Below are 121,896 nucleotides of genomic sequence, written 5' to 3' on the forward strand. Positions count from 1 at the left end.
AGCATTCATGGACATTGTTTTGTAAGTAATTTTTCAATGATCAAAATTGTCGACTTCTCCCTAGGTTATTGACATTTGGAATGGCTTCTAAACCGGGAAAGGGATCAAATAGATGCTTTGGAACTGTACTCCCCGCACGCAGTCTTATTATTCTTTGATGTGGTGATAGTACAATACTGGTCTCTTAGTGCAAGCTAGTGCTATTCATTGCGTACTAATAGCACCAAAGAGTATTGGCAGACGAATAGTTGTTCCTCATATTCGAGCAACTGATTCACGTTTAATTTATCTCGGATATTTATGACCAGTTATAAATATTGTGCAGGTACTGGAAGACACTTGGTAATACATGGATTGATTATAGGTTTAGGGTGCGCTGGAGGTGCGTTTGAGAGCTGTGTGTAGCTGTGTTGGACTTCTGGTCACATTTAAAGCATTCAAACTTCCCGTACTTGTGCTGTTGCCGTAATACTTTGCATGATGTTTAACGACCTTCCCCTTCCAATACCGCCCCATGCTAATTTCCAATACCATCAGCATCGGGACTGTCTTGGATGATTAAGGATTATGGACTTCTGCAAAGTATCGTCATCCTGAGAACAGATCCTTGCATTATGTCGTATATGCAATAATGGCTGATAAACTAATCAGGTCCGAGATGATGAAACCGAACTTGCTTATCCTCAAGGAGAAAGTAGTTAATGAAATTTTGGCCACCCAATATAGACAGCGCTCTTCCCAAATGACACGAGCACCATACTATTATTGGCATCCAACATTTCTCATTAGAGTTAGTTCCCTTTTCTACCACGGACTTGATCTAATGCCAAGTATTGTCAGTTTCACGACTATATTGCATATTTATGGATTACATAGTGTGCAAATCTTGAAAGACGGTTGGTAATACATAGATTGTAAAAAGGTACATGATGTTCTGGAGGCTCTTTATTGAGCTGTGTGCTGGACCATATAAGTACACGGTCAATCATGGCACACTACCCTATCGTACTACACGCATTTGCAAATTATGCAAGCATTCATTTAAATTGAATAAAACCTATATGGATTTATTCTAAAAACTGAATGAATTATAGCATTCATGGACACTATTTTGCAAGTATTATTCAATCAATGAAATTTTGGAATTTTCTCTAGGTTGAGATTTGGAATAGCTTATAAACCGAAGAAATGGGATCTTATCGATGCTTTGAATTTGTACTCCAAACATACAGTCTTATTAATCGTGGATGTGGTAACAGTACAACACTGATCTTTCAGTACAAGCTAGTGCTATTCATTGTGTACTAATAGCACCAAAAAGTACTGGTAGACCAATAGATGTTCCTCGTAGTCGAGAAACTCAGTCACGTTTCATTTATTTCGGTTATTTAAATATTGTGTAAATACTGGGACACAGTTGGTAATATATGGACTGATTGTAGGTTTTGGATGCGCTGGAAGTGCGAATAGAGAGCTGTGTCAACAATCATACAAGTACATTGTCAGTCATGACTCACTTATCTTGTTAATAATTGTGACAATAACTTTGCTCATTTGGCATATTCAATTGTATGTAAATAATTGTCAATATCTCTCCAGAACAAAAGCAGTTTGCAAATGGAAAGGAAATATAATCAAATCATAATCGTCCAACTGTAATCGTATTATGATCTTTCCCTTCCAATACCGTCCCACACTAATTTTCAACACCATCAGCATCAGGACCATCCTGGATGAGTAAGTATTAAGGACTTAGAAAAGATCGTTGTCATGAGAAAAAAGTCCCTTGCGTTATATTATATATGCAATACTAGATGAAAAAGACACTCAGGTCTGTATTTATGAAAACGAACTTGCTTCTCCTCAACTGAAAAGTGGTTAATAGAAGTTTCTCCAACCAACACTGGCTGGAATTCTTCACAAATGACAGGAGAACCAGAATGTGATGGCTGCCAACATTACTCGTTAGGTATAAGATAGTCCTTAACCTCTTGAAATATATGCAATACTAGTTGATGAAAGATTCAGGTCTGAAATAATTACAACGAACATACCTCTCCTAACTGGGATAGTAGCTGATGAAACTTACAAATATGAGCAAAGTGTTAAAGACTAATCCCTTCCGTAGGCATGAATTCAATTATGATTGTCATTGAGTAATGTGTGATCTATTAATCTTACCCGTAATCATTCATTTTAGAAGCTCTGCATTCGTAATCATATTTCATTGGCAGAGTATTAGCATAGTGTAACCATTATTACATTTGACTAAACACCCCACCCAACCACCCAAAAATCACTTATTATGTTATTAATGATTAGAGAAATAACAGTGTTCACTTGGCATGTTAATTAGTATCTAAATAACTGTAAATAAACATTCTCAGCTAACTTAAAATTATTTCTTCTTCAGTTATAGAAATATTGATATCTTCACAAAGCAAAAGAAAATAAGCAAATAGAGAGCAATCGTAAGGGTAATCGTCGCACTGTACTTGTAATCGTACTCATGGTTTCAAAAGAACTTGTAATCATAATCATTATCGAGAAACCTGTGATTGTGATGGTGTATCTGTAATGAAACCCATTCCTGCCATCAACACAAGAATGTGAAATACGCCGCCGATTCTATAACTTCTAATCATGGGTTGTGTCTTGGTATATTCGATGACAATGTTGCAAATTGATAAAATGCTATCTTACCAACACAGGCCAATGCAAATGATACTATATAATATGCAAGATCCACTACTTTATAATTCGAATAAAAGCTGTTTGACTTCTGGACACATTGACAACATTCAAACTTCCTGTACATGTACATGTGCTGTCGCAGTATTACCCTCCAAGTTGTATAAGGACCTTTCCCTTCCAATACCGCCCTATGCTAATTTTCAATACCATCAGCACCAAGGCTGTCTTTGATGGTTAAGGATTAAAAACATTTGGAAAGGATCATCATCCTAAGAACAATTCCTTGCATTATATCGCATATGCAATAATGGTTGATAAAGTAATCAGGTCCGAGACGATGAAAGCGAACTTGCTTATCCTCAAGGAGAAAGTAGTTAATGAACTTTTGGCCTCCCAGTATAGACTGTCGCTCTTCCCAAATGACACGAGCACCAAACTACAATTGGCAGCCAAGATTTTTCATTAAAACTAGTTCCCTTTCTACCACAGGCTTGACCTAATGTCAAGTATTGTCAGTTTCACGACTAGATTGCATGGTTATGGCTTACATATTTTGCAAATATTGAGAGACGCTTGGCAATAGATGGATTCCATGAAGGTACAGGATGCGTTGGAGGCGCGTTATTGAGACCTGTGTAAGTATCACGTAAGTACATGGTCAATCATGACACACTACCATATTGAAATACGTGCATTTGCAAATTATCCCAAGCAAGATAGACATTTGAACTGAATAAAACCTATAATCAATTATTCTGATAATTGAATGAATTATAGCATTCATGGACATTGTTTTGTAAGTAATTTTTCAATGATCAAAATTGTCGACTTCTCCCTAGGTTATTGACATTTGGAGTGGCTTCTAAACCGGGAAAGGGATCAAATAGATGCTTTGGAACTGTACTCCCCGCACGCAGTCTTATTATTCTTTGATGTGGTGATAGTACAATACTGGTCTCTTAGTGCAAGCTAGTGCTATTCATTGCGTACTAATAGCACCAAAGAGTATTGGCAGACGAATAGTTGTTCCTCATATTCGAGCAACTGATTCACGTTTAATTTATCTCGGATATTTATGACCAGTTATAAATATTGTGCAGGTACTGGAAGACACTTGGTAATACATGGATTGATTATAGGTTTAGGGTGCGCTGGAGGTGCGTTTGAGAGCTGTGTGTAGCTGTGTTGGACTTCTGGTCACATTTAAAGCATTCAAACTTCCCGTACTTGTGCTGTTGCCGTAATACTTTGCATGATGTTTAACGACCTTCCCCTTCCAATACCGCCCCATGCTAATTTCCAATACCATCAGCATCGGGACTGTCTTGGATGATTAAGGATTATGGACTTCTGCAAAGTATCGTCATCCTGAGAACAGATCCTTGCATTATGTCGTATATGCAATAATGGCTGATAAACTAATCAGGTCCGAGATGATGAAAGCGAACTTGCTTATCCTCGAGGAGAAAGTAGTTAATGAAATTTTGGCCACCCAATATAGACAGCGCTCTTCCCAAATGACACGAGCACCATAATATTATTGGCATCCAACATTTCTCATTAGAGTTAGTTCCCTTTTCTACCACGGACTTGATCTAATGCCATGTATTGTCAGTTTCACGACTATATTGCATATTTATGGATTACATAGTGTGCAAATCTTGAAAGACGGTTGGTAATACATAGATTGTAAAAAGGTACATGATGTTCTGGAGGCTCTTTATTGAGCTGTGTGCTGGACCATATAAGTACACGGTCAATCATGGCACACTACCCTATCGTACTACACGCATTTGCAAATTATGCAAGCATTCATTTAAATTGAATAAAACCTATATGGATTTATTCTAAAAACTGAATGAATTATAGCATTCATGGACACTATTTTGCAAGTATTATTCAATCAATGAAATTTTGGAATTTTCTCTAGGTTGAGATTTGGAATAGCTTATAAACCGAAGAAATGGGATCTTATCGATGCTTTGAATTTGTACTCCAAACATACAGTCTTATTAATCGTGTATGTGGTAACAGTACAACACTGATCTTTCAGTACAAGCTAGTGCTATTCATTGTGTACTAATAGCACCAAAAAGTACTGGTAGACCAATAGATGTTCCTCGTAGTCGAGAAACTCAGTCACGTTTCATTTATTTCGGTTATTTAAATATTGTGTAAATACTGGGACACAGTTGGTAATATATGGACTGATTGTAGGTTTTGGATGCGCTGGAAGTGCGAATAGAGAGCTGTGTCAACAATCATACAAGTACATTGTCAGTCATGACTCACTTATCTTGTTAATAATTGTGACAATAACTTTGCTCATTTGGCATATTCAATTGTATGTAAATAATTGTCAATATCTCTCCAGAACAAAAGCAGTTTGCAAATGGAAAGGAAATATAATCAAATCATAATCGTCCAACTGTAATCGTATTATGATCTTTCCCTTCCAATACCGTCCCACACTAATTTTCAACACCATCAGCATCAGGACCATCCTGGATGAGTAAGTATTAAGGACTTAGAAAAGATCGTTGTCATGAGAAAAAAGTCCCTTGCGTTATATTATATATGCAATACTAGATGAAAAAGACACTCAGGTCTGTATTTATGAAAACGAACTTGCTTCTCCTCAACTGAAAAGTGGTTAATAGAAGTTTCTCCAACCAACACTGGCTGGAATTCTTCACAAATGACAGGAGAACCAGAATGTGATGGCTGCCAACATTACTCGTTAGGTATAAGATAGTCCTTAACCTCTTGAAATATATGCAATACTAGTTGATGAAAGATTCAGGTCTGAAATAATTACAACGAACATACCTCTCCTAACTGGGATAGTAGCTGATGAAACTTACAAATATGAGCAAAGTGTTAAAGACTAATCCCTTCCGTAGGCATGAATTCAATTATGATTGTCATTGAGTAATGTGTGATCTATTAATCTTACCCGTAATCATTCATTTTAGAAGCTCTGCATTCGTAATCATATTTCATTGGCAGAGTATTAGCATAGTGTAACCATTATTACATTTGACTAAACACCCCACCCAACCACCCAAAAATCACTTATTATGTTATTAATGATTAGAGAAATAACAGTGTTCACTTGGCATGTTAATTAGTATCTAAATAACTGTAAATAAACATTCTCAGCTAACTTAAAATTATTTCTTCTTCAGTTATAGAAATATTGATATCTTCACAAAGCAAAAGAAAATAAGCAAATAGAGAGCAATCGTAAGGGTAATCGTCGCACTGTACTTGTAATCCTACTCATGGTTTCAAAAGAACTTGTAATCATAATCATTATCGAGAAACCTGTGATTGTGATGGTGTATCTGTAATGAAACCCATTCCTGCCATCAACACGAGAATGTGAAATACGCCGCCGATTCTATAACTTCTAATCATGGGTTGTGTCTTGGTATATTCGATGACAATGTTGCAAATTGATAAAATGCTATCTTACCAACACAGGCCAATGCAAATGATACTATATAATATGCAAGATCCACTACTTTATAATTCGAATAAAAGCTGTTTGACTTCTGGACACATTGACAACATTCAAACTTCCTGTACATGTACATGTGCTGTTGCAGTATTACCCTCCAAGTTGTATAAGGACCTTTCCCTTCCAATACCGCCCTATGCTAATTTTCAATACCATCAGCACCAAGGCTGTCTTGGATGGTTAAGGATTAAAAACGTTTGGAAAGGATCATCATCCTAAGAACAATTCCTTGCATTATATCGCATATGCAATAATGGTTGATAAAGTAATCAGGTCCGAGACGATGAAAGCGAACTTGCTTATCCTCAAGGAGAAAGTAGTTAATGAACTTTTGGCCTCCCAGTATAGACTGTCGCTCTTCCCAAATGACACGAGCACCAAACTACAATTGGCAGCCAAGATTTTTCATTAAAACTAGTTCCCTTTCTACCACAGGCTTGACCTAATGTCAAGTGTTGTCAGTTTCACGACTAAATTGCATGGTTATGGCTTACATATTTTGCAAATATTGAGAGACGCTTGGCAATAGATGGATTCCATGAAGGTACAGGATGCGCTGGAGGCGCGTTATTGAGACCTGTGTAAGTATCACGTAAGTACATGGTCAATCATGACACACTACCATATTGAAATACGTGCATTTGCAAATTATCCCAAGCAAGATAGACATTTGAACTGAATGAAACCTATAATCAATTATTCTGATAATTGAATGAATTATAGCATTCATGGACATTGTTTTGTAAGTAATTTTTCAATGATCAAAATTGTCGACTTCTCCCTAGGTTATTGACATTTGGAATGGCTTCTAAACCGGGAAAGGGATCAAATAGATGCTTTGGAACTGTACTCCCCGCACGCAGTCTTATTATTCATTGATGTGGTGATAGTACAATACTGGTCTCTTAGTGCAAGCTAGTGCTATTCATTGCGTACTAATAGCACCAAAGAGTATTGGCAGACGAATAGTTGTTCCTCATATTCGAGCAACTGATTCACGTTTAATTTATCTCGGATATTTATGACCAGTTATAAATATTGTGTAGGTACTGGAAGACACTTGGTAATACATGGATTGATTATAGGTTTAGGGTGCGCTGGAGGTGCGTTTGAGAGCTGTGTGTAGCTGTGTTGGACTTCTGGTCACATTTAAAGCATTCAAACTTCCCGTACTTGTGCTGTTGCCGTAATACTTTGCATGATGTTTAACGACCTTCCCCTTCCAATACCGCCCCATGCTAATTTCCAATACCATCAGCATCGGGACTGTCTTGGATGATTAAGGATTATGGACTTCTGCAAAGTATCGTCATCCTGAGAACAGATCCTTGCATTATGTCGTATATGCAATAATGGCTGATGAACTAATCAGGTCCGAGATGATGAAAGCGAACTTGCTTATCCTCAAGGAGAAAGTAGTTAATGAAATTTTGGCCACCCAATATAGACAGCGCTCTTCCCAAATGACACGAGCACCATAATATTATTGGCATCCAACATTTCTCATTAGAGTTAGTTCCCTTTTCTACCACGGGCTTGATCTAATGCCAAGTATTGTCAGTTTCACGACTATATTGCATATTTATGGATTACATAGTGTGCAAATCTTGAAAGACGGTTGGTAATACATAGATTGTAAAAAGGTACATGATGTTCTGGAGGCTCTTTATTGAGCTGTGTGCTGGACCATATAAGTACACGGTCAATCATGGCACACTACCCTATCGTACTACACGCATTTGCAAATTATGCAAGCATTCATTTAAATTGAATAAAACCTTCATGGATTTATTCTAAAAACTGAATGAATTATAGCATTCATGGACACTATTTTGCAAGTATTATTCAATCAATGAAATTTTGGAATTTTCTCTAGGTTGAGATTTGGAATAGCTTATAAACCGAAGAAATGGGATCTTATCGATGCTTTGAATTTGTACTCCAAACATACAGTCTTATTAATCGTGTATGTGGTAACAGTACAACACTGATCTTTCAGTACAAGCTAGTGCTATTCATTGTGTACTAATAGCACCAAAAAGTACTGGTAGACCAATAGATGTTCCTCGTAGTCGAGAAACTCAGTCACGTTTCATTTATTTCGGTTATTTAAATATTGTGTAAATACTGGGACACAGTTGGTAATATATGGACTGATTGTAGGTTTTGGATGCGCTGGAAGTGCGAATAGAGAGCTGTGTCAACAATCATACAAGTACATTGTCAGTCATGACTCACTTATCTTGTTAATAATTGTGACAATAACTTTGCTCATTTGGCATATTCAATTGTATGTAAATAATTGTCAATATCTCTCCAGAACAAAAGCAGTTTGCAAATGGAAAGGAAATATAATCAAATCATAATCGTCCAACTGTAATCTTATTATGATCTTTCCCTTCCAATACCGTCCCACACTAATTTTCAACACCATCAGCATCAGGACCATCCTGGATGAGTAAGTATTAAGGACTTAGAAAAGATCGTTGTCATGAGAAAAAAGTCCCTTGCGTTATATTATATATGCAATACTAGATGAAAAAGACACTCAGGTCTGTATTTATGAAAACGAACTTGCTTCTCCTCAACTGAAAAGTGGTTAATAGAAGTTTCTCCAACCAACACTGGCTGGAATTCTTCACAAATGACAGGAGAACCAGAATGTGATGGCTGCCAACATTACTCGTTAGGTATAAGATAGTCCTTAACCTCTTGAAATATATGCAATACTAGTTGATGAAAGATTCAGGTCTGAAATAATTACAACGAACATACCTCTCTTAACTGGGATAGTAGCTGATGAAACTTACAAATATGAGCAAAGTGTTAAAGACTAATCCCTTCCGTAGGCATGAATTCAATTATGATTGTCATTGAGTAATGTGTGATCTATTAATCTTACCCGTAATCATTCATTTTAGAAGCTCTGCATTCGTAATCATATTTCATTGGCAGAGTATTAGCATAGTGTAACCATTATTACATTTGACTAAACACCCCACCCAACCACCCAAAAATCACTTATTATGTTATTAATGATTAGAGAAATAACAGTGTTCACTTGGCATGTTAATTAGTATCTAAATAACTGTAAATAAACATTCTCAGCTAACTTAAAATTATTTCTTCTTCAGTTATAGAAATATTGATATCTTCACAAAGCAAAAGAAAATAAGCAAATAGAGAGCAATCGTAAGGGTAATCGTCGCACTGTACTTGTAATCCTACTCATGGTTTCAAAAGAACTTGTAATCATAATCATTATCGAGAAACCTGTGATTGTGATGGTGTATCTGTAATGAAACCCATTCCTGCCATCAACACGAGAATGTGAAATACGCCGCCGATTCTATAACTTCTAATCATGGGTTGTGTCTTGGTATATTCGATGACAATGTTGCAAATTGATAAAATGCTATCTTACCAACACAGGCCAATGCAAATGATACTATATAATATGCAAGATCCACTACTTTATAATTCGAATAAAAGCTGTTTGACTTCTGGACACATTGACAACATTCAAACTTCCTGTACATGTACATGTGCTGTTGCAGTATTACCCTCCAAGTTGTATAAGGACCTTTCCCTTCCAATACCGCCCTATGCTAATTTTCAATACCATCAGCACCAAGGCTGTCTTGGATGGTTAAGGATTAAAAACGTTTGGAAAGGATCATCGTCCTAAGAACAATTCCTTGCATTATATCGCATATGCAATAATGGTTGATAAAGTAATCAGGTCCGAGACGATGAAAGCGAACTTGCTTATCCTCAAGGAGAAAGTAGTTAATGAACTTTTGGCCTCCCAGTATAGACTGTCGCTCTTCCCAAATGACACGAGCACCAAACTACAATTGGCAGCCAAGATTTTTCATTAAAACTAGTTCCCTTTCTACCACAGGCTTGACCTAATGTCAAGTATTGTCAGTTTCACGACTAGATTGCATGGTTATGGCTTACATATTTTGCAAATATTGAGAGACGCTTGGCAATAGATGGATTCCATGAAGGTACAGGATGCGCTGGAGGCGCGTTATTGAGACCTGTGTAAGTATCACGTAAGTACATGGTCAATCATGACACACTACCATATTGAAATACGTGCATTTGCAAATTATCCCAAGCAAGATAGACATTTGAACTGAATAAAACCTATAATCAATTATTCTGATAATTGAATGAATTATAGCATTCATGGACATTGTTTTGTAAGTAATTTTTCAATGATCAAAATTGTCGACTTCTCCCTAGGTTATTGACATTTGGAATGGCTTCTAAACCGGGAAAGGGATCAAATAGATGCTTTGGAACTGTACTCCCCGCACGCAGTCTTATTATTCTTTGATGTGGTGATAGTACAATACTGGTCTCTTAGTGCAAGCTAGTGCTATTCATTGCGTACTAATAGCACCAAAGAGTATTGGCAGACGAATAGTTGTTCCTCATATTCGAGCAACTGATTCACGTTTAATTTATCTCGGATATTTATGACCAGTTATAAATATTGTGCAGGTACTGGAAGACACTTGGTAATACATGGATTGATTATAGGTTTAGGGTGCGCTGGAGGTGCGTTTGAGAGCTGTGTGTAGCTGTGTTGGACTTCTGGTCACATTTAAAGCATTCAAACTTCCCGTACTTGTGCTGTTGCCGTAATACTTTGCATGATGTTTAACGACCTTCCCCTTCCAATACCGCCCCATGCTAATTTCCAATACCATCAGCATCGGGACTGTCTTGGATGATTAAGGATTATGGACTTCTGCAAAGTATCGTCATCCTGAGAACAGATCCTTGCATTATGTCGTATATGCAATAATGGCTGATAAACTAATCAGGTCCGAGATGATGAAAGCGAACTTGCTTATCCTCGAGGAGAAAGTAGTTAATGAAATTTTGGCCACCCAATATAGACAGCGCTCTTCCCAAATGACACGAGCACCATAATATTATTGGCATCCAACATTTCTCATTAGAGTTAGTTCCCTTTTCTACCACGGACTTGATCTAATGCCAAGTATTGTCAGTTTCACGACTATATTGCATATTTATGGATTACATAGTGTGCAAATCTTGAAAGACGGTTGGTAATACATAGATTGTAAAAAGGTACATGATGTTCTGGAGGCTCTTTATTGAGCTGTGTGCTGGACCATATAAGTACACGGTCAATCATGGCACACTACCCTATCGTACTACACGCATTTGCAAATTATGCAAGCATTCATTTAAATTGAATAAAACCTATATGGATTTATTCTAAAAACTGAATGAATTATAGCATTCATGGACACTATTTTGCAAGTATTATTCAATCAATGAAATTTTGGAATTTTCTCTAGGTTGAGATTTGGAATAGCTTATAAACCGAAGAAATGGGATCTTATCGATGCTTTGAATTTGTACTCCAAACATACAGTCTTATTAATCGTGTATGTGGTAACAGTACAACACTGATCTTTCAGTACAAGCTAGTGCTATTCATTGTGTACTAATAGCACCAAAAAGTACTGGTAGACCAATAGATGTTCCTCGTAGTCGAGAAACTCAGTCACGTTTCATTTATTTCGGTTATTTAAATATTGTGTAAATACTGGGACACAGTTGGTAATATATGGACTGATTGTAGGTTTTGGATGCGCTGGAAGTGCGAATAGAGAGCTGTGTCAACAATCATACAAGTACATTGTCAGTCATGACTCACTTATCTTGTTAATAATTGTGACAATAACTTTGCTCATTTGGCATATTCAATTGTATGTAAATAATTGTCAATATCTCTCCAGAACAAAAGCAGTTTGCAAATGGAAAGGAAATATAATCAAATCATAATCGTCCAACTGTAATCGTATTATGATCTTTCCCTTCCAATACCGTCCCACACTAATTTTCAACACCATCAGCATCAGGACCATCCTGGATGAGTAAGTATTAAGGACTTAGAAAAGATCGTTGTCATGAGAAAAAAGTCCCTTGCGTTATATTATATATGCAATACTAGATGAAAAAGACACTCAGGTCTGTATTTATGAAAACGAACTTGCTTCTCCTCAACTGAAAAGTGGTTAATAGAAGTTTCTCCAACCAACACTGGCTGGAATTCTTCACAAATGACAGGAGAACCAGAATGTGATGGCTGCCAACATTACTCGTTAGGTATAAGATAGTCCTTAACCTCTTGAAATATATGCAATACTAGTTGATGAAACATTCAGGTCTGAAATAATTACAACGAACATACCTCTCCTAACTGGAATAGTAGCTGATGAAACTTACAAATATGAGCAAAGTGTTAAAGACTAATCCCTTCAGTAGGCATGAATTCAATTATGATTGTCATTGAGTAATGTGTGATCTATTAATCTTACCCGTAATCATTCATTTTAGAAGCTCTGCATTCGTAATCATATTTCATTGGCAGAGTATTAGCATAGTGTAACCATTATTACATTTGACTAAACACCCCACCCAACCACCCAAAAATCACTTATTATGTTATTAATGATTAGAGAAATAACAGTGTTCACTTGGCATGTTAATTAGTATCTAAATAACTGTAAATAAACATTCTCAGCTAACTTAAAATTATTTCTTCTTCAGTTATAGAAATATTGATATCTTCACAAAGCAAAAGAAAATAAGCAAATAGAGAGCAATCGTAAGGGTAATCGTCGCACTGTACTTGTAATCCTACTCATGGTTTCAAAAGAACTTGTAATCATAATCATTATCGAGAAACCTGTGATTGTGATGGTGTATCTGTAATGAAACCCATTCCTGCCATCAACACGAGAATGTGAAATACGCCGCCGATTCTATCAATTCTAATCATGGGTTGTGTCTTGGTATATTCGATGACAATGTTGCAAATTGATAAAATGCTATCTTACCAACACAGGCCAATGCAAATGATACTATATAATATGCAAGATCCACTACTTTATAATTCGAATAAAAGCTGTTTGACTTCTGGACACATTGACAACATTCAAACTTCCTGTACATGTACATGTGCTGTTGCAGTATTACCCTCCAAGTTGTATAAGGACCTTTCCCTTCCAATACCGCCCTATGCTAATTTTCAATACCATCAGCACCAAGGCTGTCTTGGATGGTTAAGGATTAAAAACGTTTGGAAAGGATCATCGTCCTAAGAACAATTCCTTGCATTATATCGCATATGCAATAATGGTTGATAAAGTAATCAGGTCCGAGACGATGAAAGCGAACTTGCTTATCCTCAAGGAGAAAGTAGTTAATGAACTTTTGGCCTCCCAGTATAGACTGTCGCTCTTCCCAAATGACACGAGCACCAAACTACAATTGGCAGCCAAGATTTTTCATTAAAACTAGTTCCCTTTCTACCACAGGCTTGACCTAATGTCAAGTATTGTCAGTTTCACGACTAGATTGCATGGTTATGGCTTACATATTTTGCAAATATTGAGAGACGCTTGGCAATAGATGGATTCCATGAAGGTACAGGATGCGTTGGAGGCGCGTTATTGAGACCTGTGTAAGTATCACGTAAGTACATGGTCAATCATGACACACTACCATATTGAAATACGTGCATTTGCAAATTATCCCAAGCAAGATAGACATTTGAACTGAATAAAACCTATAATCAATTATTCTGATAATTGAATGAATTATAGCATTCATGGACATTGTTTTGTAAGTAATTTTTCAATGATCAAAATTGTCGACTTCTCCCTAGGTTATTGACATTTGGAATGGCTTCTAAACCGGGAAAGGGATCAAATAGATGCTTTGGAACTGTACTCCCCGCACGCAGTCTTATTATTCTTTGATGTGGTGATAGTACAATACTGGTCTCTTAGTGCAAGCTAGTGCTATTCATTGCGTACTAATAGCACCAAAGAGTATTGGCAGACGAATAGTTGTTCCTCATATTCGAGCAACTGATTCACGTTTAATTTATCTCGGATATTTATGACCAGTTATAAATATTGTGCAGGTACTGGAAGACACTTGGTAATACATGGATTGATTATAGGTTTAGGGTGCGCTGGAGGTGCGTTTGAGAGCTGTGTGTAGCTGTGTTGGACTTCTGGTCACATTTAAAGCATTCAAACTTCCCGTACTTGTGCTGTTGCCGTAATACTTTGCATGATGTTTAACGACCTTCCCCTTCCAATACCGCCCCATGCTAATTTCCAATACCATCAGCATCGGGACTGTCTTGGATGATTAAGGATTATGGACTTCTGCAAAGTATCGTCATCCTGAGAACAGATCCTTGCATTATGTCGTATATGCAATAATGGCTGATGAACTAATCAGGTCCGAGATGATGAAAGCGAACTTGCTTATCCTCAAGGAGAAAGTAGTTAATGAAATTTTGGCCACCCAATATAGACAGCGCTCTTCCCAAATGACACGAGCACCATAATATTATTGGCATCCAACATTTCTCATTAGAGTTAGTTCCCTTTTCTACCACGGGCTTGATCTAATGCCAAGTATTGTCAGTTTCACGACTATATTGCATATTTATGGATTACATAGTGTGCAAATCTTGAAAGACGGTTGGTAATACATAGATTGTAAAAAGGTACATGATGTTCTGGAGGCTCTTTATTGAGCTGTGTGCTGGACCATATAAGTACACGGTCAATCATGGCACACTACCCTATCGTACTACACGCATTTGCAAATTATGCAAGCATTCATTTAAATTGAATAAAACCTTCATGGATTTATTCTAAAAACTGAATGAATTATAGCATTCATGGACACTATTTTGCAAGTATTATTCAATCAATGAAATTTTGGAATTTTCTCTAGGTTGAGATTTGGAATAGCTTATAAACCGAAGAAATGGGATCTTATCGATGCTTTGAATTTGTACTCCAAACATACAGTCTTATTAATCGTGTATGTGGTAACAGTACAACACTGATCTTTCAGTACAAGCTAGTGCTATTCATTGTGTACTAATAGCACCAAAAAGTACTGGTAGACCAATAGATGTTCCTCGTAGTCGAGAAACTCAGTCACGTTTCATTTATTTCGGTTATTTAAATATTGTGTAAATACTGGGACACAGTTGGTAATATATGGACTGATTGTAGGTTTTGGATGCGCTGGAAGTGCGAATAGAGAGCTGTGTCAACAATCATACAAGTACATTGTCAGTCATGACTCACTTATCTTGTTAATAATTGTGACAATAACTTTGCTCATTTGGCATATTCAATTGTATGTAAATAATTGTCAATATCTCTCCAGAACAAAAGCAGTTTGCAAATGGAAAGGAAATATAATCAAATCATAATCGTCCAACTGTAATCGTATTATGATCTTTCCCTTCCAATACCGTCCCACACTAATTTTCAACACCATCAGCATCAGGACCATCCTGGATGAGTAAGTATTAAGGACTTAGAAAAGATCGTTGTCATGAGAAAAAAGTCCCTTGCGTTATATTATATATGCAATACTAGATGAAAAAGACACTCAGGTCTGTATTTATGAAAACGAACTTGCTTCTCCTCAACTGAAAAGTGGTTAATAGAAGTTTCTCCAACCAACACTGGCTGGAATTCTTCACAAATGACAGGAGAACCAGAATGTGATGGCTGCCAACATTACTCGTTAGGTATAAGATAGTCCTTAACCTCTTGAAATATATGCAATACTAGTTGATGAAAGATTCAGGTCTGAAATAATTACAACGAACATACCTCTCTTAACTGGGATAGTAGCTGATGAAACTTACAAATATGAGCAAAGTGTTAAAGACTAATCCCTTCCGTAGGCATGAATTCAATTATGATTGTCATTGAGTAATGTGTGATCTATTAATCTTACCCGTAATCATTCATTTTAGAAGCTCTGCATTCGTAATCATATTTCATTGGCAGAGTATTAGCATAGTGTAACCATTATTACATTTGACTAAACACCCCACCCAACCACCCAAAAATCACTTATTATGTTATTAATGATTAGAGAAATAACAGTGTTCACTTGGCATGTTAATTAGTATCTAAATAACTGTAAATAAACATTCTCAGCTAACTTAAAATTATTTCTTCTTCAGTTATAGAAATATTGATATCTTCACAAAGCAAAAGAAAATAAGCAAATAGAGAGCAATCGTAAGGGTAATCGTCGCACTGTACTTGTAATCCTACTCATGGTTTCAAAAGAACTTGTAATCATAATCATTATCGAGAAACCTGTGATTGTGATGGTGTATCTGTAATGAAACCCATTCCTGCCATCAACACGAGAATGTGAAATACGCCGCCGATTCTATAACTTCTAATCATGGGTTGTGTCTTGGTATATTCGATGACAATGTTGCAAATTGATAAAATGCTATCTTACCAACACAGGCCAATGCAAATGATACTATATAATATGCAAGATCCACTACTTTATAATTCGAATAAAAGCTGTTTGACTTCTGGACACATTGACAACATTCAAACTTCCTGTACATGTACATGTGCTGTTGCAGTATTACCCTCCAAGTTGTATAAGGACCTTTCCCTTCCAATACCGCCCTATGCTAATTTTCAATACCATCAGCACCAAGGCTGTCTTGGATGGTTAAGGATTAAAAACGTTTGGAAAGGATCATCGTCCTAAGAACAATTCCTTGCATTATATCGCATATGCAATAATGGTTGATAAAGTAATCAGGTCCGAGACGATGAAAGCGAACTTGCTTATCCTCAAGGAGAAAGTAGTTAATGAACTTTTGGCCTCCCAGTATAGACTGTCGCTCTTCCCAAATGACACGAGCACCAAACTACAATTGGCAGCCAAGATTTTTCATTAAAACTAGTTCCCTTTCTACCACAGGCTTGACCTAATGTCAAGTATTGTCAGTTTCACGACTAGATTGCATGGTTATGGCTTACATATTTTGCAAATATTGAGAGACGCTTGGCAATAGATGGATTCCATGAAGGTACAGGATGCGCTGGAGGCGCGTTATTGAGACCTGTGTAAGTATCACGTAAGTACATGGTCAATCATGACACACTACCATATTGAAATACGTGCATTTGCAAATTATCCCAAGCAAGATAGACATTTGAACTGAATAAAACCTATAATCAATTATTCTGATAATTGAATGAATTATAGCATTCATGGACATTGTTTTGTAAGTAATTTTTCAATGATCAAAATTGTCGACTTCTCCCTAGGTTATTGACATTTGGAATGGCTTCTAAACCGGGAAAGGGATCAAATAGATGCTTTGGAACTGTACTCCCCGCACGCAGTCTTATTATTCTTTGATGTGGTGATAGTACAATACTGGTCTCTTAGTGCAAGCTAGTGCTATTCATTGCGTACTAATAGCACCAAAGAGTATTGGCAGACGAATAGTTGTTCCTCATATTCGAGCAACTGATTCACGTTTAATTTATCTCGGATATTTATGACCAGTTATAAATATTGTGCAGGTACTGGAAGACACTTGGTAATACATGGATTGATTATAGGTTTAGGGTGCGCTGGAGGTGCGTTTGAGAGCTGTGTGTAGCTGTGTTGGACTTCTGGTCACATTTAAAGCATTCAAACTTCCCGTACTTGTGCTGTTGCCGTAATACTTTGCATGATGTTTAACGACCTTCCCCTTCCAATACCGCCCCATGCTAATTTCCAATACCATCAGCATCGGGACTGTCTTGGATGATTAAGGATTATGGACTTCTGCAAAGTATCGTCATCCTGAGAACAGATCCTTGCATTATGTCGTATATGCAATAATGGCTGATAAACTAATCAGGTCCGAGATGATGAAAGCGAACTTGCTTATCCTCGAGGAGAAAGTAGTTAATGAAATTTTGGCCACCCAATATAGACAGCGCTCTTCCCAAATGACACGAGCACCATAATATTATTGGCATCCAACATTTCTCATTAGAGTTAGTTCCCTTTTCTACCACGGACTTGATCTAATGCCAAGTATTGTCAGTTTCACGACTATATTGCATATTTATGGATTACATAGTGTGCAAATCTTGAAAGACGGTTGGTAATACATAGATTGTAAAAAGGTACATGATGTTCTGGAGGCTCTTTATTGAGCTGTGTGCTGGACCATATAAGTACACGGTCAATCATGGCACACTACCCTATCGTACTACACGCATTTGCAAATTATGCAAGCATTCATTTAAATTGAATAAAACCTATATGGATTTATTCTAAAAACTGAATGAATTATAGCATTCATGGACACTATTTTGCAAGTATTATTCAATCAATGAAATTTTGGAATTTTCTCTAGGTTGAGATTTGGAATAGCTTATAAACCGAAGAAATGGGATCTTATCGATGCTTTGAATTTGTACTCCAAACATACAGTCTTATTAATCGTGTATGTGGTAACAGTACAACACTGATCTTTCAGTACAAGCTAGTGCTATTCATTGTGTACTAATAGCACCAAAAAGTACTGGTAGACCAATAGATGTTCCTCGTAGTCGAGAAACTCAGTCACGTTTCATTTATTTCGGTTATTTAAATATTGTGTAAATACTGGGACACAGTTGGTAATATATGGACTGATTGTAGGTTTTGGATGCGCTGGAAGTGCGAATAGAGAGCTGTGTCAACAATCATACAAGTACATTGTCAGTCATGACTCACTTATCTTGTTAATAATTGTGACAATAACTTTGCTCATTTGGCATATTCAATTGTATGTAAATAATTGTCAATATCTCTCCAGAACAAAAGCAGTTTGCAAATGGAAAGGAAATATAATCAAATCATAATCGTCCAACTGTAATCGTATTATGATCTTTCCCTTCCAATACCGTCCCACACTAATTTTCAACACCATCAGCATCAGGACCATCCTGGATGAGTAAGTATTAAGGACTTAGAAAAGATCGTTGTCATGAGAAAAAAGTCCCTTGCGTTATATTATATATGCAATACTAGATGAAAAAGACACTCAGGTCTGTATTTATGAAAACGAACTTGCTTCTCCTCAACTGAAAAGTGGTTAATAGAAGTTTCTCCAACCAACACTGGCTGGAATTCTTCACAAATGACAGGAGAACCAGAATGTGATGGCTGCCAACATTACTCGTTAGGTATAAGATAGTCCTTAACCTCTTGAAATATATGCAATACTAGTTGATGAAACATTCAGGTCTGAAATAATTACAACGAACATACCTCTCCTAACTGGAATAGTAGCTGATGAAACTTACAAATATGAGCAAAGTGTTAAAGACTAATCCCTTCAGTAGGCATGAATTCAATTATGATTGTCATTGAGTAATGTGTGATCTATTAATCTTACCCGTAATCATTCATTTTAGAAGCTCTGCATTCGTAATCATATTTCATTGGCAGAGTATTAGCATAGTGTAACCATTATTACATTTGACTAAACACCCCACCCAACCACCCAAAAATCACTTATTATGTTATTAATGATTAGAGAAATAACAGTGTTCACTTGGCATGTTAATTAGTATCTAAATAACTGTAAATAAACATTCTCAGCTAACTTAAAATTATTTCTTCTTCAGTTATAGAAATATTGATATCTTCACAAAGCAAAAGAAAATAAGCAAATAGAGAGCAATCGTAAGGGTAATCGTCGCACTGTACTTGTAATCCTACTCATGGTTTCAAAAGAACTTGTAATCATAATCATTATCGAGAAACCTGTGATTGTGATGGTGTATCTGTAATGAAACCCATTCCTGCCATCAACACGAGAATGTGAAATACGCCGCCGATTCTATCAATTCTAATCATGGGTTGTGTCTTGGTATATTCGATGACAATGTTGCAAATTGATAAAATGCTATCTTACCAACACAGGCCAATGCAAATGATACTATATAATATGCAAGATCCACTACTTTATAATTCGAATAAAAGCTGTTTGACTTCTGGACACATTGACAACATTCAAACTTCCTGTACATGTACATGTGCTGTTGCAGTATTACCCTCCAAGTTGTATAAGGACCTTTCCCTTCCAATACCGCCCTATGCTAATTTTCAATACCATCAGCACCAAGGCTGTCTTGGATGGTTAAGGATTAAAAACGTTTGGAAAGGATCATCGTCCTAAGAACAATTCCTTGCATTATATCGCATATGCAATAATGGTTGATAAAGTAATCAGGTCCGAGACGATGAAAGCGAACTTGCTTATCCTCAAGGAGAAAGTAGTTAATGAACTTTTGGCCTCCCAGTATAGACTGTCGCTCTTCCCAAATGACACGAGCACCAAACTACAATTGGCAGCCAAGATTTTTCATTAAAACTAGTTCCCTTTCTACCACAGGCTTGACCTAATGTCAAGTATTGTCAGTTTCACGACTAGATTGCATGGTTATGGCTTACATATTTTGCAAATATTGAGAGACGCTTGGCAATAGATGGATTCCATGAAGGTACAGGATGCGTTGGAGGCGCGTTATTGAGACCTGTGTAAGTATCACGTAAGTACATGGTCAATCATGACACACTACCATATTGAAATACGTGCATTTGCAAATTATCCCAAGCAAGATAGACATTTGAACTGAATAAAACCTATAATCAATTATTCTGATAATTGAATGAATTATAGCATTCATGGACATTGTTTTGTAAGTAATTTTTCAATGATCAAAATTGTCGACTTCTCCCTAGGTTATTGACATTTGGAATGGCTTCTAAACCGGGAAAGGGATCAAATAGATGCTTTGGAACTGTACTCCCCGCACGCAGTCTTATTATTCTTTGATGTGGTGATAGTACAATACTGGTCTCTTAGTGCAAGCTAGTGCTATTCATTGCGTACTAATAGCACCAAAGAGTATTGGCAGACGAATAGTTGTTCCTCATATTCGAGCAACTGATTCACGTTTAATTTATCTCGGATATTTATGACCAGTTATAAATATTGTGCAGGTACTGGAAGACACTTGGTAATACATGGATTGATTATAGGTTTAGGGTGCGCTGGAGGTGCGTTTGAGAGCTGTGTGTAGCTGTGTTGGACTTCTGGTCACATTTAAAGCATTCAAACTTCCCGTACTTGTGCTGTTGCCGTAATACTTTGCATGATGTTTAACGACCTTCCCCTTCCAATACCGCCCCATGCTAATTTCCAATACCATCAGCATCGGGACTGTCTTGGATGATTAAGGATTATGGACTTCTGCAAAGTATCGTCATCCTGAGAACAGATCCTTGCATTATGTCGTATATGCAATAATGGCTGATAAACTAATCAGGTCCGAGATGATGAAAGCGAACTTGCTTATCCTCGAGGAGAAAGTAGTTAATGAAATTTTGGCCACCCAATATAGACAGCGCTCTTCCCAAATGACACGAGCACCATAATATTATTGGCATCCAACATTTCTCATTAGAGTTAGTTCCCTTTTCTACCACGGACTTGATCTAATGCCAAGTATTGTCAGTTTCACGACTATATTGCATATTTATGGATTACATAGTGTGCAAATCTTGAAAGACGGTTGGTAATACATAGATTGTAAAAAGGTACATGATGTTCTGGAGGCTCTTTATTGAGCTGTGTGCTGGACCATATAAGTACACGGTCAATCATGGCACACTACCCTATCGTACTACACGCATTTGCAAATTATGCAAGCATTCATTTAAATTGAATAAAACCTATATGGATTTATTCTAAAAACTGAATGAATTATAGCATTCATGGACACTATTTTGCAAGTATTATTCAATCAATGAAATTTTGGAATTTTCTCTAGGTTGAGATTTGGAATAGCTTATAAACCGAAGAAATGGGATCTTATCGATGCTTTGAATTTGTACTCCAAACATACAGTCTTATTAATCGTGTATGTGGTAACAGTACAACACTGATCTTTCAGTACAAGCTAGTGCTATTCATTGTGTACTAATAGCACCAAAAAGTACTGGTAGACCAATAGATGTTCCTCGTAGTCGAGAAACTCAGTCACGTTTCATTTATTTCGGTTATTTAAATATTGTGTAAATACTGGGACACAGTTGGTAATATATGGACTGATTGTAGGTTTTGGATGCGCTGGAAGTGCGAATAGAGAGCTGTGTCAACAATCATACAAGTACATTGTCAGTCATGACTCACTTATCTTGTTAATAATTGTGACAATAACTTTGCTCATTTGGCATATTCAATTGTATGTAAATAATTGTCAATATCTCTCCAGAACAAAAGCAGTTTGCAAATGGAAAGGAAATATAATCAAATCATAATCGTCCAACTGTAATCGTATTATGATCTTTCCCTTCCAATACCGTCCCACACTAATTTTCAACACCATCAGCATCAGGACCATCCTGGATGAGTAAGTATTAAGGACTTAGAAAAGATCGTTGTCATGAGAAAAAAGTCCCTTGCGTTATATTATATATGCAATACTAGATGAAAAAGACACTCAGGTCTGTATTTATGAAAACGAACTTGCTTCTCCTCAACTGAAAAGTGGTTAATAGAAGTTTCTCCAACCAACACTGGCTGGAATTCTTCACAAATGACAGGAGAACCAGAATGTGATGGCTGCCAACATTACTCGTTAGGTATAAGATAGTCCTTAACCTCTTGAAATATATGCAATACTAGTTGATGAAACATTCAGGTCTGAAATAATTACAACGAACATACCTCTCCTAACTGGAATAGTAGCTGATGAAACTTACAAATATGAGCAAAGTGTTAAAGACTAATCCCTTCAGTAGGCATGAATTCAATTATGATTGTCATTGAGTAATGTGTGATCTATTAATCTTACCCGTAATCATTCATTTTAGAAGCTCTGCATTCGTAATCATATTTCATTGGCAGAGTATTAGCATAGTGTAACCATTATTACATTTGACTAAACACCCCACCCAACCACCCAAAAATCACTTATTATGTTATTAATGATTAGAGAAATAACAGTGTTCACTTGGCATGTTAATTAGTATCTAAATAACTGTAAATAAACATTCTCAGCTAACTTAAAATTATTTCTTCTTCAGTTATAGAAATATTGATATCTTCACAAAGCAAAAGAAAATAAGCAAATAGAGAGCAATCGTAAGGGTAATCGTCGCACTGTACTTGTAATCCTACTCATGGTTTCAAAAGAACTTGTAATCATAATCATTATCGAGAAACCTGTGATTGTGATGGTGTATCTGTAATGAAACCCATTCCTGCCATCAACACGAGAATGTGAAATACGCCGCCGATTCTATCAATTCTAATCATGGGTTGTGTCTTGGTATATTCGATGACAATGTTGCAAATTGATAAAATGCTATCTTACCAACACAGGCCAATGCAAATGATACTATATAATATGCAAGATCCACTACTTTATAATTCGAATAAAAGCTGTTTGACTTCTGGACACATTGACAACATTCAAACTTCCTGTACATGTACATGTGCTGTTGCAGTATTACCCTCCAAGTTGTATAAGGACCTTTCCCTTCCAATACCGCCCTATGCTAATTTTCAATACCATCAGCACCAAGGCTGTCTTGGATGGTTAAGGATTAAAAACGTTTGGAAAGGATCATCGTCCTAAGAACAATTCCTTGCATTATATCGCATATGCAATAATGGTTGATAAAGTAATCAGGTCCGAGACGATGAAAGCGAACTTGCTTATCCTCAAGGAGAAAGTAGTTAATGAACTTTTGGCCTCCCAGTATAGACTGTCGCTCTTCCCAAATGACACGAGCACCAAACTACAATTGGCAGCCAAGATTTTTCATTAAAACTAGTTCCCTTTCTACCACAGGCTTGACCTAATGTCAAGTATTGTCAGTTTCACGACTAGATTGCATGGTTATGGCTTACATATTTTGCAAATATTGAGAGACGCTTGGCAATAGATGGATTCCATGAAGGTACAGGATGCGCTGGAGGCGCGTTATTGAGACCTGTGTAAGTATCACGTAAGTACATGGTCAATCATGACACACTACCATATTGAAATACGTGCATTTGCAAATTATCCCAAGCAAGATAGACATTTGAACTGAATAAAACCTATAATCAATTATTCTGATAATTGAATGAATTATAGCATTCATGGACATTGTTTTGTAAGTAATTTTTCAATGATCAAAATTGTCGACTTCTCCCTAGGTTATTGACATTTGGAATGGCTTCTAAACCGGGAAATGGATCAAATAGATGCTTTGGAACTGTACTCCCCGCACGCAGTCTTATTATTCTTTGATGTGGTGATAGTACAATACTGGTCTCTTAGCGCAAGCTAGTGCTATTCATTGCGTACTAATAGCACCAGAGAGTATTGGCAGACGAATAGTTGTTCCTCATATTCGAGCAACTGATTCACGTTTAATTTATCTCGGATATTTATGACCAGTTATAAATATTGTGTAGGTACTGGAAGACACTTGGTAATACATGGATTGATTATAGGTTTAGGGTGCGCTGGAGGTGCGTTTGAGAGCTGTGTGTAGCTGTGTTGGACTTCTGGTCACATTTAAAGCATTCAAACTTCCCGTACTTGTGCTGTTGCCGTAATACTTTGCATGATGTTTAACGACCTTCCCCTTCCAATACCGCCCCATGCTAATTTCCAATACCATCAGCATCGGGACTGTCTTGGATGATTAAGGATTATGGACTTCTGCAAAGTATCGTCATCCTGAGAACAGATCCTTGCATTATGTCGTATATGCAATAATGGCTGATAAACTAATCAGGTCCGAGATGATGAAAGCGAACTTGCTTATCCTCAAGGAGAAAGTAGTTAATGAAATTTTGGCCACCCAATATAGACAGCGCTCTTCCCAAATGACACGAGCACCATACTATTATTGGCATCCAACATTTCTCATTAGAGTTAGTTCCCTTTTCTACCACGGACTTGATCTAATGCCAAGTATTGTCAGTTTCACGACTATATTGCATATTTATGGATTACATAGTGTGCAAATCTTGAAAGACGGTTGGTAATACATAGATTGTAAAAAGGTACATGATGTTCTGGAGGCTCTTTATTGAGCTGTGTGCTGGACCATATAAGTACACGGTCAATCATGGCACACTACCCTATCGTACTACACGCATTTGCAAATTATGCAAGCATTCATTTAAATTGAATTAATTCTATATGGATTTATTCTAAAAACTGAATGAATTATAGCATTCATGAACACTACTTTGCAAGTATTATTCAATCAATGAAATTTTGGAATTTTCTCTAGGTTGAGATTTGGAATAGCTTATAAACCGAAGAAATGGGATCTTATCGATGCTTTGAATTTGTACTCCAAACATACAGTCTTATTAATCGTGGATGTGGTAACAGTACAACACTGATCTTTCAGTACAAGCTAGTGCTATTCATTGTGTACTAATAGCACCAAAAAGTACTGGTAGACCAATAGATGTTCCTCGTAGTCGAGAAACTCAGTCACGTTTCATTTATTTCGGTTATTTAAATATTGTGTAAATACTGGGACACAGTTGGTAATATATGGACTGATTGTAGGTTTTGGATGCGCTGGAAGTGCGAATAGAGAGCTGTGTCAACAATCATACAAGTACATTGTCAGTCATGACTCACTTATCTTGTTAATAATTGTGACAATAACTTTGCTCATTTGGCATATTCAATTGTATGTAAATAATTGTCAATATCTCTCCAGAACAAAAGCAGTTTGCAAATGGAAAGGAAATATAATCAAATCATAATCGTCCAACTGTAATCGTATTATGATCTTTCCCTTCCAATACCGTCCCACACTAATTTTCAACACCATCAGCATCAGGACCATCCTGGATGAGTAAGTATTAAGGACTTAGAAAAGATCGTTGTCATGAGAAAAAAGTCCCTTGCGTTATATTATATATGCAATACTAGATGAAAAAGACACTCAGGTCTGTATTTATGAAAACGAACTTGCTTCTCCTCAACTGAAAAGTGGTTAATAGAAGTTTCTCCAACCAACACTGGCTGGAATTCTTCACAAATGACAGGAGAACCAGAATGTGATGGCTGCCAACATTACTCGTTAGGTATAAGATAGTCCTTAACCTCTTGAAATATATGCAATACTAGTTGATGAAACATTCAGGTCTGAAATAATTACAACGAACATACCTCTCCTAACTGGGATAGTAGCTGATGAAACTTACAAATATGAGCAAAGTGTTAAAGACTAATCCCTTCAGTAGGCATGAATTCAATTATGATTGTCATTGAGTAATGTGTGATCTATTAATCTTACCCGTAATCATTCATTTTAGAAGCTCTGCATTCGTAATCATATTTCATTGGCAGAGTATTAGCATAGTGTAACCATTATTACATTTGACTAAACACCCCACCCAACCACCCAAAAATCACTTATTATGTTATTAATGATTAGAGAAATAACAGTGTTCACTTGGCATGTTAATTAGTATCTAAATAACTGTAAATAAACATTCTCAGCTAACTTAAAATTATTTCTTCTTCAGTTATAGAAATATTGATATCTTCACAAAGCAAAAGAAAATAAGCAAATAGAGAGCAATCGTAAGGGTAATCGTCGCACTGTACTTGTAATCCTACTCATGGTTTCAAAAGAACTTGTAATCATAATCATTATCGAGAAACCTGTGATTGTGATGGTGTATCTGTAATGAAACCCATTCCTGCCATCAACACGAGAATGTGAAATACGCCGCCGATTCTATAACTTCTAATCATGGGTTGTGTCTTGGTATATTCGATGACAATGTTGCAAATTGATAAAATGCTATCTTACCAACACAGGCCAATGCAAATGATACTATATAATATGCAAGATCCACTACTTTATAATTCGAATAAAAGCTGTTTGACTTCTGGACACATTGACAACATTCAAACTTCCTGTACATGTACATGTGCTGTTGCAGTATTACCCTCCAAGTTGTATAAGGACCTTTCCCTTCCAATACCGCCCTATGCTAATTTTCAATACCATCAGCACCAAGGCTGTCTTGGATGGTTAAGGATTAAAAACGTTTGGAAAGGATCATCGTCCTAAGAACAATTCCTTGCATTATATCGCATATGCAATAATGGTTGATAAAGTAATCAGGTCCGAGACGATGAAAGCGAACTTGCTTATCCTCAAGGAGAAAGTAGTTAATGAACTTTTGGCCTCCCAGTATAGACTGTCGCTCTTCCCAAATGACACGAGCACCAAACTACAATTGGCAGCCAAGATTTTTCATTAAAACTAGTTCCCTTTCTACCACAGGCTTGACCTAATGTCAAGTATTGTCAGTTTCACGACTAGATTGCATGGTTATGGCTTACATATTTTGCAAATATTGAGAGACGCTTGGCAATAGATGGATTCCATGAAGGTACAGGATGCGTTGGAGGCGCGTTATTGAGACCTGTGTAAGTATCACGTAAGTACATGGTCAATCATGACACACTACCATATTGAAATACGTGCATTTGCAAATTATCCCAAGCAAGATAGACATTTGAACTGAATAAAACCTATAATCAATTATTCTGATAATTGAATGAATTATAGCATTCATGGACATTGTTTTGTAAGTAATTTTTCAATGATCAAAATTGTCGACTTCTCCCTAGGTTATTGACATTTGGAATGGCTTCTAAACCGGGAAAGGGATCAAATAGATGCTTTGGAACTGTACTCCCCGCACGCAGTCTTATTATTCTTTGATGTGGTGATAGTACAATACTGGTCTCTTAGCGCAAGCTAGTGCTATTCATTGCGTACTAATAGCACCAAAGAGTATTGGCAGACGAATAGTTGTTCCTCATATTCGAGCAACTGATTCACGTTTAATTTATCTCGGATATTTATGACCAGTTATAAATATTGTGCAGGTACTGGAAGACACTTGGTAATACATGGATTGATTATAGGTTTAGGGTGCGCTGGAGGTGCGTTTGAGAGCTGTGTGTAGCTGTGTTGGACTTCTGGTCACATTTAAAGCATTCAAACTTCCCGTACTTGTGCTGTTGCCGTAATACTTTGCATGATGTTTAACGACCTTCCCCTTCCAATACCGCCCCATGCTAATTTCCAATACCATCAGCATCGGGACTGTCTTGGATGATTAAGGATTATGGACTTCTGCAAAGTATCGTCATCCTGAGAACAGATCCTTGCATTATGTCGTATATGCAATAATGGCTGATAAACTAATCAGGTCCGAGATGATGAAAGCGAACTTGCTTATCCTCAAGGAGAAAGTAGTTAATGAAATTTTGGCCACCCAATATAGACAGCGCTCTTCCCAAATGACACGAGCACCATAATATTATTGGCATCCAACATTTCTCATTAGAGTTAGTTCCCTTTTCTACCACGGACTTGATCTAATGCCAAGTATTGTCAGTTTCACGACTATATTGCATATTTATGGATTACATAGTGTGCAAATCTTGAAAGACGGTTGGTAATACATAGATTGTAAAAAGGTACATGATGTTCTGGAGGCTCTTTATTGAGCTGTGTGCTGGACCATATAAGTACACGGTCAATCATGGCACACTACCCTATCGTACTACACGCATTTGCAAATTATGCAAGCATTCATTTAAATTGAATAAAACCTATATGGATTTATTCTAAAAACTGAATGAATTATAGCATTCATGAACACTATTTTGCAAGTATTATTCAATCAATGAAATTTTGGAATTTTCTCTAGGTTGAGATTTGGAATAGCTTATAAACCGAAGAAATGGGATCTTATCGATGCTTTGAATTTGTACTCCAAACATACAGTCTTATTAATCGTGGATGTGGTAACAGTACAACACTGATCTTTCAGTACAAGCTAGTGCTATTCATTGTGTACTAATAGCACCAAAAAGTACTGGTAGACCAATAGATGTTCCTCGTAGTCGAGAAACTCAGTCACGTTTCATTTATTTCGGTTATTTAAATATTGTGTAAATACTGGGACACAGTTGGTAATATATGGACTGATTGTAGGTTTTGGATGCGCTGGAAGTGTGAATAGAGAGCTGTGTCAACAATCATACAAGTACATTGTCAGTCATGACTCACTTATCTTGTTAATAATTGTGGCAATAACTTTGCTCATTTGGCATATTCAATTGTATGTAAATAATTGTCAATATCTCTCCAGAACAAAAGCAGTTTGCAAATGGAAAGGAAATATAATCAAATCATAATCGTCCAACTGTAATCGTATTATGATCTTTCCCTTCCAATACCGTCCCACACTAATTTTCAACACCATCAGCATCAGGACCATCCTGGATGAGTAAGTATTAAGGACTTAGAAAAGATCGTTGTCATGAGAAAAAAGTCCCTTGCGTTATATTATATATGCAATACTAGATGAAAAAGACACTCAGGTCTGTATTTATGAAAACGAACTTGCTTCTCCTCAACTGAAAAGTGGTTAATAGAAGTTTCTCCAACCAACACTGGCTGGAATTCTTCACAAATGACAGGAGAACCAGAATGTGATGGCTGCCAACATTACTCGTTAGGTATAAGATAGTCCTTAACCTCTTGAAATATATGCAATACTAGTTGATGAAAGATTCAGGTCTGAAATAATTACAACGAACATACCTCTCCTAACTGGGATAGTAGCTGATGAAACTTACAAATATGAGCAAAGTGTTAAAGACTAATCCCTTCCGTAGGCATGAATTCAATTATGATTGTCATTGAGTAATGTGTGATCTATTAATCTTACCCGTAATCATTCATTTTAGAAGCTCTGCATTCGTAATCATATTTCATTGGCAGAGTATTAGCATAGTGTAACCATTATTACATTTGACTAAACACCCCACCCAACCACCCAAAAATCACTTATTATGTTATTAATGATTAGAGAAATAACAGTGTTCACTTGGCATGTTAATTAGTATCTAAATAACTGTAAATAAACATTCTCAGCTAACTTAAAATTATTTCTTCTTCAGTTATAGAAATATTGATATCTTCACAAAGCAAAAGAAAATAAGCAAATAGAGAGCAATCGTAAGGGTAATCGTCGCACTGTACTTGTAATCCTACTCATGGTTTCAAAAGAACTTGTAATCATAATCATTATCGAGAAACCTGTGATTGTGATGGTGTATCTGTAATGAAACCCATTCCTGCCATCAACACGAGAATGTGAAATACGCCGCCGATTCTATCAATTCTAATCATGGGTTGTGTCTTGGTATATTCGATGACAATGTTGCAAATTGATAAAATGCTATCTTACCAACACAGGCCAATGCAAATGATACTATATAATATGCAAGATCCACTACTTTATAATTCGAATAAAAGCTGTTTGACTTCTGGACACATTGACAACATTCAAACTTCCTGTACATGTACATGTGCTGTTGCAGTATTACCCTCCAAGTTGTATAAGGACCTTTCCCTTCCAATACCGCCCTATGCTAATTTTCAATACCATCAGCACCAAGGCTGTCTTGGATGGTTAAGGATTAAAAACATTTGGAAAGGATCATCATCCTAAGAACAATTCCTTGCATTATATCGCATATGCAATAATGGTTGATAAAGTAATCAGGTCCGAGACGATGAAAGCGAACTTGCTTATCCTCAAGGAGAAAGTAGTTAATGAACTTTTGGCCTCCCAGTATAGACTGTCGCTCTTCCCAAATGACACGAGCACCAAACTACAATTGGCAGCCAAGATTTTTCATTAAAACTAGTTCCCTTTCTACCACAGGCTTGACCTAATGTCAAGTATTGTCAGTTTCACGACTAGATTGCATGGTTATGGCTTACATATTTTGCAAATATTGAGAGACGCTTGGCAATAGATGGATTCCATGAAGGTACAGGATGCGCTGGAGGCGCGTTATTGAGACCTGTGTAAGTATCACGTAAGTACATGGTCAATCATGACACACTACCATATTGAAATACGTGCATTTGCAAATTATCCCAAGCAAGATAGACATTTGAACTGAATGAAACCTATAATCAATTATTCTGATAATTGAATGAATTATAGCATTCATGGACATTGTTTTGTAAGTAATTTTTCAATGATCAAAATTGTCGACTTCTCCCTAGGTTATTGACATTTGGAATGGCTTCTAAACCGGGAAAGGGATCAAATAGATGCTTTGGAACTGTACTCCCCGCACGCAGTCTTATTATTCTTTGATGTGGTGATAGTACAATACTGGTCTCTTAGTGCAAGCTAGTGCTATTCATTGCGTACTAATAGCACCAAAGAGTATTGGCAGACGAATAGTTGTTCCTCATATTCGAGCAACTGATTCACGTTTAATTTATCTCGGATATTTATGACCAGTTATAAATATTGTGCAGGTACTGGAAGACACTTGGTAATACATGGATTGATTATAGGTTTAGGGTGCGCTGGAGGTGCGTTTGAGAGCTGTGTGTAGCTGTGTTGGACTTCTGGTCACATTTAAAGCATTCAAACTTCCCGTACTTGTGCTGTTGCCGTAATACTTTGCATGATGTTTAACGACCTTCCCCTTCCAATACCGCCCACTGCTAATTTCCAATACCATCAGCATCGGGACTGTCTTGGATGATTAAGGATTATGGACTTCTGCAAAGTATCATCATCCTGAGAACAGATTCTTGCATTATGCCGTATATGCAATAATGGCTGATAAACTAATCAGGTCCGAGATGATGAAAGCGAACTTGCTTATCCTCAAGGAGAAAGTAGTTAATGAAATTTTGGCCACCCAATATAGACAGCGCTCTTCCCAAATGACACGAGCACCATAATATTATTGGCATCCAACATTTCTCATTAGAGTTAGTTCCCTTTTCTACCACGGACTTGATCTAATGCCAAGTATTGTCAGTTTCACGACTATATTGCATATTTGTGGATTGCATAGTGTGGAAATCTTGAAAGACGGTTGGTAATACATAGATTGTAAAAAGGTACATGATGTTCTGGAGGCTCTTTATTGAGCTGTGTGCTGGATCATATAAGTACACGTTCAATCATGGCACACTACCCTATCGTACTACACGCATTTGCAAATTATGCAAGCATTCATTTAAATTGAATAAAACCTTCATGGATTTATTCTAAAAACTGAATGAATTATAGCATTCATGGACACTATTTTGCAAGTATTATTCAATCAATGAAATTTTGGAATTTTCTCTAGGTTGAGATTTGGAATAGCTTATAAACCGAAGAAATGGGATCTTATCGATGCTTTGAATTTGTACTCCAAACATACAGTCTTATTAATCGTGGATGTGGTAACAGTACAACACTGATCTTTCAGTACAAGCTAGTGCTATTCATTGTGTACTAATAGCACCAAAAAGTACTGGTAGACCAATAGATGTTCCTCGTAGTCGAGAAACTCAGTCACGTTTCATTTATTTCGGTTATTTAAATATTGTGTAAATACTGGGACACAGTTGGTAATATATGGACTGATTGTAGGTTTTGGATGCGCTGGAAGTGCGAATAGAGAGTTGTGTCAACAATTATACAAGTACATTGTCAGTCATGACTCACTTATCTTGTTAATAATTGTGACAATAACTTTGCTCATTTGGCATATTCAATTGTATGTAAATAATTGTCAATATCTCTCCAGAACAAAAGCAGTTTGCAAATGGAAAGGAAATCTAATCAAATCATAATCATCCATCTGTAATCGTATTATGACCTTTCCCTTCCAATACCGTCCCACACTAATGTTCAACACCATCAGCATCAGGACCATCCTGGATGAGTAAGTATTAAAGACTTTGAAACATTTAGAAAGGATCGTTGTCCTGAGAAAATAGCCACTTCCATTATATCTTACCAACACAGGCCAATGCAAATGATACTATATAATATGCAAGGTCCACTACTTTATAATTCGAATAAAAACTGTTTGACTTTTGGTCACATTGACAGCATTCAAACTTCCTGTACATGTGTTGTTGCAGTACTACCTTCCATGTTTTACTTCTGGTTACATTGACAACATTCAAACTTCCTGTATATGTGGTGTTGCTGTATTACTTTGCATGCTGAATAAGGACCTTTTTCATCCATCACCGCCCCATGCTAATTTCCATTACCATCGGCAAAGGGCTGTTTCGGATGATTAAGGATTAAGGACTTTTGGAAAGGATCTTCGTCTTGTGGAAATAGATCATTTTACTGTGTTTCATATGCAATGCATTGTGATCAAATAATCAGGTCCTAGATGATGAAAACGGACTTGCTTCTCCTCATGGAAAAAGTTGTTCATGAAAGAATGGCCTCCAAACTTAGAATGGCGCTTCTCACAAATAACACAAGCACCAGATTATTATTGGTAGCCAACTTCTTTCTTTAGAATTAGTCCCCTTTCTATCACAGGCTTGATCTAACGTCAAGTATTGTCAGTTTCACGTCTGTATTGGTTTCGCATTTAATTTGATAACTGGTCGAATTATAGCATTATGTTTCACTATTTTGCAAGTATTGTTTCAATGATTGTAATTTTCAAATGACTGTAATTTTGAAAAGCTTGTTAAGCTGAAATGGATCAAATCGATTAACTGTACTCCAAAAATGCAGTCTTGCTAATCGTTGATATGGTGATAAAACAATACTGATCTCTCAGTACAAGCTAGTGCTATTAATTGTGTACCAATAGCACCAAAGAGTACTGATATATCAACTGTTGTTCCTCGGCTTCGAGCAACTCAGTCACGTTTCATTTATGACCAGTATTAACTTTTGTTTAAATATTGAGAGACTCGTGGTAATACATGGATTGCACGAAGGTTTTGAATGCGCTGGATGCGCATATTGTGAGCTGTGTGTACGTGGTCAATCATGGCACATTTGTATTCTTAATAATTGTGACAATAACTGCGCTCATTTGACGTGTTGATTTATATGTAAACAATTGTCAATATTTCCCGAGAACAAAAGCAGATAGGAAATGGAAAGCATTTGCAATCGTAATCGTAATAATCCCACTGTAATCGAATAATGTCCTTTCCCTTCCAATACCGCCCTATGCTAATTTCCAGTACGATTAGCATCAGGACCATCTTGGATGATTAAGGAATACTGACTTTTAAATATTTAAAAAGGCTGGTCGTCCTGAGAAAAGAGATCGTTGCATTCTATTATTTATTTAATACTGGAAGATAAAACTTTCAAGTCCAAATTGCTTCTCCTCAAGGAAAAAAAAATTTAATAAAATGTTTTCCTCCCAAAATAGACCAGTACTTGTCACAAAATGACACGTGTACCAGAATATTATTGGCTTCCAACATTTCTTATTAGAGGTAGTTCCCTTTCTACCACATGCTTGATCTAATGTCAAGTATTGTCAGTTTCACGACTGTATTGCATGATTAAGGATCAAATATTGTGTAAATATTGAGAAACGGTTGGTTTGCATGGCTCGCATGAAAGGTACATGGTCCGCTGGAGGCGGGTATTAAGAGCTGTGTTTAGGATCATACAAGTACATGGTCAATAGTGGCAGACTGTCCTATCACACACTATGTGCATGTTCTAATCATCCCAAGCAAGATATTCTTTTTAACTGAATAAAACCTTTATGCGTTTGATAACTATGTTAAATATAGCGTTATTGGACACTACTGTGCAATTAATTTTTCAAGGATAGAATTTGTCGAATTCCTCTAGGTAACTGAGATTTTTAATAGCTTCTTAACCAGGGAAAGGGATCAAATCGATGCTTCGGAAATGTACTTCAAACTTGCGCTGTTATTAATCGTTGATGTGGTGATAGTACAACACTGATCTCTCAGTACAAGCTAGTGTTATTCTTTGTGTATTAATTGCTCCAAAATGTACTGGTAGACCAATAGTTGTTCCTGGTATTCGAGCAAATCAGTCACGTGTTTTATCAAACGTATTTATGACCCGTATTAAATATTGTGTAAATACTGGGAGACAGTTGGCAATGCCTGGATTAATTTCAGGTTTATGATGCGCTGGAGGTGCCAAATGAGAGCATTCTGTAGTATCATATATGTACATGGTCAATCATTGCACACTCATATTCTTAATATTTATTGAACACTGTTTTGGAAGGATTTTGTCAATGATTGAAATTTTCGAATTCGCTCTATGTAATTAACATTTTGAATAGCTTCTGAACCAGGGTATGAAATCAAATCAAACATGGAGTCCTGGTAATCCAATACGTGGTGATAGTACAACACTGAACCAGGGTATGAAAACAAATCAAACATGGAGTCCTGGTAATCCTATACGTGGTGATAGTACAACACTGATCTCTCAGTACAACCTAGTGCTAGTGATTGTGTACTATGTGTGCACGTCCTTTTCCGCCGTTTTTTATTCCCTTGCCACGCAAACCGGCACGTAAATACAAATTAGCATTGCTCTTCCCACATAATTAGGAAGGCACGTTTCAATTTCTGCGTAAGGATACCCAAATACAACACATTCTGTTTTGCATTTCAACCGCATGAAACTGGTAGACCAATAGTTTTTCCTCGTATTCGAGCAACTCGGTCATACATTGCAATTTCAGTCATCTTTGTTATTGTTTCATAAAGAAATAGAACCCTCAATAAACAGACACATAAACAAATGAATATACAAACACTTAGATATATTTAAATATTAATGATTTTAAATTTCAAGGGTTTAGTTCAATAATTTGGTTATCGTTGTACTTAAATAAATACAATCTGTAATGTATAATTTAATACCTCTAAAAACATTTCAAGAAATGCTCGGGTTTGACATTTGACTTAAATTCATTAGGCACAAGTTTCATTTTAATACAGTGAAGATGAAAAGTCATTGAAGAGTTCTCCCTTTCATTCAAGATTATCGGCCGTCAATTAGCTCCACCACAAAGACAATATTTGACCGTACTATTTAAAATTGGTTTGTCAGCTGGCAGAAACAGTTGTCTTCGCGAAAAGTACATAAAAGTTCTAGCATAATGCAGATGCTGTGAAATTTTAATTCCGTAAGTGATTTTTGTATTCCGATGATCATTGTCCGGAAATAACATGACAATTTTGTGCAATTTTTGGGGACATCATACAAAATAATATATCTCTGTAAAAAAATAAATAATAACCGTATTTCTATTTTATATCAATATATGTGATTGCGGTTCAAAGTCATTCCACAAAATATACTATATCTAGATGGAAATTTTAACAAAAACACACTATACAAAATAACAAATTTTATACTCACAACAATGAAAGCATGCGGTCAAGTAATAATAACAGATAAAAGGTGATAAAGTAAACCATGACGAAAAGTACAGATAAGGACGTTATGGGGCTATGTCACGTGGCGCTACGCGAAGTGAACAGGCTCGTAAAAGAGTCTGGAAAAAGGAACCCTTATGGAATGGACATTTAAACAACATTACACATTTTATGTAATTAACTTAGGCTCCATTAACAATAGTACAGCTATATACTGTACAAACCACCCCGAAAGGGAAAACAATCTTCATGTAGAAATATTATGGCTCTTTGGCATAAATTTCAAATAAAAGATAGACCTGCTCGAGATGGGAGACATACATAAAATAAAGAAAGTATAAACCCCACCTCGAGCACAGTTTAATCTTATTTTATGTGCGAGAGTGATAAATTTAGTACACACAAATAAACCAATAAGGTTTCAAATTTATACATATAATAACACTCTTCGCCAAAATTCAAAATTACATGAACACTCCCGATGTAAATATAAACACGGGAGAAAATAAGGCAACTGTTTTTTTTTTTGTTTAGATTTGGCATAGTTTGCTGTCCCAACATGGAAACAAAAATAGCAATCTCACAAATGACACAAGCACCAGATTATTATTAGTTGCCAACTTCTTTCTTTATAAAAATGGTACAAACAGCACTAAGAGGTTAATATTAGAACTGATCGGCCTGATATTGTGACTGACACTAACCTCTTAATGCTGAGCGCCAATCGAGACAGCTGTTAGTACCATTTTTGTCTTTGGTATAATTTGGTCGGGTTTGTAACCCACAACCTCCCGCATCCTAGGCGGACGCTCTAACCACTATGCCACCGGAGCGGTCGTTGAAGGTGTCTGCTCTATTACATGTGTTGACTCGTGTGTATCTAATATCACACGCGAACTTTTCCATCTGTATACCGTAAATTTTATATCAACAGTATTCTAAATTTAAAATGTATTTGTCCTAGTAAGGCGCTATGTTATTGAGTTAAAAGGAAATATTTTGTTTAAAAAGGTAAGCAAAGAGAGAAGCAAACATTTCATATATGTATTTATTTTTAGTATAATAAATTGTATCTTTTCTCACCGTTGCACTCTCTTATTCATTCTTTCAATATTAATTGCAGTTACATTTTTTATGTACATAAAGTATGAAGAGTCACAAGTAGAAATCAAGGTTCCACTTAGAATACTATTTGCTAAAAACATTTTGTGAAAGTTCTAGTATTCATCCTGACTAACTCATTTTTCATTTAACTATACAAAAATAAGTGTATAATCTACAGATGTCCAAAATAGCCTGAAGTCAATTTGTTTTCTTAGACATGTACGTAGAACTAATACCATCTGATCTGTTATTGTATCAGTGTATTATATATTATTGTAATCACTTGATTAAAAAAATTAATAAAAGCTCAGTCAAAACGTGTGTAAGTTGTCAATATTATTGAACTTAATTTAAGATTCCACGAATTTCAATTATTATTATTAGTAGTAGTAGTAGTAGTAATATTAGTAGTAATATTAGTAGTAGCTAATGAAACATTCCATTATATTCTTTGTTACTTTTTTTGCTGTCAGACCAAAAAAAGGAAAGCGTTATGGTTAATGAAAATATTGTCTCCTTGCGTTGTAGTCGTACATATACCATTTACGGACATAAAACACAAAAACAAATCTGAATTGTTAATTAGTTATGTCACGTGCCCGTAGGGCATCAACAACAAAGTTTATCGTTTACATTCATTACTTGTTGATGAAAAACTCTTCCACGTTTATAAATGAAACCCCAAAGATATATCTAATGTGTGTATTTGAGTCAATATTACGTGCCGATGAACATGTAGTTGATTTGTAAAGTGGGTTTGACTTTATTTACACTTATTTTCTTAATTGCATAATTCAGGAATAGTTATTGTAAACGTACACAAACAATATAGGGTGAAATAACTTTACAGTTGCAGAGTGAGATTGAGAAACATTAACATAAAAATAAATATCAGCTGTGTATATTTTAAGATGTTCGTGATATGTTAAGATCTCTATAGTCATTGAGCTAATACTAAATCAGTAAATGAATTCTAGGTATAGTCCTGTATTAACGCTAAATCAGTAAATGAATTCTAGGTATAGTCCTGTATTAACGCTAAATCAGTAAATGAATTCTAGGTATAGTCATGTACTAACGCTAAATCGGTAAATGAATTTAGGTATAGTCCTGTACTAACGCTACATCAGTACATAAATCCATGGTATAGTCATGTATTAACGCTAAATCAGTAAATGAATTCTCGGTATTGTCCTGTATTAATGCTAAATAAGTAAGTACATTTTAGGTATAATCCTGAACCAGTGAACATTCAGTCTCGTACTTATTTTATTAGCGCCAGTGCAGAAAAAAGTATTTTATCTACCTTATAACACTAAATGCGTATCGATTGATGTGAATTATTTGATAACCTGTATAAAAAAATGCAATATGTTGGGCAACCACTTCAACAAATTTTTAAGAGAATGAATAATCATCGCTTTCATAAAAAGTTATCGAGATCCTCAGTTTTCCTCTAATAATGCAATACATTTTAATACAAAAATCACGCTCTACTAAATTTTTCTTTCAATAGATATTGTAAATGGGGAACTGAACATACTGATACAAGAAAGTTACATGATTCACAACTTAGATACTTTGTATCCTAATGGTATGAACACCAAGGCACTATTTAAAATTGTATACAATGTTTAAATACAAATTTGATAATTTGTATCTCCTATATAAAAATGTAATTGTATATATGATACATTTTCGGTACATTTATTTTAGAATATGTTTTAATGAAAACGATGCGACCTGTCAAGATGCAAATGAATTTTACCCCAAAACCGTTGAATGTAAAGAAACATTTAATTTTTTAGCATGTTAAAATTTCCAAAAGCATGTCTTATTTACTAAACTTTTCAAGAACGCATTTTGTCCATATACGCTAGCATTTAATAAAACTGAGACAATATGGCAAGTTATAAATGAAAATATTTAAGCTTTAAAAACAAAGTAGAAGCTAAAGAATTAACAGTCTAAATAATCTTACCTTTTCACTTGTATGGCCACACATTCCTGATCAAGTAAAGCATCCATACGTCAAACCAACTATGTTAACTATCCAAAGAAAGAATGCACATTAGCAGATTATAATCCAGAGCACTGCAGTACAGGTCTAAGAAACGGACCTATATATGCATCAAGATTTAAAGATCTTCGTGTGACAGAACTCAATGAGTGACACCTACTCAGTAATTAACTCAAATCAATAAGTGTCAAGATCCCTTTCTTCACTCCTTCGGCTGTATATGCAAGGTACCCTTTGGTGTGATTTGCAATACGTCCCTTCCTGGTGATAACTGGGGTTTAGCAGGGTTCAAAGCTAACTTGGCTTCCATTCATTGATTTTGGAACAAAAGGACAATTTTTACTTCAAGCTTTTGAATCTGTTTTGTAGGTAAAATCTATTTTGCAACTGCTTATCAAAACTGGAATGTAGGAACCATGCACAAGTATAGAAGTAATTAGATGCGTGAAAGTACATCCGCTGCCCTAACTCAGTATTGGATAGATACGTATAACAAAAAGAAAATTCATTCGGCAGGAGAATAGGATCGTTGGAACAAATTTTCTTTATAATTATAAGATTTAATGGAAGCTTAGAGTACTTGCTTATATGACAAGTAGGAACTGCTAATTATGAACTTTCTAAGGGAAATATTACTACTACTACTTCAAATAATAATAATAATAATAATAATAATAGTTTGTAATGTTTCGTTAGGAGAGTGCGTCACTGATGATTACTGATTACATAAATATTTAGACAGCAATTTAAAAATATTATCATGCAAGAACAGACTGATGACCGATGAGATTTATGGTATGGATAGATTTCATTTTTATAAACGTATTAAAAGCAACATAACACGTCAGATATTGAGATGATCTAGGTGATACGCATTTAGGAATATATTCCCTATGCAGATCGAATATGAGTAAAAAAAAAAACAATTTTGCATATATATATATATATATATATATATATATATATATATATATATATATATATATATATATATATAAGAATATTTACAGGAAACAAAAACATCAAAATGTTCTACTCGTACGAGCAATGAGATTTTGTTAAAGTCACATTTAGCTAAGTCTATTTGTAAAGCATTGAACATCAGAGTAAGTATTAAGATTCTCGGTCAGGATAGGTAATTAGGTATGTATTAGATAGAGGTGCGCGGTATTACCGGATCACCGCGGTACTTTTTCCATGGGTACGTACAATGCATCTTTTGCATTGTACTGGTACATTGGTTTGTTTTAAACATATTTTATTGTCACAATAGGATACAATGGGCTTGATCACAAGTAATTCAATTAGCTATCTCCCTATATGATACATGTAATACAACATGTTCAGCATGACAACGTAAGAGAGAGAGAGAGAGAGAGAGAGAGAGGCCAAACAACAGTAACCACGATTTGAGTCAGTTATTGGAGTCGTCTAGTATCGGTTATATATTTGCATAAATGATGTAAAATTCTTTTTTATTTGATCGCCGTTTTGCCCAAAACAGTCAATCTAAGCTAATAGTTGCACATGACATTGAAAGTAAATTTCTAATTAGATCAGCTCGTTGTCTACTGGGAGAGAACATGAGCAAGCGCATGTTGGTTTCGATCCCACCACATGAACAAAACGGGGTGTCAGCAAGTTGAACACGGTAACGGTCAGCTTTTAAGGTATTTACATGGTGTCGTAATCCAGTACATTGCTGGTTTCCGTCTGTAAAAAATACACGAAATCCTCGAGTAATCATGATACGAATCTGATGACCTTAACAGCATGTTTTCATTTTTATGAGTAATGAACCAAAAACAATCATTTTTATTTTTACGAAACAGTTGTATTTGTCTGATGCTACGAAAGATTAAATTCTGAATTTCGGACCAATTTAGTAATTAAAGTAATAATTTTTTAGTTATTTACTCGCTTGTGGTAATGTGTTAAGTAGATGTATTCCTTGATAAGAATGAAAATTACTCTAAGATTTTAAGAAGAGCAGTTGTTTTCTTTTGGAATTTTACGTCGTTGTCAAGTTGAGTAAGTATGTTTTGTGTTTACACACCTTATTTGATAAATATCTCGCCAGAGTGTTAGTATCCCATTCAAAGTTTCGCTGCGTGTTATAACAATAGAGTAGCTAGCAAATTGCAGATTCCTAGCTTAACCAACAAGCTCTATAATGTAAACCAATGTCTTTCACAAAATGTCAGCTTATGCAGTTGCAGTTTTTAGAGTACAACTTATACAATAATCTACACTTATAATGTACTGACCATTTAATTTTCGGGAAATTGGGGAGGGGTGTTGCGATTTTCGTTTGAGCTGAGTTGAGCTATATTACTTTCTTTTGTCTCTTCATAATTACATTTTTCTTTCAAATAATAAAATGGTAATGCTGTGGTGTTATTTTGCTATAAATCAGAGCAAGATGTGGGTTTTTTTCGACTATTGACATACGAAATATTTCTTTTTTAAAGTGTCAGGCAACTACACCAGGGCAATAAATCGATTGTCCCTAACACATTTGCGTTAAACCGTCTGAAATACCGCAGTACACCACGGTACAAAATTTTTCGGGGTACCCAGCTCTATCATTAAACTAAACAGTTACAAGAACCGAATCCGTCGTACGACTCTTACAATATCTAAAATGTATGTAAACATTAATGTTAGAACATGTACATATGCATACCATGACATGATGCACCGCATATTAAACTGTATGCATTTTAGGGCATGTGTCCTACAGTGCGAAAAAGATTACCATTATTTATTTATTTATTTTATTTATTTATTTATTTTTTTATTTCATCATCATCATCATCATCACCCATTCATTGCCATAAATATGTGAAGCAGATGTGTGTCTTCTTTGCTTAGACATTGTTTAAATTAGCAGCTTCCTTCTTTCCTCCTCCTCCTCCTCCTTCTTCTGTCTACCCCCCCCCCCATATCTCTCTCCTAATTATATTTAAGACATTTTAAAAAAGATTTTTTTTTTTATAAATGGAGAACTTGCAGGGTCTTTCATCCTTTATCCACTCATTAATTGATCAATACATAATTTATCCCATCTTTTTCAGAACAACAATCACTTCGTGAACACTGCAAATAATTCATTGAATAAACCTACAGATGTTAATATTAATTCAAAGTGAATCCTTTCATAAAAATAAAGAAAGATTTATTGAAGAAAAAAGCTTTCTTGTACATATTGGTCAATTACACACACACACACACACACACACACATATATATATATGAGTTGAATAAAGTACGCTTGAAAACGATGCAAACCTAATCTTAAAGCCTAAATGTCCTTCTCAATTGTGGAATAATTTATCTTGCCTTGTTTAACCATTTTTCGACGTAAGAAAAAGCATTGTATGATCCTCACTAATTTTGTCTTCTTGAATCAACACTAAACCATCACTTGCATCAACAGACATTTTTCAAATAATTAACTGAAGTTTGTAGCTGAATGAACTGATGAACTATGAATAGTAATTTGTCCAAAATGCGTCCAACATTAGTCAGTACAATGAATTTTGGATTTCTTACTCAACAAATTGTCACGGTTTCAGCAGTTGTGAAGATATTTGAACAAAGTATCCGATAACATCCAGCCATAACCAAAACTTGCATTAGTTGCTTTTAACTGAGAGACACCGGGAATTCAGGGGGAGCAATGATTTTAACTTCTGCAGATTTTACTTAACCATGTCCAACGGTATGTTGTAATTATGCAATACAATGCAAGCACGGCAAAGCTCATAGTTTTCTTATTTATTTGTCAGATATGCATGAATGAGCTGATCAAAGAATTTACGAATGGTTTCCAGGTGATTGTTCCATTTATCGTTGTAGATAATAACGTCATCGATGTATGCATCATATTTATCTCGACCAAATTGTATCATGTTCATTAAGCACTGGAATGTTGACAGAAAATAAATTTTCATACAAACGGCATCACTTTTTATGGATAAAGTCCGTCTGGAGTTCTAAATACCGAAATTTCGTTTATTCTTTCGATGTTTCACAGGTGTGACTCTTCAATTCCGGCATCCTGGTTGATTTTTCTTGATGGTTGTTGGAGCATCTGGAAACAGGTGCTCATATTCACACAAAAACTGTTGTACTACATCCGTTTATTCTGGTTGTAGATATGAACGCTTTTATACAGATTGTTTAGTATTTCTGAATCCATAAGATTGGGTAAACCAAAGTCACTACAGTCTACTTTCTGAGTCAAGGAATAGTCGTCAGCTGGACGAGAAGCACATTCCACAATTGATATCACTATGGATGCAATTCTTGAAATCTTCGACTTTTATGAGTTCTCTATGTTTGCTATAATCTTTATCAATCTTTTTAGATGCATAACGCCTATAATATATTTGTTCTTTTACCCAAAAACTCGAGAAGGATTTGGTAAGTTTCTTGCTTGCAGTTCATAAAACTTCGTCGCTATGACTCAGATACCAACTTTTGACCCTTCAAGATACATTCATAAACTACATCATAATTAGCGCTTTCATGTACCGACAGTAAATACACTCTGTTATAACAATGTCCATTGCTCTCTTGGCCATTTTAGATTCTCATCAATTTACTCAAAATGAGGAAAACATTAATCTGCTACTTTTTCTTTGAAAGGAGGTACTAATCTCATATTTGTGGAAACATCAAAACCTGAACTTTCGTGAGGGGAGTGATTTCCATTTGCCAACTAATATTCTTTTAATTTCAACTGCATTTCAAATTCTTCAGTCTGCATTTACATTTGTATTTCTCTTCCAGTTTTCTCTTTATACTTTTGCATTTTCGTTGGTGTCTCATTTTGTCTTTCTTTGATCTTAACTGTCATTTCTCTAAGACTTTCTTCATTTGTATTGTCCATTTCTATTTCTCCGTCTCCTTCATCTTTTTTGATTCTGGATTTCCATCACTTCCTTTTTAAACTGATGCATTCTTAACTCTATTTCCATGTGGGATTTTTTAACTTCAGTTATATTGCTTTTATTTCAAAATCATTTAGAAATTTACTAATCAAACTCAAAGACTTGTGTCAAACATTTCCTTTTCGACATAATAATGGACCAAAATATTTTTTCATTTATTGTTTTACCAAACAAGCTTTAACTTCCGAAATAGAATAGTCGTTGGAAAGCTCCAGCAACTCGTGGTGGTTAAAATACGCCAACCCTGCCTGGGTAGGAATAGAAACAAAACTCTTCACTCTAGATGACATCGTGAAAGCTTGTTGGTTTCACTATGCGAAAACAAAATACCAAGAATTAAGAAAATTCGAAAAAAAATGAATTTAATTATTTTAAATTGAATTTCTTTCACAGTTTTTGAGTAATTTGTATTCCTGACGAGCCCCCAATTTTTGATGATTATATGGTCATAAACTGAGTAACAGAAAGAAGTAAAACCAATAAGTTTAGTAAAACTGAACATATAATTTTATTCTTGAGTTATAAAATAAACTTTTAAGAGGAACTAACAGTATAATGAACAACATCTAACACTATTCTAAAGTGTTCAACACATGTCCAAAAGATTCTAGTGTTCAGATCGAATTCCAGGTCATTAAATGTGTTGATGTGCAAACAGCCATCATGTATCACAATGGCATCGTCAAAAACTCCTTTGAATAAGTTAACAATAATCCCAGAATAATATTTTAGTCCAGAGACAATGAGCACTTTGTTATTCCACTGAATAATCCAAACATATATTTTCCCTCAAATTTTATCTATTCACAGCATTAAACATATTTGGTATTAAAACAAGAAAAAAGGAAATAAGAAGAATGAACTGTCTACTTTTACATTCTTATATACACCCTTTAGGCTCTACATCGCAGTATTTTCCCACTTGATACATGCCGCAATACATTATATATAATTTATGTCAGAACAGAACCCACCTCACCGAAATATCTCATGGAACTCTCCCCCCCCACACACACACCGAATTTTTGATTGGTTCATTATTACGATTTGATTTTGAAACTTGTCAACACCTATTTTCAGTTATTATGCAATATACATGCAACCCAAACTGTTTCATGGCAAGGCCTCAAAATACCTTTAATGTTTCACGACAATCATTTTAAAAAGAAAAAAATATTAGCTAGGTAAAGAATTTACTTAACATCGTATGTGACCTTCTAGATCTATTAAAAGTTTAAGAAAAGAATTAGTTTTGTGAAGCTTTTACATTTGTTCGTCAAACCAAACCAATGCCATTATGTAAATCGGTGTTTGCATTATGTTATTAGGGAGAAAGGAGAAACTGTTATGGAAACTCAATACAATATAAAAACATATAATTTAACAAAATTTTAAAATACCTTTTTGACATGAAACGGAACCTGGAAATATGGTAAAGAAGAGTCCTGACCGGTCTTAAAGGATTTGATATACTCTAAGAAAGTTAAGGTACGAAAACATGGCCTGTTCATTTTGACAGAGATTTTTTTAAGCAATAATGGCTTACAAAAATGTAGCAATGGGATAACTTACATTTGCAGCTTTTCACAAAATGTGTACGGATTTGAGCTTTTCGTAAAATTTAAGGAAAAAATATTTATGATAATGAAACTTAGTACAGAACGTGTGACTATATAATTTTTCATTAAACGTTCTGCGTTATTTATATGCAATATGCGATTTGATATTCATCCATATTACGCACGACAATTGAATTACGAATGTAATAGCATGACGTTTTGCAGAATTCAAAAATCTAATGAGCCACTTCTTTTCATGGTCATTCACGCCACTAATATCGATGGATTGACACAGGAATTAATACAAATTACGAAAGAGAATACATATTTACACAGTGCCTAGAGTCAGCATCATCGCATAAGCTTGACTGTACTTGACAATTTGAAAGCAAAGCGTACATAAATTATTAATGGCGGCACCATGATTATGGCCATTAGTGGATTTCGTAATTTCAGTCTCGTTGGAATCTTTTATAGACTATTACTTTAGTAGTGATATTTTTAGACATTCATATATCCATTTGATATTGATTATTACTTCTTTCACATGAGATTTATAGCTTTATCATTATATTGTCATGCAGTAAAATCCATGTAAATTAATTATTTATATGAGATTTCAATTTGTTCCTTTTTTGAGTTGAGAGTAAAGCAATATTTAAATTGCGATGAAATTGAGATGAGCACCTATTCAATTTTTGTGATTTTCTATGTACACTCCTGGTAAGAAAAGTTTAACATGAAATGCTCCGGTAAGTATTATATCTTCCCAGTGTAAGATGCGCATGTTAGTCTTTATTTTCTGCACCAAGAACATAACAAAAAAAAAAAAAAATAATAAAAATATAATGTTTGCCACTGTACACAGAAAATGAATAGTCATATATATATATATATATATATATATATATATATATATATATATATATATATATATATATATATTCTTCAAAACTTGCGTGTGTGAGTGTGTGTGCGCACGTACTTATTTATTTACTTATGGAGTGTAAACCAAGGGACTTAAATGCCTATATAATTATCTTATGAAGTGTAAACCATGGAGTTAAATACCTATATCACTATCTTCTGAATTGTAAGCTAGGAAAGTTAATGCCTATATCATTCTCTTATGAAGTGTAAACCATGTGACTTAAATATCTAATCTTATGGATTGTAAGATATCGGACTTAAATACTTATATCACTATCTTATGAATTGTAAGATATGGGACTTAAATACCTATAATATTATCTTATGAATTGTAAGATATGGGACTTAAATACCTATATCATTATCTTATGGATTGTAAGATATCGAACTTAAATACCTATATCATTATCTTATGGATTGTAAGATATGGGACTTAAATACCTATATCATTATCTTATGAGTTGTAAGATATCGGACTTAAATACTTATATCACTATCTTATGAATTGTAAGATATGGGACTTAAATATCTATAATATTATCTTATGAAGTGTAAACCATGGGACTTAAATACCTATATCATTATCTTATGGATTGTAAGATATCGAACTTAAATACCTATATCATTATCTTATGAAGTGTAAACCATGGGACTTAAATACTTATATCACTATCTTATGAAGTGTAAACCATGGGACTCAAATACATATATCATTATCTTATGGAATGAAAGATATCGGACTTAAATACCTATATCATTATCTTATGAATTGTAAGATATGGGACTTAAATACCTATATCATTATCTTATGAATTGTAAACCATAGGACTTAAATACCTATATCATTATCTTATGAAGTGTAAACCATGGGACTTAAATACCTATATCATTATCTTACGAAGTGTAAACCATGGGATTTAAATACCTATATCATTATCTTATGAATTGTAAACCATTGGACTTAAATACCCATATCACTATCTTATGAATTGTAAACCATGGGACTTAAATACCCATATCATTATCTTATGAAGTGTAAACCATGGGACTTAAATACTTATATCACTATCTTATGCATTGTAAACCATGGGACTTAAATACCTATATCATTATCTTATGAAGTGTAAACCATGGAACTTAAATACCTATATCATTATCTTATGAAGTTTAAACCCTGGGACATAAATGCCTATATCTCTATATATTATGTATTTTGAAATTTTAGGATCTAACATCTATCAAATTTAACTCGAGTCCAATAATGTTTGATAATCTTTGTGCCGAAATAGTCAGTAATTTACCGCTATTGGCCTCAACTCGAATTAAACAAAATTTTATGTCCCGTGCTGAAAGTCTTCAGTAATCTATGGGTTTCAAATTTAAATCGAATTTTGTATTTCAATGATAGTTGATAATAAAAAAAATTGGTGTGACTTTGTAACGAGTATTGTCAATGCCAGATTGATAAGTTCCAAAATTATTTGCTGTAATTAAAGTTTGAAAGGCATGTATTATAAACACTAATTCAGGATACCCTGGGATTAGAAAAAGGTAATCATTGACTCAGACAAGAACATTAAAGGAAAAGAATGTGAAATATAAACGCAAAAAAAAAAAAATTATAAATAAAATTCTAAGGAAATAGGAAGATATCCTTTCCGAGAAATATTTGGTTTTACAGAGTATTGGGATACAAGATCAACTGATGAGAAAGCAAGGCTTATTGTAACAACGTGACCCATAGGCAGAAATACAGGAATATTTCAGGGTAGTGATAAAATTAGTACTAATAGTAATATTAGTTCAAAAAGATTAAAAAGAGTGGCTTCGTGGAAGAAAAGTTATAGTTATATCATCATCAGTAGTAATAGTAATAACGTTAATATAAAACTAGATCTCGTACTATGAGTAATGGTGAGAGATGAAACTGAAGTAATTACACGTGTAGCCGTAATGTAACTTCAGATGCAATATCAGTAACTTGAACCCCAGTAAAAATGCAGTTGAAACTACTTTATTTATAAAACATTGTTACAAGTGAAGGTACACTGTACTTAGATAATATACAATGTCAAACCAAAAAACTATCAAAAAGGGATTCTATGATAAAGAACTATAACACTAATAAGTATAGTTTGTTCTTCAGTGCTCCTAACTCGATATATGGTCTAAGAAAGATAACTCTTTGGTCTCTGTGCGAGCTGAACCGAAATTCAAGGCCCTTGTACAAACTGTGCTTGTTTTGTTTATTTCCATATAAGCGCATACGTATATTAAACAAAGATATATACACCTACTCCTCAATAATGAACTTCTATTTCGTGATACAGCTCCTTTCCTATGACTTCTATCGTGTCCACCTTTTCGGCATTACAATACTGCCAGGGCCGGATTATCCATAGGGCAAAGTGGGCAACATGCCCAGGGCCCCCGAGGTTCAAGGGTCTCAGTATATTATCGTCTGATTTCACAGGCAGTACCCCCGATGCTCAAGGTTCCTAGTATATTATCGTCTGATTTTACAGGTAGGACCCCCGAGGCTCAAAGGGCCATGTATATTATCGTCTGATTTCACAGTGAGTGTTGTTAATACTGCTTAAACCATATATATTGAAAAGGCAGGATAGCTATGGGCCCCTATATTGGCTGTGCCCAGGGCCCACAAAGGCTTTAATCCGGCCCTGAAAACTGCCCCTTACCTTGAGCAGATGAAAATAAAATTGTCTATTAACAGGCTGTACAAACTGAGTTTATTCGAGATTGACACAAGAATGACATTATATATCACTGAAATATTATTGAATATATTAAAGTTAAATTAAAATGTCATTTTAAAAGCATTATGGGACACAGAAATGGCATTTAGACAAAATATTTCACAAAAACAAAATAACATAACTAGAGCGAATGTTTATATGAATTAGCGTACCTCTCAAGGTCAAAGGGTATATCACACACAATGGACTAAAACTGATGGGCCGAATTGTTAGTTTTTTCTATCAAAATAATTTTTTATAAAATTTATGTTTAACCCCATTTTTATTGTCATGATTAGTAATTAATGATTGAAACCTTGTGTGTATGTATCGATCCAACAATATGCAAATAACCGAAGAATGATGTGTGTTTACAAGAAATATGTGAGTCGAAAACTGCACAAACCTGAAAACATTCAAGGGCAGGAATACGTTTTCTCCGGGAAGGAAGATATTAAGAAACTAATGTACTTTTTCTGACAGGTGCCTGTAAATAACCCTTTTTAGTTCGCTGTGGTAGGGACTGTGCCTAATTCTGAAATACGGACACTTTGTCTGGAAATACTCAATATATTCAGGCCATTTGAAAATAAGGACCCTTTTTTGGAGATACAGTTTACAGAGGTAACCTTAAAATACGGACATTTATCTGGAAATACCGTTATAAAATACGGACACTGTGTCACGAGATATTCAATATATTGAAGCCATACGGACACTTTGTCTGGAGATACTCAACATCTTCAGGCCATTTTAAAATATGGACACTTTATCTGGAGATACTCAGTATACAGAGGTCATTTTAAAATACGGACATTTATCTGGAACTACCATTATAAAATACAGACAATGTGTTCTAATAAATTAGCCTTCTGATCTACGTCATACTATGCTTCTATCTTCAGTTGGCTTATGATAAGACGTTCCGTGTGAAAGTATTATTCTTTTCTTAGAGCACATCATTTTGCAGCTTTAACGGAAATCAATGATGACAGGAAACCAAGATTGTCATGAAATTAAATGATACCACTGTGACACCATGTACAACAATTTACATATCTTTCTATTTGGAACTCATTATTTTACTTTTTTAAAGTGTGATTGATAAAGTGCTAAAATATATTTGGAATAAGTTAAACGCTCCAAAGCATTGAAAAAGCACAACAGAAACCTGTCTATTATAAAACAACCATTTCACTAGAGTTTCCAGGACATAAACTGCATGCAAATTGGCTTTTAGTGCATTCAGTTGAAATCTTTGTGATATAAAAATTACTGAATCAGCTGTAAGCTTTCTAACAAGGAAGCAATAATTTGTAATTATTGGATCGTCATTCTGTTATTGTAGCATATGCCTTTAAAAAACGCATTGAGTTATTATTCGTAAAGTACAAATATTCTATACAAAGCAACAAATGGACAAGTTACAGAAGACAAGTTATAAACATCTCTATTTTCTCTATTTCCTGGACTTCACCAGCTGATCCCCACAGGCTAGACGTATCTGCTCCACAGTGGCCGGACAGTCTAGTCGAAAATACCCCGATAGTCCGATCTCCTTTCTGGCTTCCTGGATAGCTGCCTTGATTGCCATGAAGACAGAGGTAGCCAGCAGTAATGAGGGCTCACCAATACCCTACAAGACACGTAAGATAGTTTGACATTGCTTTTACAACAACAGATCAGCATTTGACGCTGAGATGCAATCTGAAATGGGGTTTAAAGAAAGTTCTAGATTATTATCGTTATACAGTACATTCATATTTTTCGGTAAATGTGTAACTCTTTTGACTATGTACTGAATGACCAATTAATTTGATACATTTTTAATTCTTTAAATGGAAACGTAACATATCATGGCGATCGTGGGGGGGGGAATAGTTTGCAAAATTTGCATATATATTTTTCCAGCTTTTTTAACTTCACGAAAGATCACTTGAATGTATCAGATTCAAGTCATAATTAAAACTCTGCTGAAATATTTTGATCACATTAGTTTTTCGTAGAGACTACCTTTGAAGAATATAAGTGGGTAACAGCAATGTCATTCTTCAGCAAGGCCACGTTGAATTTTCTTGGTATGCCGCTGACATTTGGTATTTTGTAGCTCAATGGACTGCAGTTGACCATTCTGCCATCATCAGCTATTACAACCTTTTCTGAGGTTATCATACCCAGGCCCTGTATATGTAAGAAAAGGAAAATATGGTACATCTTTTTCTTTCGCAACCATCATCGTATGTTTTTAAACTAATCGGGATTTACAATTATGATATATATATATCAGTTACTACTGTTAGTACTCTGTGGTCATAAACTAAGTAACAGAAAGAGGCAAACTAACAAGTTTTGTAAAACTTAAAAAATAATTTAATTCTCTAAATTTCAGAAACGAACATTTAAGAGGAAAGTATAGCATTATGAGTTAAATCCAAAATAATCCTACAAAAAATTGTACACAAGTAAAACAGAATAGTGTTCCCAGTGACTAGTGTTCCCAGTGACTTCCAGGTCCTCAAACATATTAACGTACCAACTGTTTTGATGTATTAATACAACATTGTCCACAACTTTCTTGAATGAATTCACTTCAGTTCCAGAATAATATTTTTAATCCAGAGTAAATAAACGCTTTGTAGTTAAAATAAACTATCCAAACAAATGTTTGCGCTCAAATTATATATAAAACCCATATTAAACACATCTACATATTGATATTAAAATAAGAATATATGAAATAAGAATGAATTTAATTATCAAGGCATATCACCTTGTATTCACGTATACCGCTCTAAAACGCAAAAGTCTCCATCTCGCTACGTGACATTTCACATCGCAAAAAACCCGCCTGACCGATCCATCTAGTGGGAAATAATTTAATTCTTCTAAGAATCCAACTGAACGAATGGGAATATGACCCCAAACTCGTTAATAGGGTTATTATTATTATTATTATTGTTATTATTATTATTGACTGTAAACACCTATTTAGAGATCCTATGCAATCTACAAGCACGCAACGAAAGTTAATGGCACAATACATACATACATACATATATATATATATATATATATATATATATATATATATATATATATATATATATATATATATATATATATATAACACCACATCTGTGCTCCATGTGATGTTAGCTACTAAATACCTGTATAAACGCCCCTTCAATCTGTCCTATATCAATTGTTGGATTTAGACTTTTGCCAACGTCCATCACTATATCCGTCTGAAGTACCTGTTTAGAAAAGACAGAAAACATATCTAAAAGAAATCGTGCGGGCATTACTTTTCGTACTTCAGTATTAATTTACGTATTTGGTACACACGCAATGTCCCAAATGAAATTTTCACTTTTGGGTAGAAAACGAAGGTATATAGGATAGCATCGCACCAGACCATAATTCATGCCAGGATGTATTGGAAACTAGCACCATGAACGATCGTTAATATTGTGAAGAACATTTTCAGATAGCATAATTTGAACTTCATTGAAAAGATTAACTTAAATGGTCTGGAAAAGCATAACTTGAAGTTATCTTGAAGAGCATAGTTTGAAGTTATCTTGAAAAGCGTAGCTTGGACTTATCTTGAAAAGCATAGCTTGAAGTTATCTTGAAAAACATAGCTTGAAGTTACCTTGAAAAGCATAGCTTGAATTATCTTGAAGAGTATAGTCTGAAGTTATCTTGAAAAGCATAGCTTGGACTTGAAAAGCATAGTTTGAAGTTATCTTGAAAAGCATAGCTTGAAGTTATCTTGAAAAGCATAGCTTGGACTTATCTTGAAAAGCATAGCTTGAAGTTATCTGGAAAAGCATAACTTGAACTGCCTTAAAAAAAACGTATGACTAGCTACTAAATAATAGGTCACAAATAAACATATTTCTGTATCCAGGTAGTTCGTAATGTTTTACTTTAAATTCCCTGAAAAGGAATTCATAAATTTATTGTTTAAAAACTTAATTACCACTTATTGATAACTCTGAAATGGATTAACCCATTCACTGACAAATGATCTGAACTGCTGACATCTGTATTACCTACGCTGGCAAGAAGATGGTATAATGAAACAAAAACAAACTGAAATTAATTACTTGACAGTTCATAAGTTAATTATCTGACAGGAATTAGTCAACAAAGGGAAAGCCGTTCTATGGATTTTTGACTCCGCATACCTATTTTATGTGTGTTTGACCGAAATTGGGAAGAGGTTTGCTATGCAGAAGAAAAGCTACCTGACTTTCACCGGTCAGGCAATCTATCTCCACCTCTGAGCAAGCTACGCCGTAGGTGAAGTAATCGCTTGGTTGGCCTGTCTTTTCTTTTAAGTCGAAGTCAGAATCTTTCTTGGCTCTGTAATGTGAACAATAAATGTCGATTATTCTTCATATCATATTTAGATCTCATCTTTCATTTTTCATCAAGCTCAACAGTGGCAATGGATAGTTAGATCTCTGAAGATAGATATTAGTGTGAAAAATGTTACCTGTGAATAGGTCAGAAACATTTAACTTATTCTTCAATCTTCTATTTTCTTCAGTAGGTCATGCATTTTAATACTATCTCTGAAATAAATTGCTGATTAAAAACTAATATATCCAGCTTGTGTTGCAGCCAAGAGAAAATTGCAAGCGCCCCAAAAAATATGTTTTAATTGGATACTTCTTTATTTTTCTGCAGAGAACTGAATCTGAATTTTGTAATGCATCTATCTTTCAGAAGATATTAAATACATTCTTAATAGTGTATAACCAAGTATTCGATGTAGTATTCTTTCTGCCATGTAGAATATCATGTTTCATATGCGCTCTTTAAACATTAGAAAGTAGATGCTATATTGTAAAATGAACTTACTTGTAAAAGCCTGTAACAGACAGTTGCACTCGTTCGAAATATGCGGCAAGTACCTGTAATGATTGTAAATGATCAATTAGTCCCTAAGTTTCATCTCAGCGATGCCAAGGAATTGTGCAAACATGTTTGTGCATAATATATTAACAAAATTATACCTGAGTTTCATTGCACGTACAGCGTTACCCGAGGGTAGTTTGTTTTTGGTCTTAGCAATTTCAAAACATGGGTTTACCCATTGCTGCATGCGCAAAGTGCCTGCAGTCTCTGGCTGCGGATCTTCAGCACAACCTGGGTACTTAAAGAGGGAATTCATGTTGTCTTATCGCAATAGAACCAGATTTGTCAAGAAGCTGTGTTATGGTGGAAATCTGTAGCCGTAGAGCTGTTTTCTTAATATGGGGAGTAGTATAAATCGGGGGTTTCGTGTAGCCCGTATGCTGGGCCGATGTTGACATTGGCTCTGAGAACTGAATCGGTGTAATCACAGTGACGGATCAAAGCTTCAGGACCAAGAGACTGGAAGGAAAAAGTAGCCTGGGCATACTAGGAGGGCGGGCCTTGCTTGGTGGCTGCTTGAGCATTCTACGAGAGTGGTGGAACCGGAAATACATCGTGTGCATGAATTGGACGACACGATATGCATATGTTCGGTTTTTAAATATTTTTTGGTGAAGTCAAATAGTTCAGTATCACTAATGGAGTAAAAATTCAATAATTCATACCTCTTTCTTATGGATGAATCATATAATATTCGTATTTTTGCACAAATACTATATTTAGACCAATCTTGATAAAATCAAATCATTTTCATATTTTTGTATAAATACTATATTTTGACCAATCTTGATATAATCTTATTTTTTCATAGTTTTGTATAAATACTATATTTGATCACTCTTGATATAATCGTACCTAGTTCATATGTTTGTATAAATACTATATTCGATCACTCTTGATATAATCATACCTCGTTCATATTTTTGTATAAATACTATATTCGATCACTCTTGGTATAATCATACCTAGTTCATATGTTTGTATAAATCCCATATTTGATCACTCTTAATATAATCATACTTCGTTCATATTTTTGTACAAATGTTATAATTGATCACTCTTGACATAATCATACCTCACTCATATGTTTGTATAAATACTATATTTTTATCACTCTTGATATAATAATACCTCTACCATATGTTTGTATAAATACGATATTTGATCACTCTTGATGTGATCTTACCTCGTTCATATTTTTGTATAAACTGATCATTCGTGGTGATAGATCAATATATCATTCATGTTCATAATTTGATTCTTGTCTGATTACAAACGTCATATAATAGTCATGATTCAAAGGATCAGTAGAAATATAATAACTTTCAAACATTTTACTGCAAACATATAATTGAAATGCCTTACACTTTGCTGAATCATTTCTCATATTTACTCATTTGTATACTTTTTTCAGTCATATGGCTACGATGTCTGCAGTGTGGTAGTTTATAGTGATGTCTAGCACTGGGGCATCATGCCCATTTATATTATCCCGACAGCAGGTCGACCAGTCCTAATACTACGCTGGGCACCTAGCGAGGCAGCTGTTAGTACTATTTTTATAAGTTTTTGGTATGACTCGGCCGGGGTTCCGAAGCAGACGCTCTAACCACCCGGCAACCATCGACCGTTATTTTAAGTGGATGCAAATCTTATTTTGGTGTCACGAGTACATTTTAGAATTATTTTATGAACAGAGCGATGAAAGTTTGAAATAAAAATAAAACTTGTTTCAACAGAGCAATTGAAGGTGACAAATTTGCCATATGACATGAACAAAGAAATCTTATATCCTTTAAAATGTCTCAAGTGCTATCCCCTGGTTTTTGACGTTCATGCGTAGTGTAAATAACATTAGGCCCCATAAATTAATGAATTCTAAATGGTCCAAAATTAAATATTCGTATGATCCAATATATGCAATCAATTAAATATTCAGGAGCGTGATAGTTTCTTTATTTTAATTAATCAACATTGTATCGTATCTGAAGACAATCTCAGCTTGTAAGAATATGGAAAGTGGGAGGTCAGAGGGAATTAGATAATGGCTTCGCACTTTATTCAAGAGATATAGCATGCGGTATAACAGAAACCAGTAAAATTGATTTATACATATCTTTGCATATGTTTGTTAAGATGTGAAAGAAAACACATTATCAAATAGTGGGAGGGTAAGGAGGAGGAGGAGGACTTTTGGTATCTGAATATGCCATAACATATTTTAGAATTCTGCTTCAAGTTTAGCAACAAGTCTTACCCATCGTTCCCAATTTCCGTCTGGAATTTTATCCTTGAATGGTGCCAATCTTTCTTTCAGTTTTGTGCATGCATCCTGTGGGCAAAACGTTCTTTTAAAAATGCGCCAAGATAGCAACAGCATAAAAAGATAGGATAGAAGTGATAATTAACAACATTGTATCTTTTCATGATAATGCATATACTTAGGTTTAACATTTTTTTAGAAGTCAAGTCTAAGCATATACGACAAGCGTTGATTCTTCTTTATCAAAAAACGTGTTGTCTTCCTTCTATTACACTTACCTTGAAAAAGTAAACATAGAAATAGTGTCAGATTACATAATCTCCTTTACAAATGATGTTGTCATGATTTATATATGTGACTCAAGGCCACGGGATCTTTTAATCTAGCATATGTATACAGCAATATGCAGACATACAGGTCGTACAGAAACGTGCATTCAAGTTTTATTATAGAAATGAACTGATTATGCAATACCAATGATTATTTCAAGATAATACAATTATCTAGTGGAATATAAACAGAGATGTACATGATGATCACATTTTCCTGGCTTTTAGAAACATGTAATACATACATTTCTGCTATAGATAAGAAAGACAATAACAAGGATAATAATTTCCCACGAACTCACAGTTTTTTGATTGATTGATGTCTTGGATTTAAGTGGCATGCGCACAATTGTGCATGTGACTCTGGTTAATTCCTGCACAGCAGGATGCTAATTGTTCCTGGGGAAAGGAATCAGAGCCACACACCCAAGTCATTTATGCACTCAAGTAGTGCTGTTAATTGAGCCGTCAGTTAGCGAAACGTAATGTTCCATGCCAGCTGAGTGATAGGCCGTCATGAGTGGGAATAGACCCAGCACACACTCATGTATAAGTCGTCTGTACCAGTTTGGTGGATGAGTGGGAATGAACTCACAATGACAGCAGGACCACAGATATCTGTGCTGGTGCTGCCTCCTGTAGCCATTGTATTTGGAACAGTGTGCGTGCTGGTCTCGTTGATGAAAATTTTCTCCATTGGAGCTCCAAGTGCGCGGGATGCTACCTGTGAAGAGGATGGGAAGCATATCGTGGTTATTCATTTCAGATATTCAATTTAATGTGCTTTTAAATAATAAAAAAAAAACAGAGTTGATGCAATATATGCTCTTTTTAAGATAAGTAAGGTTCTATACAAGAATATTTGTGGGACACGAGGATGTTCAATTACCTTGAATTCAATAGGCAATGCCTCGCAATCTACATTGCAAATATATGGAATCACAGATGACCATTGCATATATTCTGATTTGACGATATCCACAACGTAAATTCATTTCGAAAAATTATTATGTTCACACAAAAGATTTCTAGCAGCAATACAAATGGTTGGTTTTCAATGTTCGTGTTTACCATTTTAAGACTCGACATAATTGACCTAATCTGGAACTGATACAACGTTGTCATATGTATTGGAAGAACATGCAGGAATAAGTTAAGTTTTAGCGATTCTTGGTAGATCACGTTATACTGTTTTACAACGGACATATTCCGTCTCTTGTATAATAAAACTGATGGGACAAGAGAGACCCTTAAGAGTTGTATATCCTAGTGAATTTCATAAATAGTAATTATCATTTGAATTTGTATGGGATAAGATGAAAGCTAATGGACGATGTCAATATTGCTAGTTCATGATCATGTTCCTAAGGATCCCTAATTTCAAAGGACCTTCCTTAAAAACATGTTTTGAAGCAAAAACTTGTGTAATCTGAGAATTCTGCGTGTGAGTATAATAATCTACCGTCTTTGAAATATATGATGTTTTAATGCAATATAGCGGTACCGTAGAGAATAAAACCTTTTATTCTGTACTGTTTTAAAAAAATATTAAACGGTTTTACTAATAGATTTACATGCTTTATTCAGTTATTTTGACACATAAAAGAAAAATAATTAATGACACAGAAAGAAAACGCCAATTAATGACACCGGAATACAAAGATAATGACACAAGAGGAGAAAAATAATTAATGACATGGAAAGACAAAGATAATGACACAGGAAGACAAATATATGTAATGACCTAGAAAGACAAAGATAATTAATGACACAGAAAGACAAAGATAACTAATGACAACAGAATACAAGGATAATTAAATGACACATTTAAACAAAGATAATTAATGACACATGAAGACAAAGACAATTAATGACAGCGGAATACAAGGATAATTAATGACACATAAAAACAAAGATAATTAATGACACAAGAAGACGAAGATAATTAATGACACATGAAAACGAATATAATTAATGACAGAAACGCAAAGATAATAATAACACATGAAGGCAAAGATAATTAATGACAACGGAATACAAGGATAATTAATGACACATGAAGACAAAGATAATTAATGACACCGGAATACAAGGATAATTAATGACACATGACGACAAAGATAATTAATGACACCAGAATACAAGGATAATTAATGACACATGAAAACAAAGATAATTAATGACATAAGAAGACAAAAACAATTAATGACACATGAAAACAAAGATAACTGATGACACCAGAATACAAGGATAATTAATAACACATGAAAACAAAATAATTAATGACACAGCAAGACGAAGATAATTAATGACACAGAAAGAGAAAACCCATGATATTTACTTACGTGCCTTTGCTTTGCATAACGTTTGGGGTTCTCAGACACAAATTTAAAAACTTCTTACGCTGTTCAAGGAACATATGCGAATGCAGTGATTTATACCAAGATAGAAGAATGAATAATTAAGTTAAATAATCCATCTATCCATCAATTCACTCACCCGCTCATCCCTCTCTCCCTCCCTCTATCTCTCCATCCATCCACACACACACATACATATATACAAACATCCATACTTACATCAATCCATCTATACAGACATACATAAATAAGTACATACATACATACATACATACATACATACATACATACATACATACATACATGCATACATACATACATACATACGCACGCACACACGCACGCACGCACCCACATACATACATACATACATACATACATACAGACAGACAGAGGAGCTGTGAGAGCTGTACCCATCAACGTGGTTATAATTAGCGACACCGGAGACAAACAAAAGTGACAGAAAAATCAGTATTTACAACCATGGAAAATTAGATATTATTTTGTTTGAGGTTACCCTTTAGTACAAAAGCTAGATTGTTACCTGAATAAGTTTTGTGTTCAATCCTTGTCCCATCTCGACTCCTCCAGTTGTGATTAAAACTGATCCATCCAAGTAAATATGAACCAGTGCTGCACCCTGCAATCACATATTGGACACATTACCTAGGTAGTTACCATATTAATAAACAATTTATGTCCATACTTATGTATTTAAAACATTTTACTGCTAATTGACGACAATTTATTGCATAGCTTTTTATACATTTTTATCAGCAACATTTATAAATAAATAAATAAATTATCATAGACTTGCTTTTTACATGATGATAAGATTTTTAACTTTAACTTACCTGCATCATGAATATTTTGGGGAACCCAATTCCAAATCTACAGGATGTCATGGTCATACCACGCTTCTTCCAACGATTCTGCCTGGAATAATTAGAAGAATCTTGTCACTTGGTGATAATTTTTCAACAAATTTTATATGACAGCAAAAGGCATTGAAAAGTCCATGTAGTTTATTTTTTTGGGGGGTGGGGTGGGGTGGAGGCATGGGAAATATTTATAGGTTACTGCATTTGTATGGGAAAATATGAACGAGTTTTTCGGATGGAATACGGAACGACCTTGGGAGTGCAGTATATCCATCCAACCAAACGAGTTCATATTTTCCCATACAAATGCAGTAAACTTTTTATTATATACTCATTTTCTTTTACTACCTAAGGCATAATTATATAACAAAATACATCACAAGAAACATAGTAACTGAATGTATGCCGTATTCCAAACTAAATACACAAGCGCAGATTCATCATTACACAACAACATTATTAATTCGCACATAACTCCGCCCAGATAAATTTGAACTTAGTCGCGCGCTAGACATAACTTTCGAAAGAAAAATGGCGCTTTTGTCTACTTACAATTGAAACTTGGAGTGATATTGTGAATGAATGCGCATTACAACAACTTTTCCATTTGATCTGGAATGAACAGATTTAGATGTTTTGTCGATTCTACGAAATTTCGTGATCATGGACTGGATTCATCTGTGCAAATTGTACATGAAATACATCGAATTAAAGCAGCGAGGTAGAAGCGTGTTGACATTTGCAAGTGTTTTCTGCTCTGTCATTGACTATTTGAAATCATAATGTGAGAAAAATATGAAGTCTTTCAATTGCAATTATCAAAAGGACGCTATGGAATTTAATGTTTATTTTATTTTGAGTGCAGTAAGGAGGATGTAATTGCACTTCGAATATAGTCGAAATTACAGTCCAATTTCGACATGGGTAATCAAGCTTGAGAACCTATGATATGACTCATGTAATTCGGATTCGTAGAATTAAGAGAGTACATTTTGAATAAATTCAGGATGTAAAACTGTAAGTATATTTTTTGCCATTCTTATGCTAAAGGAGACAATTTATGTCTTGTAAGTTGCATGTTATTTGTAGGTACCCTGCAATTTTAGGAAATCTGGCGTCTGTCGCCAAAATCCGAAACATTGCATCAAAACAATTCACGCAGAATGCAGCAAAGCAGCTGGTATGTGGCAGTCCTCGAAACATCTGCTTTAGTTCATCCAGAAACAAATTTAATCAACCAAAACATATAACGTCTGCTACACGAGTGTACATGATTTGTTTACAAAGTAGTTCCTAATACACTATTTGGCACATGTGTCCTGGACGTGAGTGCAATATGAAGGTGTGCAATATCGTAAAATAATATCGTAAAATAATAAACGATTCTGACAATGCAAAGTTAACGTAGAAAACAATGAGCACATAATAATGCCCGATACATATAAATGCAAAGTAGTTTCAACAGCAGTTTTCGTAAAATGAAAGGGCAAAGAGTTACACGATTTATTAACCTTTATTTGAAAAAAAAAGGTTCATTTAATTATCAGCATGTTCCCACGACTGACTGCCTTCGGTGTTTGTATAGCTAATTCTACTGAATGAAAACACCTATAATTCCGCCAGCCATAGCATGTTGTAATCGAAGTACTTGTTCCGCACATGACGGGCACAAACCTATACTCCAACAGTACAAGTAACCAATTGTTTCTCCAGACAAAATATTCTTACTGGACAAATTCTGCCCTTGAATTAATCAAAATATTTATGAATCCATATACAAATGTAGTTTATTAATTGATCAAAACCTAATCTGGAGCAAGACAGACAAATACAGACCCTTAATTAATGAAAATATTTTGAAGTAAGATCTGAGTCGAATAAAAGTTTATTATGGAGGAGCCAGATACGATCTATATCCCTGAACGTTTTATAACTTAAAGGATCCGTGGTAGCCTAATCGCTTGAGCGTCAGACTTATAATGCAAAGGTAGATACCCGCCCAGATTTGTCTGCTTCGGTGTCTCCATAAAAAGGCATCTATCATTTATTTAAAAAGCATAATATAGTGCAAAGGTCTTTAAAATTCAGTTAAAATCAACAGAAACTATATACAAAATACATCCACCGTTGTGCTTTTTTATCCTATCAACAGTTTGTCATACTTCTATACACATGCAATTACAACTATTATATTGATGAAGAACTCCGATGTTATGCAGTCCTGGCACACAATCGCTCTGAAAATGTTTGCTTTCCTCGAGAAAACTTCTTATGGATACATTAACAGCTTTGATCAAAAGGTTTGGTTAGAACTGGTCTCTTTTTCTGACAAATCCAGTGTAAAAAAAAAACTGTTTTCTAACCATGATCGTCATCATTAAAGGAAAAGATATGCGTCTTTTCCCCAACTATCAACTGGAACAAAGCTTTGTTTTATGACCACGCATGTAAACATTAAAACATACTTTTGCATTAATTTGTTGATGCTGATAGTGGTAGGTGCCTCATGCCAACTCTGAAACTTACAAAAACACCAAAACAAATTTCCTCAGGAAAAATAGGCTCAAATACCATATCGCAGATTAATATTGCCTATCGTTTTTTAAAACTTACAAATCTCCCTGCTTGATAATAACTTCAAAAAATATCTGAAATGACATCCTTTCTTACTGTTAATTTTTAAAATGATTAGGAACATAGTGTCAGGGAAAGTTACCAGGAACATAGTGCTAGGGAAGGTTACCAGGAACATAGTGTCAGGGAAGGTTACCAGGAACATAGTGTCAGGAGATAGATACCGTGACTTATCATAGACTGTTTCTGAATTTCTTTGTATATTATGGAACAGGTACATTTTGTATCTCCAGTTCATGTATTTATAAAGGATACTATCTGCCCGAAAATTGGACTTTGGGAGAGTAAATTTCCTATTAATTGCAAAATCGTGAGAGGTTTTTTCAACGACATAAGAATCTCAAACGTGAGTCGAATAGGCAAGAACAGTAAATAAATTAATTAGTACTAACAATATAATGTGCACGTTGGAAGATATCGCTTGATTTTTTTTTAGATGGTCGCGCTGCGTGACATTCATATAAACTAGTACTGCCAAGCTTATATTTTTTTATTACTTTAATGTCATTGACTGGTGGATTGATTTTGCTTGAATATCAGACGGAATGACGTGAAGAACAAGTAGAAACACTATCAGTGAGAACTTTTTAAAGTTTTCAAATCATCGACGCTGTGACTCACTAAACAAATGACAGAAAACATTTGAAAAAGCATAAAGTACCAGATTTTCGTGTTGATAAATATCATTAGCACAGGCTCGTAACCCTTGTCATGACGTGCAGATTCACTTGTTCTAACATTTACAATTTTGTAATAAGTTTCACACGAGATAAAAGCAAAGATAAAAACATTATCGTGCACTTGTTAAACACGCTTGACCAGGGTAAATAATTCCTTCTTAAGGTTTACAATTACTTAGATGATCACGTGCTGCGTTTTGTCGCTAGCATTTTGTTTGCATCGTTCCAGTCCGACTCTACCCATATCCAACACATTACTAAATTACTTGCAGACTAATATCGTTCCAGTCCGACTCTACCTATATCCAACACATTATTAAATTACTTACAGACTAATATCGTTCTAGTCCGACTCTACCAATATCCAGTGCAATACTAAATTACTTACAGGCTAGATATCGTTACAGTCCGACTCTACCCATCTCCAACATTACTAAATTACTTGCAGACTAATATCGTTCTAGTCCGACTATACCAATATCCAATGCAATACTAAATTACTTACAGGTTAGATATCGTTCCAGTCCGACTCTACCCATATCCAACATTGCTAAATTACTTACAGACTAATATAGTTCCAGTCCGACTCTACCCATATCCAACACATTACTAAATTACTTACAGACTAATATAGTTCCAGTCCGACTCTACCCATACCCAACACATTACTAAATTACTTACAGACTAATATAGTTCCAGTCCGACTCTACCCACATCCAACATTACTAAATTATTTATAGACTAGTATAATTCCAGTCTGACTCTATCCATACCCAACACATTACTAAATTACCTACAGCCTAATAAGACAATGCTTAATACGAATACAAATGTCAGAAAAATACGTCAAGTACTAACTGTACATAACCGTAAAGTGTCAATTTAAAAGAAATAAGGTTAAATTTGATAGTTTCGTGAGAGTCATCTTTCCTCACGATTAATGAAATAATTAACTTTAGACTGACAGACCATATTATAGAAGTAATTATGTAAGATATATACAATAATATTTCATAAATGTTCTAACTTGTTGAATTGCTGCACCGCTTCAACGCGGGCCTCATATCTGCTGTCCATGGCACATTTATCCCAGCATTCCCCAATAGTACAGTTCTTCAAAGACATGCCATAGGATAAAACGTCACCTTCCTTCAGATGATTTGCATATCTAACCTGTCAGAAGAAGAGAATGTATCTAATAATCAGGCTTATACTGAATTTATTCGGTGTTTCCTTTTTGAAGTTTTTCAAGGACACAAACTTGATAATGCAAACAGATTAAATAAATCAAGCAGTAGCTATGCGATTTTATTTTGAAAATCAAGTTAAGCTTGGGGATTATTGTCTTGTAAAAGTCTTAAATACAATGTTTTTTTTATTTTATTCCAATCCATTTAGTACAAAGAATTTGTAGCCGGTGATTATATTGAGTGTGCTTTCTGTAATTGTGACACATCAACAGTCTCACACAAAACTTGTAGCTATTTTTACCAACTGATTCGTTCCTTTACTTAAAAGATGAATGCCATTCCGACCTCACGCCTTTTTCAACTTAGATTGAGAATCGTCGAGATTTGTGCACCGTTTAGAAAACGAAAACTTCTGCACGCACCTCGAATACTCATTGCTAAAAGCCATGATGAAACATACAGATTGTACATCGACCTGATTGAAAAGCGCACGAGTACAGGTCCATGCCACAATCAATTTTAATTCAATACATGTTGAAGCATAAACTGTGAAGTTGTTTGAAATCATGCTAGTTGTAAGCCTCTCAATAGCAGAATGTAAAGAGGGTTCAGTGTCATTAACAATATCACAAGCAAAAGGAACCACCCATTTCATTTTCTGGAAGGGATTGGGTTTACCTATATAGTAGTAAATGCCATGGCCTTATCGGGTTCGTGGATGTTTTTATTTCGAAGCAAGTGAGAACCGACCACCTCGTATAGACAGAATATCTTTCAGTTAAATATATCTATTTCGTTAATGAGATAATTAGAAATCAAACTTGAAAATCAAAGTTGTACATGTGCAACTAAATGCGGCATCATCTGCTATAATGGTTATGGTATATGAAATACTTGTATTTTTCTATACCCTCGAGACAGAAAACAAGGAATATTACTAGAACCACTTCCGAATGACATTAATTGCTTATGTCCGTTAAGCCAGGATTTATTCGCTGAATGTTTTACTCCGGTACGAAGAACTAGAAAGACAATGATTTGTTGTTTGTTTGTTTTTTAAACAATCATAATTGCAGATAGAACAAAAGGCATACATTTTTGTAAAATAAATATTTTACTGCAGACTTTGGGATGAACCAATAGTAAGTCCGAAGATTCTAATGCAGCTGCAGATGCAATAATTTGAAATGCATGGTAATAGTTCTCTCCAGTATTGAAACTATGGCACAGAGTAAAACAAGGGATATTAGGGAATCAGATTCGATCTTATTGTTGTTTTTGGGAGGGTTTAAACGCAATGTTCAGCTCACGGTGGGCTATAAACTGAGGCCAGTATAACTGGTGGAGTAAGCACCAGAGACGAATCACCGACCTATGGGAAATCTTTCTCATATACCCTCATTAGCCGAGCTCAAGAATCGAACCCACGTGGACAGACGTGATGCGGCAGTGATCGGTAAAGCGATTTAGTTTATTGGTCTCAGTTGAGAGGAAATCGAATCGGTTCCAGAGGTACAACTTCACATTACTTTAATTACACGATATGCGACACTAAATATTTCCAGAACATTTTCACCATGCCTACAATTTGACAAAATTAAGAACTCACGGCTTTTTCTTTCGACCTAGTGGTTCCGTTGGGGGGTAAATTCAACCATGTGTTTGAGCACAGTATGTTGTAAACAAGAATGGCAAAAAGAGAAAATGTACTTGTCGAAAGGCAAAATGGTACCTATTTTAAATAAAAAATATAATTTTTAAGTTGGAAACAACGATATAAATTATGTAAGATAACAATATGTGGAAACAAAGTTATAACTATAAAAGCAAACAGCTGAGAAGGCTTGAAATCGAGAGGGAAGGTATTCTAAACTGGGCATTAAAAACAAAGATAGTGTGATGATTGACAATAATAATAATAATAATAATAATAGTTTGTACGAAGTCTTGCCTGTTTTGATTAAGAACAAAACGCTTGAATATATGTAAAAAAGGACGATGTTTCATCATCCTACGTAAAGCATCTTTAATACACCGACTGATCACGTACATAGGGTGTACAATTATAATTTGGAGCTATAGTCACAGGTTTATCATTTATAAAAAAAGCAAGATATCATAAAAATTGAAAAGGAATTTAATTTATTCATAACTTACGTATAAAATATTGGACAGTGACATGGTGAATATCTGCATCAAGCCTTACAGAATATACATCTCGACATGCTAGTAATATGTTAATATGGTGGTTCTAATGTCTACAAAGATAGAAAGTATCATTGCTCTGGAATAAAGAGTTTTTAAAATTCGGTCGCCACCGATAAAAAGGGATCACCGACATAACTATAAAGGTAAAACGAAATGGTTACATTTTTCAATAGACAAGAACAATTATCAGAACGAACAAGTGTGTTAAGATTTCGATAACTTCATGGAGATAATGCACGAAAATAGTTATTTTTAAACTTCTAGAACTATCGGCAGTGCTCAAAGAAATATATATTTCAAAAGCGAGCCCATGGCAAATGGCTTGAAGAACATCATCTGCCTTCACTAAAAATCAAACGTGCCCAGCAAAGCTATATTTCTTTCCCAATCCCTCCAGGAAAACTAGTGGTAAGTCTCTGTAAAGTGTCGAATTTTGAATTGTATTGAACCTTAAAGTTGAATGCATTGAGCATTAAAATTTTATCAGATTTAAGCCAGAAAAGTCTTTGTGAAGGGTCACTTTGACCTTTTTTCTTTTCTCCCATGCATCCACCCCCATGTTCGTGTTAACACTTGATAGGCTAGAATTTATGACTGAGTGAGATTTGACCAGGGTATTGCAACGCTGTCCTGAGAAAGTAAAATTTGAGCTGCCAACCATAATCGCCTCATAGGAACCCATGTCAAATTGTCATTTTCAAAGGGAAACTGATATGCACCGTAAGCTAAGATCCGATGAAAGAAATGATTATCATGCAAAAAAATTTAAGAACGGCTGCTTACGATTGGCCAGAGTAAATTAAAACGTACACTTTAGAAGCAATGGAAATTTAAAAAGACGACCTTAGTCGAAATTCTTTAGTCTGAAATCCTGAAGGAGAAAAGTGGCTTTGAGGACGCCTAAAAAGAATAGGGCTTTCCTCGTTAAACAAGAAAAGGGCACCAGGTGGCTGACTAGTAAGAAAAGACAGGGTTTAGTGCTAGGACGCACAATTTCTGAAAGAGAACAGCAATAAGGTACGGAAGTTTAATTTTCCAACATTATTTTCTTTCTTTTTTATTGTTTGCTTTATGCAAGTGTGTTTAATATGACTAGGATCCATATTATCTATCGCTTATTCAATGTCATGGAAATCGGTTGATGCTCGAGTTGTTATGCAATTTATCTCTAATTTTACAGTTACTAGTTCATTGATAGTATTGACGATTGCATGCAATTCAAGTTTTCATATGTGTAGTATTCCATAGCGTTATATGAAATAATTTTCTTTGTCCGTTAGGACGATACTGATTATCGTGAGTTAATGATACTCGCATATTTATATCTGATTTTGTAATGTTTAAATAACCTTGTAAGTTAGGGAGTGCTGTGAGCTAGAATTTGTGAATTTTATGCAATTGTAATCGAGCATATGGTAGCGTAGGTAAAGAGATTCAGTAACGTTAGATATACCGCTAACGTGTTAATTATGCCCTGTCGCAGTAAAGCGAGGGTGAAGTTCTATCGGATTAGTTCAGAATTTATTGCCGTCAGATCAACGTATAGTCTTTGCATTTCTTCAAGCTCTGATTATACGCCTTCTGTATTGCCGTCAGGTCAAAAAGAGGTCTTCGTATTGTATCAAGCTCTGACTGTATACCTTCTGGATTCTTCTCGGGTTAATACCAAATCTATGCATTTCACCGAGCTCCGACTATATGCCTTCTGCACCGCCGTCAGGTCAATGTACAGACAATGTATTACCTTCAACATTACCGTCAGGATAAGGTAACATATACGTATTTCATCAAGATCTGACTGTATGTCATTCTTATTGCCGTCAGATCCATGTACAGTCTGTAATGTGTAAAGCAGAACGGTCTAAACAACTCGAACAACCCGGGAGCCTACTTCTCATGATAGTATTCTGACTCTTTTATAATTACAGCAAGTGTCAACTCCGTAGAATAACGGCTACCAACTCATTAAACTAAATGGATTAAAATATAATCTAGTTAAACATTGTAATGAATACCAGACTGAAACAAAACACAAATAAATTATTTTAAATTTAATACATAACAGCGTTTTTGTTAAATACTTTGAATATCGCAGAGAAAGAATATCTGCATTAACATACATTTTAAAAGTTCCAGAAAGATTTATGATTTGTTAGAAGAACAATTGCTGATGATTAGTTACTATTAGTCAGAAGCAAAAAGAAGAAAATCAATTATACAAATGGTTCATGTACGAATTCTAGGATAGTAAGTTCCAAAATAAATGCAACAGAACGATACTCATAATGACTCCTTTTGTATGCATTTATGTTGGGACAGAACATTTCTACAATGCAGTGAAAGGTAATATATATTTTTATCCCATTAATGACTATTCAAGGGACAATGAGCTTGGTGTATCAGGGAAGAATAATAAAATTCCTGCTCATTTCCAGGATGAATTGAACTGTGTTCATGTTGCAGAGTTTTCTGGGCTAAAGTCAAAACCATATTAGTATTAAGCTTATTTCGAAGAGACAAGATAGGATATCCAAAATTATGTTATCAAAAACAATCTAACATTCTAAATGTAAAAAGAAAGCTCTTTTTTTATTTAGATCGTACAATCACGTGATGTATATCATAAAACCAAAAATAGCACTGTATGTGTATGACAACAGGTGCTACGTTACGGACACGAAGTACTGAAAAGCAAGTATCATTAACAGTTTGTGTCTTTTCTTGTACTGTTCTTTCTTTTGTTATATTTTAGCTTAATCACCATGTCTATTTGTATATCATCGGTGATGAAGTCATTTTTTGGTGAAGATAGTTTCAATGTATCTTTTGTACTTGCAGTAAAAGAAAAAGAAATATGGTGTATATCCTGAGAAATCTTTGATTACGGAGTTGCACTTTTAGTACAAACACAAATGTTAATAATTCAGAATGTATATAGCTAAATTTTAGTATGGTTAGTCCCTTTTTTACATCGCCAATGTTGCCACAATGATTGATCGTAATCAGTATAATGGTTCTTTGGTAAAAATCAACCAGTAGCTCTAAAGCACTTATCTAATTCATCTTCAGGTTGTTAGAAATCAACCAGCAGTACTAACCAACTGATCAACACGATAGTAAACTTCAGCCAGTACCTCTAAGCACTTATCCAATTCATCCTAATGATGATAAAGAATCAACCAGTAGCTCTAAGCACTTATCCAATTCACCCTAATGATCTATCAAATCACATCCTTAAACAAAACACTTTCTGTCGTAAGTCTTGTTGTATGAAAACTTTGTGCTAATGATAACAACATAATCGAAAAAGATCTTGCATTCATGTTCTATCAGGTTTAGTGCAAACATAGTCTTGCTATCATCGTGTATCCAAATTTTATTTGTTTAGATATAACAGTAATTAACCTGTTAACTACTATGCAGTATGTTATAGCTTATACTTCTCAAATCAAGCCAAATAAAATGGCTATCCGTGTTAAACTATGTATAGCTACTTTAATAATTTATGCGAGCATTTGTTGCTCATAAAAGAAATGCCTCATGTTTCTGTAAACAGTTGTATCAATTGAATTCTTTGGATTAGTTTGGATGCACTCTATAGGTACTATGATGCTTTTTATTGCTGAGTTGCAATACATTTCAAAATCACGTTTTCTATGTTTGTGCACGGTATTAAAATGCCCTTTAAACTCATCTGGAATAGAATCAAGTGTGATATTTGTTACAGTTGCTTTTGTCGCTACGCCATTTTTTCTCTCCCCTGTCAGCGTAAAAATCCCTTCTTCTACTGCTTCTTTATCATTTACTATTGCGCAATCGGTTCTCAAGAACCTGGTCTGTGAAACAGACACATGTTTTATAATTCGTAGTTTTGATTGATACCTTCTAGAGTCTTCTAAGCTTTTATAGGTGTTATTTTAAATCTGAAATCCTTTCGAAGATCAAAGCAATATAACTAGCAATGATCCGTAATAGTCTGAAAGTCAAATAATAATCAAGGCGTCTTTCCATAGATATAACACTGAATAGCTTCTGCGCCGAATTATGCGCATTAGCTGCCTCTGATCTCAGTTTTCTACATTGATTGATTGATTGATTTTATTTTTAACGGCGCATCAGCACTGTAAGGCTATTTAGCGCCAAACAAAATGTTATTTGTATAATCTTTTAAAAATTATGATAAGTCTAATATCGACCAGCGATATTAAAACACAAATAGTTAAAATTAAAATGGTAAGATGGTAACGGTGAAAAATAAAGCTTCCCGATCAACGGGGGATGTAAATGTTGTATGTTAATGAAAAATGATGAAAAGGTATTAAAAAGGGACGGTATATATCTTGCATAAAACTGCACAAGGTGACAGCATACAAGTTAGAGTTTAGAGTAAATATTTACTGCTTTCAGGAACTCTATAATACGAGTGATGTTTATAGTATCAAAAAGTTCTTTCATGTCATGCACTATGTAATAGCGATCGCGCGTAGGTTGCAGATCAAAACACTCTATCATAAAGTGCTTGACAGTGAATGGTTCATTGCAAGAAATGCACTCTGGTGGGTCTTCACCTTTTAGTAGATTGGAGTGGATAATGTAAGTATGACCAATTCGGATTCTTGCAATGACTACCTCCTCCCTACGCATGGTTCTGTAGGAAGGAGTCCATTCTCCTAGAGTTGGCTTGATTGCATGAAGTTTGTTATTCACGGCATCATTCCATGATGCCTGCCACTTCTGACGAAAGAACTTTCTGATACAAGGTTTAAAATCAGTATACGATATTTTAAAATCAGATGGTTCCTGAGTAAGGGCCGTTTTAGCAGCGCGATCTGCTTTTTCGTTACCTTTAATACCAATATGGCTAGGTAACCAACAGTATATTATATTGTGGGAGACACTCAGCTCGGTATTTTTTACGAGTATGTTTTTCAATAATGGGTTCTCCAGTTTTCTATTGTGTAGTGACTGGAGTACTGATAGAGAGTCGGAGAAGATGATACTGTTTAAAATATGTTTCTTTTCTATATGTTGCAGAACAAAGTCTATTGCTCTCATTTCGGCTGTAAAAATTGATGTTCCATTTGGTAAGTGAACTTGCGTTGTGTGATTTCCACAAAAAAAGGCTGCAGCAGCCTTTTCCTCATCCTTTGAGCCGTCGGTATAAATTCTTGTGTAATTTTTATATTCGGTGAGAAGTTCTTGATAACAGTTGTGGAAGACGGAGGGGTTTGTCTCCGGTTTTTTTCCATCGTGTAGCGTAAAAAGTACTTTTGGTTGTTTAAGTACCCAGGGTGGTGTTTCGGAGATGGACGTTTTCTGAATTGTAGAAAGATCAATTTTTGAACTGTCAAGGTTGGATGATATTCTAATGCCAAAGGAAGGTATGGCGTTTGGTTTGTTTTCGTATAAGGTTTTGTATTGGGGTTGAAAAACAGCCGAAAAAGCAGGATTCTGAGGGTTTGATTTTAATTTGAGAGCATACTGTGCGGAAAGCATTTCTCTACGATGCGATAACGGTGGTTCGTTCGCTTCAGCTAGCAGGCTCTCACACGGGGATGTTTTAAATGCTCCCAGAGCCAGTCTTACTCCCTGATGATGAATTGGGTCAAGCATTTTCAAATATGATTTTCTGGCTGAACCATACACAACGCAACCATAGTCCAGTTTGGACCGTAAAAACGTTCTATATAAACTGAGTATGACTTTTCTGTCAGCACCCCAGTCAGTGTGCGCTACTATTTTAAGTAGGTCAAGTGTTTTTAAGCATTTAGCTTTCAAGTTCTTTAGGTGTGGAATAAAAGTCAGTTTTTTTGTCAAAGATAATACCTAAAAATGTTGCTTCCTCAACAACTGGAATAGGTGTTCCGTCCAGCGTGAGGTGAGGTTCTTCGTGGTGTCGTCGTAACTGACAGAAATGCATGCATACCGTTTTTTATTTTGAGAATTTGAAGCCGTTCGTACTAGCCCAATTTTGAATCTTGTTGATATTTTGCTGTAGTTGTCTTTCAATTGTATGCATGTGCTCTGATCGATAACATATTAGAAAATCATCAACGTAAAACAAGCAATCCACACCAGGAGCCAAACACTTGGTGATGCTATTAATTTTGATGTTAAAAAGAGTCACAGATAAAATACTGCCCTGGGGCACACCCATCTCTTGCTCGTGCAGATCTGAGAGGGTAGCCCACTCGTACCTTGAATTCTCTGTCGGAGAGAAAGTTGGATATGAAATAGGGCAGACGGCCTTTTAGACCTAGATCGTGCAGGTCATTTAGTATCCCGTACTTCCATGTAGTGTCATAGGCCTTTTCTAAATCAAAGAAAACCGCTACTAAATGTTCTTTCTTAATAAATGCATCGCGAATAAATGTTTCCAGTCTAACCAGATGATCATTGGTGCTACGGCCATATCGAAAGCCACTTTGAAAAGGAGATATTAAATTGTTAGTTTCCAAGTACCAGACAAGCCGAGAATTGATCATTCGTTCCATTGTTTTGCACACACAGCTTGTGAGTGCAATTGGTCGATAGCTGTTGGGGTCTTCGCTATCTTTGCCTGGTTTGGGGACTGGTATTACAGTTGCTTCTTTCCAGATTTTTGGTACATTACCAGTAATCCATAAATCATTGAAGAGTTTCAAAAGAGATGTCAATGATGATTCTGGAAGGTGTTTAAAAAACTGGTAATGTATTTCTTCAGGCTCAGCGGATGTATCATGGGCCTTATCTAAAGCCTCCCTAAGCTCTGATAGTGAGAACAATTGATTATAACTTTCCGAGTTGTTGGATGTGAATTTTAAACGTGACTTTTCTTTTTGAGTTTTAAGTTTTCGGAAGGCTTCTGAATAATTAGATGATGATGAATTTTTCGAGAAACTGTCAGCAAGAGTATTTGCAATGTCACGTTTTGAACTAAAGTTATTATTGTTCAGTGTCAGATGTCGGAGAGGGTTTTGTTTTCTCTTTCCGTTTATTTTGCGTATAGTGTCCCAAACTTTCTTAACAGAGGAACGAGAGTTTAAAGAAGAAACATATTTCTTCCACGATGCTCTTTTACTTTCTTTGATTGTGCGGCGAGCTTTGGCCCGGACAATGCGATATATATTTAAGTTTTCGGGCGTCGGATGATTATTAAATTTTTTTAATGCTTCTCGGCGTAGTTTAATGGCTTCCTTACATTCCTTAGTGACCCAAGGTTATTGGGTTCTTTTACAATACGGCGAGGACTTGGGAACGGATTCGTCTGCAATCTCTATTAAAATAGATGTAAAATGCTGAATGGGGTCGTTAACATTGAAAACTGTATCCTCATTCAGCCTAGTTTTACAGAGTGTTTCAAACTTGGCCCAGTCGGCCTTCTTTACATTCCATTGTGGAATTACTTCATCAATTGTAGAGTTAAGATTTACAAGGGAGATTGGGAAGTGATTGCTGCTCTGAAGGTCATCAGCGACCTTCCATTCATAGTCCAAAAGCAGCGAAGGAGAACAAATTGTCAAATCGATGCATGTGTATATACCCGTGCCTGGGTGTAAATATGTTGGTGTTTTGGTGTTATATAGACACAGATCGTGTCTAGAAATAAAGTCATCAACTTTGTGACCTCTGTCACTTATATGATTTGATCCCCATAAAATGTTATGGGCATTAAAATCCCCGAGTAAAATAAATGGCGCGGGAAGTTGTTAAACAAGGGTGTCTAATTCGTTTGGAACTAGATTAGTGTTTGGTGGTAAGTAAATAGAGCAAAATGTAATCACTCGATGAAGAGTGACGCTTACAACAATGGCTTGTAAATTTGTGTTTAAAGGGATGACGCTAAGAGGGGCTCTGCTGTTCACAATAACAGAGACTCCTCCTGAGGCCCTGTCAACATTTTGAGAGTAGTTGTTAAACAGGGAGTAGTTTTTAAGTGTGATGTTATCTGCATTTTTCAAAAATGTTTCCTGAAGACATAGTACTGCAGGATCATGTTCGTTTAAAAGCAGAAGAATATCATGGTAGTTGGCTTTAAGTCCTCTACAGTTCCATTGTAAAATGGTGTTCTTCATTACAACTTTATAGTGAAGATTCTGGAACTAGGTTAGACCTTTCTCGGAGGCAATCTGTTTGGTTATTTATCTGGAGGAAGTACGGGGGTATATTCTTTGTTGTTAGGTCTGGCGCCACCTTGAGGACATGGAGCAGATTCTTCTGCATCCATATTCTCGAAGTCTCCAAACCTATTGTGCAGTTTTATTGGGTCATCAGACCCTTTTTGCTGCCTATTTGTTGTCGACTTTTTTTACTGTTTGGTGATCTTGGTGGTGGAGGATTGTTGAATGTTGTGTGCGTCTATGTTGAGTTTTTCTGGGGTTTGTAATGCGGAATGTTTGAGACGGAAGGGGATTCAGGTGGGTCTGTTTGGGTTTGGACGTCTTTCGTTGCTTTTTGGTTGCTCTTCACTATAGATGAGAAGAATGAGCCGGGGAGTGATGTTCTAGCTTGTACAAGCTTCCTGGCCTCTGGATATGGAATGTTGGATGTGTATTTGACCCTTTGGATTTCCTTCTCCTGTTTCCATGTATCGCAATCTTTTGAATTTGCATGGTGTTCCTTGCCACAGTTGACGCAATGCGGAGTGGCTTTGCACTCGGATTCCCGATGAGAATGGTCTCCACATCGTCCACATATTTGATTTCTGGAATAGCGGTCTTCATGATGACCGTATTTTTGACATTTGTACCATCGGAGGAGATTTGGTATGTATATCTCAACCTTAACTTGTAGGAACCCAACTTTGACAACTTTAGGTACCGTTGGTTTGTTGAAGGTGAGTATAATGGTGTTGGTGTCCTGCAGATCTTTGTTTCGTTTGATACGAATCCTACGAACTGCAGTGACACCTTCACTTTTCGTCCCCTCTACGATGCCTTTGTCGCTGACTCCAGCCAAGTCACGGCAACGAATGACGCCTTTTGATGTATTTAGAGATGTGTGTGCGAAACAAGTTACTGGGATGCCATGAAATACTTTAATTTTTTGAATGTTCTCAGTGTGTGCTTTGCGTTCGCACTCCACAAGCAGACTACCTGATTTGATCTTTTTAATGCTTTTTGGTTTGCCGACTAATCCAAGCATAGTCTTTTCGATTATAAATGGCGATAGTGCGGCTAGGGATTTGGTTTCATCTTTTGATTTGATGACCATGAAGCGAGGAAAGGATTCCACACTATATGGTTCATCATCTGAGTCAGTTCCCGTTTTGGTACGCTTATTTTGATTTTTTTTATTTTCCATCTTGGCTTGAATAAAAATTCAACACCCGTGCTCCCCACCCACCAAGGAGCCCAACAAGGGGACACTTTTCAAGTGCCGGGGATGCACAGATGCCATACTCAGTTGATAAAATTACCTTTGATTGACCCTGAAGTCGCCAATTTCTAAGGTCGGTAAAATTACCCCCCGATTGACCCGTTAAGCCACCGCCTTCTAGGAAGTCTTCTAAGACTTGGTAAAGGGAAAGATTAAAGGAATAGAATATAGGGGCAACGGTGGTATCAAGAGAGATACAAAGAAAAAGAAAAAGAAGGTGAGAGAGTTAATAAAGACTTCCTAGGGCTCGGCGTGACCAGCCGATTTGTCGGAACCGGGCCCATCCCGACCACCCGTCTAAGAGAAGTAGAGGCCAAAGTAGTGTATTGCATGGAAAGCCTCTGCTCAACTACCAGGATCCTTTCCTCCCCCGACACGGGACGCAACCCACGGCAAACAGGTTGCCTCTACTTAGTCGCCTTTTACGACACGTAGCGAGGCACTTCGGGCCTATTCTACAACCCCGGACCCGCAAGGGGAAGTTTTCTACATTGTTCATGATGCCTTGATTAATAATATTATTAATATTATTTATACTAATGGATAAAGGTGACTACAAATCTTCGTACGTCATGAAAATATTTCAGCCATTCAACTTGAGATAATCTCACTTCCATATAACATAGTGTCATTGCAAGCATTTTGTCTAAAATTGCTTTGTTAGTGTCTCATTTTACCTTTATAGCAAATGAGCGTCCTATTCAACATTTTCGAACCTAAAAGAAAGCCACTATATATAATGATGTCATCTTACATTGTTGTGCTCCCTTTTCTCCACACACATGTGTGTTTGATGATATGCAATAAATTATATGCCTTTGAACTCCACTTACTCACTCACCCAAGCAGGTAAGTAAGCAGGCATCCATACCTGTGCCTGAGAGACTTGCAGAGTAATGGACATACGCAAGATTAAATCATACCTGTGCATGAGAGACTTGCAGAGCAGTGGACATACGGAAGATTAAATCTTACCTGTGCATGAGAGACTTGCAGAGCAATGGACATACGGAAGATTAAATCATACCAGTGCCTGAGAGACTTGCAGAGCAATAGATATACGGAAGATTAAATCATACCTTTGCCTGAGAGACTTGCAGAGCAATCGATATACGGAAGATTATTTCCTCTATCATCAAAGCGGCCTGCATGTTTCCAAAGCCACGCATGGCGGTTCCGGTAGCGGTATTTGTCTTACATACTCGGCCATTCAGTTTCAGATTAGGAATCTTATATGTCGATTCAAACATGAGCATTGTGTGTTCCAGCCCCTGATGCAATATGGAAAAAAAAGCTGTTGTTAGACAATTGGTATTCGAAACAAGTAATGAACGTAACTCGCTAACAATAACAGCGACCATCGTCTTATATCATATCTTTCTGAGGATAAATTTGTTCATGCAGTAATATCTCCAACTAACAGGCAATAAAGTGTTATAATAGGATAGACAGGTATATTTTGTATATAGTTTGCTTTGTGCATTTATCAAATTTTATTTTATTTTGTATACTTAATCAATCGTGTGTTCTTTTAATTTTGCTCTAATGTCATAATGTTCTACTCACACACACACCCCACTCCCAATAAAAAGATTTGAGTACTGTAACGTTATTTATAATGATTACTGAGGACATAACATTGTGTGACAGCTTTTCCTCTAACATGTTTTGCCATGTTTCACGAGACGGATAGCATATTCCATTAAAAGAATTGTTTAGTTTCGACAAAATTATGATGAGTCAACGTACCATGGGTGAATAATCCACGCTATGTCCTCCATCAGAATACAGATCAGCTTCCACTGCATTTATTTTTCCGCTTTTGTCGAATCCAACCTGATAATTGTAAATCTTACAGATAAATATTTTCCAATCTTTGAAGTACGTCTTGCTACCTAACGACGTACATTAAGAAAAGCGTATAAAGTAATAGTCACGTCACATACATTCTGGGAACTTGGGTATTTGTATTTTTCTCCAAAGGTAAAATAGCAAATATCAAGGAATATAAAAGAAGCTATAAAAAGTGCAGAAAAAGGAGAACTAATTTGTATTTTGTTCATGAACGATTTATGTCAGAGATGTCCTGCAAGACATATTGATATTGCTCTGTACAAATATAAACGGCAAATGAATATTAAGGGGGTAACTCTGGATTTCTGAAAGAAGTATTGTACATTTGGTTTCGTGTGATGCATGCTAATGTGTATGTGTGCCTTGAGCCTTCATTCAAAAGTCACCTGCCTTGATATTGCTATCCAATCACCATTTCAGCGGTGATGTATGCAATAATCAACCTCGTTAAAATTACCATTGGGCATATTATATCCTGTTACGCATCTGGATCTAAACCCATATATGCACACAAACACAGCCCCTGGATCTAAATCACATGGACCCATACAAATAAAGCCATGCGATTAAAATATTTTATTCAAGGATTTAGTGATAGTGAATGCATGCAAACTTCTGTCTCCAGTACCTATCTGGCTTTCTTGGGTCTGGCTTATGGCAAGGTATATTGAAATGATACTTTCTTGGGTGTGCCTTATGGCAAAGTATACTGAAATGATACTTTATTGGGTCTGTCTTATGGTAAAGTATACTGAAATGATACTTTCAGTGGTCTGTCTTATGGCAAAGTATCCTGAAATGATACTTTCTTGGGTCTGTCTTATAGCAAAGTATACTGAAATTATACTTTCAGTGGTTTTAAAGTTGGATTTTTGAAAATGTCTGGCAAGTTTAGCTTCCCCCCACCTCATATTTGCACACGCCATAAAATCTAGAAGTATAGTTTGCTTTGGTTATTTATAAATAAAAAGCGATCTGTTTCACAAATGGGTAATACATTAACTAAACATTTGGAACTAACGCTTTAGCCACAATGAGATCAACTAAGAATGCTCACTTTATTAAAGGAACACTGTTTCGTACCTTGTACTTTACGTAATAGGCATGCCTTTTGCCCGTGATTAGCATGTCGTCCTCCCTAGACAGAATGCATCGAATGGGCCTTCTCATCCTATGAGAGAAAAGTTGAATGTAAGTAGTAATTAGCTTTTCTTATTTAGATTATATCACAGTAATTAGCTTCTCTTATTTAGATTATATCACAGTAATTAGCTTCTCTTATTTAGATTATATCACAGTAATTAGCTTCTCTTATTTAGATTATATCACAGTAATAAGCTTTTCTTATTTAGATTATATCACAGTAATTAGCTTTTCTTATTTAGATTATATCACAGTAATTAGCTTCTCTTATTTAGATTATATCACAGTAATTAGCTTTTCTTATTTAGATTATATCACAGTAATTAGCTTCTCTTATTTAGATTATATCACAGTAATTAGCTTTTCTTATTTAGATTATATCATACTTCACACTATTCTAGGCCTCAGTGTGTTTTTAAAGGATTACATTGACAAAGGCATGACCGTTTGAGACAAATAATGCAAAATAAAAAGTGTAGAACATTCACTACCTGATTGAAACTTTATACATGCATGTATGAATGAAGTAATGAACTGAACATTTACAATACATTAGATAATCTTTCTGTACACTTTCTCATATTAACGGGTACATTCGTTAAAAATTCTTATAAACCAATTCTTCTTCTTTTATTTCAAACAACAAAGTTGCTAAATATAAGAAATGTTTATTAGATTGTTTGCCAGTTCCGATATTGTACTTTAATACGTCATCATTGACATGCATAATTATATTCTATGTGTTTAGACATTGGCATTCTGAAAAGTTTTAACATCGTACTCAGTTTTATTGTATCGAGTCATATGTCTTCTATCGTATGCTTTTCATGGCAAGAAAGTCATTGTTAATATTATGGAAAGAAATAAAGAAAGAAATATAGACAGAAAAAATGAAAGAAAGAGAATGAAGAATTACTTGTAAGCAGCAACAACAGCCGGACCAGATGCATGAAACTGACTTGTTACTTTTCCACCAAATGCACCTCCTGAAAAGAAATGACGAAAACATGTCTCAAGATTATTCTATCATCGGAAATAAAGAAATAAAGAGAAATCCAGTTAGCATATATGTCACCTATTTTAAAATATTTTGTTTCCATATGTAAATGGGACAAATGATCCAAATCTCAGCTTATAATCTAGTTTTTAATATTTTGTGATTAGGAATGTAAGTTCCTGAAACCAAATACGTACTCATTTGAAGAGGCCGAAGAATAAACAAGAAAAAACCAAAGTTTGTAAGCACTATAATACTTTAAAATAATTTTTAAAAGGTCAGAATACACTTAATTCATATTTCTGAACATTACTATCTCATTTGTGCTACTAATAGAAACAAGCCTTGACTACAGAGAAGTCCAATATCGTCTAGGTATCATGTACAATTAATTTCTTGATGGTTATTATCAATCATTTATGTAGTCACAATCTGTTAATTCAATATTTTGTTATCAAGCAACTACGTTTCTACTGATGACAACTTGGCTTCTCCATGCATAAACAATTAGTAATAATTTAAACATGAGAGCTCTGCATGTCTAGAGTAAAGAACGCAATCATTTTCCTGGCACAATGTCATGTAAAATGAGTAAATTTACCTGATGTGTAATGTATTAATATACAGTTGAACACTGCACTCATTACAGAGGAATGATATGATCAATTTGAAGATCTATTTGGACATTATTTACGGGGATGCAGCCTTGAAGTGTGGGAAGGTTTCATACTAATGCGATCGCGTTAGTATTCTCAGAGAGACAATTTGCTAAACACAGTTGCTCTCTGCTTCGAATACATTCCTTGATACATTACCTTTAGGATAATAGGCAACAAGGGGATGCGGTGCTGAGAATCCTATCTCTAAAACTGTCACCTTCGAGGGAATAAGAATGTTTACCTTACCTGTATGAGGGTAAACAGCACTCCTAGTATCAAAAAAGCGCAACTAACACTCACCAATCCGTGATGACATTACGCGGGTAAGAGAAATGGAAGTAACTGATTTTTTCTTACCATGTAAAATCGTCGGGCGAATCCAGAGAAAAACCGTCATTGACGCCCGTGATAAGGCTATTCTGACTTTGAAATGGTCTGTTAATAGTGTCGGTTGCAGATACCTAGCCTACCATACTCAATTCCCGTCTCTGCTAAGCTATACCACGCATAATAAGTTTCAGAAGGTTGACTGCTTTTCAGCCAACTGCAAATAGGATGTCTCGAATTGCCATATTCCGTTTGAACGCGAGGCTCACAGATATAGCTCTGATTTCATGCGCTGATTTTTCATGAGGCTTTCTTTATAAGTTGAGATATCGAAATAAGAAGAGGATAATACCCAGTTTAGCCATAATGCCAGTGCTTGGGTGGTCGTATTTTCTTTCTCCAGCTGGACCAGGAAAAAGATGCATTTCCTAGCATATAGATACTTTTATGTACGCTTTATATTCTGTTTGAGCACGCAGACCGAGTCCTGCTTCACAGTCTCCCGAGTCTCATTAAGGAGGAGTGAGGACGGATGACATGACCACTTTTTGATTTCTACGACATCAACCTCAAGGAAGTGATGGCTAAGAGCTCAAACTGATTTGAACTGAGCCATGTCAATACCAATAATTAACTTCACTGGAAAACTGGATGAGAGAGTTTGGCTTATTAAACAGTCAAAATTGACTAATTGGCCCGATAAATCCTTACTTTAACAACTATCCACTCTACCGTGATGCATATACTAGTCTGAGACCATAGGGCAATGGCCTTTGAGGACTACCTATTCTTCTCGAAATGTTCAGTCCTGAACATCGACCAATGTGAGCGAGACCAGCACGACCGTTTTAAATCTGTATTCTATATGATCCATTGCAGGATCAGTTTACAATAACTCAAGGTTATCCCTCGCATTCGCCAAAGTGGTTGTCCACACAGGGTATTGTGTCAACGTCAGAATAAAGTATGGGGGATGGGGAGGATGATGGGGCCCTGCCATCGTCTCTGTATACGGTTTTTTATCTCACCAAAGAACGAACCGTAAAGATTTGAGATGGCGGTTGAATCGGCGGCCGGGCACGTACCACGGTTTGTCTTACAAGCATTAACTAGTGGTAGAGATATGTGTACGCCGATCTATTCGCTATCGTCTGTACGGGTAGATCAGCTCTCGTTTTTATGTACGGCCAAGTTGTTGGCTGGACGGCCGTTCGGTATCCATCTGGTTGGTTCAGTGCGGATAAATGGAGGGATTGACTAACCCGTTGTCCATGTAGCTCCGTATATCAAGATGGGGCAGACCGGTAAACGGCACTGCTCGCCGAAATAACGGACTCCATGTCACTGACTTTGGAGTACAGCCGGCCAATCGGATGGGCTGGCCGGTTGGCACCCAGAACGGCGTTTTGGGGAATGATCTAATAAGAGAAACGGATTCATGTCCGAAATGTACCCAATGCGCGTGAACTTACATGTCCTATCACCATGTGTGTGTGTGGGGGGGGGGGACTCACATTTATTGGGCTGCCGACAAAGGGATGATTCTTTCCCTGTACTCAGAGTCAGTGTTGTAGGTTACTTCACTTTCTGTCGCTCGAGACTTAAGCCGTTTCTTCTTCGTGCAGTCGCGAAATTTAACAGCTCTGGCACACAAGGTTGCCAATATTTAATCTCAAATGAGAAGAACAACAACAAAGAAGAATAATCGAACAACCCCAATGTGTTCACATGTAACAAAACAAAAACTACTAGAAGAATTCATTGTACAAGAGGGACACGACTCGTACCTTTATCGTTGATTCTAGTAACTAATATTGTCTTTGTTTTGTACAAAATAACATGCAATATCGTTAAAGCATCGGTAATATCAATAACACCAGTGGAAGAACACTTTGTGTAACAGAGACACATATCATGCGTGCCCTTTTCAACATTTTATCTTGAATGAAAACTGACGAAAACACAGAAAATAACAACCAGAAAGTGTTCAAATATAATAATAACCACACAAGTTTCTTACATCGGCGAAAATACATGCAGTGTAGGCAGATATGTCAACAAGACTGACCAATGATACTGTGTAGGAGTAGAACGTCACAACAACAGTACATTTCGCAGAATAACGATGAAACGTGCAAACCACTGCATTCAGTGCAATAAAGACGTTGTCGATCGGTGGTCATTAAACCACAAGCTTAACTTAGATTCAGTGAGAGATGGCTAAACTGTTTCCATTTAACAGTGGCAAGGGGAGAAAATGGAAGGGTTGAGAAGAGTTTCGTCCCTTGGTCTATTTATACTATAGATGGGAAAGACGATATGTTTCGTCTTTATGAGATTGCTGGATAAGAGAACTAGCGCAGCTTCTTTGTAATGTTAATGTGACTGGGAAATGTATTCAATGGAGAAATGCGCGAAAATTCTTAAATTTAATTTTGTGGAAAGTGAGATTTTCAAGCAATAACTGGATATTTTACTCGATATTTCTTCAGTGACTGTGCTACCTTTGATTTATTTTTGGAAATAGTATAGACTCCTCAAAATATAAACTCTCTTTTCCTTCTTTATTAGCTTTGCCATTTTCATATAAGCTTTCACCTTTATTTTCGAAATTAAATTTCACTAAAATAACCATTCAACGTAAGAAATAAGTATTGTTATATATATATTTATATGATGTATGTAACTTTTGTTCATGATTGTAGAGTGTAATAGTCATTTTATAAACAACATATTACATAGATAAATTTTTCCATGATTGTAGGCTAAACTTCAAAATAATTTATGTAAACATGTTTACATGGATGTGAGTTCAGGACAATGGTTTTCCTCTTGGAATTTCCTGGTCTACATGATGCTTAAGTAAATGACCTGACTTTGTTTACAACTGATAATGTCCTAAAAAGGAATTTTTCACCCTCATTCTGGTGCTCTTAATGTGTCTTACGTTTTATATAAAGGTTGTTTACATCAAAATTATTAGCTGACAGTTTAACTTCTGTCTAGTAGAATCAGTCTTTTAGTTGTGCTCATTTATAATTTGAGAGGATGAATTTAAATTATTCATTGGAAGTAAAAGTGCTCATTCACTTTTTGACTAAATCTTTATTTTGGGATCATTTTGAATACATTCAAGGACATTATGGATTATATCATTGTGATACATCATGACTGTTACCACATTAGTACATTCAATGCTACTGACACATCTGTACATTCAATACTGAATTCATTCGGAACTCTATGCTTTTGAACTTGTGATAGAACTTTTAGGATTATTTGGGTTTCATTTTATAATACTGTAATTTCCTCTTTAATTTCACTTTGTTTTCTTGGAAATTAAATTATGTTAACTTTTACCAAAAAAAATGTGTTAGTTTCATTTATTCTGTTACTTAGTTTAAGGTCACAGGGTCGTAACAGTATATTGTGTTGACTATAGTTTGGTTTGCTATCTATTGCTGTCACAATCTATTATCTCTTTTCAACTATCCCTTCTGTCTCTTCGGTTGTTAATCATAATTTCACAAACATTCAAATATTTACTAACTCTATAACGAGATACATTTTATTGTTATAACTATGTTGTTTTCTGCGCTTGGAAGATTCGTGATGATTTTAAGGTGAAATAAGCCAAACAAATTAAGAAATCGGAACAGATAAAACAGATATTCATAAAAACGTTCAAGCATTCTATAAATGTTTTATATATTCTCATCACAACTCAGACATATTAGTCCCCATCCGTTCCTATCAAAAAAGAAAATATCAAAATATTAATAATAACGTACATTAAAAGATGATTAACTAATGCACTTTTCAATACAAAGCACACTGAAGGAGAAATGTCGGTATGCTTAAAGGAAAGCTTTTTAATACAAAGCACACTGAAGGAGAAATATCGGTATGCTTAAAGGAAGACTTTTTAATACAAAGCACACTGAAGGAGAAATATTGGTATGCTTAAAGGAAGGGATTTTAATACAAAGCACACTGATGGAGAAATATCGGTATGCTTAAAGGAAGGCTTTTTAATACAAAGCACACTGAAGGAGAAATATCAGTATGCTTACAGGAAGGCTTTTTAATACAAAGCACACTGAAGGAGAAATATCGGTATGCTTAAAGGAAGACTTTTTAATAAAAAGCACACTGAAGGAGAAATATCGGCATGCTTAAAGGAAGGCTTTTTAATACAAAGCACACTGAAGGAGAAATATCAGTATGCTTACAGGAAGGCTTTTTAATACAAAGCACACTGAAGGAGAAATATCGGTATGCTTAAAGGAAGACTTTTTAATAAAAAGCACACTGAAGGAGAAATATCGGCATGCTTAAAGGAAGGCTTTTTAATACAAAGCACACTGAAGGAGAAATATCGGCATGCTTAAAGGAAGGCTTTTTAATGCAAAGCACACTGAAGGAGAAATATCGATATGCTTACAGGAAGGCTTTTTAATACAAAGCACACTGAAGGAGAAATATCGGTATGCTTAAAGAAGTTTTTTTTTTTTTTTAAAAAAATAGAAACCACAAAGATAAACACATGCATACTTAAAGGAAGACTTTTTTAAAAAAAATATATATTACACATTGAAAAGGAAGCACCAGCTTGATTAAAGGAACGTTTTGTTTTAAATATAAAATACACTAGAAGAGAAACGTCGGCAATGATCTTACCCAGTCTCTTTGTTCGAACTACAATCTTGTTGTTTGGAACGTGAAGAATTCTGCTGAGAGAACTCTGCAATACAAAACCAATATCATAAATTTTATTCAAAAGATATTTTAAAAAAGTTTTTTTTTATAAAAAGAAAAAACATATTTCTGCTGTATGTGTATGTATTTAAGTAATTTCCAGGTAAAGTTCAATTCCACATTGTGTACCATTAACTGAAGAAAAGGAACAAAATAACACGAAAAGATCGATTCCTAAGAAGAGAAAATAAAATCTACAACATGAATATTAATATAGGCCAAAGTTTATCTGCAAATTACTTTACAGTATTGTGCATATTTTTTCATTACAAATGTGAAGTACTTCAGAAGCATTTTGATGTAACCCCTAAAAAATCTTGATATTTTAAAAGAATACTGTTTATATAAATCATGTTGGCCCTATAGTTTTAAACATTTTTAACACGTTTCCAGTGGAGGCTCAATACTGTTCTGACATTTAAACTAAGTAGAAGAAATACCATTTGCCACACATTTTCTGTGAGGAAAATCATTTCAATCATGTTTTAAATAAGATCACTGAAGCCTACAAAATAGAAACCGGAATGCTAATTATTGTAATATGTGAATAATTTATTTTCCCTTGCTATTCTACCTGTGTTGACGTGAGATCCTGCGTTCCGACGAAAATTTCCATCTCGTCATTCTCCGTCCTAGGTACGGCAATCGCAGACTGAGTCTCCATGTAGAAATGCTCCTGCCGTCCAGTCTCGAATTCACCCTCCATCACATGATCCGACTCCCGGAAACCCTCTATTACATCTCCAGTCACCAGTTCCTCTTGAAATGGGTAGAACGACTCCTTTTTTATTGCATCCTTTTTATAAATACAAGAACAATATAAGCTGAACGGTACAGAGCATAAAATACAATTACATACTGTGACCTATGGATTTATTTTACGTAACAGTAGAGAGAGTATTGCAATATTCCTTCTTCACAAAGACAAGATAAATAGAATCCATCAAATTTAGGCAGTCTAGTTGGAACAATGAGGGCTGCAAGTAATATTCGGCTGACTTATGTGGTGTACATTACTGAAGTCATTATCTAGGAATCGTAATCAAAGTTGCATGTTAGCTGGTACTGACAATAAAGGCTCCATGTGATATGCGGTTGACCTCTGTGTTGTACATTACCGAAGTCTTTATCTAGGAATCGTAATCAGTGTTGTATATATTAGTTCACATTATTTTACTAGTGTCATGATCCGATTTGTATTTCACACAGAATCTTCGGCTACATCAGATTTAGAGTGTAATGTACATACAAATGCTTACAAACCGTGGGTAAATATCACGACATCAAGTTCTAGCTATGATTGATTCCTAGTGCACGAGAAACACAGTGAAAAAAAGCATGCTTTCTTTGATGGAAACAACGTGTATTTAATAAATTCAATAGCTTTCGATATTTACAGAAAGTTATTAGCATTTGTCTGGCAGCATTACAAATGGAATATTGTGTGTGTTCGATCGTCTGAATTCACATACATCATTTGGTTGTCCGTTATATATCAAATACATGTATTTTATTTGACATACGCCTAACGCTTTAAAATGCACAAGTTATGTAATCGATCAGTCAGTACATGTAACTAGAGTTCAACTTCGAAATGTAAAACCTTAACACCTTAGAACATTGAAATGATAACCAGAGTGTTCAACTTCAAAATGCAAAAATCTTTATACCTTAGAACATTGAAATGATATAGCTATAAGAGGAAAAACTTTTGATTGTAATTTTATTTCTCTAAGAATTCTTAATTTCAATTATAAGAATATGTTCCAAGACTCGTATTCTATTTGTTTATCTTTATTCATGAGTTATGTATTGGGAAAGTTTGGAGAATAAGAACTTACTAGGATAGAGACAGCCAACTATGTGTTTTGTATAACTTGATAGCGACAACTGCATCTGAGTTTTTGTATATCTCAATATGTTTTCACTTTTTTTGCTTGTAAGGACACTTTCAACACATTATGTGCAATATCATGGAATGATACCTAAATGCATTTCCGAGAGACACACCGAGGCAGTCGACCAATGGTGGCCATGACGGGTATCGAATCCGTTGCCTTTGTGTTACGGTTCGATGGTCTACTGAGCTACCACAGCTCAACAAAAGAATCTGAGTTTTGTATACTTGGATATGTTGTTTTTTGTGGTTCCTGTTTATACGGAACTTTCAACGTATTATTGGCTACAACATACGATTATATACCTGAAAAGAAACAACCGCATCTAGGTCCTTGTACTTGATCGTGACTGCTTTAGAGGCCAACTTCGCCTGCTCTCTTGTGTCTGCAACAATTGCACCGATTATACATCCAACGTACGTCACCTGGTAACAACAGGACGCAAACATGTCAGCAACATTAAAATCAAACCAATAAATATAAAATATACTTATATAGCAGCCAGTGTACTGAAAAAAATATATGTGTTAAACTATTTTTAACAATGGATATTAGCTGAGATAACGATAAATTAAACGAATTAAAGCAGCTATCTTCGATCAGAAGTAGTTAGAGCATATAACGGTTTTTTTAAATTACACTCTCATTACCAAAGTTTCGTTAGGGTAAAGTCGTTGCCAGTACATATTGATTTTTGTTTATCGTTTTGCTGATTGTGTAGTATTAACATTTTATTTTATTTTGGGATTATGCTTTCTTTATTCTTTTTTTAAAGTATTAAGTCAATCGCAAATATGTAATTATCCTTCTCTCTTATTATTTTTTCAAAGTATCTAACAAATCGCAAACATGTAAGTAATTATCTTTCTCTTATTCATTTCTCAAAGTATCTAGCCAGTCGCAAACATGAAAATAGTTTTATCCTTACTGATAACACTCATTTTTGATAGTGTTATGTATCTATATCGTGCATTATTTTCATGATTATAGTTTGTATTATAGTTTGTTATTTAGTTTATAATATAGTATGTAATATGGTTTGTTATGAGCATTTAGCTCATAATATTTTTAATATTAACTTTCTTATTGATCGTAAGTTTGCACTTTTAAAACATACCAGTCTTATAATCATAGTGCGTAAATTGATTTATAAAGTGGGTTAAATTGCATCCAACAATGACCTGATCTGCTAACGCATATTGTGCTGATAGATCAGGTTCTGTGTTGTTTATTTTACTAATTTCTCCAAAACTGCAAAGACCCAGATACGCTGGTGCATTATGAGACAGCAGATGTAATTCTATGCAAATTGCAGTTGGATGCGACAATTATTCGAGTACATACAGTAGCTACCTCCATAAAACAGCTTGTTTCATAACAAAATTAACTCAGAATTACTTCTTTCGATGCGAACACTTCTTCATCTGGAAGTATTGGTCCCCAGTGATTATCTCCCGGAACGTCCCTGTGATCAATAAATCCCCGGACACCGGGCATCTGTAAGGCCTTTGATACATCCACGTCTGTTATTGTTGCGTGGCAACGGGTACTAGTCACAAGGCCTAGGATCAGTTCATCTGTAGATACATACTGATCTGAGATCACTGATGCTTTTTTAAGGCCACTTTTCAAACTTAGATATATTTAACAACAACCACAGAGATCATATAATGAAGATTTTAGTTATTGATTTCACAGGTTTAGAAACACAACGGGTGTTCACATTCAATCATACATTTCGACATCTGGAGCAAGTTGTTTATACTTGTCATACCCTGCCCTCTATAGCTTTCCGTTGTGATTGATATCATTAAAATCATTATTGTTGTTCTCCTCAGCTTAAACGTGATGAATACGGTCTTTAAAGTTCGAAATTATGCCACACAAACTAACAATTGAACAATTCAGCACACTATCCGGCTGTTGTAGATTATGGTTTGGATCAGATACACCAACAATTAAACTACAATGCGAGATAAAATACTATATGGACACATCTGCGACATTGACACATTAAATGCAACTGAAATAAATATATTTCATACCCAAAACCCATATTCAATTAAAAACTACTTCTTTATCGGTAAGGGCATGATGTGATATCGACAAAAATAATTTGGCAATTCACAAATTCAACTAACATTCCAGAGGGAAGATTGTAATGCGATGTTTAAACTTAAAGAATAAAAAGATTACAAAAATATTTGAAACCACTCATACTTTCATATTTATTTAGACACGTCATCTGAGTAGATGCGATCATTCACTCTGATTTAGAAACCAAACATATTTTCGGCTTTATGCGTGTAACTTACGTAGACTGCCACCCCTGTTAACATGCCCTGTGATTACAAGTCACACATACTTTCAAATTTAGGCATGTCATCTATGTAGACTGCCTCCCCTGAGACTATGCCCTGTGATGAAACGCTGGGTACCGGTCTTCCAACGGCATCTGTCTGTTCCTGGTCACTGGGCACATTCTCGTACAACTGAGTGCTTTCATAGGGAGTTTTCGTAAGCGGCTCTATCGCACTTCGTGTTTCTTCTGGAGTCTTCTGAATATTTTACATTGAAAAGCAAGTTCATTTACTCATAACGAATAACCCAATTTCAATGAAAGCAACATCTAAAGATAATAAGTTTTCATTTTTGTAACACATGTATGCACTTCAAAGTAAGTATAATACATACGGTCTCTCATAATACCAGCATGTTTTGTGGAAGTTGGTCAGTTTCTACTAAATTCTTTAAGGCCTAGGCCCGGTGCAAACTGGTCAATTTGTACTGATAATGCGTGCAAGCCTTGTTTCATCTGTATGAATATCTTGCGATGAAATAATGATTGCTTTGCAGCCTAGGTCATTGTTGCATGTGATTTCAAATTATATTGTACGCGAGCGATAATATTACACTATGTTCGCAGAATTATCGTAATTGTATAAAACTCTAGTTTCAAGAAATCTTGTTCACTTGATGAACCTGGTGTGCTAGTGTGTTTGTGTGTGTGTGTTTATATATATCAGCACATACAAAATATCTTTCAGCATCCGCCACAAGTCATAGTCATGTAAAGTTTTACAAAGACAACGGTTTGTCTGTTTTATTTGTTTGCCTTGTCAATGTTTTGTATTTTCCTTTGAAAAAGAATCTTTAAGAGTCGAAAGCGCTTAGGCTAGCTAGATACTAGTTTTACACTGTTCGTAGTCAGTTCATTACATTTATCTTAATCAATCCCTGACAAACGTCATCCTTTGCTGGATCCAGTGCACTTGAATGTATGTTATTCGCCATATGATTTGTATTATATATATATATATATATATATATATATATATATATATATATATATATATATATATATATATATATATATATATGTGTGTGTGTGTGTGTGTGTGTGTGTTTGTGTGTGTGGCTGTATGTGGCTGTGTGTGTAACTTACCCATCTATTGCTCTGGGTGAGAACGCTGATGTAAAATTTAAACAAGAACCCAGAAGCTAACTTCAGATGGTAATCTGGGTCAGATTTTGTTCCAGCTGCCTTGGTATGCAGTTCTTCTGAGAGGGATGTCATCAGGTCCGAAAGCAGAACCTCGTTAAATTCTCTAAATAAGGACATTATTTTTTTTTATTTCAAACATATGCTGCTAGCATTATGTATTTATCGTGTTTGTGTGTGTTTTGAGAAAAAAATATTTATTATGACATCCATATGCGGGTTACGTCAACAATGGCTTCGCTTGCACGAATGAAACTCGACATCCGTTCGACTAGATACAAATCATACAAAAGGATTAAACATATCCCATGGCATAAGCTTTTGTACTTAGCAGACAAAGGCGCATTATGACACAGCAATGTACTCATACAATACACAGTCACTCCAAATTTCTATTGAAGAAAGCAAAACTCATAGAAATTATTATAAATAAGTACAAATATACACCAGAGAGAGTGCTGTCCTTAACTGTATGATGCTATTCATTCTAAACATATACTAAGTTTACTGGGCATTCTCATGCATCCTCATATAGGAACCAGGGACACCACATCCCGCTGTCTGATATATATATATATATATATATATATATATATATATATATATATATATATATATATATATATATATATATATATATTATATATATATGAGTCGTTTAACATTACGTATTTGATAAACGTTTATTCCTCTAAATTGATTCGTGTAACTAAAAATGTATAAACATCTATCTTGAAACGTTAAAAGTCACTAACCTTCCTATCGCTTTTTCCGCCGACTTGTCAGCAATAATCATTGAACTCCCAAATCCTCCAAAACAGAGGCGAACAGACTCCACAGTGTTCCTACCTTTCGAGAATTTTACAAAGAGCGCACCATTCCCCGTACACAAGGAGAACGTACGGCGTCCGGCGACTTTGAAGAACTCAAGGTACTCATCCTAGGGACGCAGTGTTTAAGGAGTTAAAGTTTTGTTGCAAGATTTTTATTTTAGCAAGATTTTTATTTTAATATTATCCGATGCCACAAACATACGTTTTCACTTCTTAAAGGAGATAAATTATATCTGAGATGAAATTCATAGTTAATTATTGAATTCGTTTGTTACATACCAAACTGAATGTATATTTATATTTATATATTGCTTTGACTTCAAATCATTCAAATAAACAGCATACATTGTGAGACACTGAGGAATCTGATTTCGGTCCGGTTCATTTTGATGAGGGACTCATTTTTCAAACTAATTACAAAAGATATTTCGTTACGTTGAATGATGAGCTTAATATTATATATTATTTTTCACTGGAAGAATAATAGGTCTAGTTGAGAAAGAGGAGAATATGTTATCAACCAAAAAAAAAGAGTAAAATTAAAGACTTTCACTGGGAAGACGCTTGATGAGTCATTCTCGACAATTTAAAATAGCTTTATGTTATCCAGTATGTTTTATGTATGTTACTATTTATATTGAACATTACCTCTGTGCTGTATGGAAGAATGATAGAAGTTACTATCTCCTCTGGTGCAAGGTCAAGGTTGCCGTTGTATTTCACAGTTCTCTTCGTATTAACTAGACAAATGGAAAGTATTCTTCTTCACAGAGAATATCAGCTGTGCCATTTATTCAAGCTTATTAGTCTGGTCACATAGTCAAAATTTATACTGAAGAGTTTGATTCATATTTTTAAATTTAACCATATTAACTTTTGATTACTTCTGGACAAAAATTTATCATCTTAACATATTTTAAGAATTCTATGCAGTTTATTTGTGCCTAATATAGTGTTCAATGAACTTGGACAAACGATGTTCATGAAATACGAATCTAGCCAAATACATAAATAGGGCACAATTTCATAAACTATAAATATTGAAACATGGAATTTACTGGAAAAGTTTAGATAAGATATATTGGAAAAATTTCTGATGAGACTTTCAATAAATACCCCAGCCAGGCTAAATTTCCAATGTATTTGAAATTTGCAAATGTCCTCGCTAGAGTTCAACTTATAAAAGGACGTATGTGTAAAAGTATCAGTATTTTGATTGCAATATTTTATACATTCAAGATCAGGTATAAACATTCTTAAGATTTTTCAAATTACTTATGTCACTGTATAGGATATCTCCCTTTTAACAAGTAGAACATTCAGCTACCTGAAGCTATTTCTATCGATGCTCCAACAGCAGCTAGAAGGGTCGGAAGGTCATAGTTCGACCTGCTGTTGATTAAACTACCTCCAAGTGTCTACAATAAGTAAAACAAACTTTTTATTTCTCTGCAAATATGTGAACTTTTAAATATATAAAAAGTTATTTGTTGTAAATTTTAAATGTTTCATAAGGTTGGTACGCTGTTGTTCAGTTACATATTATTATGTTTAACACTCGCAAAGGAGCACTGACCCAAAAAAATGACGTCGAATCTTAAAAAACATAGTACCTCCATTAATTTCAATATATGTATGTATGTATGTATGTATGTATGTATGTATGTATGTATGTATGTATGTATTAAATGGAAGCTTAGTTAGACCAGAACTTACAGCAAGATTCCGGATCTGATCAGCACCATAATGTCTCACCAAGTGGAGAATCGCCGGAAAGTATCGCTTCTTGTCATCTACGGTAAAACGTACTGTTGTATAATATGCGGGCAACACTATTAAATACACTCATGTTTATATTTTTCATGTCTACTTCTCTATTGAATGTAAATAATAATAATATGATTATAGGACATTCTTTTCACAATTTGAATTAATGAATTTAGAATGCTAAGAAATTTCACCCATGTAATTCTATCATAATAGCACGAAAGTGACGCCCGTTATGAACCTCGCTGTTAATTAATTCCGACAGCAAAATAGAGATGTTACACTGTCATATAGTTACACGTATTGTTCAACATTCTATTTATTGCAAATTTCAGCTTTCAAAACAAACACAAACAAAAATAATATATACATATATTATGCCATAACAATTTGCTTGATTTTCCCTTTTTCACAAGTCATTATTTAAAACAGTATCTGTCACAAGTCATTATTTACAACAGTATCTGTCACAAGTCATTATTTACAACAGTATCTGTCACAAGTCATTATTTACAACAGTTTCTGTCATAAGTCATTATTTACAACAGTATCTGTCACAAGTCAATATTTAAAACAGTATCTTTCACAAGTCATTACTTAAAACTGTATGTCACAGATCATTATTTAAATCAGTATATGTCACAAGTCGTTATTTACAACAGGATCTGTCACAAGTCATTATTTAAAACAGTAACTGTCACAAGTCATTATTTAAAACTGTCTCTGTCACAAATCATTATTTAAATCAGTATCTGTCACAAGTCAATATTTAAATCAGTATCTGTCACAAGTCATTATTTAAATCAGTATCTGCCACAAGGCATTATTTACAACAGCATATGTCAATATTTAAAACAGTATCTTTCACAAGTCATTATTTAAAACTGTATGTCACAGATCATTATTTAAATCAGTATATGTCACAAGTCGTTATTTACAACAGGATCTGTCACAAGTCATTATTTAAAACAGTAACTGTCACAAGTCATTATTTAAAACTGTCTCTGTCACAAATCATTATTTAAATCAGTATCTGTCACAAGTCAATATTTAAATCAGTATCTGTCACAAGTCATTATTTAAATCAGTATCTGCCACAAGGCATTATTTACAACAGCATATGTCACAAGTCATTATTTAAAACTGTATCTGTCACAAGGCATTATTTAAAACTGTAACTGTCACAAGGCATTATTTAATCAGTGTTCCAGTACATGCAGGGCCGGCGCTACCATATAGGCAAACTGGGCAGCCGCCTAGGGCGATGATTTCGGGGGGGGGGGGGGGGCGCACTTTTTTTAAAAATATATTGTTTATAAATCTTGAAATTGATATTTTCGGGGGGTGCGCCAGAATCTAACCTTGCCTAACCGGCCCTGAGTACATGTATTACTTCTAATAGATTTTAGAACATTTATTGCAAATACAGTATACATGGTATTATAAGATATGAAACAGAAATCGTGGAAACAAAGCAAATGTCAATATTCATTTCCAAATCATCAAACAAAGCTAAATGATAGGAATTTTCTAGCCATTGCTAAACGTATTATCAACACATCTATAATAAAAGCACTCATCAGTTTCATTGGCATTACTGCCAGCAATATCTTGTGTGAGAGGAAATATGGTAATGATTCCTGTGTTTTACCAGACCTAATGAACCTAGGAAAGTATTTCGTGATGATTTTTCTCTTTTACCAGACTTAGTGTATCATGGTAAGTATTTCGTAATGAACTGAAGCGAAAAGTAATGATGCCCATCTTTCGAATAGTAATTTTACCTGTTAATTTCTCAGAAAGTTCGTTCAGACTGTCCCTGAGATCTGTGAATGTCAGTGCCGGTCCAAGCCTGATTCCTTCCTTTGCGATTTGGACATCATTCAGCTCATCGATGTTCTTTCCATACAGCAGCGTGGTACTTTTGAGGCCGCCAGATTTAATAAGAAAAGCTGTTACAGAAACGAGACTCATTTATATACAATGCATTAGTCAACCATCTAGTCGACATTTATTTATTTCCTTGCTTGTTTTTGGTCGGAGGTGGGGATGGGGAGGAAAGTATTATTTTTTTTTTTAACAGTTTCGCTCGTCGAGAAAGATGAAATACCTGAATTGAAATGCCAAGGGTGCACATGTGTATATTCTGATAATGCAGTCTTGTCTGAATTCACAGTTTGGTTCTAACCACCAACAACCAAGAAGCTTACATTCATGTCATCATATTTCACCACCGAATAACCAGACTTATTTTATTTACAACCACTATATAAAGCCACGTAATATACAATGACTATGATTTCTTGCGCTGTTAGTTCTTTTCATCAAAATCTCATGAGCAAATTTATGATGTGACACTTTGAAGGAAATACACGAGAACTTTTGTGCTAAAAAAAAAGAGCAAAACATTGGTACGATATAATCAAACTAAGACAATTGCATACCGACGGCCGAGTTTCCCATCACTACTGGAGCCTCTGGATTCTTCTGCTTCAACGTCAACAGATCATTCAAAGTTGTGGGTTCTATCCAGGTGTATGTACTACCCTTAAAGGTTAGTGTCCCAGTCCTACGCTTGTCTGAAAGCTAAATACAAAGATATTAACATTGCTTAATGAAAATCTAAACACTGCTGTTTCTTTCAAATATATAGACAGTGTTTTTCAGTCTATTACATGCACATTTAATCTGACATGGTTACTGGCGTTCGATACAACGCACATACAATAAAACTATTTAGATATTATTTCTAAGACGTCTACGAGTCGATATTTTGAATCGAAATGCCAGTCTTTCAATTTTATTAAAAATAACAATGTATAGAGAGTGTAAGGATTTGGGTATGCATAAATTATAAGACCGTACCTGGGTTGGGCTCGAATTCGGAGGAAACAATTTGTCTGATATAACGTATGAAGTCGTCTCGGCCTGATATCTAAAACGTGTCCTTGCGCCAAAGCAAACTCGGTTTCCGCAGACTCGTAACAAAATACATATATAGTTTGTGCATACATTATTAGCATAATTACGTTGTTTAACTTTCTGTCGAATTGCGATATAAGGTATGTCAAGTCTATCATCTATGCAATGTATATTATTTTAGTACAGAATTCATGTCATGTTTGTTTTGTTGATTTAATTTTTCCTTCTTTCAGTTTTTGTTCTTTTTTCTCTTTAACTGTTTCGGATTTTTTTCTCAAGAGGCTGATATGTTACTTTAATACAAAAGATAAGTCTTCGTGCTCTGCTACGTATTACATAATGTACATTCAGTCTCCTACCTTAAGTTCGGCTGGGAACACTGCTGTCTGGGTACAGTCAGCAGGAACTGGCCTCTTCTGTGATTCGGGTTCACTAACCTGAAGGCAACAAAAGCGATGACAACTCCGAGCAGGAACCATGAGTATTTTATTCAAATGAATTCCTTCATTAATAGTTTTGGATTAAGAGAAGAGGAGAACAGAAACTTTTCGATCAAAAGTTGCACGAGAAATATGCTACCTGCATGTTGACAAGTTTTGTTGAACTATTATTATGCAATAAAATAAAATAAAATTATTCTTATGTTACATAAAAGAAAAATCACAAAATGTTAAGCTAAAGTATTGATAAATATTCTTCTAATTTGCAAGTTAATTATTATATCTAAAGATAAAGATGCATAATGACAGTTTCAATCATCGTTAAACATCTTTGCTTCCAGAGTTTAAAATCATATATCCATGGCATCACTTTCAACCTACATGAGTCTCATCCTTGCATTCTGATGATTTGCCAGTTTTGCAGCATTCCTCTCCAAGTGAACATTGCCCCTGGAAGGAAAAGGATTATAAAATCGGATGTAAACCGTCTTTTTGAAAAATATCTGTTGCCGGAAAGAGATTAATTAGATGGTATAATAGCATTTCAACCGAAGCTCATGTAACACCTGAAAGTTTTCAGCTTTAAATCAGCTAAGAGAAAGGAAATCTAAATACTCTCTTAATAGCCCGCTTTATCTACTTCATAAATATACACACATGTATCCCCATCCTTTCACTTTAATGATTCTGGACTGGAGGTGCCTTGTTCCTATAATTAAACAAACACGAATCTAAAGCTGTATTGCTATGTTCCTTATGATAATGGCTTTTTAGTGGTTTTGTGAATTAATCGGCAACGAGACAGGATAATATAGAGACAGTGTTCCAGGTATTGAAAACATTTGTTTGCCAGACACTGAGGCCCAATTGCAATATACAGATAACATTAACATGAGTTAAACATGAAACATACGTCTAAATGATAAGAATAATACATCTTTATACCTCAGCGAAGGACTGGAGGGCCGCGACAATCGATCTGTAGCCAGTACAACGGCAGAGATTTCCTAAAACAAGAACACTGAATTTACATATATAACTTCCAATATACATCTTAGCTGACAACTGCCTTGCCATTAAAATATGTCGGTTATTTTCTATTATTTACTGATCTACTTTATCGAAATAAGCAAAAAATACATTGAACTGGTATAATTTATGGCACGTGGTAATCTGTCCGGCATACTTCAAAATTTGCATGATCAAGTTTTGGAATTTGTATTAAGACATGTTGTAATGGTGGTCACGATTGCAATAAAATCTTGGGATTGCAACGGTTTTAGGTGTTATTTTAGTGTCATTTTGTATATAGACGGCCATTGCCCGATGTTTAATGATTTTGTTTCTTCTGATACTATAAGATAATTTTAAACTGAAGCAATAACATTTCCAAGTTTAGTTTGGTCCGATGATTATACAGTCTACCTCTCTTGGTCACGTGAAAGAATGTATGATCATAGATATTGCACCTGATGCAGATTGTTCTTTAACAACTGTCGGTCGTTTGTAATTTGAATACATTACACTTTGTTTCACTGCTTACACAAGTTCCATGCACAATGTTGAAAACGCTATCTTTCAGTCAGCACGTTTTTACTTTTAGATTAGCAATGGCAACATTTTGTGGATATTTTATGAGGTTGGATTGCAGACGTTTTAGTGTGCATTTCGAAAATGCTGAGAAAATATCTTTCCAAGGAGCACTTTTTATAAAAATTTTATACTACAAAGCAAAACAGTCACTTTAAGGTGTCAATGGATTCATTTTCCACAGGCTATCATTACTTTTCACATGTCTCAAGTCTGATAATTGCATTAACTTGTGAATATACGACCAGAGTACTAAGTAACAGTCAGATGCATATTTGGCCAACGATAATTACGGTGATATGCAAATATTTAACCACTGATAATGAAGATGACATGTGAGTATTCAACCTTGCCTTCCTTTTCTATATATATATATATATATATATATATATATATATATATATATATATATATATATATATATATATATGAGGATATGGATTTATAGAATGGTTGTCGGCAAGATTGATGTCACATCTTCACAAAATGCGTAATTATTCAAGATGTCAGTATATACGTCATCTCAAATGTTGTCCCTAAGGATGCCACAAAGGAAAATTGCACGTATATTAGATTCTAGGATTCCCTATGGGAAAATAACACGTATATAGGATTCCCCACAGGAAACTTATACGTATTTCCCATAGGAAATTACACGTATATAAGATTCTAGGATTCCCTCTAGGAAAATTACACGAATATAGGATTCCCCACAGGAAACTTGCACGCATATCCCACAGAAAAATTACACATATTTATAGGATTTCACACAAGAAAATTACACATACATAGGATTGCCCACAGGAATATAACACGTATAATAGGATTCCACACAGGAAAATTACACGTATATAGGATTCCACACAGCAAACTTACACATATATAGGATACCACACAGGAAAATTACACATATATAGGATTCCACACAAGAAAAATACACATATATAAAATTCCCAACAGGAAAATTACACGTATAATAGGATTCCACAAATGGGAATTACACGTATACAGGATTCAAACAGGAAAATTACACATATATGGGATTCCACACAAGAAAATGACACGTATATAAGATTCCACACAGCAAAAGTACACACAAGAAACTTACACATATATACGATTCCACAAGGAAAAATATACGAATATATGATTCCACGTGAGAAACTTACACGTATACAGAACAGCAATGAGACTACCAAATAAACTCTGATGTTTGCAATCATAAAATCTCCATCATCTGATGTCCCTTTGGACGAGTGTGGTTTAATGAAGCTTAAGATTGATCCTCCTTATCGTTTGAAAGAAGCAGTATTGTTAATTGCCTGGCGTGAAACAGCATAAATTTGCAGAGAAATGAAGGAATATGAGCGCCGAAGCATTTTCAGGTTTTGAATCGTAAGTCAAAAACAGTTTGTTTAATTTTGAGAAATACTTTACATACCATGTATTATTTGCCTTTAAAATCGAGTGCAGTGTTAATCTCTTACTTGGATGATATAAAATAAATGGGAAACGACATCCAGGTTCAATAGTACAAGGGTATCCTCCTTGCACAGAGCATTCTAAGCACGTTTTCACCAAGGTCTTTCTAATTCTGTATGTTTACCTTCTATAGCCTGCTCTACGGTGTCTTTGCTTGGTGTGGGATCATTCCTCAGAAGAGTGAACATGGACATCACAAACCCAGGGGTACAGAAGCCACACTGAAGACCATAGGACTCGATCAGACGTTTCTGATAAGGGAATACAAAAATGGGATAATAAGCAAAATCTAAGCCACCGTAACGTCGTTTTTAAATTAGTTTGAGGAAAGAATGTAATTTATGTAGCTCTTAGCATTTTGGAAGATGTATTTTTAAAACAAAACAATTGCATGTCATGCAGAGCAACTCTTTAAGAACTGAATCTACTGCCGGGGTCACTTGTCCATTTTCAGTAGAAATAGTAAATAGCACATTATTTACAAAATAATGGAATGGTCATTAATAGTACGAAATTTGCAATAAAGCAAAGGTTAATGTGTATTTACCTGCACCTCATGTAGACCAGTCCTTGTATTCCCCACACCTTCCACTGTTGTAATGGCTAGTCCGTGGGCAGCGCAAAGAGGGAATAAACAGGCGTTCACAGAATAATGTCTTGGATCGTTAAGGACAAATTGTTTTTACGCTTCATAAATTTGGGTAAAACAATGAAAGATCGGTGGTAGATATATATGAAAGATACTAAAATTACAGTTTCCTGTTTTATAAATTAAATGTGTTATAAATTAGTTGTTTTGAAATAATTGTGAATTTTTCATATTAGGCCTAATACTAGGCAGTCTTTTATTTATATTAAGCTAAATACAATGCAGCAGTCTTTAATTCATGCTAGGCTAGATACAGTGCAGTCATTTTTTGATACCAGGCTAAATACAAGGCAGCAGTCTTTAATTCATGCTAGGCTTAAACAAAGCAGTCTTTTCTTTATACCAGACATAATACAAAGCAGTCTTTTATTTATATTAAGCTAAATGCAAGGCAGTCTTTTATTCATACTAGGCTAAGTACAAGGCAGCCTATTCAAAAACTCTGAAAAGTGCTTTGCATCAAATTTGAAGGCCAACAACCAATAAAAATGTGTGCATTAACAATGGCATTGGGGGTGTATGACAAAGAACCATTATCAAAAATCAGTAAGAGAAAATCTTCATACGCACTTCCACTTGTTGTAATGCTGTAATCACCAGTACTTGCAATTGTTGGTGTATTTTATAGAAGAAAAGACTCTTTCCTGAGTGAACATTTGAATCATTGGCCATAAATAACTGATTTCTCTAACTGAATAGTAGAAAGGATACTTGATCTGCTTGGTCTTATGATTGTACAGAGACACCATCACGGTACAGGATCCGCAACCACCGTGACCACATGCTTCTTTTGTACCTGTCAGATATACTATATCCGGTCAAGGAGAACTATTAGTACAAGTAATGCTTACCAATATTAACAAAGTGTCATAGCCATGCCTGAATTCAACAGAATATTTTCTTCGAGATGCTACGGACGACTAGTCGTCTTACGTCTTAGCAGGAAGAGAAATGGGCATATTTAAGTCTATTCAATGTATAGTCTGAGAATAAGCATTATAAATATTTAAGTCATGCATACATTCATACATACATACATACATACATATATACATGCATGCATGCACGCATGCATGCGTGCGTGCGTACGTACGTACGTACATACATACATATATACATAGGGGCCCCGAGTGGCCGAGTGGTCTAAAGCGCTCATCGTTCCGGATCACTGCCATCTCACCTCTGTCTGCGTGGGTTCGAGTCCAAGGTTCGGCTAACGTGGGTACGTGGGAAAGCCTGCCAGTAGCTTCTCGTGGGTCGGTGGTTCTTCTCTGGGTTTTCCAGGGTTCTTCCTCCACCAGTTATACTGGCCGCCATGTATAGCCTATCTTGTGCTGAAAAATGGCGTTAAACCCAAGAACAACAACATACATACATACATACATACATACATACATACATACATACATACTTTAGTCCATCTAACCATACTCTGATAAATGTAATTCTAACGTACTCTGTGATAAGATGCAATTCTAACGTAATCTGTGATAGAATGTAATTCTTACGTATTCTTACGTTCGAGTCCAAGGTTCGGCTAACGTGGGTACGTGGGAAAGCCTGCCAGTAGCTTCTCGTGGGTCGGTGGTTCTTCTCTGGGTTTTCCAGGGTTCTTCCTCCACCAGTTATACTGGCCGCCATGTATAGCCTATCTTGTGCTGAAAAATGGCGTTAAACCCAAGAACAACAACATACATACATACATACATACATACATACATACTTTAGTCCATCTAACCATACTCGGTGATAAGATGCAATTCTAACGTAATCTGTGATAGAATGTAATTATTACGTACTCAGATAAAATCAAATTCTAACGTACTTTGTGGCAAAATATAATTCTAACATACTCTGTGTTAGAATGTAATTCTAACATACTCTGTGTTAGAATATAATTCTAACATACTCTGTGATAGAATGTAATTCTAACATACTCTGTGATAGAATATAATTCTAACATACTCTGTGATAGAATGTAATTCTAACATACTCTGTGTTAGAATATAATTCTAACATACTCTGTGTTAGAATGTAATTCTAACATACTCTGTGATAGAATATAATTCTAACATACTCTGTGTTAGAATGTAATTCTAACATACTCTGTGATAGAACGTGATTCTAACATATTCAGTCTTAAAAATCGCATTACAAAACTAGACTTAATTCACAAGCGACAATTCGTCTGTTTTAATCTCTATTGAACCTCCTGTCCATGATACATTCTCTGGGGCTAACTGGCTGAATAATGTTTGAAGAAAAACCAAATGAGAACATCACTTTCATTTGACAATAAGACGGGTGATTATTTATTGTGTTACAATAATCTATGTAAAGAACTGACTTTTTATTATTGTAAAATAAATATAGCATGAACAAAATGTAAATCATAGTACATGAATGCCAATTCACATAAAACTAGTCATTCTGAACAGCATTCACAAATCATCATTGGAGAAAAAAATAATACAACAAAAACTTTTAATCCAGTGCAAGATTGGATTTCATCAAACAATAATAATCCGCCTAATCTGAAATCGATATTGACCTTAAAAAAAACTATGTCATCCTAACGTTATAAAGCTAGATAATCTCTTGCAATTTCTAATTCTACAGACCGATATATCGGAAGACGCGTCAAACGGTTAGTTTAAACTGTATCGTTTCGAAAATAATAAATTAAGTCAATAGTTATCGTTGCTTTCAATCTCAAGAAAAAGTTACCAATTATATCCAAATTATAAAAGAGATACAGTGCAGTCATCAATTAGCGTGTGTATTTCATAAAGAAGGTAATCTTGTTTATATAGAAGGTAATCATTTTTTGAATAGAAGGTAATCTATTTTATATAGAAGATAATCGTGTTTGCATAGAAGGTCATCTATTTTATATAAAAGGCAATCTTATAAGATAGAAGGTAATCTATTTTATACAGAAGATAATCTTATTTGAAAGAAGGTAATCTTTTTTATATAGAATTTAATCTTGTTTGCATAGAAGGTAATATATTTAATAAAGAAAGTAATCTTATTTGCACAAAAAAAAAATTGTTTCTTGGGTCTGTAAATTTCCAGTTTATAACAATCACGAAATCTGCTAAAATTGGTACGCAACTAAATATAGCGAATTAACTATACATAGATGATGCGACTGTTTCGTTCAAAGGTTAATGCCAAACGATATTTTGTGAGGAATAGAACATTCCATGAAATGGATACGGTGTCGTCTGAGATACTGCAGCAAGGTAGATGTAGGGTCTGGATTTGGCTCTGTTATCTGAAACATAACAGCAATGTTTAATGTTTTGTAATTACTCTACAAACGCCTGTTTTCCTATATTTAATAATAATAATAATAATAATAATAATAATAATAATATAAAATAATAATAATAATAATAATAATAATAATAATAATGTGGACTTAATACAGAGCCTACTCCTTGGAAGCGCCAGCCGCTTTACAATGTTAGATAACACGTACAAACTTATGCAACGAAAGATTTACTAAAACAAGCACCATGAAATTACAAAACAAAAACATGCATACAATAAGTTCACATCATACTTTAATTTACGAATTTTTCGAATAATTTTGTGATATTTTGTCATCAGTCATTTGACCAGCTATTCTTTTTCATGCAATGCATTGTTATTATAAATCCTTTGAAAACGTTTACCTTTCACTTTGAGGACCAATATTTGCGATTTTATCTTTATTTTTTGAGAAAAATGTGTAATTTTCTACCTTGGAGAGACTCTGTCAATAGCAATCCGTATTGAAATTCTTTACACTTTATTTGTATTAAGAGAGATCATTTTTCAGCTCTACTAGCCGAAGACCGAAATAACTTATCCGATGGCCTGTAGTTAGGTATCCGTCCTATATCACAAATTTGTTATCACTATTCCGCCTAAACTACTTGGAGGAAATAGGCAAACTTGGTAGGCAGTTTCGTCCTAGATTTAGTTGGATCTACATGAAGATTTTAGTCTCTGTTCACCCAGTACGGCTGCCATGATAGCCATCTTAAAAATCATGTTTTCGCTGCTCTTGATACACGGAAGGTTATATGAACACCAGGTTAACAAATATATTTCTCATTATATATAGATTGTCATAAATGAGAGCATTGTCAATCTGAATTCCAACATGGTTGCTATAGGAACCATACTAACAATCTCCAACATGGTCGCTACGGTGACCATGCTAAAAAAAATCTCGCTAGTTTAAACATATTATATTCCTATAAAAATAACATATTTTAATATGTTTCACAAGAACTTACAGGTTCCTCCTTTAACGTTGCTCCTCCTATTTTAGGAAGGTGTATTGATATTTTCTTTCTTTATTTCACATTTATTTAAGAAACTTGTTGAAGGCCCTGAATGAAGAAGGTATCGAACTGACTTGACCGACATGTTATCTCTGTTCCTTATTAAATAGATGGTAGTATTAAAAAGAGGTTTTAATTGAAATATTGTGAGATCCAGTTATTGCTGAATTAAACTAATGCCAATCTCACCTCCAGCATGACTACAATGTATGTCATCTTTATAATCTCTTTATCAATATTCCTTCTGAACAGATGATCCATAGATGATCTTATCGCCGTGGAGTTTTTATTTAAGATATCCGTATGATATGTGGATAGTTCCTTAAAAAATGATGCTGATCTGATCCCAACATATTCATCACTTAGTCCATATGGAACATTTGATCTGAACCGAAGATAGCCATCACTCAATCTATATGGAATATTTGATCTGACCCCAGTATAACCATCACTTAATCTATATGGAACATTTGAACTGACTACAAGATTGATATCACTTAATCCATATGAAACATTTGATCTGACCTCAGTATAGCCATCACTTAATCTATGTGGAACATTTGACCTGACCCCAAGATAGCCATCACGTAATCTATATGGAACATTTGATCTGACCACAAGATTGCTATCACTTGATCAATATGAAACATTTGATCTGACCCCAGTATAGCTATCCCTTAATCTATATGGAACATTTGGTCTGACCCCAGTATAGCTATCATTTAATCTATATGGAATATTTGATCTGACTGCAGTATAACTATCATTTAATCTATATAGAACATTTGATCTGACCCCAGTATAGCCATCGCTTAATCTATATGGAACATTTGATCTGACCCCACGATAGCCATCACTTAGCCCATGTGGAACATTTGTCTGAATCAAAATAGCTATCATTTAGTCCATATGGAACACTTGATTTGACCCCAAGATAGCCATCACTTAATCCATGTGGAACATTTGATCTGACTCCAAGATAGCCATCACTTAGTCAATATGGAACATGTGGTCTGACTCAAGATAGCCATCACTTAGTCCACACGGAACACTTAATCTGACCCCAAGATAGCCATCACTTAGTCAATATGGAACACGTGGTCTGACTCAATATAGCTATTACTTAGTCCATACGGAAAAGGTGATCTGACCCCAATATAGCCATCACTTTGTCAATATGAAACACATGGTCAGTATCCAAGATAGCCATCACTTACTCTATATGGAACACTTGATCTAACCCCAAGATACCATCACTTAGTCCATATCGAACACTTGATCTGACCCCAAGATAGCCATCACTTAGTCCATATGACACACATTGTATGTCTCCAAGATAGCAATCACTTAGTCCACACAGTTAACTTTTGTCCATGATTGTAAGTTCTAAATAACATGTTTACACAACAGGGTTTCCATTTCAGTCTCGTTTACACTTGGATAATTTTTCTTCGTTGGAAATCTATTTACGTTATAGGTCAAGTGAAAATAGTTATAAACACGGATTTTATACAGAAATAATAAATTCATTTAATTGTCAATCTGGGCATAATTTACAGTTGTGGTCAGATATAAATTCGATAGGAATTATTTAAGTTTTTCATTGGACTTAAGTGCTCGTTGACTTTGGATCAACACATTATGATTATTGAGACCTCATTAAAAGATAGTCTGGCTTTCATCATTGCGGTACATAAGGAGATTCAAGACCACTGGAATTAATTCGGAACATCTTTACTTTGGGAGGTTTGATAGAATATTTCGGATCGTTTTGGATTTAATCATGATACTGTAAGTGTCTCTTAAATTTTCACTTTGTAACCTTGAGAAATAAATTGTTTTTTGATTTTACTAAACTTGATGGTTTTGATTCTTTCTGTTACACAGTTTGCCACCTAGTGTCGTAAAACTCAAAATCTATTTCCCTATGTCAAGTACAGGCAAAATTGCTGTATTTTGTACATTTCAAACATAATTTCCCAGCACACAGAAACAGACATTTTCATCTACTCTTGGCTTCACATAGCACCTATATATCCAAGTAGTGATTAAAAACATACGCCACTGCAGTTGCGTAGTAAGAAATTATTGGCCCGTCCCACTCCCCGCAAAACTTAATTATGTAACTCCCCTGCCAACAAAACAGCTGTTTAATGGGACTTTTTGGCGCCCCTCTCGGGTTTACCACCACACCACCCCAAGATGCTTGGGCGGTTGCTACGCCAAGGTGTCAATCCGAGTAGGTAAATGACATAGAAATGTGTGCTAATTGCATTTAGATTGAACGATCTGTGGAGCAATCAACTTTTCCCGGTGCAATGGACACTTTCAACAGTGCTCCAAAATCAATTAACTTTTCCCGGTTGTGGGGGTGTAGTGGTTCTCTAGGGGTGGGGTTCTTCTTATAGACTTTAACGAATTATGAGAAGTTCCCCTGGTCCTTATTCAGAAGGTTAATTCTGGACACTATATTATTTATTGACTAAATATATTTATGGCTACGAGCCCCCAGTCAGCAATGCCGACAGTTAAATTAAAAGAAATACAAAGATGAAATTTAAACAATAACAATTTAATAAATGAAATTTAAAAGAATTTAAAGTAATCAATGTCTCTCTTTCACCCAATGATCCCTTTGATCATCATTTGAGTTCACAGTGTGAGGAGATTTTTCCCTTCTTGAGTGCTACTCATCTAAATCTCTTCGTTCCCTTGTCTTTCTCTCCTTTCGTGATCTCCACTTCCGCTTCCTCTTCTATAATCCTTGTTCCTTGCCGTTATCTTGACTTCCGGTTCCTCTTCTAGTATCCGGAACCCTTGACGATATCCCTTGAGGTCACCCGAAATTCACTCGGTATCTCTCACCGTCACCCGAAATTCTCTGAACTTCTCTCGTCCCCCGAAATTCTCTGAAATTCTTTCGTCCCCCGAAAGCTTCCTGATCGAAGCTATTTCATGAATTTCCTAAATTCCGCCAATTTTTACGAATGGCTAACGGAGTGTGTGTCACTGCGACTCTTAAACACCAACTGACGAATTTCAGGCTTGTACCAGTCTTATGCCAGTTTCTCGAATCAAGTCCCACCTACAACGCATCCCGATTGGATGGCGACGGACTCTGGTCATTTGATCGAACTGTCAATCATAAAAATGTCAGTCTGTGTGTCCCCATGTACTGTCCAGCCTACCATTGTCGGCTTCCGGCTCTTTGAAGTTGTCTACGTCACGTGTTCCCATGTACAAAGATTCCCGCCAGATTTCCACTCAAGAGCTCAAACAAAGACTGGGTTACGTAAGAGGATTAGCCAACTTAGGCACTTGGAAAAACAAAGCTTACCTGGCTCCACTTACAGACTTATAAATACATGTATAATACAAGGGGTTGGGGTAAAACATCACATCCCCCCACGCTTGAGAATAAAATCAGGATTTTATTCACTCAAACTAAAAAAGCAAAAGTGTTACACGATATAAGGAACAAAATCAGCAAAATGAACTAAATGCTAAACTGAGCATGAACACGAAAATATAACAAATGATCTATATCATTTCGGCGCTTCTACTCATGAAATCTGCGCCTACGTTTTCAGATCCTTTCACGTATCTGATCTGCATCTGGTACTGCTGTAAAAACAGCGACCATCGCATCAATCGACCATTGGACAACTTTGCCTGCGCCAGATAGGCGAGTGGTTGGTGGTCGGTCTCCAATATGAACTTACGTCCATATAGGTATCGCTCGAACCGTGATATGCCGAACACGATTCCGAGACATTCCCTCTCCGATACTGAGTAATTCTTCTCGGCAGCAGACAACTTCCGGCTGCCGTATGCGACAGGAAAAAGCGTCTTGTCATGCTCCTGGAGCAGTACTGCTCCCAGTCCCGTGTCGCATGCATCGGTGCGCAGAACGAATTCTTTATCCAAGTCCGGTAGACGAACAACTGCGTCGGATGTAAGTCTATCCTTTAGCGTTTGGAATGCGTGCTCACACGCATCTGTCCAAACGAACTTACTCGGGGTCCGTTTCTTGGTTAGGTCAGACAACGGGCCCGCAATCGCGCTGAAATTAGCGACATACCTCCGGTAATATCCGGCCAGTCCCAGGAATGACCTCACTTCCGTTTTCGTGGTGGGGCGTGCGGCGTTTCTCAACTGCTCCACCTTCGACTTCTCTGGAGACAGCGTGCCTTGGCTCAGGGTATGTCCTAAATAGTCTAATGTCCTGAAACCAAGGTGACATTTGGAAGGGCGGGCTGTCAAGCCCTCCTGACGTAGCCGCTCCAAAACGTCAGCTAACAGAGCGAGGTGTTCACCCCATGTCTCTGTAGCTAACAAGAGGTCATCCATGAAGTTGTGGACACCCCTATCGCGCAAGGGCTCCAACAACTTCCGCATCATTCTGGTAAAGACGCTGGGCGCGTTTTGTACCCCGAACGGCATCACCAACCATTGGTATGTCCCGTCGGGAGTAGCAAAAGCAAGCTTCGGTCGGTCTTCTTTCCTTACCGGAATTTGCCAATACCCCTTGGACAAATCCAGTTTGGAAAAATATTTCGCTTTCGAGACCGAAGCGAAGATATGTTCGGGGTCAGGTAGCATTTCAACTTGAAATTCTGTCACCTGATTCAGCTTCCGGTAGTCGACGCAGAACCGATGGGTGCCGTCCTTCTTCTGCACTAAGACTACTGGTGAGCTGTACGGAGAGTCGGCAGGTTCGATTACTCCTAGAGCAATCATCTGCTCGATTTCTTCCCTTACAACTTGTCGTTTCGCGTGGGGCAAGGGGTAGGGTTTACGCTGAACTGGTCGGTCGTCCACCATCTTTAACCCGAACTCGACAAGCGTCGTCCTCCCGGGTTTTTCGGTTAGCACGTCGGAATATCCGGCCAGCAAGGTCTCTATCTCGTTCCGCTGCCCTTCAGTTAACATGGGGTCACACTCCACGTCCGACGGAGTCTCGGCCCTCGTTAATGGACAGCTCGGGACAGTGTTAGCACCTTCCGTATCGCCTTCGATATCCTCGGTGACTATCGCTGCGACAACAAAATCGCTGGCGGTCTCCCTTTCCCGGTACCTCTTGAGCAAATTGGCATGGTACAATTTCTCTTTCGTCGGTAGCTGTATCCGGTAGGTTTGACCTCCGACCTTCTTGGTGACGACGTATGGACCCCTCCAGGAAACTTGCAACTTGTTGTGTTCCTGGGGCAACAACAACAACACTTTGTCCCCTACCTCAAACTGACGTGGTTTTGCGCGCTTATTGTAATTTTTCGCCTGTTGCGCCTTAGCTCGTTTGAGATTTTCTTGCGCGAGAGAACAAACCTCTTCCAGTTTGTTGCGCAAGTCCGCGACGTACTGGTAGGTAGTGCGTACTTCCTCTACAGCGTGGTCGTCTGTCCACAGCTGTCTCAGTACGGCGATTGGGCCGCGTACGGTTCTCCCGTACAAGAGTTCAAAGGGAGAGAACCCCAAACTCGCTTGCGGTACTTCCCGGTATGCAAAAAGCATGGCCGGAATATACCGGTCCCAATCCCTGGGGCGGCCTTCGCACAATTTCTTGAGCGTGTTTTTCAAGGTCCCATTAAACCGTTCGACCAATCCGTTACATTGGGGGTGATACGGTGTAGTCGTGAGGTGTTTAATCGACATGAGACGATTCACCTCCGCCATCACACGACTCATAAATTGTGTTCCTTGATCGGTCAAGATCTCGTCGGGCACTCCGACTCTTGACCAGATCGCAAACAGAGCTTCCGCGACGGTTTCCGTGTCAATGTTACGCAACGCAACGGCCTCCGGATAGCGTGTAGCATAATCGACAACCGTTAAAATATATCGATTTCCGTGCGCAGACGCGGGTTTTATCGGTCCGATTAAATCCATGGCAACACGTCTAAATGGTTCATCGATAAGGGGCGTACTCCCCAAAGGGATGGGTCGCTGATCCGTTTTCGGTGCCATTCTCTGGCATTTGTCACAGGAGAGACAGAACCGTTTTACGTCTCCCTGGACCCCTGGCCAGTAAAACTCTTTTACAAGACGGTCACGCGTCTTAGCAATTCCCATGTGTCCACCCATGAGACTCTCGTGTGCAAGTTTCAGTACTTCGCAACGCTTTTCCTTTGGCACGACGACATGCTTGAAGTGTTCGTTGTGTTTCCTGGCGTGGCGATACAAGATTCCCTTCTTGTAGACAAACTTCACCGCGCCGTTCGGAGTTTCCCTTTCTGTTCCCGCTTCTGCGTGTTTGTGCAACTGCGCCAGAGTTGCGTCCTCCTGTTGCAGCTTCCTTAACTCCGCTGGAATAACATTACTAACCGGTGTCGATGTAACTTGGATTGGCTTTTGTTTCGGCTGTCGACTCATGGCCCTGGTTTCAACAGTACTCACTGGCATAGGTGTGCAGGTTTCGGGGTTCGGCTGGGGTAACACATAACGGCAACCCAATATGACGTCATGTGATAGCCCCTCCAAGCAAGCAGCTTCAATTTTCCCCTTCACGTATGGTGAATCGAGGTCAATGACAGCTACTGGTAATGAGTCACGCGCGCAGTTCGCGTACTGAACTTCTATTACCTCCCCTGTATAGTCCTCCGGCTTGACATATTTCTTGTCGACAAGCGCGGGGACGCTGCACCCAGTGTCATACAAGATGGTGGCGCCTTCACCATTGACAGTTGCGGCCGCAAGGTTGGCTGGGTTGCGACTCGCTTCCGGCACACCTTCCTTCTTAGCTACGACATTCACCTGGGTCTGCCTGCCCTTGGGACAGTCCCTGGCAAAATGCCCCAGGCGCTTGCAATTAAAACATGTCGGCGGCCCTCGCCGACTTGCAAGTCCTGGTTTCGTGGGTGAGGCCTGTCCAGGTCGATAGGCGGCAGCCCTACCTGTAGGTGCCCCTCCGACCTTCCCGTCGCCCTGACGGTTACGGACAGCCGGCTCAACCTCCCCCATACGACGCGACTCAGAGGGTCGGGGTCGGTCAGCAACCCCGGAACCTCCACTCTTCGAGTGCGCCTGCTCGTATCGCTCCGCCATGTTAGCGATCTCTTCGAGCGTCCGGTGTTCTCTTTCTGCTAAGAAAACTGTCAACTCGCGACGGTAAGTACCCAGGACATGTTCCTTGAGTATTACCTCGCGTAGCCCTTCGTACGTGCGTTCGACTTCGGCCATTTTCATCCACTTCTCAAATAAACCTCGAACACGGTTGTGGAATTGAGAGTGGGTCTCTGTTACCTTTTTCACCGAGTCCCGGAAAAGTTTCCGGTAAGTCTCGGCGGTCAGCCGATAATGGCAGAGAAGCGCCTTCTTGAGGGCAGTGTAGTCATCAGCCTCTTCTGCAGTTAAGCCGTGGTAGACTTCCCGAGCTGCACCTTGCAAAAAGGCTGAGACATGAATGGCCCAGTGCTGTTCAGGGACCTGATGAGCGCGTGCGAGTTTCTCAAACTGGACGAGAAAATCGTCAATAGCCTCCTCCCTATCATTGAAGCGTGACATGTTGATCTGGACTATCCGGTGGTCGATGGAAGGTCGGCCGGTTGTTCCAGAGCTTGTACTGGTGTCGTCCCGTCCGTTGGTCCTAGCTTCAACTCTGACCTTTTCCATCTCCAGAGTGTGAGCGAGTCTGGCTAGCTCCAGCTCTTTCTGGGCGTCTCGGTCCGCTGCTATCTTGGCTAACTCTTGGTCCGCTGCTATCTTGGCTAGTTCTCTCTGGGCTTCTCTTTCCGCTGCTTTTTCGGCCTTCCATTCCTTGATCCTTTCTTCTATAAAGGTTGCCAGGCGATCTCCCTCGTATCCAAGATCTTCCGACCCCATGGCGCGGTATTCCTTTATCATTTGTCGTTCGGTAGCCATTATACTAATGTAAAGTGATACCTTGTCTCAAAATTCAAACAATATACAGATATTTGTAATACCAGTTTAAATACTTACCTGTCGACAACAACTAGTTTCGTTCAGGTAAGATATTTGTTCGATATCTGCTTCACACGTACTGCTATGAATGGAAGATCTACAAAGCCTGCACATATGACAATAAAAATACAAGATGAGAAAATCACAAAATTTCAAATACAAAGAATGGAAAATATCTCACACTGTTCACTAATACTTCTACCAATAACTTTAAGTCCCAAAATAATATATATGTCTAATTCATATCCCGGACGAAGCGCCCACTGTGGGGGTGTAGTGGTTCTCTAGGGGTGGGGTTCTTCTTATAGACTTTAACGAATTATGAGAAGTTCCCCTGGTCCTTATTCAGAAGGTTAATTCTGGACACTATATTATTTATTGACTAAATATATTTATGGCTACGAGCCCCCAGTCAGCAATGCCGACAGTTAAATTAAAAGAAATACAAAGATGAAATTTAAACAATAACAATTTAATAAATGAAATTTAAAAGAATTTAAAGTAATCAATGTCTCTCTTTCACCCAATGATCCCTTTGATCATCATTTGAGTTCACAGTGTGAGGAGATTTTTCCCTTCTTGAGTGCTACTCATCTAAATCTCTTCGTTCCCTTGTCTTTCTCTCCTTTCGTGATCTCCACTTCCGCTTCCTCTTCTATAATCCTTGTTCCTTGCCGTTATCTTGACTTCCGGTTCCTCTTCTAGTATCCGGAACCCTTGACGATATCCCTTGAGGTCACCCGAAATTCACTCGGTATCTCTCACCGTCACCCGAAATTCTCTGAACTTCTCTCGTCCCCCGAAATTCTCTGAAATTCTTTCGTCCCCCGAAAGCTTCCTGATCGAAGCTATTTCATGAATTTCCTAAATTCCGCCAATTTTTACGAATGGCTAACGGAGTGTGTGTCACTGCGACTCTTAAACACCAACTGACGAATTTCAGGCTTGTACCAGTCTTATGCCAGTTTCTCGAATCAAGTCCCACCTACAACGCATCCCGATTGGATGGCGACGGACTCTGGTCATTTGATCGAACTGTCAATCATAAAAATGTCAGTCTGTGTGTCCCCATGTACTGTCCAGCCTACCATTGTCGGCTTCCGGCTCTTTGAAGTTGTCTACGTCACGTGTTCCCATGTACAAAGATTCCCGCCAGATTTCCACTCAAGAGCTCAAACAAAGACTGGGTTACGTAAGAGGATTAGCCAACTTAGGCACTTGGAAAAACAAAGCTTACCTGGCTCCACTTACAGACTTATAAATACATGTATAATACAAGGGGTTGGGGTAAAACATCACACCGGTGCAATGTGCACTTTGAACGGTGCTACAAAAGCACCGGGTTAACCAACAGTAATAGTGAAAGGCTAGTGTCACGACTCGTGATGATCAAAACCTAATTACTTAAAATGTAAGAATCGAAACCCTGTATTTAAAAAAAAAAAAAACCTTTTACTCAGCTAGGTAGACTTGAATGATAAACTAAAAGGTCTCAGCACAAAAATTATTTCGGCCAACTTTAAAAAAAATCTGAATTTCTAACATCAAAGCTACATTTTAAAGATTATTACTTCAACGTAAATCTTGAATTAAAACAAAAAATAAGTGTTATGTAAAGATGATGGAGCATACCTTACTATTTTTTTAAAAATTGTATTAGTGTATGTGATTAGGATTTTTAACGTAGCTTTAATAATTTTTCAGTCATATCACTATGATGTCTACAGTGTGGCAGTTTATAGTGATGTCTAGCACTGGGGCATCATGCCACAGACATGTAGCATGATGTCCCACCCAGTCACATTATTCTGACACCAGGCCGACCAGTCCTAAAACTAACCTCTTAATGCTGAGCGTCTGGCGAGGCAGCTGTTCGTACCATTTTTGTAAGTCTTTGGTACGACTCGGCCGGGGTTCGAACCCACGACCTCCCGCTTCCGAGGCGGATGCTCTATCCAATAGGCCACCGGAGCGGTATACATTTTATTAGTAATAAATGTTTTTTTGGAGGCTTGCTTGTATTTTGCATATTTTTTTTAAAAATGCTAAATTTTGTGTAGGTGGGAGGGGTAAAGCATTTTCCACAGTAAGAACCCTTTAAATCTTTTATCAGTTAACCGTGACCACTCCGATGGCCTAGTGGTTAGAGCGTCCGCCTCAGATGCGGGAGGTCATGGGTTCGATCCCCGACCGAGTCATACCAAAGACTTATAAAAATGGTACTAACAGCTGCCTCTCTAGGCGCTCAGCATTAAGAGGTTTGTTTTAGGATTGGTTGGCCTGGTGTCAGGATAATGTGACTGGGTGGGACATCATGCTACATGTCTGCGGCATGATGCTCCAGTGCTAGACATCACTATAAACTGCCACACTGCAGACATCGTAGACATGTTAAAGCTAAGTTAGAAAACCAAATCTCTCTCTCACACACACACACACACACACATCAGTCAACCGTCACATGGTACGTTTGAAAAATAATAACATTCCTTGAATATCGACCTCCCTTAAGAGCATGAGAGTAAGCGTTCTTGTGGCGGTGGTGATGGAACTGACATATTTTCAATTGCACTTTGAACACAATACTGGCAATATAATGCCGGGAAAATCTTAGTTACTCAAGAATACCTGAGGTGGTTTTAATACTCGGTAACCTGAGATAATACGAAGAGGGATTAACCAGATATATTGTAAGTTCCTCTAAAATTATTTTCCATCAGTAGAGCGTCAATCCTTTCTAGGGACTTATTAAATTTCACCCATAATATTAAATCCTCTGTTTCTTCTGATCTTCATGTTTCCCTTTGGTGGTGTTGTTGTTTTTTAAGAAATACAACCAAAAGGGTGAGACAAAGCTCATGGTTTTCCATTTCCGCAAGATCACAATGTAGATTTCTACAGATAAACGTCCGAGAGATAAAGACCTTGGTATGGATTTCTACAGGTAAACGTACGAGGGATATAGACATTGGTATGGATTTATACAGGTAAACATCCGTGAGATACAGACATTGGTATGGATTTCTACAGGTAAACATCCGTGAGATACAGACATTGGTATGGATTTCTACAGGTGAACGTACGAGGGATATAGACATTGGTATTGATTTCATTACCCTATTACACTTTACCTTGGTATGGATTTCCACACGTAAACGTCCGAGAGATATAAACCTTGGTATTGATTTATATAGGTAAACGTCCGAGAGATAAAGACCTTGGTATGGATTTCCACAGGTAAACGTCCGAGAGATACAGACCATGGTATGAATTTCTACAGGTAAACGTCCGAGAGATACAGACATTGGTAAATATTTCTACAGGTAAACGTACGAGGGATATAGACATTGGTATTGATGCCATTACCCTATGACACTTTACATGGAACAGATTATGCTGAGAAAACTTCATTATTTCCATAAACATTGCGAATCTACAACAACTGAAGTCTAAAACAAGCAGACTGTTACCTACATATACAAAGGGTTTGCATTATTTTCTCACGTACAGCTGTAATATATGGTTTCGATAGTTCTTGACTTTCTTAAATTCATCATATATTTCTACCTACCTACATATATCTCTATAACCATCTATGTATTGTGCCTGTCTTATATCCAATTTTCTGCAAGTCTCATTCCGTTAAAGAAAAGAAAATGCACTTATATACCCAATATATTCAATACACGATTGTTAAATTCGGATAGTTACTGATAATTCTCCAGTATTAATGATAACCCTTATGTTAATATTAAAAATGGTGAGTAACCTCTCACTTCGTGTAGCAAGTGAGATATTAAAACAGGTGAGTAACCTCTCACTTCATGTAGCAAGTGAGATGTTAAAAAAGGTGAGTAACCTCTCACTTCGTGTAGCAAGTGAGATATTAAAAATGGTGAAAAATCTCACTTCGTGTAGCAAGTGAGAACAATGAATAAAGCTCCTCCAATATTTTTATTTATTTAGTTATGGTGTCAGGATAATGTGACTGGGTGGGACATCATGCTACATGTCTGTGGCATTATGCCCCCAGTGCTAGACATCACTATAAAACTGCAACACCGCGGACATAGTAGCGATATGAATGACATTTTTGTAAAGCTAAGTTAAAAATCCAAATCACACATATCACACGAACGTAACAATGACGTGATTTCTCTCAGGCTCTGCGACTATGACAATTACTCCAGTTACGTGCAACAATTTGTCATGTGGGAAACATAAAGATACAAGATTATGTGTAAATATCGTCCGGTGGGAAATATATACATTGGTACTGATTTCCAAACCCTGTAAACAATGAATCTCTCTGTTCAGTGTGAAATGAATGAGTCGTAATTTGAATAGCGTCAGGACCGATCTTTGCAAAACCAAATATATTGGGTATTATACAGATACTGTTTGTTCCATTTAATATTCTCGTCTTACTAAGCCCTTCGTACGCGTAAGATGTGTCTGTCTTTCCCTCTAGCTACGATAACGTTTATGGTGTACCATTTCAAAATTCATACCAGTAGCGTACACTGTATTTGTTTTTGTATGAGGCGCCGTAGCGAACAAAAGCTGGCCCAATGAGAAAGTTGCAGATGAAATTTCGATATCGTGTGCCGAGAAATCCAATATCACTTGTTGGATCGAGACTTTAGATTTTATATGTTGAATTATACAGTGGTGGTGTAAAGTTCTATTTCCTATGTAGACGTTTTACAGTGTATTTTTTAAATTACATTGCGTTGATTGAAATTTCAATATCATATGTCAATAATCCCTATTTCACACGTTGTATGTAACTGTTTGTGATGAAAGTTCGATTTCGAATGGCGAGAAGTTAGATTTCATCAGTTGAATTTCACAGCAACGAAAAGCAGCCACCTTGCTAATAAATAACGCGGTCCATTCACGATTGCGACCTCTGGCGACGAAATTCATAGTAATTCACGAACTGTGAATGTTAACTTTCAAACTGTAAATGCATTAAATATAATGGCGCCTCATAATTGAATACACGGATGCTGTATCTTAATACTCGATATTATTTTGAATTGTTAAAGATTACATCGTGTAATGTTACTTTTAACACCAACAAATCCTTTCACCATTACAAAATAAAAATTCTTTTTAGCACAATAAAATATCCGACCACCGCTGTGCAATTAAACAGATACAATCTATAAACTCAACATTGAAAAAGAACTATCAACACAAACTCTTTGAACCAATACGTCAATTAGACATTCTAGACGTATGACATTGAAATTTCAACCACCGCCGTGTAATTCAAACGACACCATCTAAAACCTCAACATAGAAAATATAACTTTCAAACCACCACTGTTTAATTCAACAGAAACAATCGAAAATCTAGACCTAGAAAATGGAACTTTTTAAGGACGAGCATTTTTATACAACAAGTAAAATTGGAATTCTGAACATATGACATTAAGATTTCAACCGCAACATTTTGACTCTACCAGCTTTTGTCCGCTACAGCGCCTCGTAGTTTTTCAAACTCTGTCATTCTTTCGAAAGCGACTTTGCGATTATGGCGTGTACTGAATATCGACATCGCCTTGTACATACTGATTTTTAACCGCTATATATATAACATCCCACCATTGACCTACTTTTTAGAAAATAAATGTGCCTTAGAGTAAGCGTGTCTACCTGTGGTGAGATTACAGAAGGACCGGAAAAGGTACAGTGAATTCGTCACTAATTAATATTCCTAACTTCGTGCAATTAATGCACAAAAGAGAGAAAGAAAGAAAAAATCTCTTTACTACTTAAAGCCCTTTAACCTTAGTAGCTATTTCCCAAACCAAATATTTGCCGTATACTAAATTTATGCCTAACTTCGCTTTTTTTGTTGTTGTAAAATACATTTATTCTATGCTGTTTTTTTTTTTGTGCTACCCCACTTTTAATCAGCATTCGCATGTTTGATGTTCTGTGAGATAACACGCAATCAATTATATTCGGAAGGAGTTGTAAATAGCTAAGTTGAAACAGGTTTGTGCATTTTAGATTAGTTAGTAGACGCTCTTCAACTATATAACTCAGGGCCCCAAGTGGCTGAGTGGTCACCGTTACGGATCACTGCCATTTCACCTCAGTCTACGTGGGTTCGAGTCTCGGGCTCAGTTAATGTGGGTATGTGAGAAAGATTGCAGATAGCTTCTCGTGGGTATGTGGTCCTCTCTTAGGTTTTCCCGGGTTCTTCCTCCACCGATGATACTAGCCGCCATTTATAGCCTATCTTGTGCTGAAAAATGGCGTTAAAACCTATAACAACAACATTATTCAAAATTCATTAAAGTTGTAATGTTTTAGTCAGGCTTTACTTATTCTGATGTCTTGTTCCTAATAAATTTAAATTCCCACTCAAGCAAATGGACATGTTTTCAAGATTCGTTAGCCTATATTTCAGTTGGCTGGAATGCGATGGAAGCCGGGAATACCAAAATCGGTTAAAGGATGATAAGAATCGCGAACGAAACGAAGCTATCTGAACACTTTTATTCAGTATCATTATCAATATATTTTTATTCGTTTCGTTAAAAAAGGATACTTCAACTTAATTCGACTTCGGCATTCTCGGCTTCCATCGCATTCCAGCTAAGTGAAATGTAGGCCAAGGAAAGTTGAAAACAGGCCCATTTGTTTGTGTGAAAATATGAATTTATTAAAAACATTACATCACAGTAAGTAAAGTCTGACTAGAACTTATGACTTTAATTTGTAGAAAAGCGTCGTTATGGGCTGCATAGTGTGTGAGATATTCCTGGCAATTTGACCGCTGTTACGATGTTAGTCGAAATCAAAACACACTACATAACGCCGTTATTCAGACAGTAAGACCTCGACGCCCAAATCATAAATATCAAGGCCGAGGTCTTTCATTGTAGGACTATTGATAGTTGTAGATAAATCCGGAGATGAGTGCCTGATACATTAGTGCAACATGGTCATACGACGCCCATGCCGACCACTTCAAACAATGGTAACTAATTTATGTAGGATTTAGTAAAGATCGGACATAAATATTTTCATTGTGTTTTGATAGGCTCCACCCACCCCTTCTACATTAGATTCCAAAGTCGTACGTCATCAAATGTACAGCTGTGTTAGTTATACGTGGAATTTGTGAGTACAACTGAATGTCTCTTCATTCTTGTGTTGTTTGTCTGTGTAACCATCCGCCAGTTTTCCTGCATTTTCATATGTATAGTTCTTTCTTTTCTTTTTCGAGTTCTGCTGCAAACATTATAGACCTTATTTGCTGTCACGCGATGTGCTGGCAGATCCAGGTCTATGTTAAGTATCAAAGTAATCAATTCTAACAAATTGCATTGACCTAGATCTGATTATTGGATAACATATCGGGATCTATACAGATGTCAGTTGGATCAAACTTATTCACTTGCATACTGTATACGTTTCTATTCGGGTCGATTTATGTGTTTGCATAAGTGGAGAAATAAAAAAAATAATTTTAAAGTCATATCCACTGGTATTGCATTCCATATATAAAACTAGATCTATATGAGATGATAATGACCACAGTGTAACCTTACCTTAATGCCATTCACAAAGAAGACAAGCTCTGACGAAGACATTTTCTCTACCTCTTGTTCATATAGTGCCAACATCAGACTCTTGCATAAATCTGAGAGACGCGAGTTTTTATTTCACTATTACACGTGACATGCGTACTCCAAACACTCTTTGAATGTCCACGTGCCAGTATCTTAGCCCTTTCGTCTTACCGATGTTAATCGATATCAAAAAACGCTACATAACGCTACACGCTATACTGAATCATAGTGGGCGTGGAGATACCTGTGCCAGTGGGCAGAATTTACAATTGTTTTTCTTTTTATTAAATCATGTTTGCATTCCGACAAATTACATTATTCATGACGTGAGAGCCTCTCTAGTGTCTTGTTTGCTTATAGTAAAAAATCGTTAGACCATCACGCTTAGAGATAAGCTAGCCTGCAAAAATGTGATTGCAACAGGTCTTTATCTAAGAGACTTGTATGAGCAAATATAAGCCGTCGTTTGTACAAGGTATATGGAAGGTTGTCGGACAATACGGACGCTTTTTCACGCAAGAGAGAAAAGAAGATGTGTGATTTTGATTTTTAACGTAGCTTTAACAATTTTTCAGTCATATCGCTACGATGTCTGCAATGTGGCAGTTTATAGTGATGTC

General features: G+C 35.9%; 1 protein-coding gene across 3 annotated transcripts; it reads right to left on the reverse strand.

Annotated features, from left to right (window-relative positions):
• Window positions 1-49,879: 49,879 nt before the first annotated feature.
• On the reverse strand, window positions 49,880-121,401 carry LOC149791930 (xanthine dehydrogenase/oxidase-like). 3 transcript variants are annotated; one of them, XM_089970449.1, is made up of 34 exons: window positions 121,256-121,401; window positions 104,647-104,704; window positions 102,136-102,232; window positions 101,323-101,431; window positions 100,900-101,026; window positions 98,649-98,710; window positions 98,085-98,153; window positions 97,623-97,700; window positions 96,786-96,927; window positions 96,126-96,293; window positions 94,291-94,367; window positions 93,902-93,992; window positions 93,223-93,314; window positions 92,497-92,681; window positions 91,685-91,847; window positions 90,605-90,797; window positions 89,638-89,816; window positions 88,545-88,664; window positions 86,916-87,137; window positions 86,264-86,327; window positions 80,517-80,586; window positions 79,541-79,628; window positions 78,353-78,439; window positions 77,683-77,874; window positions 64,876-65,021; window positions 60,508-60,589; window positions 60,198-60,293; window positions 57,889-58,017; window positions 56,959-57,033; window positions 54,645-54,697; window positions 54,026-54,143; window positions 52,940-53,026; window positions 51,786-51,953; window positions 49,880-51,408 (listed from the first exon to the last, which is right to left on the reverse strand). In XM_089970449.1, exons 1-34 carry the CDS (start codon window positions 121,328-121,330, stop codon window positions 51,232-51,234), a joined length of 3,939 nt encoding a protein of 1,312 aa, XP_089826575.1. In that variant the 5' UTR covers window positions 121,331-121,401; the 3' UTR covers window positions 49,880-51,231. The 3 variants fall into 3 exon arrangements, with proteins under 3 accessions (XP_089826575.1, XP_089826576.1, XP_089826577.1); XM_089970450.1 differs by lacking the exons at window positions 104,647-104,704; window positions 121,256-121,401 and adding an exon at window positions 102,933-103,118 and having other exon boundaries at window positions 102,136-102,220; XM_089970451.1 differs by lacking the exons at window positions 104,647-104,704; window positions 121,256-121,401 and adding an exon at window positions 102,943-102,983 and having other exon boundaries at window positions 102,136-102,220.
• Window positions 121,402-121,896: the final 495 nt, after the last annotated feature.

This window comes from Sinohyriopsis cumingii, chromosome 9, assembly GCF_028554795.1.
Source record: "Sinohyriopsis cumingii isolate HCF-2022 chromosome 9, ASM2855479v2, whole genome shotgun sequence".
In the NCBI taxonomy this organism is placed as follows: Eukaryota; Metazoa; Mollusca; class Bivalvia; order Unionida; family Unionidae; genus Sinohyriopsis; species Sinohyriopsis cumingii.

Excerpts from the sequence above, each read along its gene's own strand:
- LOC149791930 (XM_089970449.1), bottom strand. The coding sequence starts at position 121,330 with ATGTTGGCACTATATGAACAAGAGGTAGAGAAAATGTCTTCGTCAGAG. Across the intron at positions 98,711-100,899 it reads CGTAGAGCAGGCTATAGAAG|GAAATCTCTGCCGTTGTACT; the intron begins GTAAACATACAG and ends TTCTTGTTTTAG. Across the intron at positions 89,817-90,604 it reads TGACATGCCTAAATTTGAAA|ATGAACTGATCCTAGGCCTT; the intron begins GTATGTGTGACT and ends ATGTATCTACAG.